The 117587-nt window shown below is 46.9% G+C and overlaps 4 protein-coding genes across 13 annotated transcripts; 2 read left to right on the top strand and 2 right to left on the bottom strand.

Annotated features, from left to right (window-relative positions):
* Positions 1-2538: 2538 nt before the first annotated feature.
* Positions 2539-21789, bottom strand: GMEB2 (glucocorticoid modulatory element binding protein 2). Of its 7 annotated transcripts, none has more exons than XM_074605198.1 (10): positions 21530-21789; positions 17436-17627; positions 12621-12718; positions 11695-11822; positions 10168-10271; positions 7795-7952; positions 6062-6133; positions 5351-5488; positions 4656-4778; positions 2539-4449 (listed from the first exon to the last, which is right to left on the bottom strand). In XM_074605198.1, the coding sequence occupies exons 2-10, from the start codon at positions 17564-17566 to the stop codon at positions 3812-3814; spliced, it is 1590 nt and encodes a 529-aa protein (XP_074461299.1). In that variant the 5' UTR covers positions 17567-17627; positions 21530-21789; the 3' UTR covers positions 2539-3811. The 7 variants fall into 7 exon arrangements, with proteins under 7 accessions (XP_074461299.1, XP_074461297.1, XP_074461298.1 ...); XM_074605196.1 differs by having other exon boundaries at positions 11695-11825; positions 21530-21672; XM_074605197.1 differs by lacking the exon at positions 21530-21789 and adding an exon at positions 20625-20795.
* A 9237-nt stretch (positions 21790-31026) lies between these two features.
* On the bottom strand, positions 31027-43840 carry STMN3 (stathmin 3). Of its 3 annotated transcripts, none has more exons than XM_074604808.1 (6): positions 43564-43840; positions 43263-43413; positions 34030-34125; positions 33394-33569; positions 32384-32575; positions 31027-31448 (listed from the first exon to the last, which is right to left on the bottom strand). In XM_074604808.1, exons 2-6 carry the CDS (start codon positions 43279-43281, stop codon positions 31389-31391), a joined length of 543 nt encoding a protein of 180 aa, XP_074460909.1. In that variant the 5' UTR covers positions 43282-43413; positions 43564-43840; the 3' UTR covers positions 31027-31388. The 3 variants fall into 3 exon arrangements, with proteins under 3 accessions (XP_074460909.1, XP_074460910.1, XP_074460911.1); XM_074604809.1 differs by having other exon boundaries at positions 43589-43840; XM_074604810.1 differs by lacking the exon at positions 43564-43840 and having other exon boundaries at positions 43263-43454.
* A 5463-nt stretch (positions 43841-49303) lies between these two features.
* On the top strand, positions 49304-99680 carry RTEL1 (regulator of telomere elongation helicase 1). 2 transcript variants are annotated; one of them, XM_074605000.1, is made up of 36 exons: positions 49304-49349; positions 49761-49878; positions 51017-51215; positions 51579-51672; positions 52590-52671; positions 53277-53337; positions 53573-53648; positions 54367-54451; positions 55636-55701; positions 57592-57745; positions 58076-58114; positions 58773-58851; positions 59537-59634; positions 60956-61011; positions 63420-63494; positions 64387-64468; positions 68567-68699; positions 68858-68971; positions 71288-71328; positions 72454-72539; positions 73323-73400; positions 74111-74188; positions 76568-76711; positions 77541-77656; positions 78472-78595; positions 79687-79834; positions 81418-81572; positions 83922-84017; positions 85993-86203; positions 87476-87613; positions 88179-88295; positions 90147-90389; positions 91991-92167; positions 92752-92937; positions 93450-93553; positions 98695-99661. In XM_074605000.1, exons 2-36 carry the CDS (start codon positions 49777-49779, stop codon positions 98767-98769), a joined length of 3912 nt encoding a protein of 1303 aa, XP_074461101.1. In that variant the 5' UTR covers positions 49304-49349; positions 49761-49776; the 3' UTR covers positions 98770-99661. The 2 variants fall into 2 exon arrangements, with proteins under 2 accessions (XP_074461101.1, XP_074461102.1); XM_074605001.1 differs by lacking the exon at positions 93450-93553 and having other exon boundaries at positions 98695-99680.
* Positions 99681-107218: 7538 nt separating this feature from the next.
* On the top strand, positions 107219-115633 carry TNFRSF6B (TNF receptor superfamily member 6b). The gene is made up of 5 exons (XM_074605443.1): positions 107219-107324; positions 107798-107977; positions 108525-108903; positions 111110-111307; positions 114686-115633. The coding sequence occupies exons 2-5, from the start codon at positions 107936-107938 to the stop codon at positions 114961-114963; spliced, it is 897 nt and encodes a 298-aa protein (XP_074461544.1). The 5' UTR covers positions 107219-107324; positions 107798-107935; the 3' UTR covers positions 114964-115633.
* Positions 115634-117587: the final 1954 nt, after the last annotated feature.

Here is a 117587-nt window from a genome sequence, read left to right as displayed (position 1 = left end):
GGCTGCTATCAGCGCTGGGTGCAGCCGGGTCCGCCCCAGCCGTGCCATGGACGATCAGACTTTGGAGCTCACCAGCCCCGTGCACACCCTGCCCATGCCGGGCACAGCCCAGCCCCGCACGGCACCCCGAGAAGCCCTTGGCTCAGCTTTGTAACCACCGAGTGCTTTTCTAAATTAAATTCTAAATTAAAACCGGCGCTTTGCAGGCAGGACATTATGGGCAGCACGGCAGCGGGTGCCTGGTGCCGAGTTTGCTGCTGGTATCGGAGATGGAGATGGCATCTGGTGCCAGAAGCAAAGCCCTGGCGTTCAGGGACAGCCCTGCCACCCCACCTGCACCGTTTCAGGCTGCGGCTTTCAGCGTAGGCACGGCTCCAGGGAGATTTTTCCCTGGGATGATGCTGCATCCACCCACCTTCAAATCCCAGGCAAAGGGTGGAAAAATAACAAAGTGACCCGAGTGCCCCTGAACAAGAAGAGATGTGCGGAGTCCATAAACCCCAACTTTTTAAATGACACCTAAACTACCTCCGGAAAGACGCCGCTGCTCACAGCATCCACTGCGACCTGGGGACGCGCAGGCTGGACCGGTGAGCATTCGAGGGCTCCCCATCCACCGGTGGGCACACGGGCAGGACAGACAGACGTCCCTCTTCTGCTTCGCCCGCCTCATCTCAGCATCTTTTCAAACTCAAAAAGCCTTTTGAGGTAACTGCCCCCCGACACCTGCTGGTTTCAAAGCAAAGTGCTCCCTTCCTGATGGCCGTGCCCATCTCACACGGGTTGGATCTGACAACAAAACTCATTCTACACAAAATTTGCTGAAACCCCCTGAAAATACCAAATTGCTGAAGCTACGGCAGCTCCTGCCCTCAAGAGAGGATGTGGGAACCTTCACCCAACCACAGAGGCATGAAGAGCTCCCTTCCAACCTCCTCCCTGTCCTCCAGGAGCACCAGGGACCCCAGTGCCCACCGCAGGGGCTGGGGGACACCAGGACCCCCAGCACCGCTGAGCCATGTCCGCACCCACCCACCCCAGTGACCGCAGCTGAATGGGCTGCAGAGCGGATGCCGTGCCAGAGCAAAACCCCCCCAGCCCCACACACCTCCTCACCTCCAGCCCCATGGAAGGGGCAGCCCGGCCACAGTCCCCCTCCCCGGGGTGGGGAATTATCGAATCACCATAGAAAGGTTTGGGTTGGAAGGGACCTTAAAGACCATCCAGTGCCACCCCCTGCCCTGGGCAGGGACACCTCCCACCGGCCCAGGTTGCTCCAAGCCCCGTCCAACCTGGCCTTGAACCCCTCCAGGGATGGGGCAGCCACAGCTTCTCTGGGCAACCTGGGCCAGGGGCTCACCACCCTCACAGCAAAGAATTTCTTCCTAATATCCAATCTAAATCTATCCTCCTTCAGCTTGAAACTGTTACCCCTAAATTAGTTAATATTTATTTACTAGGAGGAAGTAAGCGACAGTCGAAGCCGGCCGGCCTGGCAGAAGAGGCAGTTCGCCAATATGGGGTTGATTTAATGGTTTTGCTGGGGCTGTGACACACAGAACTGGAAGTTTCCGAGCAATGACCCCTTGGCTAACGAAGAGGGACTCTGAGAAATGGACTCTGCATCCATGCGGACACACAGCATCCATCCGTCTGCTGCCAGGGGAAAGAGCCAAGTGTCCCCTTAAAGCAGAAATGCAGCGCAGCAACCCCGGGGCTTCGTCTCTGGGCTCTTCCCCTGGAGCAGCACATGCACACGAGCTCTCCGCTCCATCCCCTGCTCCCAACAGTGCCTCCCTGGAGCTCCGGGACACGCCGGCACAGCCACAGCTCCTAACTCAGCCCGGGCAGCCCCGTGCCACAGCCAGGATGGAAGATCTTCTCCATGACTGCTGCTCTCTTCCAGCCTGGTCTTGCAGGGTGGCACCAACCTTTCCAGGTCCTGAAATTAAAAGCCTCATCTGCAAAGAAAAGAAAATAAATCCTTCTATAGCATGAACACGTTTGGGATAAAGCCGCTCCCGCTCACAGAGGTAGCACTGAAATTGCCCAAACTCACAGGTCTGGCAGGGTCCGCACCAGCGCCGAGAGGTTTCTTTTCCTCCTTCCAACAGGACAATCGCCCTCTCCTAATGCAAAACTTGCTTCTTGTCTGCCTTTAACAAATCTAAAGGGTTTTTCCCCTCAACTTTCACTTCTCCCAGTGTTTTACCAGACCAGCATCCCCAGAGACAGCAGATTCAGACAAACAAAGCACCCCCTTGTCTTCCCTGTGGTTAATAAACCCCCCAAATGCAGGGGCGCATCCCAACCCAGCCACTCCTGAAACACCCAGGACACAGCCAGAGCATCACAACGTGCCCACCACCCTCAAGGGTTCGGAACATCTTTACACATGTGCAGACAACATGTATAGAGTACACAGATGTGTGCATTTATGTTTAAATAAAAGTGAAAAAGTTTTCCTGCACCAACCTCACCCCGCTTTGCAACCCCGGCTGTCGCAACCAGACGCAGAAATACAATAAACCAGCAGCGCTCTTTCAAAAAAAAAAAAATATTTATTAGCTCATTAAAGTGACCTGTCGTCGCTGCTGCTGCCAGATCAAGTTTGTAGAAACCCCAACACTTCAAGCACCCGCCTCCTTCCAGCCAGAGACAGTGTGAAATCGCTGCAGCCGCACGGCGCGTGTCCGGCCTACAACGGGACCAGAGGAGACTCGCAGCGAGTCCAACGGTGGAAGGAGAACGTGGGGGGGGTCACCACCTCGTTAGAGAACAGCTGCTCGAACCCGGCGGGGAGGGAACGGCAGCGCCCGGCTCCCGTGGGATGAGGCGCCCGGCGAGATGCTGCACCAGGGTCACACCTCGTTAATGAAGCGCAAGCTCCTCGGAGCGCTGCCATTCAGCTCATCTCTCTGCACGTTCAACAGCACGTCTCTGCCTTACAGCACAATCTTCACAACAAAAGGGCTTTGCTTAAAGTTCCAAAGAATGGACTTTTTTTTTTTCTTTTTTTTTTTTTTTTTTTTTTTTTTTGGAGAAAACTATAAAGAGACCCTAAATCCTCAGAAGTTACAGCTCTTCTCGGCCCCTCTGGGGTTTCTCTCTCCCTGCTCCTTCCCCCAGCAGACCTGGGCAACCCACCATGACCACTGCCACGACAGCTCCCGCTTGTTTCCACCACCAAAAGCCAGCATCACACGCAGAAGGCAACCTCCCGGGGCTTGCACCCGCGCTGCCACGCAGACCCTCTCCCTGCTTTCAATGACCACACGCATTTCATGGACAACCCGCTCTCACCGTCCCCGCTCCCTCCCCGGAGCCCCCTGGGGACGGGGAGCAGCCTGACACCTCCCATCGGATCACACCAGACCCCTCGGCAGCCGGATCGGTGCCCACTCAGTGCTTCGCCCACTTTTCTTTTCGCTACCACCTTCTCCCTGCCCTGTGCCCTGCTCCTGCTCTAACTGATGCTCCTCCAGCTACGCCTGCAGACGAGGCAGGGCTGACGATCTAGAACGGAATAATTATTCCAAGAGAACGAGGGAGGAAAGCTTTATAAAAAAAGTAAGATTTTGGGTTTTTCTCCTCCAATCAGGGCAGAGCATTTTTGCCTTTCCCTTCTCCAGGTATCTTTCCTCCCCCACCTTCCCTCTGACCTGAACCTCCTCATTACCGACGTGAGCTGCTCTGAGTCTCGTTAACCCGTGCCCCTCATTACACCGCTCCTCGTCCCGCAGCGCAGCCAGAGAAAAGGCAGTTCCACCCAGAGCGGCACGGCCAGCGTCCCTCCAGGCAAGTCCCCCTTTCACTTCTGCTCTGCTTCGTCGGCCACTGCGGTCACCTCAATGGCGGCGGTGGCGTGCTCATCCCCGGTGGCACCAGAGGGGACAGTCACGACCGTACTCCCACCGGGAGCCATTTGTGTCACGTTCTGGATGGTCGTGCCAAGTCCCGGCAGCGTCAGCAGCTGGAAGGGGCTCACTACCTTCACGACCGTGCTGCCATCCTGGACCGCAGCCGTGCTCAGCACCGTCAGGTTGGAAGCGTCCGGGTGGATCTCCACCGTACCAGGGAAGGTGGAGCCGGCGGAGGCCAGTACCGTGTACCCTCCCAGCAGCGGGGAGGCCGGGGAGCTGGCGGCAGGAGGCTGGGACGGGCTTTTCCCCAGCACCGAGGGCGGGAGGGCTGAGACAACTTTGCCGAGAGGGAGGTTGGTAAGCTGGGAGACGGGCACGCCGGGGGTGACCGCGAGTTGCGCCGGCTGGGACAGGACTTGGGAGGTGATGGCAGCTGGTCCGGAGGTGGCCCTGGTCAGCCTGGGACGTTTTAAAGGCGCAGGGACGGAGACGGGCGTGAGGGTCATCAGGACGTTGTTGAGGTGCTGTGATTTGTGCTTCAGCTCCTTCGCTCGCTTGCGGTGCTCGTCACACTGCTGCTCCAGAGCTGGAGAGAGAAGAGGGTCAGCTCAGCCCAGACCTGGGATGAGCTTCCCAGGGAGCATGGCAATGCCTGGAGCAGCAGCAGCCAGTCCCACCGCGGCTGGTTTAACGGGTGCCAGCTTTAACCCAAATCCCACTTTCTTACACAGGAAGAAAACATGCTGGCAGCGATGAGAAGTGCCGGAACACCAGCACGTCCTGGGGGCATACCTGCCAAATCCCGCGTGTACTGCTCCCTCGAGCGATCCATCTGACACTTGTGGCTGGCCAGGACCTTCTTGACCAGATCCAGCATACCGAAGTTCTGGACTACGTTGTTGAGTAAAACAGCATCTTAAAAATAAAGACACAGATCTTTGAGGAAGCAAAAAAAAAAAAACCCTACGCGGAGTATTTATAGCTTGGTAAAAAGCATCACGACAGCAAACACACTCAGCTGAGACAGCCAAAATCTGCAGGAGGGTAACGCAAGAGGCTGGGGAAGAGGATAAGACAGAAGAAGCCATGAGAAAGTGCAAGAGGTCACTAGCGTACCAACAGTCCCCTCCTGCTTAGCAGGGGTGATAAGATATCTGCTGGCACAGTAGCTGCTTGCTAGATCATTACTTGATGGCTTAAATTCCACCTCACTTCCTGAGCCAAGTGTTTGTCTAGACTCAGAGCCAGCAAATAGGAAGCCCCAGGCAAACAGAATTAGAGAATTAAGGCCACCAGAAGCATCCCCAAGCACAGCTGAAAGCCTGCCCGGAGAGCAGCCAGAAACGAGATTTACTTAGGATGAACTATATCCCTATTGTGCCATCCAGATATCCCTAAGGAGAAAAAAAAAAAAAAAAAAAAAAAAAAAATCCACAAGCTCCTCTCAGTCCTGAGATGCCTCTGAGCGCCTGTGCCCAGGTCCTCACCACCGAGCTGCAGCGGGGGATCCTGCGCTCGCTGCTGCAAGCCCTTCATGGTCTCCACCAGCTCCTGGTGGAACTCGTGGATCACTTCTTCCAGGAGACCCGTGTCCTTCAGGCCTCGCCAGAAAGCAAAGGTGTCATCTGGAGAAAGAGAACACAAAGGAGAACCTCAAAATCCTTGGAGGGGGGTATTAGTAGTGATCTGCTCTGAGGTCCCCTTCTGGCCCCTACGAGGGTGAAGTCCTGCTGGGCTGCAGGCACAGGGTGCTGGGACAAGAGGGTGCACCCGAAGGAGGGGCAGCTGGAAAAGGACATGCTTTCCCCATCCTCTGTCACACACAAACAGGACACCAATGCTATAGAAAAGCCCATTGCTCAGAGCAACCACAGGAGCAAGAATGATTTTATGACCCCTCTGATTTATTTTATTTTCCTCCTAGAGCCTCACCAAGCATTTGGCCTACGCTTGTGGCATCTTAGTGCTTAGAACAGTTTCATCCCAAGACAACACTGTGGTCAGACCGCACACAGGCAGGACAGAACGCAGCGCATGCGCTGGTAAGCGGCAAACGAATAATCCCGGTGGAGGCTCAAGCAGGGCTGCTCCGGCAAGAAGGGAGCTCCTCATCCCTGCTGCTTCCCCCTTTCCCTACATCTCCATCCTCTGTCCTGGATGCGCTGAGCCCAGCGGGACCCCAGGATCCCAAGCCATACCTCCAATGCTGGTGCTCCAATCGCTGGCCTCCTCACATGTTTCTATGGTAATTGTAGCCGGAGATCCATTCACTGCAACCAATAGCAAAAATGAAAAGAAAAAAAAAAAAAGTCCTGATTTTTATCTGTATTTTTCACAGGCTGTTTCTGCGGGAAGCACTCCTTCACTGCATTTCTGCAACTTCTCCTTTTTATTGCATAGGACCCCTTTTATTGGAACGCAGCTCTCAAAGCTGAAGGGAGGGAGACACCCAAGCGGATGGTGAAGCCGCATGCGGTTGCTGTGCCAGCAGTACTTATTTTTCCACACTGGAGGGCAATACCCCAGGGATCGCTTCTGCAACCCTTGCACAAGAACACATGCCCAAGAGCAGCGTTTCCCTCCTGGCCCTCCCTGCACACACACTAGTACTGCTGAGGGCAAAAGTCAAACACATTTAGACTCTGATTTTTTTGGGCAGTCCTTTTTTGCCCAGCTTACACTTTGCAGGACTGGGATGCCTGGAGGGTTTCTAAAGCCTCGAAGGGGAGAGCATCCCCCCGCTGCGCAGGGATGAAGGGGGGCTCCCCTCCCTCCCTCCACCTCTGCCGAATCTCAGCGGTTTGTTACCATAGAGCCAGGGAACCGGCATCACTCTAGCCATGCGCAGGAGCGGGATGAATGGGAATCTGGCCAGAGACCCACGGTGCTGCACGGAGCGTTTGTAATGCTTAGCCGCTGCCATTAAATCCAATTACTCTGCAGCCTTCAGGGCGCTGGTTATTCCAGTGCAGCCCAGCAGCGTGGGAAGCGTCTCCCCGTTAGCGAGCTGATGTCCACGTCTAACGGGAGGGCTCAGGACAGGCTGCGTCGTGCATTGTCATCCCCACCGCAGCACTGGGATGTGGTGCCCGAGGCGCTCTGCGGAACCGGCCAAGGGCTCGCTCTGCCCTTGCTCTGCTCCCACAGACACCATCAGGAGCTCGGGACATGGGGCTCTTTGCGGGCTGTTCTTAACTCTCAGAAACAAAAGGAGTTAAAAAATATAGATGTACTTAGAAATTAGAAAGCTTTCCAATAAAATAGTTGCCAGTAATTATAGGTCAAATTAAGTGTAGGGCTACAGCTACGTAGCCACAACATCATTTAAATCCAGTTTTACAAACTACCTACACAAATGCAGATAAAAAAAAATAAATCCGTTGTATCCTCTAGTTCTCTTTAATCTTTCATCAGCAAACCCGATAATAATTCAGCCAGGGAGCCTTAAATGAAAACCCCTAAATTATTCTGGAAGCAGTCAGGTTAGAGCTGGGAGGAGGAGGGATTCCTACCCTGGCACCCTGCACAGCAGAAGCCGAGCTGATCCCTGCGGACACAGTGCCCGACCGGCAGCAAGTAGAGAGGACTTCATCGAGCAACGACTACAGTTCCCTTACAGATTAATTGCAGTCTTCTGCTTCAGCTACACAGTTTGGGCTAAGGCAGGAGGCCAGAAGGGCAGCTCTTGGGGTCACGCAGTCTTGCAGAGAACTAGGTGAGTTATTGCATCTCTGCCAAGATGCTCTAACAATGACCCTGCCTAGCTCTGCTACGGGGAATCCTGCAACAGAGCAGGGAGAGAAAGCAGAGGGTAAAACAACCCGCAAAGCCAAAAGGAGAGGCAATCACAAGGGACATTGGTTACACGGCGTTTGTTGTGCTTTAATGCTTCAAAGCCCCTGTTTAGGGTGCGAGGAATGGCTGGACGTACCATCTGCAGAAGCGGGAGTTAGAGGGATGTACTCCGTCGATGTCTGGCTCGTCAAGGACACCCTGGCTCCAGTCAGGTCGATTTTGGTGCTCCGGCAGGTGTTGGAACAGACCTTCGTGTGCTGGTAGAAATCCAGCTCTCCCGAGTCCATGATTTTCCTGCAAGTCAGGGAGCAAGCACAGGGACAGGCACGTCAGCAGGAGCAGAGAGCTCCGAGACGCGGCTCCTGGCAGCCTTCACCCTCAGACTTCTCAAAGTCCCAGATGAAAAGCAAAAGCCAGGAGAGCAGGCACAGGCCGCAGCCTGAGTTTCCCTTGACAAGTCCCCCCCGTGTCCTGACCTTAGAGGTAGCATTAACTAACAGTTAATTAAAACAGCATCCACAGCCTGCTCTGTACTGGCGACACGCACAAGTCCAACCACCACGCAACATTCCAGAGATGGTAAAGCCTTTCAGGAAGCTGGGATGGGAAGGAAAAGGCCCATCGTGCTGCAGCTGTGGCAAAGGACTGGCGCAGATCCAGTTTCTGACCACTTCCCTGCCACAACCTGCATCCTCCTGTGGGATGGAGAAGGGGAAACGGGACTTCAGCCCTCTGAAAAGGTTCCTCTTCAAGTCCAACCCAGAGAGTATGAATTTCCTTAGTCCAAGAAAAAGTCCTTTTCTTTGCCGCCGGAGCACTCAACTTGGGCTGAGAGGCTCAAGAGACACATGAGCTTTTCCTAAGGATATATCCCTGTAAAACTAAACACACTTTGAGAAGCTTCAGGACAAACCACACTGCTCTCAGCAGATCTTCTGCTGGCTAGAAGCCTTCAGGGAAAACGTACTGTTTAGAGCCCAACCACTGCCATTCCCATAACGGCAGTGAAGCGGGGAGAGCTTTTCCCTGTCACCCCAGGCTATGCTCCCATGCAGCGGTTTTATCCCTGCCCTGTGACACTGTACAGGGTCCTCCTCCCCGGGATCTCCTGATCTGCTCTGAGGACACCCCTCACCTTTGTACGAGCAACACACACCAACCCCCAGAGTGCCCATGTGTCCCTGGGGCTCCCCACAGCAATGGCAGAACCACCCTGTCCTTCTGCTCTCCCACCTCCTAACAGTAAGGCAACACTTGGCCTCCAGACAAGCTGATTTTGGAGATGGGCCCACCTCTCTGAGCAGGCTCTTCTGCATGGGGGTCTGTAATTTTAACTAGGAACCCGTGCTGGGACTGATGAACTCCTGGTTTGTTGAGGAATAAGGAGAAAAGAAGGTCCCAGTCTGGTCCCACCAGCACCTCTCCCCTGCAGCTTCCAGCAGAAGGGTCAGCTGAAGCCTCAGCCCAGGGTGAGACAGCAGTAAGTCTCTTCCTTCCCTTTTTGACTCTACACCTCAAAAAGAAATGTGGCATAACCCTATTTATAAACTAAAATAAGGCCTTTCAGCTTAAGCAAAGGGGGTTGCAACATTGGCATATGTGATCTTCCCAGTCTAAACACATTGGCTCCAAAGTGTCTCCAGGCTTTGCTGGCCAACAACAACCTGAGCTCCCATGGGCCACTGGGCTTGCCTTCACACATTCCTCATGAAGTTTTGTTTGGTTTTTTTTGTTTGTTTGTTTTGTTTTTGTTTTTTTTTCCTTGAAAGACCTGCCTTGCCAAAGCATAAGCCTATTATGCAAAATCTACAAGACCAAAAGCTGCTTAGAAGGAATATGGGAGACGCCTGCACTGAAGCAGAATAATACAGGCAAAGGCAATGTCACCCTGTGAAAAGAGCACAAAACCACTGACAGCTCCTGGGCAAAGAGGTGATGCTTTGTTATCCTGCCTACAGGCAGAGACAGATTTTAATTAAATCACAGTCTCGGGCTGGTGATAAAGAAGACCAGAGAAGAATTAAATTGTTGTAGTTAAGACTAGAGAAGAGAAATGCTTGCATAAATAAGCTTTAAGTAAGTCCTTGGGGAAAAAAAAAAAAAAAAAAAAAAAAGTGATGTAAAGCAGACGTGCTGCAATGGGAGCGTTAGTTGATGACCAGACTGACTTCCAGTTGGTAGGTCGCACTGAAAACCCATAGACAGCATGGCCCGACCACCAGCAGCCATTAAGATTTTCAATGACCTTATGCCAGCTGAGAACTCAGGGCAGTTCAAGTCCTAAAAAGACCAGGGAAACATTTCTTGCCCCGGATTATTCCCTAGGCACAAGGACAAAGCAAAGCTGCACAGAACAGATTTGGGGCCAGGCTGTTAAGACAAACGTCCAGCGGTGCATTCGCTCTCCCAGCGGAACAACTGTGCCAAAGGCTCTGTTCTACCCCACTGTTATCCCCCAGAAAGAAGAAGTCTCCATTGTTGTTCTGCAGATACAAACGAAGAGACTAACCGGAGCATGATCCCGTTCATCCGGATCGCCCGCTTCCAATCCTTCAGGGTCGACTTGCCTGCCAAGTGGACAAACTCCTTGGGACTAATTAGGTGATCGTCAAACTGCAAGAGGCAGAAGTGTGACATCAGCGTGACAAGCCATAAAACAACGCAAGCGTGTCCCGCGAGCATGATTCAGCAGCGGAGCCAGGCTGCCTGGATGGCATTTCCCAGTGCCCAGCAGTGGAGCTGCACCACAGCCTCAACGTGCTGTTTAAATAATAGCACCAAAACAGATGGCTGACACACACTTCACCTTAGAGAACATTGACCGGGTTAAGACAATTTAAAGCCAAATATTGCTTTCACGGTCGGTTAACAGCTGCTCAAAGCCAAGGGTGTGGGGTGTGTACAGCACAGAGGAGTTTGCTAAATGCCCAGCCCAGGCTGTGAAAAACACCCGTAGCTTGTTCAAAGTATCATTAACCGCAGTGAGCTGGTGACACTCCCACTAACAAGATCTGGGCTGCCCACGGTGACGTTTGGATCCAGGGGCACACTATGCCCTGCCCAACTGAGGGAAGGAGAAGCCCATTCAGTCTTTGACCTCCTGCTACCGAGACCAACCACTGATACCAGTGAAACCTCTGGCCTCTCTCATGGCACACACCCATTTCTACCGAAAACCAGCTTTAGGGAGTTGGCATACACTGTGTCAGCTGCCAGCTCTTCTCCCTTCTTTCATTGTCCTCCGTACCCAGCTGTGTCTGAACCCATGTGCTGAGCTAAAAGCAACCTGCAGAACAAGGCAGCCCTCTAAAAAGCTAGCGCTTTACAGCCCCCCTCAGAAAGGATTTCCCAAGACCAAGCCTCCTATGTTGACTAACACAGAGCTCACTCACCATTACTCATGAGAAACTGGTTCTTCTGTACAAGTACACGGGCTTTGGTGCAAAGAGAGGACTAATTTTAGGCAGCAGCAGCATTATCTGTGGCAGTACCTGTCCTCTGCCTCTGGGATGGAAAAGACCCTCTCTCCTACGAAGGGCAAGGACCATCCTTTAGAAATCCCTCTTGCAACAGAGCCCAGAGGCGGCACTCCCTCCGTGGGATATTGTTTAGTCTGTGTACAATGCCAGTGATGGCTTACGACAACATCACTCATCATATGTTCCTGAATTCATGCAAATTTTAAGCATGAGTTATCCAGGACACAGCAGAAGCTCTTCAGTAGGTCCCCTACCAATAAGCTTCTCAACAAATTCTCAACTTCCCAACTGAGCAGACACTGGAAGTGCCCAGATTTCTCCAACTCTCCAATAAAGCAGCTAAATTGAGGCAGCATCTCTCCAGCCAGGACTGCTCAACTTGGCAGAGAAGACCAGTATCGGGTACCACGGTACCAAGAAATTTCCTCCTCTCCCACCACAATGTGGTTTTGATGCAAAGCAGCTTATCAAAGTCCATCAAAACCAGGATAAGTCAGGTGTGCCTGCATGTGGGCATGGGAAGGCACAAATCCAGCGTCGCAGCCCTTTATTCTCACCTGCACACACTTCACGTTGATCCCGGGGCACACAAACTTTCTCCAGATGAGATTGGCTTTGCTGTCCCCACAGGTGATGGGGTAGACAATCTCTGCCTCCAAACTGTCCTCATCTTCAGCCATCTTCACTTCTCACAAGGAACAGAGGAAGGGAAAGATCCAGAAGAAACGTGAGTTGCGGCCCCCAGTTCACCACCCCAAGTCACACATCCAGTGATAAAGCACTTTTGAAGCTCAGGATTAAAAACATAAATGTATACAACGCACAGTGTGGTGCGTTGAGGTTTCTGGCTACCACTCAGTTGCACTTCGCTACTAAAGCGTCCAACCACCCAAATTTCTCAGGCAAAACAGCACAGGCAGATTTATACTGATCTGGCTGCAGCTGAGTGCACGAAATCTGAGAAGTCAATGGCCAGGGCTGAAAAAATTCCATTCATGATAAAAATTAAAGGAATGATGTTGTTCAGGTAATTACACATTCACCTTTGGTTTTAGAGCACAAATGTTTTTAAGGCAACTCCAGCCCAGCTGGTTACAGTCTTTGCTTGCAAAATTCACTTTTACTTGTAACCAAAGCTGGTGAATTTGCTGCAAAACTGACGTCCCCCATTGCAAGCTGGAAGGGCAGGAGCTGGCGACGGCCAGACACAGGGTCTCATCCTGCACCAGGAGAGGGCAGCAGCAGCCCAGCCAGCAGCCAAGAGCTCCCTTCCAGTCACCCCGCAGCTGCTGGGCTCCCCTGGATGCTGAGGAGAGCATCCCTGGGGCCCCCAGGAGAGCATCCCCGGATGTTGGGGACAGTCAGCAGCTCTGCACAGCAATGGCTGGACCTTCTCGGCCAGCACCAGTGCAGGGTTGTGCCACATTGGGGTGGTGGAGCTGGCGCAGCTCAACTGAGGGGCTACTGCACGGGCTGAACCTACCTAGGACCGCTTCCTTCAGATGCGTGGAGGCTGTAAAGGCAGCAGCAGCTGCAGCAGCTGCATTTTCGGTCTCCAGCGTATCTTCGTTTATGTCACCACTGGTAAGAGAGTCAGAGAGGCAGAGTTAAGCCACGTGGATGTGCCACCCCCACACCCAATGCCCCACGGAGATATTGCTTCCAAAGTCACTCGGACTACATTTTCCCACAAGAGCAAAAAGTCAGCTCTGTTTTTGAGAGGCTCAGCTCTGTTTTTCCGTATGGAGATGAAGAGCCCCCTCCAGCAGGCAGGCATGCCAGCCCGCTGCCAGCAGCCCAGCCAGCTCTGCCTCGCCTCCCTTTTAATCCCATCCCCATGGAGCTGCCTCCGGCACAGCCCATGCTGGGGAGCTGGCGAGGAGGGATGCTGTCAGCACAGCCCCTCGCTCAGAAGTCACTGCCAGCTTCTGGCAGCTTTGCCTGAGAAGATTTCCCCAGGAAAAACATGTGTGAAACATGCTGCTGCTGTCTGGGCAATGGACTAGCTGAATCCCCCGGTACGCGGGATGCTCCCAGGAACAGGACCTCAAAGAGCCACAAACATGCTATAAAGGAGTTTGACAAACCCTAACAGCAGATCCATCACCAGAGATAATGTAACGTGAGCTATAGACTCTCACAATGAAATCTCTAAGCCTTTTACAACTCAATATACCCATAATATTAACTAATAGCTGGATATCCGACTGCTTTCATCCTCCAAACCCAGAGATTTCGGGCTTCTCTTGGTGCTTTGCCGATGGAGACACACAACTGGTCCTGCACAGCATCCGCACCCCCACTGTTCACCCACTCCAGCTCTCACTGCAGCGTACAGAGCCCCAGGCCCCTCTAACGAGCTTCAGTGCACACTCAGATGGGAAAGGCATTTAGGGGACACACTCCTCGCCGCCTCGGCTCCCAGCAAGGGAGGAAGCCCGTGCTGGTACCCTTATGGATCCAGCCTGTGCATCCCAGCCAGGTCTCAGCACGGACCATTCCTAATGGGCTTTAAGATGTGCATTTGGTTTTGATATTGAAGATGTCAAATTACAAGCAAGCGTGTCCAGCGGGGGGGAAAACCAGTTGACTTTTCACATACTTCAACATATAAATTTCCTAAGGAAGACTGCAAGGAGAAAATAAACTTGAAATCTACCCCAGTTTGGTACCACGGGTGAATTATAAGAATGGTCCTAGTGACTCACTGGCAACCGCATTTCCCACCCGCAGTGCCACAAGGACAAGCAAATTCAAGAGCAACTGGTTTTTCCATGCTGGCCTCTTAACAGATTGCTCCAGGGTGGAACTGCAGCTTCAAAGCATCCCTCCCCTTGCCAGCCGCAGGGCAGGTACCTGGTGGGGAGCAACCCCGAGATAAGGGAACCTGCGTGGGCGGCATCTCAGCCTCACCGGGTGAGTAACTCGGGAGATGCGGCTTCCGAGAAGCGAGAGCTGAAGGCAGCCCCAGTTGTGGAAGAAAGGCACCACAGGATGCCACACTGCCGCTGCAGCTCACAGCGACCAACAGCCCAGACCCCTGGGAGGGAAAGGTGATGGACAACGCAAAAGGACTCGAAAAGGTAAACTCGGAGCTAACGCATTTGCATACAGGTAACTATTACAGAAATGGCAGTTCAACATGAGAAAAATGGAAGAATTGTAACCTGTTTTTTCTTCATCAGCGTGCTCCTTGGTTCCTGCATTTCTCCAGATGCATTTGGAGAAAAGCCAGCAATACTACTTCAGCAGGACAACAGGGATGCAAGACAGCAGCCACGTCCCGACGTGCAAAGCCCAGCACTCCACAGCCCTGACTCTGATCTGCCTCCGCCCGCCACCAGCCCAAAACTCTCCACTGACTTGTCAAAAAGAAACACCCCAGCAGAAAGTGAGCACCTGAAACAGAGCTTCCCCCAGGACTCCATCACATTCGCACTGCTCCAAAAAATGACTGAAAGGCACTACTGGATTGGGAGAAATAAGCCAGCCCACACCTTAAACTCCATCCTCCAGAGAAAAACAAACAAACCAACTTGAACAGCTTGTATGAAAAACTCAAGCAACAAGTCTGTGTCTGCCATGGACATGTAACTGGGAGTGGGGGGAAGAAAACCACAAGAAAAGGTGAGTTTCTCCACGCTGCTTCCCCCATCCCATTCCAGAGGAACAGACTGAGGCAGATGCAGGAGAAAACTCAAACACCTTCCAAGCCCCAGCGGTGCATCCCACCAAGCCGGTCCTGCCTTCGCCGGTTGCCATGACGAAGCCAGGGGAAGGATGACTCTCATCTTCTCCCTGGGAGGATCCATAAACCATACGGGAGGGAGAGAAGAAAGTGCCTGCTGATAAAGCAGCGGGCTTGCGGCTCCTTACTCCTCCGCTCCTGCCTTGCCTGGAAACTTCAGAGAGAAAAAAAGTCTTCACCAGAAACCTGCGGTGGGGATGCTGATCAGAAATACAAGCACCTCAGAGCATCAAGTACAGATCCCTTCCAAATGCAGAAGAAAAAGGAAAGTTTCTTGCTGGTTATTACTATTTTCGCATTGCCCTCTGCCTTTTCCAGTCAATCTTAAAAACACGGGAACTAATGAACTCTTAACCACTGGTCATTTTTTTTTTTTTTTTTTTGAAATAGCAAAACCATAACCAAAGGAGCACTAGAAAAAGGCGCCAACCCCCAAGCCGAGTCTGGCCGTGACCCCAGCCTCACGATTTTTAAGTGTCACATAAGACAAGTTCAAAGCCGGCTTCCTGCGCAGCAGTGACTGAGCCAAAGCCGAGGAATCCCAGCCCGTGCTTGCAGCCGCTTTCCTTACGCCAGCTGGGGCTGCAAAGGGAAAACAGAGGGAGAGGGAGCCAGCACCGCTCCGGCGTCTCCCCGGGAGGAGCGGAGCCCAGCAGAGGCAACCATCCAAGGCGACGGAGAGACCGTGGGTGGCTCGTGCTGCCACCCACCACCAGCCCCACTGCCCTGCTTGGCAAGGGGAGTCCCAGTCCACAAGCCCAAGATTCACGTCCTTCCCATTGACCCACTGCTGTCCCTGAGCACGTGGGAGCGAGGAGCTTGCATGGAAAACCCTCAGGGAATCTCTTAATGCCTGCTAAGATATGCTCTGCTCATAGCTGCGACTAAATAAAAATCATCCTCTTTCTGCTGGGCAGAGCTGCCCTCCTCCTGACCATCCAGGGGACACCGGGAGGATGAGAAAAGGTTTCCAAAGAAAAATAGGAGGGGAAAATAAGAACGAAAGAAGACCAAACCGATTGAGCCAGCCTCTGCCACGATCCGTGTTCCTGCATGGCGCTGCGTTGCTGCACGTGGGTCTACAAATGCTCAGAGCCACATTAAAACCAGAAACTGTTCTGCATCCAAGAGAAGCCACATCCCAAGTTTCACATCTGGCTGCTTCCCTACCAAGGGATCTAAGGAAGTCAGTGCGGGCCAGAAGGCAAGAATTAAGAGGAGCGGAGCCTTTCGTCCCCACCATCACCCTCTCTTTTGGGAATGGAAAAGGCTCTCGGGAGCACTTGCAGACCCGGGGTGCAGAGGAGGAGTGGGGCAGCTCCTGCCCGTGGTGTCTCCACTGCCTGCCCCAGCGCTGACAGCTCTCGCCCCTGCCTGCCCCTGCCTGCTCCCTACCGGAATTTCATCTGTTAATGAGCTTTATACGAGTTACAGCACAACAGGGGGAATGGTGCCCACGCTGTGCCCTGCTGCCCTGCCCCGAGCCAAAGGGAACCGACATAGGAACAGCAGGGAATATTGAGAAAAGGAGACGAATGTCTCTTTTTTGTGGACAGCAATAAACAGCCGCTCGCTTTTCAAGTGCAGGGACTTCTGGATCAGACAAACCTGCCTGGATCCAGCTTCAGGCGTAAACTTGGATTTTCTGTCCACCGAAAGAGCAAAGCACTAGAGTGTCTCTGGGCACCATCCCAGGAAAGACTGTAGAGAAATAAAGCAGAGAGTCCATCGCCACATGGGCCTCCAAGGTACCAGCCAAGCCCCTTGGCCATGGAAACAAAGACTTGACCAACGTGCACCTGAACAGGCCAGACCTGAACGAGCAACAGCCCCGAATCTGAAATGCCAACAAGAAAGGCAGAAATTGGGCAAAGCAGCAGGACTTTAAAAAAATCAGACGCATTCACTCTGTTTTTTTGCCTCTCCATCCAAGGCCACCTCTCTCACCGCTATTGCTGGCAGCGGAGGTTCCTGAAAAGAAACATGGCCCCAAACCCGCCTTGAGAAGGGGAGCCCTGCCCCTCATCTCAGGCAGGCCCGCAGCTTAGCAAAGCCATCATTAAATAAATAGCAGAAAAACATTGATTTAGCTACTGGTGTCCTGTTCCAACCGGATTTGCGTCCACTCCAACATCCACATCCACTCAGAAAAGATGTTTTGGTTTGGTTTTAGGGTTTTTGTTGGTTTTGGTTTTTTTAAAAGACACTTCCCCCCATCCATCCAAAACAAACTGTTGCATTGCTTTTTATTCTGGGTAACACCAGCTTAAAACCACCAGCGGTAACTCAGCTTCAACAGGAAAAGTGGAGCCTGCTCTGCCCTGTAAGCTCGGAGCTGCCGAGCCCACGGCCCTGGGTATGGTCCCAGGGGTGTCAGCGAGGACCTAACGAGGAACTGGAGACTGCCCGGGCATCGCTGAGGTCCCCACTGTGAGAAGTGGTGCAGAAGTAAGTAGTAGGTGACAAAATAATGCCCATCCCAGATGACTATGACCATGAGTGGGAGGTTTCCAGCACGTCACCTCGGTGTGCATCAACTCCATCTCTTACCCGTGCTGGGACAGGTTGGTGGTGACCAGCACCGTTTTCACCTCCTCCACGCCGCCTCCATCCACCGTGCCGTCGGGCGTCGTCACCACCACCACCTCCTCCATGTGCACGCTGACGTCCGGAGTGGCCATCACCAGGCGGGGGCGGGCAACGATGGGCAGCCAGGCAGGAGGGCCCTCGGTCACCGGCTGCCTGCGGAGAAACGAGGGGAAGCCCCATGTCAAAAGGTCTCCTTGCTAAAATTGGTCACGGAAAGACCATCGGTGCGGTGGGAACAAGGGGAGAGGGGACTGCAGGGAACCTGCGCTCCTAAGAAGGGGATTAGCAAATCCCCAATGGCTCCATCCCAGGAGGAGGGATGAGGGGAGGCTGGTAACGCAACACACACACTCCACAGGCTGGGTGAGGATGATGGGCACGGAGAGAGGCAAGAGGTGAGGAGGGACTGGGGCACGGGCGGCGAGGGGCAGAGTGGAATGGTCCTAGGGGATGGGAAGCAAAAAAACGGCCCTGGCATTCATCCAAACCTCTAGGAAGATATTTAGTTTGAAGGTGCGTTTCCAAATGTGTTTCAAACTACCTCGGAAGAATTTCACACTGCTGGAGGAGGTCGTCACCGTCTCCTCCACAGCAGAAACGGGGACTCTCCCCGTTCCTCCAAAGTCACACGCAAAAAAATCAAATTAAAAAAGCACTTCAAGCCTGCAGAAACAAAGTGATATCTGAAAACTGTTTCAAAGCGTGCATTTCTAATAAATCAGCAATAGTTTTAAGACAGCACTTAAAACCGACTTCAGCACCCACCCCTGCAAAGCCAGTATTTCACAGGCAAGAAGAAACCTGGAAGAAAAAAAACCCGCAACCCCAGTTCACGGAAGGCACAAGGAGTCTGGCATCTTTACACGCTGCCGGTTGCGCCACATCCGCGGCTGCTCCAGCCTCCGTGCTCAGAGCACAGCGTCACCCACGGGGAAAAGCCCCGGTCCCCCAGGGACACACCGCCCACCTCTCCCGCCAGCTTTCCCGGGGATTTTAGGTAACTGTAGAATTAAAAGTAGTTTTAAGCCATTCAAGCAATAGGAGAAGAGAGGTCAGAAAGGGAAATAAATATCCTTTACCAACCCATGCGTATACACACGTGGATAAACATCTTCCAAACACCCCTGTTATCATTAATGTTACAAGGACAGCGCGATAAAGCTAACATATACTATTTAGAGCCAAAAAGCTGTTTGCAAATCGGCTTCTGCTAAGATCTTCAGCCCTGTGCCACGAGGGAGCCAGGTCTGCGTTCCCCCCTAACGCCCGAGCGGCACTCGCCCGCACACGAACGCCCGGGAGTTGAGAAGCAGGTGACTACAAAGCATCTCCTACAGCACCTATAGCATGGTGCAGTCTGCACAGAGGCGCAAGGGTGTAGTTGTGCGAGCGCTGCCCTTGTCAACCTCCGGCTCCTCTGGAGTCCTCGGAGCACGGCGGAGGAGCCGCTCGGCCACCATTAGCCACCCCTGGAGCCGTGCACTGACCCGGTGTGTCTGACCTGGCTCTGCAACACCATTCACGCCCTGCAGAAACACCTGCCTGACCCATGCGAGACAATCCACGGGGTTCATCCGTGCCATGTGGCTGAAGGTGGCCGGGTCCCTCCGACACAGCCCAGCGTGAAGTCACCAACGCAACAGTTTTTGCAGCAGGACGGACCGAGGGCAAGGTGAGAATAACAGGAGGGTTTGCTAGAAACCAGCGTTTTAGCGCTTGCAGAACCAGGCAGGGCTGCAGCACACCAGCCACAGCCCCGTCCCCATCGCTCCTCCACCGGGACGGCAGCTCCCTGCGGCACCCGCTGCCTTTATCGAGATAAAAGCTGGGTGCCGCACGCTGGTGACCAAAGATGCAAAACACAGTGCAGATGCTTGGCTGCATTTTTTTTTTTTTTTTTTTTTGCTGCTCTATCCCTACTCCTGCCTGCCGTTTTGGGGTAAAACCCCTCTCGCAGCCTTAGCGTTGCCCATGACGGGCTCTGCCCTAGTGCCCGGTTTCGGGATGCTCCCGACATCCCGCCCAGCTTGGATGGAGGGGCAGCTGCAGGGGCAGCACGGGGAGGCTGGAGCTCCCCAGGCGCGTGTTGTTGGGCTTCCCGCGGGCAGGAACCAGCGTGGGACAGGGAAAAACTGGGCTGAAAACACAAGAAATCAGCAGCAGTGGGGTGCAGCTGGGGGGCCGGGGGCTGGCAGGGAGCTCCCCCGGCTCTACCCAGGGCCCAGTGCACCCCTGCAGGTCTCTTGGGTGGCACTGAGCAAACTTTGGCGGCTGCAGGAAAGATCTGGGGTGAGGAAGGGGAAAAAAAGGGAAAAAGAAAAAAAAAAAATAGCATTGCGCCACTGGGAGAGGAAGGAGGGATTTTTGGGGTGGAGGGCACAGAGCTGGGGTGCTGCAGCGTGGGGAGGGGGGGACGACAGGGCTGCTTGGGGGGGGTTGCACTGGGTGTGGGGGCGCACCGGGTTGCATGTGGGGGGTGCACTGGGTGCAGCGAGCGAGGGGGTTGCACACAGAGGGGTGCTGAGGGGGATGCATGCGGGGGGGGGGCTGCAGGAGAGTGTGCTCGTGGGGGTGGGGGGGGGCTTCATCAGGGGTGCGGGGGGGTGGGCAGAGCAGGGGGGCGTTGCACAGGGTGGGGGGGTACGGAAGGCGCAGGGGTGGGCGAGAGGGTGCACAGGGTGGAATGGGGGGCGAAACGGAGTGCAGCGGGGGGATGCGCGGGAGGAGGGTGGCACGGAGGGGGGTGCACGGGGCGGGGGGGGCGGGGGGGCAGCTCTCGGTGCTCCGCGTGGCGCCGCGCGGGGGGTTCCCTCCTCCTCCCTCTCCCCCCCCCCCCCCCCCCCGGCGGCGGCGCGCGCGCTCCCGCCGGCGGCGCCGGGCGCGAGGCCGGCGTGGGGGGGGAAGGGAAGGGGGGGGCGCGTGGGCGCGCTCACGCTGGCAGCGCGTGAGGGAGGGAGGGGGAGGAGGAGGAGGAGGAGGAGGAGGAGGAGGAGGAGGAGGCGGCGGGGGGGGGGGGGGCGGCCGGGCGCTGCCGCCGTCTCCTGCCGCTGCCGTAACGTCCTGACGCTCCGCAGGGACCCGCCGGCCGGACGGCGCGTGCGGAGGCCCCGCAGGCGGGCTAGGCCGGGGCGGGCCAGGCCCAGCTCTTACCTCAGGGCCGGGGGTCCCGCGGCCCCGCTCCGGCTCCGGCGGCGGGCGCTGCGGCTGGGCGGGCGGTGGGTGCGGGGAGGGAAGGGAAGGGAGACCGGGGTTGGGGGGGGGGGGGGGGAAGGGGGGGGGGGGGTAGCGGGGCTCCGCCGCGCGCGGCTCTCGGCCCCCCGCGCAGGCGCAGGGCCGGGCCCGGCTCCCGGGACTTATTTGGCGGCGGCGCCGCGGCCCGAGCCGCCTGTGAAATAGGTGCCGGGGAGCGCGCGCTGCGCCTGCGCGCGGGCGGGGGCGCGGCGCGCTCTGGACGCGGGGGGACCGCGGCTGGGGTCCCGGGTGTGTGACCTCCCCCCGGGTCCTGTGTGACACCCCCCCCCCCCCCCCCCCAGTTCTGCGTGTGTCACCCCCCGCGCCCTACAGGCCCCGCATGTCTCCTGCGTGTGTGTCCTCCCCGGGGTCCGGCATCCCCCCGTTGTCTGGGGTCCTGGATGACCCCTATGTCCCCCCCTCCCCGGGGTCCTGCATGTCCACCCCCAGATCGCTGGATGCCCCTCGTGTTTCCCCTGTGTGTCCCCCTCCCCGGCTCCTGCATGCCCCCCTTGTCCACCCTACGGGCCTCTGTATGCCCCCCGTGTCTCCTGCGTGTGTTTCCCCACCCCGGGCCCTGCATGCCTCCTTTGTATTCTGTGTGTCCATCCCCGTCCCTCCCCGGGGCCTGCATGCCCCCCAGGTCTCCTGCGTGTCCCCCCCAGGTGTCCTGCATACCCACCCTGTCACCTGCATGTGTGTTCCCCCACCCGGCGTCCTGCATGTCCCCTTTGTCCCCCCTCTGGGGTGCTGGATGCCCGCCATGTCTCCTGTGTGCCCCCCCGACACCCCCCGTGGCCTGCGTGCCTCCCCCAGCTCCCTACCTGCGTTCCAGGGTTCGTGCATGCCCTCAGTGGTGCGTGCCCCCCCTGGGGCTGTGCGTGCTGCCCTCCCCTCGCATGCACCCGGCGTGTGCCTGCTCCTCCAAACGTGCCCAGCGCTCCCGTGTGCCCCCCCACGTCCCCCAAGGCCGAGTGCCGTGGGGGTGCTGGGTGTGCGTGTCTTCCCCCCCCTCCCTGTGGGTGCATGTGCATGGGCCAGAGGGTGTGCGTGCTGTTTGGGGGCGCAGAGCCATGCTTGTGCTGCTGGGCAGGGCTGGAGGCTGCCAGGTTTCAGAGGAGGCGTCAAGGTGCCATCGGTGACCTTCCAGCCTCTCCCTCCCCCGCGCCAGGCTGGCCCCGGGGGAGAGCTTCACATGTCTCCTTTCCAAGACGTGTTTCCCTGTTACGGTTTTAAGAACCCAGGACAATTTATTGTCATTTAGACAGTGATTTTATCACCCAATGACCCCTCCCCACCCGAGAAGGGGGATCAGGAGAAAAACAAGGAAACACAGGGACTGCAATATAAACAGACTTAATAAGACTGAATAATTAACATTAATAATACTAAAGACCAATATTGATCCCAATACCAATATAAAACACGGTGTATTATCCTCAGCCCATTCCATCGGCAGGAAGCTGTGCACTCCCAGCAGGGGACAGCAAATGTCGGACACCGCGAGCCCTGTGGCTTCGTGCCTAGGGGTCTGGCACTGGGGCAAGGAGTTCTCAGGTCCGCCGCCATCAAGGGAGAGGAGAGCGCTACGCAGCAAACTTTCTAATTTATGTTGGGTGTGACCTTCATGGTATGAAATAATCCTGTTGGCAGCTTGGGTCAAGTGCCCGCGTTTCGCTCCTCCTTGTCCCTGCACCTGGTGAGCTCGAAAACACTGAGACTTGAAACCCACATAGCATAGCTGGCTGTAGAGTAAATATTTTCACAAATTCAGACACTAGAGTCTTCTAAAAATGCCATTTTCCCTAGCAGTAGAGGAGACCTTAACCGAAAAGTAAAATTACTGCCGGAGAAATTAATCCTGTGTTGCTCAGGTGAGGACATTCACTGGTGCCCACAGCACGCTGCGCGGCGCTGCTTCGCCTCCCATTCAAAAGGCCTAATAAAAACTAAAGAGATAAAGAAGTCCTGCGGCGACTCTTTTACTGTCCTTATCAGCAATGAATTATAAAAGGGGAGATAGAAAAGTGTGTTTTGCACCTGGAGGAGAAAGTAGCCATGTCCGTGTTTCGATGGAGTGGCAGTTTTTGACGCAGCCCAGGGACATGGTGCAGGTTTGCTCCGTCACCTCCTTCCTACCCCAGGTGTCTGCGAGCTGTCCCTGAGCTTTGCAGACTCTTCTGTGGGTGTCCTGTGCAAGTTGTCCCTGGAAGGTGGGGGGACACCACGTGGTGCCGGGGGGTGCGATGTGCTCAGGCACCACAGACTCGGGGGTTTTCTGCCCAGAAGCCGACCTCGAGCTGCTGCGCCCGAGACACGCGGCTGCGTATCAGCGCTAAACATCGTGCTGCGATTCCCCTCTGCAGGGTTTTCCCCCGGCCACCTCGAGCTCTCACAGGTTTTGGTGTCATTTCTGCCGTTTCTGGGATTGCCCTGCCGGCTGTGCCTATAAGATCTGGGGTTTGACTGACGTGCAGTGATTTTGCAGGGAGGCCTTTTCGCGCGATCTTACCACGTGGTGCTTTTTCTGCAAGCGGGTGGTTAACACGTTCTGAAAAAGGAAGAGCCAGACCAGAGGCCCGAAAAGTCGTGAGTCCCTTTTTGGAAACACTCTCGATGTGTTTTAGTTCTGTCGGCTTTTCACACCTGCTTGGCCAGTGGCTTTTTCTGCCTCGCGTTCAGCTGGTGTGGCTGGCCCCTCGCACGCGCGTTTGGTCTGGTTAGCAGCATTTTTCACGTGAATTTCTGTCTGATAGATTTGTAGTGGTTTATTTAATGCTTATTTTTCCCAAGGTTCTTCCTTTCCTTTTTCCATCCCCCCCATCCAAACCAACCCTGCCCGATAACCAGCTGCCAGCTCTGTTTTACTTTCCGATTTACCCAAGCTAATACTCTCTAAAGTGATATTTCACAAGGAATTGTCTTTCTTTTCCTTCTCCAAGATAGCCAGCAATGCTAATTCACCCGCTGGAAGTGGTGACGCCCTTTTCCATGGAAGCCTGTCTGTATTTCTGCCGTCTCTGTCAGTGGCTCCTGGGGGCCCTGCGCTGGCAGCTGTGTCCTCGAGACCTAAGAGGGGCTGGATGGGGCAGATAAAAGGTCCCTCTGCCACCGTAACCGGCGCCCAATGGCAGAGCCATTATAAAAGCAGTGAGAAGGCGGCAAACCCACAGCAAGGCTGCTCTGCTCCAGTTTTCCCAGCAGCTGGTGGCCCCTTGGAAGGCAAAACCGTGCTTTTGCTGTCAGATGCTGGGCAAGGGGGTCCTCCCTGGGCTCCTCCGTGGGCTCCTCCCCAGCACCCAGGGCCGGGAGGAATTCGCCTCCTGGCACCTTATCTGCCTGCTGCTCCCCGGTCTTATCGGCGGGCAGGCTCCTCGCAGCCATAGCGCCTGGGAGGTTGCTGAGAAAGGACGGCTTGTTATTGTTCGAACCTTCAGAAAATTACTCTGCAAAATTTTTTTCTATTTTTTTTTTCCTGCCCAGCTGTGCTTTTGCATTTACCTTGCCAGAGCCGCCATTCTCTTCCCCTCCCCACGCTCCGACGCGTGGCTTGAGCACTTTGTAGGGGTCCTTCCAAGAGACAATTAGAATATTTTGCTGTGTTGGATTGGTTTTGATCTTGGAAGAAACGTTTCAGTGGGTGATACAATCTGGTCCAAGACTTTATCATGCCCCGCCAGGCTGCACACGTGGGAAGAAGCTCGAGGGTGGTGGGAGCCTAGGCAACGCCTGCCTGCTCCTCCTGCCCACCCTCTCCCCGGCACATCCCATTCCTCTGCGGTTTTCTCCTTCAGATCACAGGAGGATGAAGGATCTGACTTGAATTAACTAGTTAGAAGGTGACCACGCTTGATCTCTCTAATGTATCTTGAATTTTGTGTCACTGATGCACTGTGACTATTTTCCTGAGACCAATGCAGGGGCTTACTTTACTACATCCACTTTTCTTTGAGAGCCTGGGTTAGTGGCCTGTCGCAAATCTCAGAAGAAAAGTGAGCAACGCTGCATTTGCCATTAGGTCGTTATCTCTAAAACCGGGAAGGTCACGCTGCAAAAATAGAATTCCTGTTTGTGCGGGCGGCGGTGTCCTGCGCACACATGGGGAGAGCATCGGTCGCCGCCGCAGCGACGACCCCCAGCACCGTCCTCCCTGCTCTTACAGAAGAGCTGCCCCGGGAGTTAAAATTGCCCACCTTCTGCCCTCCCCTCAGTTTAGCTTCTCCTACCCCAAGGTGGGGGATCCCTTCCACAGCAGCTGGGGAAGCAGCCAGGCCCCTTCCCCTTGCCTGTCTCCGTGGATTACAAACCTCCCTTCAGTTGCAGCTTTTGGGGGCATTTTTGTGTATCGGGGCCCCAGGGATGTGATTTTGAGCGTTGGCCTCATGCAAGGTCTCCTGGGTTAGGGGTCCCTCTCCTTGGGAACCGCAGCCCCGCTCCCCCCCGCTGTATCCAGCCCAGGGGGAAGCCTGGATCATTTCTCAGGAAAAGCTCATTAAGCAAGCACTGGTTTTCTTTTAAAAAAAGGAAGCTCACATGTTTTCCAGAAATGGATTTATTGTATTTGTAATTGTCTTATGTTTTTTCAATCTTCCTCTGTAAAGACTTTGCATACCCTTCCCTTGCCTGCCGCAGGGGATGTCAGCAGTACCCTCATTCAAGTGTTTTATTATTTTTTCCCTCCAAGAATGGCGATAAGCTATGAATCTCTGCATCTTTTATGCTGGGTGCAAAGTACTTGTTTAGCATACAGATGCTTAAAGTCGATTTTGTTAAATCTTTAGGTGAACTTTCCGTTTAATGCATTTTATTGATATTCTCACAATACAAAGAGAAGCCTCAGAACTGAAACAATCCATTTACGGAGAGAGACGGACACATTTGGTTTCATACCAAGTTTATTTCTTTTTTTTTCTTTTTTTTTTTTTTTTTTTCATTTTCATAATCACTTCTTTTGCACAACAACAACCTCAAGTTGACAATGAAACGCACGCGGTAGACCGAAGGGAACCGGACAAGGCTCTGTTAGTGATGGAAAGTCCTTCCGCGACACCCCGCCGCCTCCCCCCGCCGGCCGCCCACCCGGCAGGAGCAAAGGTGGCCCAGGCTGGGGCAGGAGGAGTGAATCCTGCCCGGGAGGGCAGCCAGGGCGCTCAGCCCTGGGGTTAGGGCTCAGCCCCGCGGCCACGCAGTCATCTTCCAAACCTCTGCCTGCAGCCCTGGGCCAGTTTATTCCTTCCCGGGGTGGACGGTTGCGTCCCACGACTTGGTACTTTGGCACTTTCCATTTTCAGAGCACTTTAGAAACATGGATGTGTTGGCTCTCCCGTGGTCCCCGTGGGGTGGAGAGCGTCGGTGTCCCCTTGTCACGGGAATGGGGAAACTGAGGCACGGGGGATGCCGGGGCCGGGATGCCCAGCTGCCCCCCCCCGCTCAGATCCCACCATCCCGGCAGCGGGTGGGGGCTGCTGCCTCCCTGCACCCCCGGGGACCAAGGAGCTCCCAAACGTAGGCGTTGGCCAGTGCCCCTCTTCTGCTTTACTTACAGACAACTGACTACAAAGGTGGAGTTTATTGGTCTTACGATGTCATCTCATCCCTAGCATGGATAGTATGAAATCTCTAGCACCGTAAACAGCCATTCCCTGACTCATTTCAAGTGGTATAAGAGTGTATGTGCATATATCGTTTCCACGTACGCGTTTCTGTGCGCGTGTGCACAGCCGAGTGCACAGCCACCGCGAGGGAGGGGAGTAATGCAGCGGGACGGGACTGAACGAACCCCATGAGACAGGCTTTGCAGAGCCAGGGCCAGAGAGTCACGCTGGGCTAAGCAAAAGCAAGCAAGCTGAAGTTTACATTTTAAAAGGAGCAGCGATACCAACCTACCCCCAAGGTAGGATGCATGCAATCGTGAACTGCCACCGTCCCTGGAAGGTCGACTCAAAGGTAACCCCACAGCTGCGTTAGAGCAAGATTTTTTTAATGACTCAAAAAATAATAAGACAAAGAACGGGCTCAGTCCAGAAGCAGTCTGAGGGGCCAGCATCCTTGAAAGCACCCATTTACGAACAGAGCTGAGCTCTGCTCCAAGGGGTAACATGAGCGCGGAGCTTTAATTTGGGATACGAGGCCAGTTGTCCCAGCTCTCATGCAGCTTCGCTCATCGCCCGGCTGTCGGTGCCAGATGGGAACCCATTTAGCTTCAGCTTCTCTGTTTTGCTCAGATCAGAGGCCCTTCTCCAGGAGAACTCTTTGAAACATCTCTACATGCACGTAATAAATTGTCACCATCTCGTCTTTCCTCCCTCACACAACTGCAAACGTTCGTGGTCTGGGCAGGGATGCTGCCAGCTGCCCGGAGGATGCTCTCCCTACCAGGCACAAAGTCTCGTGTCCACATGCTGCTGCAAAAATGGGGCTGCTAACTGTCCTTACAAAGCTTGATTAATAAACATCTACGGGAATCAATGAAGAACCTCAAGCCCTGCCATAAGGAAGGTGGCCCCAGGAACCGGGGGGGGTTGCATGCCATGTCCATGACTGCGGTATGTGGGAAAGGTCCGGGAATGAGGGAGGCTGGGACGGTAAGGATGTTAATGAGGATACTTAATTAGTCTCAATTGAGGCATGAAGTATGCTGCTGCACACAGCCATTAGCAGCCCTGGGAGATGGAAAGGGTGAAATATACCGTGATCCCGGGCTGTGCCGCGTGTTGCCAGCCGGGCATGGCACCGTGCGAGCTGCTGGCACCGGCAGCACTGTCCCCGGGGGTTTGGAGCGGGCGGTGGGTGGGTGGACACCCCGCGTCCGGCCGAAACCCCGGGAGTTGGGGCACGCAGCCAAAGCAATCACACATTTCCCTGATAGCGTCCAGTGGCACCGGACAAACGTCAAGCTCCCCAACATCCCTACTACATTCATCCGCACCGGGCAAACATCGCTCTGCTACACTGAATGCATCTGGCCCCACCGATGAGGTTGTTTCCTTGGCACGACGTGTCTCAGCAGCGGTAACAGAGCCGGTCCCCTGACGTTACCGATGCGAAACTCTCCCTGCACATCCCTGCTCCTCCGACACAGGAGCTTACCCTGCACTGACACGTTTTCCAGCCACATCCACTGTCCCTCACAGCACCGACCCGACGGAGGTGAGAAAAACCAGTCTCCTGGCGCTCACACCTGCATGAGCACTGTGTGCCGGGCCACTCTCCTGTGCATTTCCCATGGGATTTTTTTGCCAGACAAAGCTATTGCAAGAATAAGCCCCCACCTGAGATCTGGGCTGGCCTCCAGGGAGGGGGAGGAGAGCGGGCACGGGGCAGCACAAAGGACCGAGATGGAAGATCCAGGCAGGAACCGAGTCCAGAGACTCAGTAGCTGTTTGGGGAGGACAGCTTCCGACCAGCACAACCTGCCACTGACCCCTCCTCCTCCAGCACACGCCAAACCTCACGGCTCCTCTGGCTTCCCCGGGGGCTGCAGGGAGCAGCCTGGACCCCCTCACACAAGGAGCTTTGGGTTAACACTAAATTATATGTACCAGAATTGAAGCATCACCCCTATTCCACCTCTCAGCCCTTCCTCCTCCTCCCAGCACGAGGAGCAGCCCGGCCCCGCTCTCGCCGCCCTGCCCGCAGGACTCAGCTGCCTCCAGCTCCCGACTCCCTGGTTTTCCAGCTCTTCTCTGGTCCGGCATCCCACCCCACCGGCACCCTGCCTTCCCCCGGCCCAGCCTCCCACTCCTCCTGAGCCCCAAGGAGGGAGTGAAAATGGTCTTTTCTCCTTGTTTTAAACTCCTGCTCATGAGTACAACGTTTCTGATAATAATCATCATAATAATCATCATAATAATCATAGTACTAAAAACAGTATTTACAACAAGCTCCAGGTCAGAATTACACACCAAGCAAACACTCAGCACCACAGAGAGTAGGACGGGGTTAATATCTCGCAGGTACCTTCTCAGATCCCACCAACGCGGGAACACAGACATTTGACAGTTTCAACCATTTCTTACACACAAACATTTCGTTTAAATTACTTTTAGGTTTGTTTTTTTTTTTTTAAACTTTTTAAAATTTCTCGTCACTATATGAATGAGGTGATGCTGGCGGTGATGCCGCGCTCTACACAGATGCTTATCTAAGACAGCTGCTACTATAAACTGATCATTAGCTACTGTTAAGAAATTCAACCTTCAGTTTCCTTCCTCTTAGCCCCGAATCTTTTTTTTTCATCACTCGGCAGCGCTGGGGCTTTCTAACAGTCCTGTCCTGCCCCCCGCCCGGGTGGAGGGGATGGGAGTAAGGTAGCCCTTCCTTTTAGGAGCAGAGTGTCCCCTAAAATCAAACCGTGGCCATTGAGGGATCTCTCCCGAATCCTGCTGGGACTTCTGGGGAGATTGGCAAAGAGCCCCGGGATTTGACCTCCAGCAGCTGCTGCTCTTTGGCTTTCCGTGGGGTTTCTGCAACCGCCTGATGCTCACCCCAGGCCGTAATCAGTTCTTTACCTAATTAAAGCACAGGGTAGGCAGAAAACTTCAGCTTCTGACAAGACTCAGTGACGATTTCTTTTTCAGAGGGGAGGAGAGGCAAGGGGATTGTTATTCCCCATGCAAACCCCTCACCTGCTCTAGCTCCTCCTCACCGCCTGGCACCACCGAGCAGAGCACGGTCCCCGGGAGCCCCGGACTGGCGGAATAACAGGTGCCCACGTCTGCATCCCCTGCGCACTTAATTATTCCCCAAGGATCCTCCCACCCCAGGAATCCCTCATCCCACCCACAGAATGGCTCTTTGGAAGCAGAGCGTGCAGAGAATGCCAATTACTGATAATGAAATGTCTCGGTGCCTTGGATGCCCCTTCGGTTTATTCCGGGGTCAGAGCAGGCAGCCAGGACGGAGGGGAGCCCTGGAGTAAATAGGGCACCCTGTGCCCTTTCCCCAAAACGCTGTCAAAAAAATAACAACCCAGTAAAATCTCTAATCACTGGAGAGAGGAGAATCCTTGTTACCTTCTGCTTCAAATGAAAGCAGCTTCCACCATCTCCTCTGCAAAACCTGGCCGTGGGACGGTGCGCCAGCAGGGCTGAGTCCCCAGCACCGCGGCCCACGAGGCCCCGCTTGCCGGAAGGTGGCCATTCCCTGCTCTTCGGATGCAACATTTCCACTGAGTTTTCCAAGGCAGGGGCGGAGCTGGGGCAAGGTGAGCAGGTCTGTGGATCTCAGCGGGAAGGTGGCAGCCCCTCGCAGTGCACGGCGGCTGCTTGGACCTTGGCTACCTCCATAAGCCATGACTCCAGAAGATTAGAAAGTCCATGGGCTTTGACAGCCACCTAGTTAGATACGACATTACTGCCACGCTTGCATGTTCTCTGCTCATCCCTAGCTTCATCAAAAGACAATTTTTTTCTTAAGAATGGGCCTTGAAAAGCTAAAGATAGACAAGGAGTGAGCATGGGGCCACCTCTTCACCCTTACTGTAGAATCGCTCCCCTCTTAGCTCCCTCTCATCCGAAGCCGTAGGTCTGTAGGTACCAGGCAGGCATCTGGCATGTCCTGCCTGCCTCCCAGGGTGCTGCCTACAAGCCAGAGCTCCAGGGCTCATCTGGCCACCTCTGGTCTCAGTGTCTGCCTTGTAATGGCACCAAAGAGTCACATCTGTCTTTGGAAAGAGGGAAGGATGATTATTCCGTTCACTAAAAGGCTATTTCGCAACCATGCACTGTCTCTATTGCATTTGCTTTCTTACTGGAGTGAAACCACAAGCTTTGGGAGCACTGCAGAGCCCGCAGACCGAGTGCCCTCTCCCAGGGCTCCCGCGGAGCCGGGGATGCAATTGCTGTCTGTGGTTCTCCTGATCTGCTCAGCCGAGACCTGTCGGTCCCTGCTCTGCCAGGGAGGGGGCAGCTCAGTCTGTGGGCTCCTCCAGCAAGGGACAACCGGGCACCAGGCGGCGCCTGCTGTGATGGGGACCTTCCGTTTCCGTGACGTGGCACCTGGCACCGAGCTCTGGGTGGAGACCCTCACCTACTTTCACACAGCCTACCACAGAATCATCCGAGGATGAGGCCTTTGGGTCGCTGCCTGCCTGGGCTGGCTCCAGATACAGCCACGAGACAGGGGGGGCCGCAGGCCACGACTCCTGAGCCATCCCGTCCCTCTCATTCCTCTCTCCTACCACTGGCAAACACGGGGCTGTTCCCTATTCCACTTCACACACAGATATTATCACTTACTTCCCATTATTCTGAAGCTGATATTTGGCTCAGAGCAAACACCAAGAGGAGTAAAAGCCCCGGATAAGAAATCCGCACCCCCGTGACACTGCTGGTTGAATTTATTAATATCTTAATTTTTTTTTTTTACATCAGTTTAAGAAATATTTTTTTTTAAAAAAGGACAAAACCCTCCAAAGAAGCTGTTTGATTGACTGATCAATTCTCTATTTCATGTGAACTAGTCGCTATTCTGCTTAGAGGTCCCTATGATCCGTGAATCCCCACAAGTACTGACGATTAAGGATGCAGAGATAGAGAAGCGTGTAGCTGGGGGACGAACACCAGGGGAGGGGGGGGATGGAGAACTGAATGTTGCATCTAGACAAACAAAATAAAATGTGTTGGTTGGTCGATCGGTTGGTTTGTTAACAGGAATCAGGTGCTAGATGTGTAGAAAAGCCCTTTATCCAGAGATCTCCTCCCGCTGTTCCTTGTTCCTGCGAACTTCAGCTGCGTGCAGTTCCTGCAAAGACGGGAGAGATGACACCAGGCTAACTCTTTCTGCTCTCGCAATCTCTATTTTCCTTCTTTCCCGCACACAGGATTTGCACCAGCCAAAAAAAAAAAGGGACCAGTTTCCCATCCGAGGCACCCTGAGGACAGTGGGTTACGCCTGCAAGCAGTGAAGCATCTCAAGTCTTATGAGGAGCATCTGAGGGAGCTGGGGGTGTTCAGCCTGGAGAAAAGGGGGCTGAGGGGAGACCTTATCTCGTTATAGATAGGAGGGTGTAACGAGGTGGGAGTCGGTCTCTTCTCCCAAGTAACAAGTGACAGGACAAGAGGAAATGGCCTCAAGTTGCATCAGGGGAGGTTTAGATTTGGATATCAGGAAAAATTTCTTCACCAAAAGGGTTATCAAACATTGCAACAGGCTGCCAAGGGAAGTGGTGGAGTCATCATCCCTGGAGGTGTCTAAAAGACGGGTGGACAAGGACCTTAGCAACATGGTTTAGTGATGGGTTTTGTCAGAGTTAGGTTGATGGTTGGGCTCGATGATCTGAAGGGTCCCTTCCAACCTGGGCAATTCTATGATTCTGTGATTGTATGATGTGCGGGAGCCCGGAGGTGATGCAAGCCCACAGTGAATGCATTCATGGCTCCCCTCTTCTGCAAAGCCCTTTGGCCACGCAGCCCCTGGACGCAGAGTGGGCCCGATCCTGTGCCTGTGAGCTTGCACTTATCAAGATCAGCCAAATGGTATTTCCTCTACTGACTGGAAGGACACATCCCCCCTTCTCACGCTGCTCCAGAGCAGAGCTGCTCCACAGCCTGCTTCCCACCAGCAACGAAACGCCTGCTCCCCTGTGCCCATCGCCCTGGGACGACCCCACAGGGACCAGACCCTAAACCCCGCCATAGGCATCGGCACCCAGCCCTCTCCCGGGACATCGCACTCGCCTTCTCGCGGAGCCGCTCCCTCAAGGCGGCGAGATGTGCTTCGCGGATCTCCCTGCTCAGCTCCATCTTGTAGTTGAGCTTCTCCTCGGCCAGGCGGCTGAAGTTGTTGTTCTCCTCCAGCGCCTTGTGCAGCACCTCCCGCTCGTGTTCCCGCTTCTCCGCCAGCTGCTTCAGCACCTGCGCCTCCTGGGTCTGCCGAGGCAAGGTGTCAGGAGAGGTGTAAGGCAACCAAAGAGGCTCTTCTAGACCTTAAGCTCCCCAGAGAGGCTTTCTGACCATCTCCTCTGCTCAAAACCACTTTGCTACCCTCCTCCATCCCATTCCTTGCTTGGAAGATGCTTTGGCACCTTTTTCCTGCTACGGGGCAACGTCTGCTGGGTCCGGTGCTCCGGGTGGGCAGGTGATGCCACGCTGTGCCCACCGGCTCAGCAAAACCGAGGTGACATCCATCAGGGTACGGAGTCCCCTCTCCGAGTGTCACCTCATTCTTTGAATTATTTCAGCTTGCTTTCCTCTTACCCGCCAACATTCACAACATTTATACTTTGTTTTACTCTGCCAATTTTCTCCTTTTCAGTAGTTTTCACAGGAAGACGTTTTATACAGCACCTACAATAAAATATGTGGCACAGCCAGCTGTTAGAAACCCCACTCTGTGTTTAAGTTTGAAGTTTATGTGGGGTGTGTGACCAACTGCTACATCTCCTGCAGCATTACCTGGCAAGAACTGTCCCCCCCGCCCCCCCCAGCCAGGTCCCACGCAGAGGACCACGAGGACCCCATACTGTGTGGTTTCAAGAACAGGAGGACGATGATGATCATTGAGTCCAATTCCCTGCCTAAATCAGGCTGCAGAACCTCATTCCATGACTCCCACCTCTCACCTGACAATTTATAGTGAAAAATAATAATAAGCCATTTTAGATTGTTCCTGCTAAGCCAGTTTCAGGGTTTGGTGCAATTAGTAACCATCTCAGAAAAGTCTTTGCTTCCACAGAACATCTCATTACCTTCCTCCTCTCTTCTGCGGCCTCCAGCCTCCTCTGCAGCTCCTCCAGAGACAGGTCCTTCTTCTTGGGGGGGGAAGAAAGGATCGGGCTCTCGGGAGATAAATCTGAAGGGGACTTCAGGATCACTTCGAAGCTCTGGCCTGATGCCCTCTTATCCAGCTGCTTCACCTCCATATCTTTGGGGGGAAAAAAACAGAGACTCTGTGGACCTGTGACACTCGGGAGAGCACCTGAGGGCACCGAGCTCTTCACATAGGAATTAGGGTGTCCTGACCTGAGTGATTTTGTTCTGTCATCTCCAAAAAATTCCCAATCAGTGATCAGCTTCACCCCCCTCCAAGTCAATACAATTGATTTAAATTCACAGCGTAATTACAGAAAGGCCATATTGCTGTTAACGTCTTGTACGTCACCCCAGTACGAAGCAGGCAGCCTCTGCAAGCAGTTTCTTTCTGGGAAAATGTGAGTTACATTAATAAAATAAACTGTGAACAGAGACTAAACAGAAAGAGCCCAGGCTGCGACATGGATTGCTGCTCCGGGATGGGACAGCCCAGCGCGCTGACGAGCTCTCATGTTGCCTGCAGGAGCATCACGCAAACGATGCTGTAGCTCCTGCGGGAGCAGGTTACGTACCTCCATACTGGTAGATGGTATTAGGATGGGGCTGGGTGTGGAAACAGGAGCAGATGAGGGAGAGCAGAGACAGCTCCTTCATTTTCTCCTTGTAGGCTGAAAAATACGAAATAGCAATGAGAAGAGAGTCCAATGGCAATGGCGGCTCTTTTTCATGGAGAAAGGAAGCAAGTAGACACAAGGAAACCCATTTGCAGCTACCAGACTCTATGGAGGCTTTTCCAGGCTGTCACAGCTTGCCAAACGGTCCCCAAGGAGTGTCTGTCCTAGAGCACACTAAATTAGCTGCCAGTGTGGCAAATGTCGTGGGAAGACACACAGCAGGAAATTACCACATCTAGAGGTTTAAGTTTCTGTACTGGATTTTCCCTCCAAAGCAGCTGAAATGCTGCAGCCCCTGTAGTTAACCATGACAGGACAGCTGCCCACCCCACTTCCAGGCTCAGAGAGAAAATGACACCCATCAATACCTGGAAACATTGCTCAGCCCCAGGCACATTCCTGGTATTTCACAATTCAGCATTTCTGCCATCAGGCTGAAGAGGCAAGATGCAGTTAGCTATGTGGAGAATAAATGGGCATCTGAGTGAAAAAACAGTTCAGGGATGCTGCTAACGGGGGGAGTTCCCGACTTCCCAAGGTACCTCCTTCCCTGCAGAAGCAGATGGGGGAGGGTGTACGTGGATTGTGTCACCACCTTGGCCCACACAGGCAGAGGTTGATACTGGTCTGCAATCACAGTAAATGCTGTCCCCTGCAAAGGACAGGGAAATACACGATCCCTTTGACCTCCTGCAAGCCCTCCAGTTTGCTCAACATTCCCGTGACTGGAGCACACCCTGCAGCATCCTCAGTGATCACAAGTGCACAAGGTGCTGCCCTAATGGCAGCAGCACCCACAGTTTGCAGTGGGTCTGTTTCTGGGGCAATCTTCACCTGTATGTTTGGCGTTCAGTACATTTAAGACAGCGAACTGTTAGCACATACTTGACAAAAAAACCTCATAATAGGAGAAGGACTTGAAAACAGAGAGGTGCTCTGTCAGGCTGTCAATTTCTTGATCACATCAGCGTAACCCGCACAGCATCACTGCTATGTCACAGGTCAGCAGCTGAGGGCTCAGCAGTGGGTGCTGCTGTCTCACAGATGCTGGATTGGCTGCTCAGGGGACACCCAGGCACATGGGGACAGAGTCTTCATGGCCGTGTGTCTCGCTAAACCTGCCCTGAGCCTCCTTGTGCCATCCTTCCTCCTGCCTCCACCACAGTGCACAGGCATTCCGGTGTCCTGCCTTGGCTCTGCCTCTGGATTTCCCACACGTCCTTGTGCTTCTGGTCTTGATTTGTCCCTTCCTTACTGAGCTCCTGGTTCGACCTCCAGTCAGAGGCGAATCTGCAGGCTGGCTGCCGATGCCACCTTCAGAGCAAGAGCCTCCACCAAGACAGGAAAGGGAAATCCCCAAAACTTTGTGATATGAAAAGGCATTAGAGGCAGAACACCTTTGAAAAAAAAATCATCCTGTGTACCATATGCCCCCAGGAACACCTTTCAGATCTTCTCCTCTGCCTTCCCGCAGCTACTCGGGTGAGAAAACAGTGGTTTTGTACGCCTAGTTCATACTTGCACTTATTTTTCCTCCTAGGTACAGAACTTCATCCTAACTAACACCCTCCTTTTGCTAACGACAGTCCCTGAAGCTCAGATCTTTACTGAGCATTTTCCAGTTTGCTCCATGTTCTGATTTTAATACCCTGCCCAGTCCTGCTCTTAAATGTAAACCAAATAGGAACAGTTTACATCAGCAGTTCCAGCCACAGAGCGGGACATCTTTGATTTTGCTCTTAATGAAAATAGTCTTTGGAAAGCCTCTGAGAGTGCTGTACTGTGCTAGAAGTCATGGCATGCAGCAGCAGTAAGCTAATGTATCTCATAATATGCTGCCGGGAGCACAGAGGAGGGCTCCCTGGACTAAATGAGAGACATTATAATTTAATAGAAACAAACCATGCACCGAGGTCATTGCTCTACCATTATGTCCAGTCCTGGGTGAAACCAAGACATTAAGCAGATGTGCCACATCCTTGACCCCCTAGTTTAATTGTCTCGTAGCTCTTGTTACAGAGCACAGTGCTTTCTATTTCATTACTTGAACTTCAGTAGGTCTCCCCAGTACTGGTTTCACGGTCCTCTGTGAAGATGAGTGCACGCTGCAGTCCCTGCCTTTCAGGAGGTCTCCTGTAGTGATTTCACAGCTGCCTCCACTCCATCGGGATCTTCCCTGTCCCGCTTTCCCTTCTGTAGAGCAAACTGACCGTCCCTCTCCGTCAATTAAAATGAAAAGGAGCGAGAGGACAAAAGGACACCGCTTCACTGAGCGGCTTTTAATGAGCTATGGAAGTGCTGTGAGTCCTTCTCCCGGCGCCGCAGCCTGCAGCTGCACCCCGGCGCCAGCCATCAGATGCAATTAGCAGTATGCGGGCACACGGGGCGGGGGAGCGGGGTTGGGGGCTGACGGGGCCCCGGAGACTGGGGGTGCGGTGGGGGGGAAAAGATCCAGAAGACCCCCGATCAGCCCTCACTGCCGGGAGAAACCGCTCCAGCCTCCCCGCTGCCGGGGTTGGGGGACACACGGGGAAAGCAGCGGGAACGGCAGCAGCGGACCGAGACCCCCCCGGCCGGTCCCGGGGAGGGTCCGCTCGGTCCCGGGACTCCCCCCTCAGCCCGGGAGCTGTCCTTTCAGCACCACCGCCCCAGGACCCCCCGCCCGGGAGCTGTCCGTTCAGCACCACGGCCGGGGTGCTTCGCGAAGGCCGGGGGCTTCGGCGTGAAGAGGGGGAAGGACCGACCCCTGAAGAACGCACCCCTGATCCACGTCCCGAGAAATAAATGGACGTCTGAACCGCCACCACCCCCTCTCCCCCCCTGCCTCTGCTCCAGAGCCAGTGGTTACACCCGTGGGACACAGAAACATCCAAACCCTGTCCTCACGCACTTTTGATCTTACACATTTAGTGATGAACAATAGGCGGTATGTGTGTCCAACACACTGTTAATAGGCTAAAATCACAAAATCATAGAATCATAGAATGATTTTAGTTGGAAGGGACCTTAAAGATCATTTAGTTCCAACCTCCCTGTCCTGGGCAGGGACACCTCCCACCAGACCAGGTTGCTCAAAGCCCCACCCAACTTGGCCTTGAACACCTCCAGGGACAGGGCAGCCACAGCTTCCCCGGGCAACCTGTACCAGTGTCTCACCACCCTCACAGTAGGGAATTTCTTCCAAATATCTAATCTAAATCTACCAGAAAAGGCATTCTGTGAGGAGAGGTAGATCCTCTGGTTCAGTAAATAAAAGGAAGAAACATAACCTCTGGGCCACTATTTAGGAGACTGCGTCAATGAAGATCAAACCCACGATCTCCTGAAGCAAGACTATGTCTCAATCACAGCTGCATCAGAAAGGGCATGCTTAAAACTCTCAGAGGTAAAAGATCAGCATTGCAAACCTCATCACTAAAATTTACTTCAGAAATATCTGTGCTCACCTTTGCCAGCAGATATAAAATTTTGAGGACGTATTTATTCCAGCGGACAAAATCCTTGAACCAAGATAAGTTAAGAAAGCTGGCTGGCCAGAATATGACATGGCCAACAAGTCCCTTCCAGGAAAGACTGTATGTCTTCCAGTGCACAAATGTACATATTTTAAGAACAATTAGACAGGAAATGCTGAGCTTTTAATTTAAGCATCTAATTGCATTTTTTACTTCTGGTAAGCCAGTAAAAATAAATTCAGCTCACACTGAGCAAATCTGATCCTGCTCTGATTATATTCCATTACACACCCTATGCAACAATTAATCTTTATTAAAGTGTTTCACCTAACTATTCTCTGCACTGTATATATTGCATAGACAAAATTACTTTCTCCCTGTTGCAAGGAGAAGAAGGGAGATTATCTGGGCCTTCACCAAGCCACCCAGAGGGTCAGGGTGCACTCCACTTGCTTTCTCTCTAGCGACTCATTGCCTGTGCTCCCTCTAGTGCTGTACAGCACAAACTGCATTTCCATATCCCTGCTGCTTTGCATGAACACTGTCTACGGCATTTATCCGTGTACAGTGTTTATCTCCAATTTATCCCCCGGAGACACTACCCAGCTGCTTCCCAGCGGCTGTGGTGCAGGAGATGGAGAAACGGTTGGGGACGGGTGTGGTGCACGAGCAATGGGAACCATCTTTGCACCAGCGACGTGCCTGGACAGTGGGGCTCGCCACCTATTATTCATCAAAAAGTTCTGTTCTCTGCTTCCTAACCAGGTAAAATTAAACTGTAGACTGTTTGAGCAGCCTGTCTCTTTGCTCGGTGTTTAATGACATCCAGTGAAACAGAGTGAGGCCATTTAGGCACAACACCGATACAGAGTCATTCATAATGAACCAGAGGCACAGCAAGACTAATTTATCTGAATTCAGCCAAATTAAATGGATGAGACTGGATTAGCTATGTCTGATAGCAAGGTCAAAGGAAGGTTATTGCAAGAAAATCATTTGGTTTGCAAAGATAACTTTGGAGAAGTAAAAATTGCTTCCGTAAAGAATATTATATCATGAAAAAATTGTAACAGTACAATTATAGATGTAGCCAAAGCACAAACAGAAGGTAGAGAAGCTAGAGAGACAGGGAACCAAGTCCTTCAGCACAAGGACTGCAATGCCACACACACAACAAAAGCAACCATAGTCCTCGATAAGCCTTGAGAGTACAACAGACTCTAGACAGTCTCACCTCCTATGAATCCTATCAGGAAAATAACAGCCAGATCTTCACTTCAGTCTAATTCACTTCCATCTGACTGCTTCCCAACTTCCAAAGACAGGTCATCAGGAGAACTCACACAACCAGAAAACACTAGTGGGTGGTTTGTGGTTTTTTTTCAGATCGGCCGTTGTACCCCACATTGATGCCGTACACCATCTCAGCTGCTCTCCATGAGATTTGAGACCCAGAAGTTACTGTGGGCTCATGTGGAATCATCCATGAGAACAGGCAGATGCGAGGGTTACTCTGCCTTCTGTTGGACATCTGCTAAACTATCACCCAGGAACCATTTCCAATCACACGGCTCCTTCCCCCCTAGGTTTCATTTGCATCTCATGAACACCACATCAACCTGTGTTATGCACAGCCAATGGATTAGCAAATCACTCAAGCTGTAGCACTGGAACATGTGGGCTGCCCTCAGGAAAATAACCAGGGAAATCTCCTCCTCTATGGGCTCAGCAAGAGAGAAGAGCCCAGGCTGTGCAGCAGAGACCCAGCAGCCTGGGTTGGATGGATGATTGATTGCCAAGAAGGAGAGAAGCACGGCCTGGGTTGCCTGATAAAGCAGAGAAAGGAGCCAAATGGAGGCAGCTGTCCCAGAGTGTTTGTGGATTTGGGGCAAACATAGGTTCAGACGGTCAGGTTTGGATAAGACAAAGTGCTACAAGGAGCAGGGAACTGGATAAAGCAGCAGTTCATGAAACAAGCCAACGCCATGATGTGCCAGGTACAGACATTCTGCTTGAACACAGACAGTAGTTTAGTCTCTTTGGGTCTTGGTTTCTTTTGCATTAACTGAGGATTATTGTACTTGCCCATTATACAGCAGCATTGTTCAAATAAACACATTCAGAGAATGTAAGATTCTCTAATACAGCACCAAACATGCAGCGGTATCTTGAAAGGACAAAAGGATTGTTTGGAAATATGCTGAGCAGCTCTTCAGCAGGTGGGATGTGCAAAGTGCTACAGCACATACACGTGGTCTTTGATTGATCTGGCTCTTCTGTGTTTCTAAATCACGGGCAAAGATGGGACCATCGGAAGAACAAAGCCCATGTCAGTAGGGCAACTGGGAGGGATTAGCCAGGCATGTTGTTTCCAGTTAATTTAGGGGTATAGAAATTTTAGTGAACTTCAGGTCTCTTCAAGAATTATCATCAACAATCATCAGCTCTGTTTGCCCTAAGAAAGCTTGAAGTTGCAATCCATCCTGCTGCCCACGCTGCTGTCACAAAGGTCTTATCTGCAGCCTTCCAGTTACCACATCAGACCACTGAATCTCAGCTTTTCCTTTGCAGAAGGAGAATGTGTTCATCTGATAAAACAATGCATTCACCAGATCTGAGCCAACACTGATAGGCTCCAAGAAAGGGCTCTTTTGAGATACCTAAGGGATCTTCACCGAGTCTATATGGTGCCATTAAAGAAGATACGATTTATATTTTAGAAAGGACAAATATTTTCCAAGGATTTAGATCCCTTGTTTGGATACAGTGGTAAAAAAATAATAATAACAAAAAAATAGATTCTTTTGGCTTATAAAACTGATTTCCCAATAAAAGTATCATACATTTCTAAGGCCATATAGACTCCATCAGCACCTGAAGAAAAAGACAACAGTGATTTCTTGAGAACAGAGAGATGGAGAGCTTGATAGAAAGGACTCTGACTCTCCAGCATGGGCAGTAGAAGTGTCAGGACAGGGCAACACCATACAGTGTCCGCCAATACCATCCAGAAAAGGGATTAAGGGGATAACCCAGACCTACATAAAGCCACACAACTCTCACATTTCAGTGTAGGAAGGGAAAATTTTGGGATCTGTCAAGGCACATTTCCCAGGCCCAGTCATGAGGCCAGGAGTGACAAACCGGTGTTCCCTCTTGGCTGCACCTTCTCAGAGACACTAACGTCGGAGAAAAGCCCATGAGGCTGTCATCTTACTGCATCGTTTCATAATGTTGAGTCTCTTATTCAACCCATTTGCCTACAAATGCTGAGGAAAGTCATACAGTCCTGCAGAATCCAGCCGGACACCCCTTCCGTGGAGTATAAAAGCCCCAAGCTGGGTGCAGATGCTGTGGGGAGGAGGTGTGAGGGCTCTGCCCCTGCAAGGTCTGCCCGGCAGCAGGGCCAGCACCGCAGCTGAGCCTGCACTGAGCATGTGCCACCGCGTCCCCTGCTCCAGCACCGAAAACAACCACCACAGCCAGGAGAAAACGCCTGAGGCGGCAGGGAGAAGAGAGAGGGGACTGCTGGGCTGGGGGAAGCAAACCCCGTTTCTTTTCATCCCGGGGATTTGTTTGTTTGTTTAAACAAACCCAAGAAAATTTTCCCAAGGGGAATAAGCCCCCGGGCATCAGCTGCAGACAATCACAGCTGCTCTCCCTTCAGCACGGCTTTGCTTGTGCTGCGGATAAAGGAGAAAATAATGAAGAAAGCAAACAAGACTCTTTCCTTAATTTAAGCAATTGCTTGCCATTTCCTCCTGCCATTCCAGGCTATTCTCCATTCCTGCTATAAGTGCGATAGGCGATGGGGAGCTGCTCCCCACACAGGCAGCTGGGCGAGGCTCAGCCCCACTCCCTTCTTTGGCAAACGTTTCCCTATTCCCTTTCCTTCTGCCACAGCACTGGTTTCCCACGGCTTTCTGCTCCTTGAAATTGTTTCTCTACTTGATCTGAGCCACAAGGAAGCGCAGCTTCTCTGAAGCACACGCTTCTTCATGATCCTAAGTCTCCTTTGACAGCAAAACTGCACCTTCAGGAAGATGAAATGTGCCATTGGCATGTGGCGGGTTGGGCGGGTGAGAATGCACCGGGCGGAAAATGCATGTTATGCCTCCGCCTGTTTCATCCACCACCTCGTCCGTCTCAAGTTCGATGCAACCTTGGTTTAGATGGCTGGTAAGCCTGAGCCGTCCCTCCCACCCCCACCCTGCCAAGGAGGCCCAATCCTGGTCTGTAGGAGAGGACAGCAGATGGGTGGGACCTCCCGAGCGCACACTGCCGCACACGTTCATCGAGACAGGGATACTCGCAGAAATATATACAATAGCCGGAGATTTTCTGTCTTAAACACACATTTTTACAACGCTGCTTTACCATCTTTAATTGCATGCAAAGCCCACTCGTGATCAGCTGCACCCTTACAACCCCACACCTCCCCATCTCTCTGTCCTTCTCCCCCCTGCATCTACTGGTCTTTTAAAAGGAGAAAGGAATAGAAAACACCCAGCAGGAGACAGGGAAAGGCCAGTGAAAGGAGCAAGAAGTGTTGCCTGGTCCCCTTCTGGCTGGTTCCGCCTGGGGCGGAGGCAGGGGGGGGGCACAAAGCACTGCCCGATTTTCCTTTTTGTCTGCTGCTCCTGCTCAGCCCCACATCCTCCAGGATTTACCTTCCCCCACCCAAGCCCCTCTTTATGCACTGCAGAATTCAGAGCTGTTGCAAGAGAAAACTTATCTTTGGGTTTGGGTTTTTTTTTAAAGAAAAAGACCCTCTAAACCCACCCACTGTTCATTGTACCATTTCAGGCTTTTCTTCTCCTTCACCCACATTCCCAGTTTCAGCCATTTGAATCCCTTCTCCCCAGTTAAAAGGGGCAAGACAAATCTTTAGGATGCTGGACCGAAGCAGCAGAGCATCCTCAGGGCAGGCTGCCATCCTGCAGCCACAGCCGAGCCGGCGGGAGGCTCCTGGGCAGCCGTGCTGCCATTCCCGTTACTGCTGCAGGAGGGAGGAAGGGCTCCCTTTGCAGCATTTGCTTCCACCCAACGCCATCAGAGGACCGCTCCCCTGTAGCATCTTCTAACGAAGAAACGTGAGCTGTGGAAGAAATCTAGGGATGGGAAGCCCTGAGAATACAGAGAAACCCATCCAGGTTATTCTGGTTGGGTTTGGGGGATTTTCTAGGGCATTACTGGCAGTCTCTTGCCTGTGTCTTTCTTTCCATTACCCATTTAGGCAATACACGATCTTCACAAATAAAAAATGTTATTGCTGATTTCTCTGCATGCAGCTACACAGCGTGCAATTTTTTCTTAGGGGAAAAAAAAAAAAGCTGTATCATGTTACAAAAATCATAATTAATTGGCATGCAGCAGCATCTTCTTACGGCACAGCATAACACCATCAATATTTTAAATTGGCAAGTTTATCACATGTGCATTCATATTAAAATAAAAAGCCCACCTGCTATCTTGCCTCAGAGGGGTGTGTGTGTACAGGGGAGGAAGGGGAACAATGCTGCCATACCAGCAGAGAACTCCCTCAAAACGCAGAGAGAAAAACAAAAAACAAACCACCAAACCCTCAGAATAACGATTAAAAAAAAAAAATAATAAAATTTGCCGCTTCTCTAGGCGGGTTGACGCCAGACTCCCCCCCAAAGATGTCTGTCCTACCTGAGACGGTGCTGGCCATGCTGCTGGTGCGGCGGGAGCAGGAGCGGGTGCTGCAGGAGCAGGAGCGGGTGCTGCGGAGGTGCTGCAATGCTGCGGGGAGGGAGGACTGACTCAGCTGGAGGGGGCTGCAGCCATCCGCGGCGGGGAGAGGCTGGAGAGCCCAGAGAAAGGGAAGGGGTGGAAAGAAAAAGAAAGGGTCACTAGTTCAGAATATTAATTAGCGTATCAGGCCTCCTTTCCTGGGTGGCTTTGACGGCAGATCCCTCCCAGGCAAGGCTGCCTGCCAGAAACACAGACCCACCGCGGGGGGGGGCGAGGAGACACACCCAGCCGGGCTCCAGCAAAAGATGGTTTTTCCTCCTCTTCCTCCCTTTCTTGTCTGCTCTAGACGGACTAGACTGCTTTTGCCCTTGCTGAAAGCAGAAATAAGCAAATTAATTGATTTTTATGTAGTTTTGTTTTGTTTTGTTTTTTTTTTAAACCAAGGCGGTGCCCACCCGCAGGGCCAGGGCTGGGGTCTGGCTTAGCTTAGGCTGGGGTGTAAAACCCGAACCCCAAACCTTACAGCAGCTTTAGGCAAACAGCGAAGGGAGGAGGGATCCCAGGCAGGCTCAGCATTTTTAGGTTTTTGGGGTTTTTTTTTGCACCAGCGCTGGGGCACAAAAGGGGCTGCAGTTCGGGGGTGGAGAAGGGAAACTGCTGTAAAAGTAGGGGAGGAAAAACAGAACGGAGCCTTCTGAATCCAGTGGGACTTCTCTGGGTTTCTACCTCCCTCCCCAGGCAGAACCTCTTTGCTTTTCCTTTTCTCTTCTGTTTTCTATCACTTCCATCATTTCCATTTGTGGCTGTTGCTAGGGGCTAATGCATCCGTGTTCTCAGACTATCACACACACATTAGGGACCAAGGAACCGTCCCCAGTCCCCATTGCCAGCGGCACCCATCCGACTGCAGCTGCACAAACCCCACCTCGGTGCCTGCAGTTTGATCCCATAGGATCCCACGAGTTCCCACACGATCCTCCCAGCCTCTGGCCCTCTCGTGCCAGGTGTTATCCTGCCGGCTGCACATCCCCCACGGCTGAAAACACCCCAAATCTCCCAGCACGCTGCAATGCAGACACTCCCAAACAATTCCAGCAGCTGCAGGGGACTACAGGTTGCTCGAGGAGCTGCTGGCGCTCCGGCTTGGCCAGGGGCAGAGGCCACAGGCAGTTAAAAAGACAGAGATTTCCCTTTTTTCCTAATTTTTTTCCCCCGGTCTCCAAGTGTCCTATTCCTTCTACACTGTATGCAAAAGGAAAAAAAAATATCTAGAAAATAAGTCTAATTCAGAATAACATTAACACGACCCACAAATTTTCAACGTGCGTTTGGAACAGGAGCTTTTTTATCACCATTAATCCTGGTTCTGTCCAAGGCTTGTTTTGTAGTTGCAACTCCCTCTACTTTCTCCTTGGGTTGAATCTCTAAGACTTTATAGGTTACCTTGAAGGCAGCAGGCTGAATTGCGTATGTTTCAAAACCAAACTCCCCATTAACAGACGAAGGCAGCTATCCCGGGCACCTGAATGCTGGAATCATTCCCCCCGCCCCTTTATTCAGGATAAGGCCTGGCTTTGACTTACCTACCAAACCTGAGAGGGTCTGTCAACCTCTTGCGAAATTCTGGAGTTTCTGGGTATAAATCCGGTATGCATCCTCTTCCTTTTATTTAGCAAAAGGTGCAGAACACTTTCGAGGTGCCATGGCACGTGTCCCAGTGGAATACACTGTATGAGAAAAGGTGAGCAAACTGGAGGATACACTGCGGCTCCAATATTGTTCACACTTTCTAGGTAACCTCTCATATAGATAATGTTAATACAATTAATTCTGCATCCATCTGTAACACTGGGAGATATTTCTTCCTTATTTTACATGTAAATACCTTTTCAAGTTCTTCCTTAGGGAAGCATTCCACTAGGGAGCATCTGAAGCCACTGGGTATTTTATCCCAGATAAGGATTAGGGAAAATTGGTGAGTATTTGGCTCCTGTGTCCTGTGCCTTCACCACACATGACGTCTGACCGGGCAGACTACCAGGAAACAATAGATTTTTCACGGAGAATCAGCAAAGAAGTTGATTTTGTGGCATGCGCTTCTTTCACTATCTCATTACAAACATTATCAACATTTTTAACAATTAAATATATTTCTAGATGTCTTTCCACACAGGAAGGGCTTGTTCCAAGAACTCTTGCTTTCAACAATGCTGAAAACAAAAGAAAAATTCCAAAACTGACGGAAAAGATTCTCTCTTCAACTCCTCCCAAAAAAGGGACCCGTGATGATCCTCATGATTCATTCCAGGGAACATTTGCCTGGGGCACTTCACGGGGGAAGATTTGCAACTTGTGGTTGTTACCAGAAGGGTCACAATCCCGGCACGCTTTACGTTGCTATTTGTGGCCACGAGGCTGGCAGAAGCACACCTCGCAACATGAAATATTTGGGGAACAATTTTATCTATTGACTGATGAAATAACACTGAAAGATGAAAATCATCTGGTCTAAAAGGGAGACTGCGATACGGGAGGCTGAAACTCCTGGTACCCAGGCAACAGCAGCGGCGTGAGACCTCCCGCCACCATTTGCGGGCTCAAGCTGGGAGAAGCTGCCTTAGCTGGCAAGAAATAATAATAACAACAAAAATTACGCATAGGGCAGCAGTCAACCCCCTGAAATTGTAAAATAATACAAAAGAAAGGAGAAGAAGAACGGAGGGAGAGAAACCATGACAGCCACCTCAGCGGGGAACTCAGGAAAATGTTTCCCTGAAGGCAAGAGAAACAAGAGGGTTGTTCTGATGGTTCCTCTTCAGGATCCGTCGTGCGCCTGAGAAATGAGGCCACGTTGTACAAAGGATGTGGAAGAAGAGGAAGATTTGTACTAATTCAGTCACATAAAGGTGCGAATTCGGGTCAGCCTGGGGTCTGCCCAGCTACGATGGGCATCGCGCGCACGTACAGCCAGCAGCGCCAAGCTTCGTGACTGAGCAGCTACAGATGGTGGAGAGGAGGGAATTTTGAAGTGATCTCTGTGAGCTCTGCTCCAGTGATTCCCTTCTCCTCCACTGAAGCACTAATCCCACCTGCCTCGGTTTCTTCATCTCTAAAATGGGTGTTTACTCACCTTCCTAATAACAGGATGATTGTGATTAAAATTGGAGCGTCAAAGAGGAAAGCAGTTTCATTTCCCAACAGTAAAGAGGCAGAAAGGCTCTGGATTATCTGGATTCAAAGGAATCAAATAATTTTGTGGTCAAACAAAAGTTTTAGGCTGTTGCTATGGGAACCATCACATCGCCTCAGAAAGACAATGAACAGCAACTTAATCCACTCCCATCTGAAAGGGGGAAAAATGACCTTCACGCGATCTGCGGGAGTTTCACAGCTGGTGGTTGTGGTTCTTCAAACTCTTTTGTCCCATTCCTCAAGATTCTTGCTTATCTGGGAAGAGAATTCTGCCTAGGCAGCCTCTGAAGAAAAATGACGATTATCCACTTTGTATTTCTGTACCAGACAAACGTTCGGTTTGCCGGGTTCTCTGCAGCTCGGTTCAGCCACTCACACGCCCATTTCCTCACAGAGTTTAAGGATCATCTTTTCCAAGGTTTTTCTTCTGTACGTTTGTTTTTTTTTCCCTTGAAGGCACCACTTTCCCTCAATAATAGCTCACCCAAGATCGTCGCCATGCACTAATGCGTAAGCAGTGCAGACACCGTGGTTCCTGCTCTCTGGGTGGCACGTCAAGGCCGTTATGGGTGTAGGGACTGGCCTTTCATATAACCCTCTGTGCTGCTCCGACAAATTCTTTTACCTCTCCCCTCCTCCCTCATCCTCCCTCTCCAAACTCAGGGTTTATCCTGGGGAGCCAAACACCAGAACGAGAATCCAGGTGCAAGACCAACACCTTTATTTATGATGTCTGTATCCCAACATAAACAGATGTTCTAGCTTCAGTAAACCTGCACAATTCTTTTGCAACCTTAATAAGAAATTTTTCTCTTCAAAATTTTGTTTTCTCCCTTCTCAGTCTTTAGAAGAAACTGGCGTAGTGCTGCTGGAGACAGACTCGCCAGTGCTGGCACTGCAGCTTTGGTCATGTAAGGTAAACGGTGCAGAGAACCAGCCCTCCAGAAGGATAAGGAGCGCTCAGCCGGTGCTGACTCACGTTGGCCGCTGGACACCAGCGCATCTGCTGACTCACACTCTTTTTTGGGTTTGGTAACCTTCCAGCTCCCCTCTCTCAGGAGGTAACGCTGCTTCAATCAATCAACATCGCTTAAAGAAGTTAAAATAATCTGATACAATACACTATTTATTCTTCAATGTAGAAAAGATATATTTAGAGGAAATAATAATGACCCAGTATTCCATGTATTTATGATGAGTTTTAAACCTTTATTCTCCATTATAAATATCTTATCCCACACTCTCATTTTACAATCTTTACAAAGGCATTGCTTTTGCAGCTTAATCTTGCACAGCCGGTATCAAGTTAAAGAGTTCAGAGTCAGGAACACGAACAAAACCAGTTGTTACATTTTGTGTGGAGTGCCATGAAGATCCCAAGGAGTAACTCAATGCTCTCTAGCCCATTGGCTACAATTAAAGACCGTTTACAAGCCAGGCAAGTTCAGCTCAAGGAGTTTAAAGGCTGCCAACTAAAATAGCAACACTCATAAACTCCCCTAACTGAAGAATGTAGCAGAAGTTTAAGAGATTACCTAATATACTCAAGATTTGTTCCTTTTAAGTTATTTTTCTTTAAATATCAGAACACTTCTACATACAAACGAGCTGTGCAGTTTACTAGGAAAAAAGGCATTTTAAAGTTACAATAAAATAAACGACATCCTGTTCCACACCTACACAGCAACCACCTAACAGCATGGGATGCAGCAATAAAGTACAGAGAGATGCATGTAAAGTATTTTCTTCCTACCTTCTTCCTCATATAACTGCACCAAATACAGTTTTGCAAAATTTGGGGATATAGGTAAATGATGCCTATCCATTTATTAAAACACTTTAGTCTTACAGACTAAATCAATCAATCTAATCCATCAATCCAGAGCAGTTCAGAATTCGCTATCATCACACATACGTGGAACCAACCCCCAGTCTGAGCAACTGAAATGCCGACGCAGCCATTTCTGGCCTTGTGCACGGATACAGAGAGGGAACTGAAGGCTCAAAGAATCGTGATGAAGCAAAGCAAGGAACAAAGGAGCTGCACATTCACCTCTAACAAAAGATACCCGTCAGACTTCATCAGTGTTGTCAGTGCAGAAGCTACAAGGCTCTATGTAATAACATAGAAACCCTTATATCTTAAATACTGACAATTTCAACAAAGAATCCTGTAATATTCTGCCTTCTCCTACATGCACTACCACTGAAGGGTGGCAGATGCATAGCACAAAGCAGAACAGTGTCCTGGAGAGAAATTCTGGTCAAGGGCATCACTTATCACATGGCTCCCCTGGGCCGTTAATGGAAGGGGAGAAATGCCAGTCCCGGGGGGCCCTCACCCCAGGGTGCTCACACACTCCGGGGGAACTGAGCGGCACTGAGAGGCTTTAGAATGCAGCTGCTTTGCTACTTTTAGCAACCAAACAGCCAATCTTTTGCCTCTTCGAGCACAAACTTCGGCCTCAGCCCCGGGCACAGCGGGGGAAAGCGGCTGTGGGACCCTCCAGCTGAACCACCCAGTACCTGAGGCCTCTCCCCAGGCCCGAGTCCCGCTTCCCTGCGGGCCCAAACCCCACCGGCTTTGATCCCCTCCTGCCCGCGGCCCCTCAGGCCTCCACCACGGCTCACAGAAGACGGCAGCAGACACCCCAGCCCCCCGCCACCCAGGCGGGCAGGAACCCCCGCCGCCCCGGCCAGGCCAGGCCCACCGTCAGCCCACCGCCACCTCCCCACCCCCGTTCCCCAGGCAACGCCGCAGCTCTCGCGGGAGCGCCGGGCGGAAGTTACGCACGGCTCGTGAGGGAGGTGGGTGGTGGCACGTGACACAGGCGCGGGGATTCTGAACGGGAGGTGAGGGGCTGCCGCCGCCTCGCTGCCCGCGTTCCCATGGCAACTGCCGCCATGGGCCGGGGAGCCCGGGAAGGCGGGCCCGAGCGGCGGAGGGGCCTGGGAAGGCGGGATGGGGTGTCAGGAAGGCGGGCCGGAGCGGGCCGGGGGTCCCGGGAAGGCGGGCCCGGGCGTACTGGAGCAGGCGGGAGGTCCTGGGCCACGCACGGGCCGGGCCCCGAGTGCCCGTGAGCCTCCTGCCCGGGCTGCCGTGAGCTCCCGTCCCGAAATATGAGGCGAAATGCGGGCTTTTCGGTATTCCGTTGTGCAAACGAACCTGCCCCGATTCCGGTCGGTCGCTCTTCGTGACACCGGCGGTGCAGCCCCTTCGTGGCGTGGCGGCAGGGTAAACCGCGGGCCTGCGCTTCCTTGCAGGTACGTGAGGGAAAACATGCCCAAGATAACGCTGAACGGCATCACGGTGGATTTCCCCTTCCAGCCCTACGAGTGCCAGGAGGCCTACATGGCCAAGGTGCTCGAGTGCCTGCAGAAGGTGAGTGCCTCCCCCCGCCCGGAGGCGTTTGGGTTCATTCATCTCTAACCATAATAATGAAAAGAGGTTGTCACAATTCAAGTTTACTTTTTGTGGTCTGTATGCTGCCTTTTCCAAATCTTCTCTGACCTTGTTTCACTTGTACTTTTATTTACTATATAGTTATTAAAAACCCAGCAATGTGCTGGTGGCAGTCAGTAGAAAAGTAAGTAGGATGTTTCTCGAGAAAAGGAAGAGAAGCTGAACAACCAGTCCTTGTGTTGTGCAGTTTTGTCTTTAATTATCTGGGATTTGGTTTTGTGTGATTATTCCCTGGACTATTAGTGTAATTAATCATTTTATCTACGATAGGATAATCTTACGGATCAAACGTCAAACAAGAGAATGTTTTTTACAATAGTTAATCTTTGTTCTGGAGATAGTTAACAGATCTCTGTGGTCCCTGTGCTTCTGAGAGATCAAACAAGCTTATTGTGGAAACTTTGGCTATCCACATGGCTCAGCATTCCTCCTTGGCGTGGGCAACAGCTTGATTCCTGCTTGGTACCTTCTCATTTTAAAGTAAAAGTGTTGTAAGCCTGTTAAAACTTTTTTATATACTTGAACATGAATTGTCACAGCAGTGCAAGCCAAGCTGCTAGTTTTTCTGCAACTTTTAGTGTTATGAGCTTTAAAACTGTAACGTCCGGTAGGACAAGATGTTTAAAAGTGCTTGCAAAATTTTATGCCTAAACTATGATGTGGGATATAGTCTTAATTGTAAAGGAAACTGTCAGTCTGTAATCTACGGGTGACTTTCTGCTTTTTTTTTTTTGCAATGACTTCTAATATTTTCAGGTATTTTATGCTGAAATTGATGCATTCTAGTTATGCTAAGAGTGGAGAATTCTTAAATAAAGGATAATAGCTGGCTCTGGGTTTTTAGATTGAGCTTTGCTAAATTGATTAGAGGGTCCTAGAGGTTGTGCATTTGTAACAACTTTGTGAGGTGTCTGTGTGTTTCTGTCGTATGGTAGAGTTTACCAGGTAGTGATTGTTTTATTTAATGAGGAAATGCAGTACTGCACAAAGACCTGTTCCAGTTGAATCCCCAAATTGCTTATTTTTTCCCTTTTAATTTTATTTCTCTTCACTAAAGAAAGTGAATGGAATTTTGGAGAGCCCTACAGGGACAGGAAAGACCCTCTGCCTGCTGTGTTCCACTCTGGCTTGGCGGGAACACTTTAAAGATACTATCTCAGCCCGCAAAATTGCCCAGCGTATGAATGGCGTGGAACTCTTTCCTGACAGACCCATGTCATCCTGGGGCAATGCTGCCACAGATGCTGATATCCCGAGTAAGTACTGTGATTTTTATGCTCAGTAGGGGTGATACAGGAAGGTTAATGAACACTTGCTTTTATCTGTCTTTTGTAATAAGTACGTAATTATAAAAGTCATGGAGCCATTTAGCAGCTGAAGCACGGTTTCACCATTGTATAGATTTTAAAAGCGTTTTACATATTTTTAATTTTTCTTAGAACATTAGAAACTCATCTAGCTCGTTTTGTGTGTGAATACTTAAATGACAAAATTTCTTGCTCTCTCTACAAGGCAAACTGTTACCATAGTACCAGCCGGGAAAGGAGGCTAATAATATCTCTAGTTCTTCTTTCCATGCTAATAATATTTTTCTGCTTTTTTTCTCTTCTATTTGGCAGCTTATTACACTGACATTCCTAAAATAATTTATGCCTCCAGAACTCACTCACAACTTACACAGGTCATTAACGAATTAAAGAACACAGTCTACAGGTAAATATGATTTTGGATAATGTTCCTATTCAAAGAAAAGGCAGAGAAACCATTAATTATTGTTTGAATTTATGTGGATAAATGTATAAAAAAAACGTTATCCAGAGAAATGTAGTTCTCTTAGTATGTATGTATGTAATCTGGATTTCTTTGTTGCTGGGTTTGGGCTTTTTTCATACTCACGGTTTCTCTTATCTCCTTTGATCATAGAATTGGTCTGGTTTTGATTCTTTACTTCACACATTTATTTCTAAAATTACATATATTTTTTCCTTTTTTTTTTTTTTCTTCCTGGGGCAGTTAAGGCAGTGGGAAGCCATTACAAAGTTGAATTCTTTAGGCTGATGTAAATCTATGGGGAACTTTGGATTTTGCTATACCAGTTTCTGTCAGAGTTTTCAGGTGGTGACTGAGCTCCTTGGACAAGCAGTAATCATTTGTTTGTGTGTTTCTCATAAAGATACAGCTTTGTAATAACCAAAAAAAAAAAAAAAAAAGTATTGTGAATGTTTGTAATGCATTAGTTCTTGTCACAACCTTACTCTAAATATCACAGCCAGCTTGGAAGAGCTTGTCATAGATGAGAGGCCGCGGCTTATGCATCTGAACTGTCATAACAGAACCCAGATTTATAGTGGATGATTTAAGTTGCTACTCATTACTTCCTGCTGTAAACTGCTGCTTATTACCACCCACTGCTACCAGGAGAAATACAGTACCATAAAGTCAAGTAACATATACAGCTGTTACAAACAGATTAACTTACTTAGTGTTTCTGATTCTGACCCTTATTTTGGGCTCATGTTTCTGCCAGACCTTTCGTTTTTGATATATTATAGCCAACGTGGGCGTGTACAACTGTGTTCTCCTTTCTTGCCTTAATTTTAACATCAGCTTTGTGTATTCTGTTTGAACAGGCCAAAGATATGCGTTTTGGGTTCCAGAGAGCAGCTTTGCATCAATCCTGAAGTGAAGCGACAGGAGAGCAACCACATGCAGGTGAGAGCAGAGCCTTGAAAGCACAGTGAGAACATGGAGGCTTTTTGCTTTGCTTTGGTGCATGGTGTGTAATTCTTAACTCTGACATTGTTTAACTGCTGGAGGCTGTAGGGAAATATAGTAGTTCTAAATGTGTTTCGAGGAACTTTTACTTTCTAGTTTTATGAGTGCAAAATTTAATTCTGAGTTTCTGGTAGCATTTTCTGTCCAGAGAAGGATTGTGTAGAACGTGAGAGTTAATTGTTTGCAGTTTCTGATCTGCCACTTAAGTGTTTTTCAAGAGCAGCAATAATCTCAAAATAGTGCTTCAGTTATCGATTTACCCATTATTTTAACAAATAATATCAAATATTACTGTTTTGAGAAGTATTAGTGGCAAAAAGTAACAAAATTTCCTCTGAGCATCTGAGGGTTCTGTGCTGCATAAAAGAGAGCATAACTTTTAAGGTGGACAGAAGGACACGTGATTTTAAAACTGAAGAACTGTGATTAGCATGTATTCATTAGCTGATGTTACAGAAAACTAATAGCTCTTCAACCCTTAACCGGCTTTTCAGTGCTGACAAGCTGTGCTACTCTTGGCTAAAATATACTGTATTTTACAGATCTACATGTGCCGAATGAAAGTGATGGCTCATGCGTGTCATTTCTATAACAATGTGGAAGGTGAGTTTGGCCATGGAAGTAAAGCCCTGTCTTTTGGAGAGGGAGAGATTTGCTAGGCAGGAAGAGAAGTTTGGAAGAGTCGGAAGAATTTGCCTGTGCGCGAGTGTTTTGCTCTGTGTTAGTGTCTTTCAAGAACGGAATGTTAGGAAGTGGATGAGCGCGATGATCAGGGTAACAACAGGTCTTTGTGTGATACCTTTACCTAAGCTTGTGGTTGTGATGTAATTTTTCACAGAAAAGAGTACAGAGAAAGAACTGACTGAATCAATCATGGATATCGAAGATTTGGTTAAAAATGGAAACAAGCACAGGTAAGTGATCCCCGCTGACCTTACTCCCCCTTACTTGTGAAAATAGTGAAAACTATTCCTCTGCTTGTTTTTTATTAATACCTTGGTATGAACTTGACATACGCTAAAGTGGCAGAACAGTGATGAGCGCAAAGTAGAGTGGCTAAATATGTTGCAGAGACAGCTTCCAACAAAATCATGTGTGCACTACAGCCTTAGCTTCTGTTACTGCAGTTTTCATCATACAACGATTTATTCCAATCCTTATTTGTGTAAAGACTGAATCGGATCAGAGTCAGGCTCACCAATATTTTATTTCTTGCTTGAGCAGAGGCTGCCAATATCATCTGTCATGACAAATGATATTGCAGTTTTGTTTCAGATCGAAGAGGATGAGGTGACGGATTTGTTGCGATAAAATAGTCTAGTGCAGCATTTACTTCTAGCCTAAAGAAGCGAAATGATAATGCTGTAATGAATGCCACTATTTCTCCTTTAATTTCTTTTTTCTTTGTTTTGTTGAACTGCACCGCTAGGTATTATTTCCTGTACTTCTTTTCACTTGTGTTGTGTGAATAGAGCTAATCATCTGCCCTAAAATTAAACATGCCAGTTTCAACTCGTTAAGAAGTTGATTAGAAACCCTTGAGAGTATGAAATATAGTACATGAACGCACTCTTAATATTTCTGCAAGTGTTACTTCATGGTTTGTACTACTTTTTTTTTTTTTTTAAACAGAGCTTGCCCTTATTATCTCTCTCGAAGCCTGAAGCAGCAAGCAGATATTATTTTTATGCCTTACAACTATTTACTAGACTCAAAGGTAACATATATCTTTGCTGTTAAATGCAATTGTTCTTCTATTTGTCTTACACTGGCTATTAGCGGGCGAGCTGTGAAGAACTGATGCAGAGCAAGTGAATGCGTTATGCGATATACTTCAAAACTAATCAAAACCTAGTTAATTCAGAACCCCTTTTGTGTTTTTCTCTGTAAAGTTCTTTAACCCAGTTAAGAAATATTTCTTTTTTTGTTTGAGGTCTTGCTGTTGTTATAGAACTAGCTTTGCAGAAAGTGATGCCTTTCTTGTTTGTTGATATTCACCTCCTGAATGCAAATCTTCAGTTGCATACTCTGCAGTATTTTTGCACGCATTCTGAGACATTTTTGTTTCTGCAGCCAACTATGGGATTTCTAGAATAAGGAATCTTTTTCAGTAGAGTTTGGACATCTCTCTTGGAAAAAATTGCTGGCTTTGTAAAAAAAAAAAAAAAAAAAAAAAAAAAAAAAAGGTGGTTGCAGTAAGTTATCCATATTTCATGGATAGAAAATGAAACCTTTGAAAACTCTATTGAGGAAACAAATCTGCTGACATCTTCATGCAACTTGCAGTAATCCATGAATTATAGTAAAAGCCAGATTAGCCAGATTACATTCCATTGCTACAAATGGCAAAAAGACCAAATGTTTATAAATGAAAAAATAACATTAAATTTAAAAAATCTCTGACCACCTTAAGCAAAGAAGCATTGTGAAATGAAGTTATATGCTCTGGTAGTGTTGGAGGTGTTTTCGGAGCACCCACTTCTCCCAAAGATGACAGAAGCATAAATTTGTAAAAACAGGGCAAATCCCCCTGCTTTGCACCCCACTCCTCCCACAGCCCTGCCTGTAAAATAGGGACTGAAATTAATTCTGATTAAGCTTCTGTATCCTAGTACAGTACAACAGGTTTTGTTTTTTTCTTAAATTACAATGTAAATAGTAACCTCCCTAAACTTCTATGTCATGCATTTTATCACCTTCATTTCCAGAGAAAACATTTCTATGGTTTATATATTAGGTAGCCACAGCAATTACTTGCTGTTTTCTTAACAATAAATAAATAAATAATTTGAAATACATGAAAACACAAATCTGTCGCCTGAGCCCATTTCTCAGTTAAATCAGTTCTATATTTCTCTCTAACTTTTTTGTCCATCTCTCTCTCTCTTCTTCATCTTTCAGAGCCGGAAAGCGCACAACTTAGACCTGAAGGGGACTGTGGTGATACTTGATGAAGCTCACAATGTGGTAAGTTTTTTCTGGTCTGTTTCCATTTTTCAAACTTCACCAAAAGTTTCACCAAACTTTCACCAAACTTCACACAAACTTCACCTGTGCCCTATTACAAACAGCCTGTAAAATCTGTACTTAGCTATTTCAGTTCTTAATGTTCATTATCATTAATATTTCTTGTTTCCGTGACACTTAAAGCTTTGTAGTTTAATTAACAGCCCTTTGATGCTACTGTGATTTTCTACAAGATGATAGTTTCTTCCCGAAGGGCGGATCTCCAAATTTATGAGGGCACTCATTTTCTTATTTGGACACTTCTGTTCCAGGGTGTCAGAAGTCATGAAAGATCCATTCTTGAAGCTCAGCCGCATCGGCTGTCCAAGTGCAGTAGACACCAAATGTCACTCTTACAATATTTTCAAGTCTTCATTCATTAATAAAAAAAAAAAAAGGAAAAAAAAAACAACAGAAAAGTGTTGCATTATGAAATCTTCTCTTAGTTGGCTCAAAACTGCAGCCCTTTGCCGAAATAATGAAATGCAAAGGAACATTTGAAATATGTCCCTTTTTTTCTGCCACATGAACAACCTCCCAGTGGGACTTCTGATAAACAGCTGCCAGGTTTATTTTCTGACTGTGTGTTGTTCTTTCAGTAAACAGGCCACTGGAGCACATGCCATGTTTCACTAGAGATAGTTGCAGAGTTGCGTCCAGTATATTCTCCTTTCATCGGAACATCTTTTTTTTCTGTTGAAAAATAGGTGGAAATCCAGTCATAGTTGTTTGGATTTTTGTTTTTTTTTTTTCCCATTTATAGTGTTTTAAAAATATTTATTGATGTCTGCATGCAGAAATTAATTAGAACGTCTATTGTAGAACTACTCGTTGTGCAATAGTTCTCCCGTGGTACTGTCTGTTTCATGTTAGTATGTGGAAACTTAGTAATTACTCTGAAGTAAAACTGACTTGCAGCTAGTTCAGTGCTTTTTTCTTTATAACTTATTTCTTCATAGCTATTGCAGTCCAATTTTTGTGTAGGTTAGTTCTTACTATTTCTCTTTATTCTTCAGGGAAGATGAGTCTTCTCGTGAGTGAAAAATTTGTGACAAAACAGTATATGACTTATTTTTCAGGGTCATAGAGAGTTTTGTCAAACTTACCAGTTTGGTGAGTGTTGAAACCATTACTACTTTTTTTTTTTTTAATTGAAAGTTTGTATGTTTCTTTTCTTCTCTATAATAATATTTGTTCTGGCATACATTTTGGCCCAGGTTTTACATATGAATAATACGCATTTTACTGATTTTTTTTTTTTTTTTTTTTTTTCCATGGTTTCCCTTCCCTTTTTTTCTCTATGCCCCCTTCTCTGAATGCAAGATCATGAGGGGCAAGGACCATGTCTTCATATGAGTGAATATAGGGACACAAGTATTTCCTGCAAGTGCGAGAGGGGCTGGGAAGTAGCTCTTTCAAAGGACAAAATGATTCTGCAACTAAAAAATTTGCTACTTGAACAATTTGTCATCAGACAGCAAGCTATTAGGCGACTGTGTAGGAGAAATAAAAGGATGTCAGGGAAAATCTATCAGCCGCAACACTAAAAACACAGAGAGGGTGACGCCTATTAAAAACAAAAGGGGTCTTAATGATGACAGTGATTTGCTACTAGGTGGAAATGGTAGAATGTTGATAATGTGGAAGAGGCAAAATCTGTTCTATGTTTCAGAAAAAAGGATGTCTAGTAATAGTCAAAGTCTTAAGGTGTTTGTAAAATGTCCTCTGGCCTGAGCTGGAGATCAGAAATGAAATCAAGGCTGGTCATCTGGATTTTATCACCTATGAAATTGCCTGAGCATAGAACACACGGAGCAGTCCAAGTAATGCTTCCATTCCGTATATTTTTAGGAGAAGTTGTGTGAGGAGTCATCTTCTTTTGACTTGACACCCTACGATTTGGCTTCTGCAATGGATGCTGTAAATGTCGTACTAGAAGAACAAGCCAAAGTAGTTCAACAGAATGAAATAAATGCTGAATTCAATATGGAGTTGGCCAGTTCAGGTGTGTTGACAACTACAAACCACTGTTTCACTGGGATTATAGGGTGCCACTGCCAAGAACTAGAAAATAACTTTTCCTAACATTTTCTGGAAAATTTACTCTCATTAGTAGATACATTATTGTTAATTAGTAATCACTGTCAGACAAACATGAGAAGACCTGGCCAAACCAATGTGACATGAGGGGTGATGAAACAGAATAGTGAGTGGAATACTTATGTTTTTTCATATACACAGTTCTAGCCTTCATATGCATAATTTCAGAAAAGCCATAAACTAGGAATGAAACAGAAATGAAACGTCCCCTTGAAATCTTTCCTTTCTTCAACAGGACTGAACATGGAACTTGAAGATATAGCAAAGATAAAGAGTAAGGTTATTTTTTGTTTTGTTGAAAATTGTTATTGAAACAGTTTCAAAAGGTCAACAACTATAAATCAGGTTCATGTAGCATTTCTGTAGACATTGCTCGTAATTGAGAAATTCATGGAGGTTTAAGTTGTCTCTTTTTTTTTTCAGAGAATTTTGTGGAATATTTAGTTAGTTTTTTCCCCAAAAGATGAGAGATTTGGCAGATGAATGCATCACTTCCTTCTTCGCTAGGAAGTTCTCTTGTTTTCTAATCTCGTGAGTGTGCTGGAATTGTATTAGTTGCATCATTCTTCTGTAAAAACATGATGCTACATAAAGTTAATAGCAAGAGCTTGAGATAGCTCATGTTTACAAAGGATTTCCAAGAAGAACTTTCCCCGTCTATATAGAAGAGTTTAACATTTCGCTGACAACTTAAGGTTCATCTAAGAATCAAGGTTATAGAAGTTCTTAAAGTTGAATACGAATATTTAGAGATGATAGCTAGGAAGGTGGTTTTGATCATTTTGAGTTGTTTACAGAATCAAGAAAACAGCTATGTTGCTGCCTTTGGTAACAGCCTTTGTAATAAAGTACTTTTGAAATTGAGGCTCAGATGTGTCCCAGAAGTGAGTTTCTGTGAACTCTAACTTTTTTCCCTCTTGTTTCTCTTAAAGAAATTCTTCTTCAGCTAGAAAGTGCTATTGATGCAGTGGAGCTGCCACCGAATGATAGCGGAGTCACCAAAGAGGGAAGGTAAATTTCTTCTTGTTAATATGTTTGCACATTAAAAGTACAGCAGGTTCTAGACCCAGGGGAAACTGAGTCAGGTGTCAGGATTGAGAGTACCATTCTAATTCCTGGGAATACTGTTTGTTCAAGGTTTTGGGTTTCATTAAATTCCCTTTCTGTAGTAATCTTTATTTCTGGTGGAACTCCCCTTTAAAGTGTTTCAAGAGTGGAAAATCCTACGCTGTGTGTTTGCCTATCAGGTATCCTGAACTGGAGGAAGCTCCACACTGTGCTTCTTTCAGTTTTGCATCATGGTTTAAACAGAGGTACTAGTGCTGCAGTGATTTGATTTGAGGTACCTCAGAGCTCTGTGAGTCTATTTCTGAGCTAAAGCGTATTGTACAGTGTAAAAAAATTAAGGGAAATTGCATGCAAATCTGTTTCTAAATTAATATGTATTGTATGTTGTAGAGAGGTCATGGAAAATGTGAAGGGTGTGGTCAGTATGCTTTCTTTCATGTCAATATTGCCTGCTGTCTTTATAATCAAATGCTTAGTTTTATTCCTGTAAATTTTTCTTTCTCATGGAGACAAGAACATGTTTTGCTACTAGGTGGTGAAATTGTTGTGATAAAAGAGTAACAGTAATTGTGTCCATGTGATTATTTACAGTGTTTACCCATTTGTGCTTTTTCTCTGTAAATTGCAGCTACATCTTTGATCTGTTTGCAGAGGCGCAAATAACATTCCAGACCAAATCCTCACTCTTGGAGTCGCTGGAGCAGATTTTACAGTTTCTTTCAGGCCGTAAGTTTAAATTTGTTAGTTATTTCACTCAGACTTTTCTCTGTAATGTAAGTAATCGGAAGTTTGCATTGATCGGGGAGAGGACAAGAAAGGCTTCTTTGGTTAGATTTAAATTATAGTGCTTTTAAAAGCTAAAATCTGACCCTGAGGACCTGTGTCTTCTTATTAAGGCTTTCTGTGAGGCCCTCTGCTGGGAAACATGGTTTATGTCTGTTCATGCAACAGAACTAGTTTTAGGAACTGCTTTGTGTCGAAACCTGAGCGTGCGCTAACACATGGGTGCACATACACGTGCATACATAGAGGATTTTTGCACACAACGCTCTTTCTCCAGACCCAGAAGAATTGTGGGGTGGAGCTTGTTGACATTTTTCTGATGGCACTTTTGATGTCTTGAGTCCTTCCTTGGTCATGGAGTCATGAAACGGGAATACTGGGAATCATGTAATCTGTTTGGGTTTTTTTTAAATTATTTTTAATTGATTTAACAAGCTTCTATTCTACTGTCTGTCAGCATTTGGTTCTTAATTTGCCCTTCTGCAAAGAAAAATCTCCAACTTCTACATGTGCTAAGAAAATGATTTAGTTAGTTCTTACTAGCAGACTTTTCAGTAAAAGCATTGAAGAGAACAAGCCCATCCATGGAGACTGTCAGTTCTGCAAGTGCATCCTTTGAGAACACATCTGTCCTTCCTTTGTTTTTTTTCCCCAGCATCTTTCTCCTTTTTAGGTTGTTTTTGCTCTAGCTTAACAGGTGCATCTGTTTATGACTTCCATGCTCAAATTCTCATCATGGTGTATTTCATATGTTCTTTTAACTGCTCCTCTGTAGTCACTGTTTTAAGCATACTAGAGTCTTGGATGTGATTGTAAAGGGCTAGTTATAGCTATAGCAAAGGTTAGTTTTGTCTCTTTTTGCATAATGGGGTATTCGGTTTTCTATTCTTTTTTTTCATGAGACTAATATTAGTTGTGTGAGCTTTTGAAAAAGCAACGAAACAGTTTAAGCATGCTTATCTTTGTCTTAGTTCTCTCCTTTCCATTTTTTTAATGTGGAGGAGCCTTAAGAAGTTTATGTAATTGTCTCAGGTGACAGCTTCCCAATGCATTAGAGACATGAAACTTCCTTTGGGATGCCAGTTTCACATTTCTCCTTGCGTTCTGAATAATGGGGAAAAACTTGAAATAATTTATTTGGCTTAGATAATATTTTCAAGCCATTATATTCAGTGTTGTGCTGTTCAAATAGCATATGGAGATATATATACACAAGTGGATGTATGTTGGTGTTGTAAAAGTAACCGTGCATTACTCTCTCTAGGTACTGGGATATTCGTCAATACATCTGGATTGCATAAACTCTCAGATATTATCCAGGTGAGTAATTAAGGCTGCTTATGTATATGTCTGAAAGATAAAAGAATCAGTTTAAAATATGTGGAAAGATACTGAATTGATTTTATTCTTGATTGTACGCACATTTGTGCGTTGATAGAAGTCTACAGGTTTTTGAGGAGAAAGCTGCTGCCTAATGGGATGTTCTCCTTTGATTTTTACCCAGATTGTTCTCTCATAGTTTTGATGTCCCTTTTTGGACAAGCTCAATTTAAATTTGTCTGGTTTTAGCCTCCACCAGGTGGAGCTTGGTTATTGAGCTGTTTCTAGCAGTAATGTTTGGAAATATGGGACCTTCTCATGAAGTAACAGGACAGGCTAAGGAAAAAAGCAAGCAAAATGTTAATTTAACTGTTGGGGTTTTTTTTTCCCATTTAATTATTAAATTCGGGGATCTCTAAAATAAAAATCTTTAGTGCCGCAGGAACTGAATGTGATACTTGTGGGTACCCATATGGTGCTGTCAGTCCTCTCCCTGTTGTGCACTCGCAAAATATTCATTATGAAGAAACTGTGCCCCGTAAAAATAGAAGGTACAGTGGACCAGTGGCCTGAAATTCAATTTCTAGCTTCCCTTGGAAGTTTTCTTGAGTGATACTCTGAAAGAGGGTAATGTTTGGAGAGCTTAAAAGTTCAAAAGAAGTAGCACCTTAGCCATAGTGTTACATATTGGAAAATCTGATGATGCTTGGGATTAAGTTCACTATATTCCCAGAATTTGCTGATTTAAGAACATCATCTTGGCCTGAGTTACTGGGTGTCAGGTTGAATAAAGACCTTTTCCTGACAGTGAAATAAGACCTTTACTTCCCAAATACTTGTGGTGTTTTTGGATCAAGAAGATCCCTTTACTCCCATCTTTAGTAGGTGGGTGAAGACAATGACAACATTTTAATGTGTGTTAATCATTGCTTTTCTGTCTTGGTTCAATGATTTTAATTATATTTTTTTCTGTTAGAAATTATAATTCAGCCACTGATGCAAGAAATTCCATTATATTAAAGTCTGGTGTGCCTGGGAATGTTCAGTCTCTTCATAGTTTTCTGGTTTTGTTTTACTCTCTGGTAACATGCCTAATAGATTAGCTGCCAGATTTTTTTCAGAAATCCTTGTTGTCAGATCTTTCTTCTGGAAAGAAAGCACACAGATTAGTATGTGCTGTGGGATAACTGTCGGTGTGTGCTTTTTTTAGCCTGTGGATAGGCGAAAGGTGATTTGAACTGGAAGAGCAGTCTTCTGCTGAAAGCTAAGATCCCTTTGCTGCTGAGGGTGTGCACATGGACAATTATTACAAATCATCTGCCACATGGTAGTTTGTTAGCTTGACATATTTTTAAGTAGGACTAGGTCACAGAGTAATTGTTGTTTGAACGCAGTGCTTTCTTGTTAGAGCCTTGTCTTCAAGACTTAATTTATAAACAGCTTGTTTATATTAATAATAATTTTTTTTTCTTCCTTTTGGAAGAACACTTACTAGAATCTTTTTCATACATCATATCTTTGGCTATTTTTCAGAAGTCGGTATTTCCAGTAATTGTACTTTCTTTTCACTGGTAGAGAACATCTTTCTTGTTGCAATTAGCTGATATTCTTATGAGCTTGGATAATTCCTTTTAAATGTCTGAAGAAATTTTGTTTAGAAAAATTAACAGAAGTTATAAATATTTGAGAACCACAGCTGTTTTCACTGAAGTTGCACTGGAATGCCATGTGTTTGAAAGAGCATCGCCCTTAGTCATAAGACATCACAGGAAAGGGGAAGAAGCATAACTCTGTGCAGAAGAGTTGATAGAAGCTTTTAATTTAATGTATGAACAACTAGATATGATTACAACTTGCTTTTTTTTCTAAGCAGAATATTACTAATGTAGAGTACCATGGCGGAAATTTTAAACTAAAGGAACTCAAAAAGTTCTTTTACACTCAGTTGTGACTGTTCTTTTACACTCAGTTGTGACTCTGATCTCATGAATGTGTAGTGTGTTTATGTTTATCCACAGCCAGAAGTCTGAATAATCTAATTATTCAGGCAACAGTCTGAATAATAGTACTGTCATATGTATGGGTTGAATATATTTAGACACTGGCTAACATTTTTTGGATCAATGAGAAAGCCATGTGGCTAGCAGGAATTGCCTGTAAAAAATTAATTTATTCAAGATTCCTTGTCTTTATTTAATAACAGGAGCAAGGAGATACATTTAAGGTTATCACAGCAGTAACTTTTGTGGAGATACCTTGGCCTGAGTTACTGGGCATCAAGTTGAATTAGACTTTTTCCTGAGAGTGAAATAAGACCTTGTGGAGATACTTCTCAGTGCAAAGATTCATTAGACAGTTTGCTGGAAACAGTTGTTAAATCTTTCCATTTGTTTACATCCATTTTCCAGACAGTATTCAACATCGATCCTCCAGAAGGCACAACAGGTTTCATGCCACATCGGTCAATATCTAAATATTATAAGGTACGGGATGCTTTGTGTTCTACCTTTTTCCTCGCTGGCATTTAATGTCTGTGCTTAGTGTATCCAAGACTCAGAAGGATGTGGATAGTATAGCAAACAATGATGTTGATTACAGGGAGGATATATAACTTCTTCAAAAAAAAAGCAAACCAAAAAACCACTAAAGGAACTGTGGTTTGTTGTTCAGGTTCCAAGGAAAAAGAGGACCTACACAGTATTTTTTAAAGAAACTCTAAAATGAAATTAGGGAAGTGCAGCAAATGTGCGTTATTGAAAACTTTGATACTGCATATTATGCAAGAATTAATGTGTTCTTCCAATAATCTGTTCTCTTGACTTTAGTTTAGCCTATTACCAAGCAAGTGCAGTTGAGCCACTGAACCTCCCCCCTGAAGTCCTGATAATTTATTTTGTCTTTGGGACTGATGGGCTGGGATGCTATAATGAATTTTAGGAGCAGATCTTTTTTTAGATAAAAGGTAACTTTTATGTTAAGTTTAAGACTTGGTACTATTTTTGTTGCTAAATGCAGCAAGTTAGAAACACAATAATTTTTTTTTTTCTAGTCTGTGTGTTTTATTCTAATGGACAATACCCAAATGATGGGGTTCTTTGTCTCTGCTTAGGGCAGCCCAAGAAAAGCTGCTCCCATAAACGGAGTCAAAATGGCTGGTTAAATGGGGATATTCTTCTTCGCTCCTTGTTAGATGCGTTATGGAAGACTAGAAACAAAATAGGAAAGACAGACAGGAAATAATACAACCTTACTAACACTATAAAAGTGACACTAATTATGTTAACTACCCTTAATAGGGGCTAGCTTTTTTGAGGGATGAAGTCCAAGTTAATTTCTGTAGCTATGTCTAATGATGTTTCTGGTTTTTTCCTTCAGGTACATATTCATCTGGATAACGGTAATCAGAAAAAGAAACAAAGGACAGATTTCTGGAATTCATCGTCCGCAAAAAAACAAGGTACGGGACTCGGTTTTGGGGAGGCTCATGCAAAAGCTCAACCGCTCCTTTCTGTTTCAGATAAGAGAAAACAGTTGAAGACGTCCCAGTTTGCATTACATCACATTTGTGAACAGGGAGTCCTCTTGCAAATTTTGGAGTGTCATTGTAGGATTTTGAGTTAAACACCACCTGTTATCTTAATGTTAAAAATGACTCTGAGGAATAAAGGGCTGAACAGAATAACTCAATGAGGGCACCCTCTGGATCTATATATATGCAAAATATTTTTTAAACCCAAACAGCAAGGTACTATGCCTCATAGAGCTGAAAAGTCTTCGGCGTGTGATTAGTAAGCCTGGTTGCTGTCGTCCAAGTTAAAACCATCAGTAGATGTGGGATTGGGAAAGGTTTTGTTTTTTTTTCCTCCGCTAAGTGTCCTGGTTTGAGTTAACTTCAAACCAGAACACTAAGTTAGCAGAGGACCAGTGGGTGTGGTTTGGTTGTAGGGGATTTTTTTGATCGTCTTCTGTAAGATGAAGAGACTTGGAGCATTCGTGTTGCCCTAGAGCTCTCTTTCTCTAGAACAGGGTAGGTTTTTAAGGCTTTGGGACTTTAAGTTTGAAGAATTTTAGGATTGTTTGAGGGTGTTCCTTTGCAGCTTTATGTTTCCAAGTACAGCTCCATTGTAGATACAATGAGTCGAGGAGATGTGTTTTGCTTTTAGAGTTACTTTGAAAGGCAATCTCAATATAAAACATTCTTGTACCAGTGCTGCTTTGTGCGCTTCTGGAATAGTTCTAATGCAATCATTCCAATGAAAGAAAATCATCTCCATTATGGAATGCTTGCTTGTATTGGTGTAGAGAAAATCTTCAAACCAGCCCAAGAATGGGAAGCTCTCCTTCCAGATTGACGTTGAGATTTATGAAATGCTCTGTTATCTTCATATCAGCTATATTTCTCTGTATAACTGTGTTTTGTTAAACACAAAATTAGTGTAGCTAATGCTGTAACTACCTTTTACAAGAAGGAGAGTCATGTATAGATATGATACTGCAAATGTGTGCTGAAGGTATTGTAATAGTAAATTCCATGAAAGTTCTTAACATCCGTTGAAATTACTCACATATAGCGGAGGAGTTAGAATTGGTTGGCTCATTCTGAAGCTCTGTAGTGAAGATTCATGTGATGTGCCAGAGAAATAACGCGTGAGAATGTGAATTCTTAGCCAGGAAATGCCTGCCAGGTAACAGCCTGAGAGCACTGTTACCTTCTCTGAGATGATCTTTTTTTGAGCAACTTCCTAAGTTCTTCAGGGCATGTTGTCACTTCTTGATAGTTTCAACCTCAACTATACTTTTCGGTCCTCCTTGTTCAACTGAGATTTCTCCCTCTCCTTGTCTCTCTCCTCCCACCTGTTTTATTCCTTATGCTCTGCAGAACTTCGCATCTGGAACTACCTCAATATAACCATGCTTCAAAACAACATATTTAGAAGAAAAAAAACCACCTGGCTTCTGAATCAGAGGCTTTTCCTAAGGCTCCTATAAAGCAACACTGTTGTTGGACTTCAACATTCTGTCTTTCTAGAATTTTTATTTGTCTATTTATTAAAAAATACAGTTAGGTGGAAAACAAAATGTTTTCTGATTAGAGAAGACAGATGCATATCCCTTTACCTAAGCCTTCTCGATAGAATACTCTCCAAGGATCTTTGTAAATACTTTGCCTCATGACTATCTGCTTAATTACTCAGCTAAACACTCTTGAGAATGTAAGTAGTTGTTTCACAGAAGTCCTTTTCTTAAGGACAAAAGTAACATTTTTTTCAAAGAATGAGTTTCCACAAATTTAGTGGTTTTGCACATAATGCCCCCTTAAGTGTTTCCACAAAGTAAGTTTTCCTTACTAGAAGTAAGTTTTTCTGAATAGAAGGCATGCTGTTTAGTAATCTGCAATTACTGTTTTCCTGAGATATTGCTCAATTGGAGTTTGAAGTTACAGGAATAATTCTAAGTAGATTTTGTTACATATGTGTGCAGGAAAAGGCTAACAGAAACACTTTCTGTTTATTGCATAATTTGGAGGATTTATACACAAAATCAGTACAAAGCAATCACAGAATTCTTCTGTGACTTAGTAGACATATACTGATATATTTGCTTTTCAGATAAAACCAGTGTTTGCAAGTATCTATGCAACAGACTAGCAATTTGTTGAGACTTGCACTATGTGGAAGCCTAGCAGAGGCCAGACAAGACTGATCAAGTCTCCAGTTTCCTGTAGTGGTAGAGCAGATTGTATAGAAATAATGCAAACCTTTTAAGAATAGCTGTTTTCAAAGGATTTTGTGGAAGTTATTCACTCAGCATAATTCTCTACAAACTATAATTGGTGAGAAGTGGCATAGCTTGGGTCAGCTGATGAGATTACTGCCCTGGGTATCTATTCTGTGTACAGATGCCACAATAGTGAACTGTTGCAGTTTTACATTAGGATAAAATACTCTTACTCTCCGTTTGCTCTAAATCACCATGTTGCAAACTGTTAGCAAACCATTTCTCCATGGATTAGCTGCCCTTGTATCAGGAATGAAAAAAGCTGCTGCAGAGATCTGCTTCGTGTAACATCCAACAGCTCCTGCTGGTGAATGGGACCTTTAAAATAGATTTTAATATTGTTAAGCTTAAAGACATAATTACAGGACATGAGGCTAAAAATGTACTGCAATTCCAGCTTCTCTAAGAACTGGACAACTGGTGGCTGGCAGTCCTCGTGCAGGGTTACAGAGAAGTGTATTTCAAACTGAGCATTGGCGAGGCAAATGTGAGTGGTTGGTGGGATTCGCTTCTAAGCCATCCCGTACCAGCACAGTTTGCTTTTGTGCCGGAATTTCTTAGGCTGCTGACATAAACGACTTTACTCTTGTCTGTAGATACTTACTGGCCTGTCCATATACAGATCCTGACTGCAATTTGCACCAATTCATACTGTGAATTAAAGAGATACAGAATTTGCTAATTTTTGATTCTTCTAGAATCTGGACATTGTCTGGATGGATTTGCCCTAATGAGATGGAAGGATAAAACTTTAGCTTAAAGTAAATGTTCTCTTGTAATTCTAAGCAGTAAGTGACTCACTGGGCACATATGACTGGGGATTTCCTGAAACTGTCGGCTCCGTTTTGGAAATAAAGTCTTTGAATAAAGCGTGAACCTTTAAAAGACATGCACATGATATGTGTATGCTAGGTGGTTTTTTAACTGAAACTAATCATGCAAAACAGAATCAGAAACCGAAATAAAACTAATGTTTTATTTGACTGCTCTTGTTATTGATGTACATGATTGTTTCGTTGCCTTGTTCCTTTCACTGTCTCTGAAAAGCTGTTGCTAAGTGTTCATCAAGACCAACAATGGTACAACTATAGCTGAGCAATGAAAGAAATGACTAGTGTGATTTATCCATTTTTCTTTATATCCTTTCTATTGATAATTTATAGTATGCTGGATTTTCAGCGTCACACGCATTGTATATTCACCTCCCACAAAGGATCTGAGCAGAAGTTGAAAGGTTTGGCCGTTGACTGTGGGGAAAAATGGAAAGTTTAGGTGAAAGGTTTATAGCCATTGGAAATTCCTGATGGAGAAGGGGTTCTTCTCTTCTCAAGCAAGAGCAGAGGTGGAGATATATTTTTATTTTTTTTTAGTAACTTCAATTGTTTGTCCTTCATCCCAGTATTCTGCCGTTCTACCATGCTTCCCCTTCCAGTTGTCCTTGACAGCAAGAAGTGAATCAGCAGATGAAGGACTGAGTAGTCTTATCTGCCGACAGAAAGACTTGATACTTTGGCTTTTCTATAACCATCTTTTGATTAAAAGTATAATCTACCTAAGGTGCGAGGGAGCAATGACTTTTTAAACTATATTTTGAACTGGCATAGTAGTTAAATCTGGGAAGGACCAAAGCAGAACATACCACACATCTGAAATTTTAGCTTCAGACGCTGGCTGTTTTACTTTCAGAAGTTCAGATGCAATGTGCTATATGCTACTCATATTCTAATTTTTCCACTTACGGACTTGCTTCTTAATGTCTTCTCTTTATTTGATACAGGAAAGACCTTAAGCTACTGGTGTTTCAGCCCTGGATACAGTATGCATGAGCTTGTTCGACAGGGAGTCAGGACAATAATCCTTACTAGTGGGACTCTCTCCCCCCTCTCATCGTTTACAATGGAAATGCAGATGTAAGTACCTAGATTTGTGAACAGTACTACTACTGAAAATGCGCCATCTGCTTTTGGGACTTCAGGTTTTATCTCAACATTTTTGAGTGTTCTGGACTGGTAGCTGGTAGGGAATCATGTAATTAGTGTGACTGGGATCTTACTTTTTGTTTGTTTAGCCCTTTTCCTGTTTGCTTGGAGAATCCTCATGTTATCGAGAAACACCAGCTCTGGGTTGGGATTATTCCTAAGGGACCTGATGGAGCTGTGCTTACTTCTACCTATGAAAGAAGGTAATGAACTTCCATGTGGAATTCTGCTGTGAAGTCTTGGGTTCTGACACTTCGGGTTCTGCTTACAGGAGGATGCTAGTGAAATGAGTGGTCTCTGTAGCTCTTTTCTTGGATAAACACCGTGCTGAATAACAACACCCTTTAACTGCTTGAAAATTTAGAACTGGAGGGCTAGAAGGGAGCAAGTATCAGGGCACTAATAGTCTGTAATGGCCCTGACCAGCCTCAACTGGGACCCCAACCCACAACTATCAAACCATCACCCAGGAGCTCTACTTAAGGTCTGGCATAGGCCTTCAGTCACTGCCCAAGCTGTAGAACTGTCTGTCTCCCGCTCCATCATAACCACACCTGGCCGTGGACCCAGTTGATCTGACCCTGACCTACTGATTGACTTCCCGGTTTGACCTCGGACCTGCCTCGCCATCCCTGGACTGTGACACTTCTTACTGTCCCTGGACCTGCTTCTGGTTTACTGACTTGCATTCCTGGCTTGACCTTGGACCTTCCCCATCACCATGACTTTGCCTGATGATCTGGACTTGTGTTTGAGCCTGGCTACTGCATCCCAGTCTTTCCTACTTGCCTTGCTCTGCCAGTGTGGGTCTGGGCCAAGACCCCTGCCCTGCATGCCTTCAGAGCATGCTCAGGTACCACCTCCCTGACATGGAGCCCCATCCTAAATTTCTGCTGAAGGCTTAATTGATTTGAAACATGACTGGCCTTTGCAACGACTATTTTCATATCTAAAGCTTGTCACCATGACGAGCCTCTCTTTTACCTCTGCGGTGCCTTTTTAAGCAAAATACATCCAAATATTTGTCAAGCTTTTCATTATAATTTTTCTTGCTTTTCTCTGGTCTTACATCATTTTGCCTGCATCTGTCTGTTTTTCAGAGCAGGCAGTGCTTCTGCTGCAGCTTCTGTCGACAGCGGAATATACTGCCAGCAAGGAAGGCCAAAACTTGATTTCATTGTATCTTGACTTCCGTTGTGAAACACAATAGTCTCATTGGCATCTCTGCATATAATTTGAAAAGGCAGTTTCATGCTTTGGTGCACAAGGCAGAGGGTTCTGTGCTTGCCAGTTCTCTGAAGTTACTAAAGGGTGTCATCACACTGGTGCTAGTACTGTGTTCAGGGATGTAATCCTTCTGTAGCATCTTGAAATGAGGATCAGTTCCTTGGGTATAGATACATGTGTTCTTCCATTTAACTTTCTTCCTGTAGTATACACATTTTTATGTGTGGGCACATTCTTAAATCGATTTCAATTTTAACACTATAGACAAACCTCTGGCTGAGAATTCTGTAATTTAGGTTACTGCAGGCCTGACTTACTCTTTTTCATCAATACAGAAAAAAAAATAGATTTCCAAGAGCTTTCACTGAAAAAGAGGGGAAAAATGCCAGATGTTCCACAGAACTGGAAAGGGACTCAGCAATTGTAATTGATTTTTACAGAGAAGAAGTCTGGAAAACCCTTATACTGTAATTTTCATTTTCAGAAGCTTAGCATGCTGTCTCAGTGTGTTTTGTTGAAGATACTGTCTTTCGAAGGAGGAAGGTTGGGGATTCACTGCACCTAGAACACCTTTTTTTTTTTTTTTTTTTTTTTTGAAGGAAGGGAATTCACAGTGTTTGCTGTGTTTTGACAACATCTGTGCCGTGACACAGGCATTTGTAGGTCTTATAAAAATAAATATGTTCTTTTTTTCCACTGCATGTGTAAGTTTCCTGGGAAAACAGTATGCAAAACAAGAGGGCACTAAAAAGAAAGACGCATAAAGGCATGAGAGAACAGGTGACTTTTCAGTCAGGGCTGGAAGAAACAGATAAATACTGCTCATTGTAGAGCAGTACTTTTTCAGTCAAAGCAAAAGCAATTTATTTGGCTTATACCACAAGTAAATAACAACCATAGTAACCAAATTCACCCTTTTTTGCCCCGCAGCCTCACCACACCTAATTCAATCATTATTTTAAATAGTTGTAACGTTAGTCAGGCTTGGCAGCACCTGCAGGCTTTTCTGGCAGAACTTGCACCCTTACATTGTTAGTATTAATCATAAAACTCATATGGCTGCCCATTTCCACTTGTTACATTTTGATAATATTGAAGCTTAGATCATCTTCAGTGGTATTAGTAAGAATATTGAATAGTAATACTAATGCATAGTCAAGGTATTACTAATTTTGTGTCCATGGCATGGGTGCTTGCCACAGGAAGGAGAGCAGTTGGGAGTATGAGTCCATATGTATGAAAAACAAAGAAAAGGAAATACAATGATGTTACTTGATTTTTCTTCTTCCTAGGTTTTCAGAGGATTATTTATCTTCTCTGGGGAAAACAATTGGTAAGTGGAGTGTGTGGATTTCAGAAATGGGTCGTTGCACAGGGTTTTTAGAAATCTGCAAGAAGGAGAAATACTACAGAAGACATAATAAGGTAGAGAAAGGTAAAGGATTGCATTGCATATCTAAATGCTGTCTGGTTTTGTATGTTTCTGTTTCTTAAGCAGCTGGCTACTGTAATTACACACAAAAATGAGTTTGAGTCCTTGGCTTAGTATTTCCAAGTCAGGAGTTCATTTTTATTGTCAGTTGTTTGTGTTTGGGTCAAAAATGTGGTTCCTACACACAATCAGAAAGTGGGGCAAACTAGAAAATCAGTGCACAGAGATGATGGAGCCAAGTGTCATTTGCAGAGCAATTAAGGATCACAAGAAGTCAATGCAATTTCTTGTGATACTTTTAAAGGCACTGTGTCAAGCGTGCTTTAAGTCAGCATTTATTGTTTTGGTAATGTTTTACAAATATGATAGAACTAGGAAGTTTTAACAGATGAGGACAAAATAGAAGAGCACTTATGTAGCTTAGCTGAGATATGATTGAAAGGGATCTGTTAAATCTAGAAATGTTTGAAGGAAATAAAGCTTTGAGGTATTCAGCTTGGCCTAAAAGGTGAAACTAAGAACATGCTTTCACAAAATATCAGATTCATGTTTTTTTCAGTAAAGTGTATACTATTTGACCAGAAAAGTGTATACTCTTTGACTAGAAAACTCTCAAAAGCCATCTTGTAGTACCTCATCCATTGCTTTGTCCATTGTAGTCTAAACATTCAAAGAGTGGAGAAAACGATCTAAAAATAGCTCCTGCTGTTCTAAGGGAAAATATAGCAGGTGATGCTGTATCTCTTCCATCTATGGTGTTTGGTGTCACTGATAATATCTTTTATCCTGTTAACACTATGCTTTAGAAAGGTATTTAGGCATCTGTATTAAAGCTTATACCTTGATGACAAGATTATTGAAATTATTTTTAAAATGAAACAACTTCTAATACGCGAATGTTCATGTCAAGAAAGCAGCAAAGCTTTCGGAAGGAATCCACGATGTTAGTTTGTTTCCTCTGCAGTCTGTGTCCTCCATCCCAGGATGAAAACGCCCTCAGCTGTACGCTGGTCAATCTCGTTGCAGGTAACCTTGTGCGAGTTGTACCGCACGGACTCTTGGTGTTCTTCCCATCATATCCTGTCATGGATAAGAGCCTGGAATATTGGAGGGTACGTTAATTGCTCTGCCTTTATTAGGTGGTTTGGTTACATGCTCAGACAGTTTGTACTTAGGCTATCTAACCAAGCTCATTAAAAAATTCTTTGTTAATAAGTAAATGATAAAATCTGGAAAGTAAAAATCCAGGTCAGCCTTCTTTTACTTTGGTCACAATACACTGAAATGCAGTGTTGTAGAAACCAAACCCAAAAGAATCTTAATACATTATCTCATCTGATCTGATTTCAGAATTCATTTAATTTCACCAGACTTCTCTTTATTAAACTTCCAAATTATAGTTGGTCTAAGTGTTTCAACTCCTAGGAAAAAAATCCCAATATGAGCATTTCTCTTTTATTTTTAGTTTGTAGCTGCTGCAGCTGTAACTTTTGTAACTTCTGTGCTCGTGACTTGAGTGCGCCTAGTGAGACTTGGTAAAACAATTCTGTTCTAAGTGCTCCTCCTCCTTGAAAGTGAATGCTGGGACACAGGCGTCGTACTGCGGAGTGGGGCTCTGGGAGGTGGGTGTTGGCAACTTGCAAACTGGAAGGAAAAGAAATGGTTCTCCCATCTGCACAATGTCTGAGTTGCACCAACTGCAAGGGGTCACCGTTAGTGTTGTTAGGATTGCACGTTTCTTCTTCCATCTCTTCCTATGTTTGGCAAGAGAGGAACAGACTGTGTTGGGGACGTCCGTGGAGACCACTCCTGAGCATTTCCTTTCTTGTGGGCACTTCTGGTATGTCCTTACTTTCACATGACCATTTCTGATATGTTCATTGTCTGTTTAACAGGAGCATGATTTTGCTAAAAGAATAGAAGACGTGAAACCAATGTTTGTGGAACCCAGGAACAAAGGAAGCTTTGCAGAGGTTGATTATTCGTGTTGTATACCCATAACGTTTTCAGAAACTGGTTTTGTGTTTAAATACCTTCCCTAAGATGTGTTTGAACACAAAGACTTTATCCTAGGATAAAATTAAAACTCTCTGAGAGCTTCTTTGAATTATAGTTCTCTATGCATCCCTCTTTTACTCTTTAGGACAGTTGCACAGGGTATAGTCTTCATTTGAAATCCAGTGATGTGACTGCGGCTAACAGACATATGTACTGAGTAATTGAAATGTTAGAAATCTGTGACTTCAGTAGTCAGCACCTTTTAATGTTCTGCGGGACATTTCCTCCCAGCATGTTGTGCTTTGGGTGTTAAGGAATTGTGTAGCGTCATCCTATTTATTTATAGCCACACTTCTTAGACTAAATAATATCTCGGTTTTCCTATTTTCCTCAAGGATTTGCAGAAACACAGGACAGACCATATTTTACCTTCTCATCAGAAGTATCTGTTAGTAATCTTTTATGCTTACACAGATGTACTCTAGATTTCACACTAGTGTAAGGGTTTTGCTAAGCAAATGGCTTCTGACATTTGCAATTAGTAAAAGTAAAGAAAATTGTACTAAGCCAAATTAATCACGTTTTAAATCTTAGTATACAAGTCAAATTTAGCTAGTACCGCTTTCTATTTATGCATATGCAAAGGATGATACCATTCTTGCTCTTAAACTAGTTTATCTTTTAGGTAATGGATGCATACTATGATAAAGTTGCCTGTCCTAAGTCCAACGGAGCTGCTTTTTTGGCTGTATGTCGGGGGAAGGTAATGTAACAGAGAATTTGTGTCATTTGAGATGGGATTATATAGTGGCATCTTCGCTCAGAGGCTTTCCAAGCTGGTGAAGAGGGCTTTAAACTAGAGTTGCCAGGGGAGGGCAACCTCAATTCATCCCACTCCTATCAGTATGATGCCAGCAATAGGTGCCCAGATCCTGGAGAAGGGTTGCAGGTCAACAGGAGAGCACCTGGAGTGTAGCACGAAGGTATTCCAGCCACTCTAGCCGGTAAGTTGGCTTCATCGGAGGCCCAATTTAAATGCCTCTATGCAAATGCACATAGGATGGGGAATAAACAGGAGGAGCTAGAGATGTGCACGTGCCTGCAGGGCTATGATTTTATTGGCATCACCGAGACATGGTGGGATGGCTCCTATGACTGGAGAGTTGGAATGGAAGGATACAGGCTCTTCAGGAAAGACAAGCAGGGGAGATGAGGAGCGGGTGTCATCTCTATGTCAATGACCATCTGGAATGTGTGGAGCTCCACCTGGGGATGGATGAGGAGCCAACCAAGAGCTTATGGGTCAGGATTAAAGGGCAGGCTGGGACAGGTGACATTATAGTGGGGGTCTGCTACAGGCCACCTGACCAGGAAGATCGAGCAGATGAGGCCCGCTAGAGACAGATAGGAGCAGCCTTGCATTCACAAGCCCTGGTCCTCATGGGGGACTTCAACCACCTTGCTGTCTGTTGGAGGAACAGCACAGCATGGCATAAGCAATCAAACATGTTAAACAACACTGCTGAAAATCAAAAATATTGCTCAGCTTTAAAGAATTTACATTAATTTCAGGTTCTCTGGGCACATTTGATGGCCTTTAATTTACATTTTCCAGTGCTGATAAATTGATTTACGGTATCGGTGGAAATATTTGCAAAATCATAAATTACTCATAGGGCCTTTTTGCTGCTGCTGCTTACTGCCTACCAAGAGAAGGTTCAACTTATTTTGAACCTTCGGTCCCAGTCTCTAAAGTGGCTGTTGGATCACTGAAGAAAAGACGTAGCTCTTTTTGGGTGGAAGTTCCAGTTGAATATGCCTGTCCTTCCAACAATACTGTATTACCCTGAGAGGAGTAGAGTCTGTGGAGAGATCAAGCTTTGCAGTAACACACAGTGGAAGGATGGATTATTGTAGTCACAGGGTTAGTAGTGTGACTGCAAAATTGGAAATATTTGAGAAGATAAACCAAAAGAGGCATGTTGTCAAAAGCTGTAAAACTAGCTCCATTCTCAGCCATCACTTCAAGATTCCCTCCCAGGTTATTGCTCAGCTTTTACATTGGTAGTAGATTCTAGCAAGCTTTTTGTGTTCTCTGTTCCCTGAAAGAAAAATGAAAAAACAGTCCTTTTTGTAAAGGGGAGATTCTGTCCCAGTTGCTCTAGTTCTTTTGCTAACTGTATCTAGGCCCGGAGTGTCTTTAAAAGTTCATAGGAATTGTCTTTCCTGTTTTGGGGGAGTGAAGGGCAAGGTTTGTTTTTTTTTGGTTTTTTTTTTTTTTCTTTTTGTCTAAGGTTGGTCTTCTTATGCTCTTATTGGCCTGGGGGACTTCCTTTGTGCCCCAGAGAAAATGCCCATAAATACAATTTAGGCAATTGCTATCTCCAGGTGGATTATAGCGCTTGCTGTGATTGCTCTTAGTGGCAGTGCTGGCTTAAGCTGAGCAGAGTTGGTCATTCCATCTGCCCATCCATCCCTAATGTTATATTTCATCACAACTGCTTATATGTCATGGTAAATGAGATTGGATAATGGATTCAGATGAAAAACAAACCAACTTTTTTTCCCCCCCCCCGAATTATTTTTCAGTCTGTTCAACTCTGATTTTGTTCATTTCACAAAGTGATTTGGCAGCACAGGATGGGACGTGAGCATGTACGGGGGGAAGAGCAACAAATACTTGAGCAGCACAGCTGGTGGATATCACACTATGATTCTGAGCAGATTTCTGGTAGCTTTCCATTACTGCTTTGAAATGATTCTGTTAATTTTTAATGTCAGAGAAGGTTTGCTATGTTCTCACCACATCTCGTTAACAATTCAGGGTGTAGAAGGTTTAAACAAAGGTATTGACTCACATTTAAGACATCTTCTGAATACAACTGCTCTGCTTATCCAGGAATAGGACATATGTATCAGTGGTGTAGGCTGAGGTTATGCTTTGTGCAGGGCCTCATAGAGAAAAAAGCGAAGTTTAAAGCCCCGGTAATAAAAGCAAAAAATCTAAACTATTCATAATGTATTCATAAACTACACTTGGCTAGGGATTTAATTTAATGGAGGGAAAAAGGCCAATAACTGCTGAATTGCTCTGAAATATCACTTCAAATCCTGTTGATAATGGACAACACTGTCTCTTCAGGCCAGCGAAGGCTTGGACTTTGCAGACATAAATGGACGAGGAGTCATCATTACTGGGCTTCCATTTCCTCCTCGTATGGAGCCCAGAGTCGTTTTAAAGATGCAGTTCCTGGATGAAATGAGAAGAAGTGGTGCAGGTGCACAGGTAATACTGGGCACCTTCTCACTATTGGCTCTTTGCAGGTTCGGGTCATTGTTTCTCCCTCTTGTCTCTGTGGATTTTGGCCTTTGTTATCCTCCTGGCCTCATGGGACCTTGAATATCAAAAAGTCAAACATCCTTGGGAGTTTGTCACAAATAGTCACTCTTTTTTTTTTTTTTTTTTTTTTTTAATAATTTTAAGGGTTCCAAATTCTGTCTTCATTGACATGGTCTCAATCAAATATAGGCTCAAAAACCGGTATAATGAAAGTTTCAGTCAAAATCTTTGTATGGATGTTATCCGTATATCTTTCTGAGGGAATTATTTCATCCAGAGAGAGGGTGGGCAGCAGGAATTGCCTGTGCTGGCTGGTTTGGGGATTTTTGTCTTGGTTGGTTGGGGGGGGCGTGTGTGCGCGTGTCTGTTTTGGTTTTTTGTGTTTTGTTTTGCTTTGGGTTTGATTTTTTTTTTTTTTTTTTTTTATTCCTTCAGGCATGAGAATGGATGGCATTATAAATATAGTTTATAACATTTTAGTTTGCAGGATAGCTATTAGGTCTTAAATAATATGGTGAATCTGTTGTACTACCAAGGCTATGTATAGTAAATAGCCCCTCAAGTTGGATATTACTACTAGAGTTTTCTGTGCACCGTCAGTCAGGTGTGATATTCAAGTCAACCTGTACTTGGTTTTCCAAGGCTTGTAGAGATTTGTCAGTAGATCTTGTTGGATACGTTTTTTTATTTCTTTAGAAAGAAATAGTGAATGTACAGCATGGAGAATAAATTTTACCTGGTAAATAATGTTAATTCTTTCTCCCACCTCTTGCAGTATTTATCAGGGCGCGAGTGGTACAGTCAGCAAGCTTCCCGGGCTGTTAATCAGGCTATCGGCAGGGTTATCAGACATCGCCAAGACTATGGTGCTATCTTCCTATGCGATCACAGGTGAAACCTTGGCTTTAGAACATAAACATACGTCAACATCTTTATATCTCAACATGGGTATTGGTATTGAGTATGCAAATGTGGTGACGTTACTGTTTGGAGAAGGCTACAGTTCATAAGTAATTAAATTATTATATATAACAGGTTATGTAAATATTGTAGTATTCAAAAAAAAAAAAGTAACTAGCTTGTTATCATGTGCTCCCAAAATATATTGTCTTGCAGCTGCAGGAAGAGATTAATGGTATTAATGCAAAATAAACCAATTTGTTGAATTCATGTTTGTAATGCTACTGGGAATTATGTGCTGATAACTTAAGGTTTTGCATTTTCTCCATCCCTCATTTGAGAAGGCAGTCACCAGCACTGCAGTTTTTTGAGAGAAGGAGGACAAAAATGAGGAAAGATTATATTGCTGCAACAATATAATCTATACTAATATATTTAATATTGATCAATATGATATTAATTAATATAATGTGTATATAATAGGCAACGAGAGTTTAACTGATAGCCTTCAATGCTGAGGCTCGACTGGGGACAGTGAGTACATCACAGTTCAGTACTACTGTTACTGTTGCACACATAAAGATTTTACGGATGCAAGATAAGAACTGGCTGATTGCATGGTACATGGTATCAACAAAGCCCTTTTCTCCTGAGTGAGGACATCGCCCTATTATATTTACTGCGCTATTTCAATCTTTTGTTGTCTTGCTGATCCTGCTTTGCCCTTTTGCACCCTGATCTAGCATTTATTTAATTCATGTAGGCCAACCTGGCAAATAATTCTCTCCTTGTCCCATGCCACACAGGTTCACCACTGGTGATGTGAGAGGCAAGCTGCCTTCGTGGGTCCGCCCTTATGTGAACGTTTATGACAATTTTGGGCACGCAGTCAGAAGTGTCTCCCTCTTCTTCCGTGTTGCTCAAGATATCGTAAGTGTCTTTAAATAAAAATAAAAAACCTGGCAAATTTTCTTGATAGAGTTGGAAACTGGAAGTACTAATCCAGGTGAGAGATGTGATGGAATCACTTGTCTTGTTACTTGTAAACATTGGGAGCTTTACGGGAAAGGAGATCTGCCTCATCTTTCTCCAAGAGTGAGCTGGGACAGGATGTCTTGTTATGATCTAAGTCATTAGGTTAGTTCACAAAAATAACTTCTTTTTCCTGTCCCTCCTAAATAAACAAAGCTTTCATTTGATGGTATGCAAATACTGGAATTGGTGTTAGCATCAAAAAGCACCCTCTGAGGGAGAGGGTGCATGTGTGGAAGAATCAGTCAAACCCTTAAATTTAAATCTAGGCTGACTGGTATAAGGATTGAGACAAACCCATCTGTTATTATTACAGTTCATCACTGGGTCATCTTTACTAATATGGCTTCTCTCTTAGCATTAAGAAACTCTTTATCTCAGTAATAGCTCCTTGATTTAAAAAGTAATATTGTAAAAAGACTTTCTAATTGACGGGAGACAGTCACAGCAAGAAACGGACTGGAAGCCAGAATGGGGAATTCTTGATCCCCAAAATGGAGATTAAGATTAAAATAAAAGCTTAAAATGTCACATACAGACTTGGATGACTTCATGGAAGATGCATTAGCCAAATACAAGTTGTTCAAAACAATAAGTTACAGATGGATGATACTGGATGACTTGATGATCTTCTCTTGTGATAAATGGGAGTTTCACAGTAAATAAGAACCACAACCCACTGTGCTCTGCCAGCTTTGTTGCAGGGGTAGTGTTAGGAAGCAATTGTTCTTTAGCAGAGTCATGACCCTTTTTCTGTTACGTAGGTCACTTGGTGCGAAGCCTGCTTACTACACTTTGTCTATTACTTCCTAGTTATTTGATCTGTCATCAAAAGCACATAAATCCAGAATGATTAACAATCTTGCTGACAAGGGTTATTTGGGAAAAAGGAGATGTCTTTGGGTTGTTTCTGGGATTTTTGGTTGCAAATGGAGAGGACTGGAACAGTAGCTTTTGCCTACAGTAACATTTTTGTAAACTGCTCGCAGATGCCCCTGCCACAACGCCCTTCTGGTTCTGCTAGTTCCCTAAGTGAAAGCGATACAGGACCATCTACTTCATCTGAACAGATCCTCTACCTGAAAAAAGCCAAAAACTTGGACGACCATGTTCCCAGTTTGAAAAGGAAAAGAAAAGGTACGACTGGGTCCTTACTTTTTTGTTTTGGGAACTACTTTTTTGTTTTAAACTGAACAAAGGAGGAGCAAGAGACTAGAAATTGGAATGGGAGAGAAAGCAAGGAGAGTTCAAAGACCGGTATAGAAGTCTGATCAGCATTAGAAAATGGGGGAACCAGTTGCAACTACAGAGCAAAGAGGCAGATGGGGCCTGACAAGGTGTCCTGCAGAACAAGAGTTTGGCAGAATATCATAGATAGTTTTAAAAATAAGAACTAGAAGTCTGTTTCTGACCAGCAGTGACTTTCATATGCCCATCTTCCATTCTGTTGTAGAAATGACTCTCACACAGTAATCTGACTAAGAAAACAGAAAGAGGGCATTGACCTTGGAAGAAAATAGTATTTTAAAATTTGTGGTTAGTTAATACCAAAGAATAAAGTATTTCTTATGTCAGATGTTCTTTCAGAATGTTCCACTCTAGATTGCTTGCTGTTTTGTAACAGAACAATAAAGTTGTTTTTACAACTGTGGTTCCAAAACAGTTATGACTGAGTGTGAGGGTGATTTCCCATTACATCTAAGCCAGTGTTACTGCAGGTTGTCGTTGAAAGAGAGCGCTTTGGCCACCGCTTTTTTCCTCCCTCAATTTTCAACTGTGCACTTATGGTCCTTCCCTCGATTTGAATCCATCTATTGTGCAACTGCGGAGCAAGTCAGATGAGCTTGCTGAACCAATTTCCCTTTCACCTCTGTGACTGGTAGATCTATCTCAGAGGATGGGCTGGAATGTGTGACTGGAGGTAAAGGGAAGAAGCTCTTGCCTCTTTTGATACAGATATTTAGTTGCATTGCATTAGCTGTAACATCAAACCGCACCTGTAATCATAGTTTTGGCTAAAGAATTTATTGGACTAACTTTTTAATTTATAGCTTAATATACTTCTGTTCTTCTCAAAATAGTGACTAGTCTTAGAAATTGACTCTCTTGAAGTCATTTCACAAAATAGTGGAAATATATTTTGAAGCGAATGCCTTTTAGAAGTAGCAAATTGATACTAACTTAATGCTACCTACAGCTCTAAATTCTTATATTTAAAACCAAATATACCTGGATCCTGATGAGTGAGAATATGTATTCTTGGGGCCTGAGGGTGACTGTGGAAATTGTAGGCTTAAAAAAACTTGTTCTGTTTAAAAATAATGAATCCTATTTCATGCCAGGATTTCTTAAAAACAGGAGCTCAGTTTTGGGGAAATCCATAAAGCTAAAGTAGTTAAACACAGACAACTCTTGGAATAAGGCGCTTTTTTTTCCCATTGATCCTAAGCCTTTTTGAAGTTAAAATGACTACCACTTAAGAAGAAGTTTTAGAGAAGTCCACCGGGTTGTGGTAACGAACACTTGAGCAATTTTGGGAGTGATTAACCAAAGCAATTTTCTTACTAAGTCATATAATGCAATTTTGCAAGATGTGGAGGATTAAACCAACACATCTGTGTGGATTGCTACTTAAGATTTTGAGGTATTGCTAAATCAAAGAAAATGCAAGAGAGAATTTGGAATGCTAATTTGTCATCTGTATTATGCTATGATGCCAGTAAATGCAGATGGAGCATCCAGCCTATGCATGGAATATGAACAAGAGCTGGTCTCGCCTAGAAGACAATGTATTGGGCTCTTGGATGCATTGGAACGCAATGAGAAGAGCAGTGAAGATGCAGAGGAGGAAAGTGACTTGTCAGGAGAGGAAAAGGTAATGGCGATGGTGTAGCAAAACACTTGCCTATAAGTAAAACACATAGGCTCTCAAGCAAAATGAGTTTGGCGTTGGTTTAAGAGTACCAGTTCAACCCTCTTTCAAGAAAAACTTACTGTGATCAGCGCATCAGTGATTAGTCTGTGGTGTTCTTGCTTTCCTAAAATCCCTGTTTGCACTCATTGGTGGGGTAGCTCCCTTACCTGGCTACCATCAGCAGGAATTAAAGTGCTGGCTTGCAGACTCAGTTTGGCTGGTGACTAGTATGTGGACTCCAGGAATGCCTGTTGCAATAGATTGCAGTTTGCTTAGGGGAAGAGTGCCTGAGGGAAAGCGTGGAGCTGTAAGGAGTATCTGGGGAACTTGTATGCGTCTGCTTGAGAAATCGGCTCCATCACCCATGGGCCACCATGGCATAGACACCAGGACTTATTCTTTGGAAAGCTTGGCACATCTCCAGGGTCTTGGTAAGTCAACTACAGTATCTTGTTAACACAGCTGCACTGCTTTTGGCATACTTCAGCGTTTCCTTAACTCAGATAAGTTGATGGTCCTAATAGCTTGGCAGTGAGTCACCTCGTATCCGCTTTCTATATTTGGCGTTATGACTCATCTGTGGCTTGCAGAGAACTGTGGTGTCATCCTGTGCTGCCCCTAATTGGTGACCTCTGGCACCAGAGAAGATCTGGGGAGTGTAGTCCTGAGACATGCCGTGCCTCTTTCATTATGAGTCTAGTATTGAGCTGATTTTAATAAGCACTGGATTTGGACTGATAATAGGGTTGGTGTGCTTTCATATCATTCTTCACCATCCATCATAGTATCTGTGTTACCATTTTTTCTTTTATCAAGGTTATCCTGTCCCCTTGTTCCCTAAATAAAGGAAATTTAGCTGCTGTCATTCTGAAACAATTTCCTTGCGGTGAAAAAGAAGAAAAGAAGCCTTTGTCACCTCAAAATAAAAAATCAAAATACAAGAAATAGTTTCTCAATCCATTTAAAAATAATGATTTGGCAGTTCCCCTTAATCGGTTTGCCTTGTGAGAGATGCCTTTATAGAAACTTGTCTTTCAGAAGCCTTATTTCTTCTGAGTCATGCTATCCAAGGTGGTGCCTTTACATCATTCAGGATTAAGATGATGTTTTTGATCGCTTTTCTGACTCATTGCGTGTATCATAAATGCTTGGCTTGCCGCTTGTATTCCAATTCTTCATTCTGTTACCTGATGCTTAAATAAAATATATTTAAATGTGCACTTAAGTCATGGTCAGGCAGTGTTATGAGTGCACTGAAGGCTGTATTTCTCAGTATCAGCAACTAACTCTACAAACTGGCAAAACTGAGGTGATTGGCGTAGGGCCTTGTTTATTTTTAGTGGTGGTGTTTTTGTTGTAGTTAGTTTAATTTGACTCTGAAGCCCTGTGATCTGAATAGGCGTATTTAGAAGTCACAGTGGAATATGAGGGTACTGTTAGGTTTCACTGGTTCCTCTCACAAACAGTATTTTGTAAATGCACTGATAGTCACATACTTGCTATGAAATTCTTTTATTGTGTAAGAGCAAAGAAATGAATCACTTCACATACCTGCTTTCTCAACAGGTGTGTAGGCATCAACTGGCAGTATGGGGCTGGCCCACAGTTTCTTCTGTTACTTAGGTGATTGTTTTTAATATGGTTGATACTTGCTTGACCTAATAGTGGAGACTCTGCTATTAAGAAATTCCAATCCTTTTATGCCCGCTCAGTTTCTCTTTTGAAGCTTTGCGTATACCAAAGTTCCCAGTCACTGCGGTACAAGTGCGATTCTTTGTTACTGGGAATGGGAGATGCTAAAGAGCTTGTCAAGCCACAGGTGTTTCTGATACTGTCTCATCCTATCTGCCCTGGTGTTTTCTACGAGACTGCGCAGGCTTCCCTTTTCAGTACCCCAAGAAAAAAGCCTGTTAGAGGTTTTCTTCAGAAGTACTTCCAGGCAGGAAAGTGGAGGGGCATGTGAGGCATCAGTTACGCACAGGTATGTGTACACTCCCAGGACTGCCCTGAAACAGTTAGCTCTAAGTCCAGGTTTGCTTAATCGGAAAGCTGCACCCTCAAGACCAACTGTGTCTTTAATTTCCTCTGTTTTGATCTGTCTTTCTGATTTGTCCAGTAAGTGATTACGCTCTAGAAACACTTATGTGTCCCAGGCTCTGTTGCAATAATTAGGTTGACTTGTTTCACTTTCTTGAATGGTGTCACAAACTGGGTTAACAAGCTTTACTACTGGAAATGGATAAATTAAATGGACAGTAACTTTGACAAGCATTTTTATGGACCTTTCTTCTTTTCTTTTAATCTTCACAGGCACAACTTTTGTCAACACTTTCCCTTCAGTATGAGAAGCGGTTAACAGATGAACAGAAAGGAGGAAGGAAGAAAATAAAGCTAGTCAGCAATACAGTATGTGTTTTCATGTGTCTGTGCCACCCCTTTGATCTACAGACTGCTTTAATTTGAATTGGAAATTCACAGGCAGAGAGATGACTGATGCCAGAACAATTATGTTTTTTCTCCAAATTGTAAATATTCATCGATGCACATCTGAAATCTGTTTCTGTCATGCTCTTTCTCAAATCTAGACAGCACAGACCCAATCAAGCACTGGTCTAGGTAGGGCTAGTAGGTGAAAACAATTGTCAGAGGGCTGGAGCACCTCTGCTATGAGGACAGGCTGAGAGAGTTGGGGTTGTTCAGGCTGGAGAAGAGAAGGCTCCAGGGAGACCTTATAGTGGCCTTCCAGTACCTGAAGGGGGCCTGTGAAAAAGCTGGGGAGGGGCTGTTTGCAAGGGCATGTACCGATAGGACGAGGGGCAATGGTTCTAAACTAGAGCAGGGCAGGTTTAGGTTAGACATTAGGAAGAAGCTCTTTACAATGAGGGTGGTGAGACACTGGAACCGGTTGCCCAGAGAGGTGGGGGAGGCCCCATCCCTGGAGACATTCAAGGCCAGGCTGGATGAGGCTGAGCAGCCTGATCTAGTGAAAGATGTCCCTGCTCACTGCAGGGGCGTTGGACTAGATGGCCTTTAAAGGTCCCTTCCAACCCAACACATTCTATGATTCTGTGGTTTTCTGACATTGACCAGGTGCAGTGGGTGATTTATTCTTTTTGATTAGAATAGAATAGTTCAGTTGGAAGGGACCTACAATGACCATCTAGTCCAGCTGCTGGTAGAGCCTCAAATGGTATAACTGACCAGTTTTGTTTGGGTAAGCAATCACATCCTAACCCCACCTGTGGTGCATCATTGTTGTGTGTTACACAACAAATTCAGTTAACTCCTTATGTGGCTAGTTGCTTAAGAGTCACGATAAAGTCATGAGAATCCCCTGGGTGATTGTGTGTGCCAGTAGTTGTCCTAGGTACTGTCCTAACTGGGTGCTGTCTGTCTGTCAGACTCTGTCACCTAGCAAATGAAAACAATAAAAGCAGTTGCAGATCCTGAAGCTGATAATATCCAAGGTTTGAGGAAGGGAGCAGGTTCATTGCAGAAGGTTATGTTTGCAGTTTTGTTGCTCTCTGATGTCATGATGAGTCAGCCTTGCCCTCAAGGTTTGGAGTTAATATCATTTCTCTTAATTAAGCCTTCTCCTAAGAGTAGAATTGTGCAACGAGACTTGGCTGCCTTCTCTAGGAATATTCCTCTGAAGCAGTCAGTTTTGTCAGCAGAGGCGGTGAATAGCATCACTCCTCTTCTGTGAGGGAATGAACGCTCACAGATGTTGGATTAATGTTTTAGCAATAGATATAATAATCATCTGGGGAAATTAACGATATACTTGTGCCTCGTGGTTGTCCCAGTGACAGTTTTTTGTCATGAAGATATGTGACAAGGATCCAACAGCTCACATGTTCAAAGGGTGTGAGCACATTGTAACGCACAGTCACTTTGATAAGGGAGAGGTTGTTCTGAATCCATATCAAGTCCCTGCTGCTTGTGACTGTAGAAGAACATTTCCCAGTAGAGAGTAATCTAACTTGCTTATTTGTATAGTGTCTTCAAGAAATGTCTTAAAGGAACCAGAATGCTTTAACACCTTCTGTTCTCTGTATCTCCTGCTTCAGAGATTTTTTTCTTTTTCAGTTAATTGGAGGTAGGCCAGTTAGATAGTTAGATTTGTGTTTATTCTGTGGCGCTGAAGCTGGGGTTTTTGGTGGGGGTTTTTTTGTTTGTTTTTTTTGGGTTGTGTTTTGTTTTTTTTTTTTGAAATAACACATGGATATGGGGGTGACTGCCATAATTGCAACCTGTTTGTTGAAAGTATTCATTGTTCCATTTGCTGGCAGAATTGTAAATATATTGCTTCCATCTGAATTCATGTGAGAGTGACTCCTCAAGTCATACTCTTCACTGAAAAGTCGTCCTGTCTTTGCAGCAAGCTGATAAGAAAGCAGATCTGACGGAGCCAAAGAAGGCCCGAGCTACCTTGTACATCGCAACAGTGAAGGAGACCCTAAGCCAACAAAACTATGATCTCTTCTCTAAGGCTCTTCAGCACTACAAGAAGACAGATGACTTCCCTGCTATGTTATCTCAAATGAGCTCCCTCTTTATAGAGGATGAAAAAAAGCATATCTTGTTACGAGGTATGACAGCCTCCCTAGTATATTTGTATGTCGTGACCTTTGTCTTTTAAATGAACTTGGGTATTTCAGAGGTGTGTTAGATTTGAAATACAGGTCAATCAGGATGATAATCATTAACCTTTATCACTTTATATCCCCAGATCACACAGAAAAATCTTCTCAATTTTATTATCATATGTTAGTTTGCATCTCGACAGGCCTGGAAAAAAATCACTTTCCGTGGAAGCTTGTGTTATTTTAAACTTTGGCTAAAAGTAGTATAGCGTATTTCCTGTGATTTAGGAGGTAAGATCAAGAGTGCGGTTGTGTGAGTTGGATAGATGCACTCCTAAGTGTTAAAGCAGTAAGTAAGTAAACAGAGTATCTAGAGAAATTTTCTATTTAAATAATGGTGAGTTAAAGCAAGCGATCTGGGCAAGCATGGATAGTTCACTGGTTTAGCTGGTATTTTCTTGGCTTCTAGCAATTGCATTGACAGGAACGGGACTACCACCAACGTTTCTTCATGTTAACATAGTCTTTTCTCTGGGAATTTTCATTTCCCTCTCAACTTGTGAGCAAATGGGCAGATTTTTCTTTGACTTTTTTCATCTACTAAAATAAAGAAGCGTAGTTATACATCTTGTAAATTGTTTAAGGTTAATTTTAAGGTTAAGGAATGAGAAGCTGAGTATGAGTACTTAGTACTAATAGTAGCCACAGTCTATTTCTCAATTTGCTGATCTTAGTATATAAATAAGAACATATTTGATTGCCAAATTAAGGCCTAAGTCTAGTTTTCAAAAGTGACAGGCACCTGAAATCTAAAGTTCATTTGGTGTTTAGGCTTTTGGTTGGCAAGTATTTCATGGTAGGTAACAAAGACGAGGTGTAAAATTAACAGTATATCAGTTATGCAAAGTATCAGCTTAGCAGATACTTTGACCCCACAGTTTATGAGGTAGTTCGTGACCTTTTGCTCCAAATACCTGTTTCACCAAGAGGTAAGCTGTCATATTCACGGTGAAAAAAAATTGCCGTTATTACCTACTGGTAATAATATTGTTGGAAGTTTGCATCATAGGTGATCTTTGTGTATCTTATAAGCATGCTTATTGTATAAATATTGGATAACGACATTTAGATTTTAAGTTATTTAACAGCACTCTTTTATCTTCACGTTACCTAAGCTAGAATTCCTGTCAATGTAGGTTTCTGTGGCATTTATTGCATTTATTACCTGTTGTGGACTGATTTTTGTCCCCCCACCCCCTTCCCTCTCTCTAATGAAAGAATTTTACCAGTTCGTTCGACCTCAGCATAAAAAACAGTTTGATGAAGCCTGTTGCAATCTGACTGGAGTGGGCTGTGGCTACAAACCTGAGCACAGCCTCCTGCGGGAAGAGAGAGAGATACTGGCCAAGAAAATAGGTAAGGAGCTTGTTACAGCACTGTGCGGGCAGTTGTATCGTTTGATGGACGTTGTCCAATTGTAGAGCAAGACACATCTAATATGTAGAAGTATAAGTGTGGAAAGCAGCTTAGTTCAATCAATATTGAGCTAAGTGTCTGCTCTGCATGATCCTCTTTTCTGCCTTCCCAGAAGCGCACACGGATGCCTGGGCATTAGTTACTGCATAGTTAGTAATGATGCCATTTTATTTCAAAAGGGGATTTTACAGATCTATTTGAACCTTGAATCTGATCTGTGGATTTAAAAACGTTGCGTTTATTCCTCTGTCTTCTTTGCTACCCACATAGTGGCACCAGAACAGCGCATAGAGGGTAACCATGTCCTCACATTGCTTGTGAAATCTTGGAAACTCTGCAACAATAAAGTCCTAAAGAAAGCAGGGTGTTAGCTCATCCCCTGTTATCAGAGAAATACATCTACATCTTCAGGTGTTTTCAGCATAGAATGGTGTACTTTAAAATGCACCATTCTGTGTTCATTCTTCCCTAAGTTCACTGTTAATGGACTGGTTTGATTTAACAGAAGAAAAGCAGAGTCAGCAGAAAACAGCATTCTCAAAGGACTCGTGCGCTCAGCTAAACCCTGGGCTCCACTTGAACCGGGGAGGATTCCACTTGACGACAGGACTGAATAGTGCAGGTACCCTTCATGTTAAATAAAAACACAGTCCCAAGGTAATACATGTTATGTTTTATTTCGTCACTGTAAACTCTTCTGGTGGGAACCAATGTTTTTTGTGTTCACCTCGCACAGTGGCTCACTATCAGTAGGTAGGAGTGATGGTAATTTTCAGCAAGGATTGTACAAAAGGAAACACAAAAGACAATAAATTAGATCAAGGTGAATATGAAAGAAACCGGCTAAAGCGAAAAGTTTGTGCTAGAGACTGACCTGGCATAAGTCAATGAGAGAAAGGGTGACACAAGACTGCTGGGCTTCTGTTTGTCCAGGGTTCATAAAAGAGAGCCGTTTAGGGAATGCAATTTTAGATCAGGTCAGTATGAATCCAGGTATGAAGAAGAAAACCGTTCCGCTTTTATTATTGGTAATGTGTACCCTCCTAATGCGAACGGTCTGTTTTTTCTGCAGAAACAGACTAGTAAATGTATTCTCACAATTGCATGTAGTCTGTGAATGCATCCCTCTAATCTCATGCTGTCCAGTATTTGTCTTTGAAGTCAAAGGCTCAGTTATGATTTGATAGCGGATCTTCCTGAGAACAGCTGGGAATTTTCTGTGTTTCTCACAAGGAAATGAGTAGGATAGTTGGACAGCTTAGAAGTCTTTCTTTAGAGAGTAAAGAATAGTCAGAGGCTAATCCTTTTTCTTAAAAAAGTATAAATAAAAAGCCAGTGTTTCCTGGAGGCTTTAAAAGCTTTTCATGTATGAAGCCATATTGTTTCTTTTGATTTCTTTTCCTGTTTTGTTTTGTATTTTAAGAACATTTGCACAAAACAGAATCTTTAGTAATTATTTTGTCCTGAGGTCATGAGATTGATTTTCACAGACCTTGTTTCCACTAAAGTAATTGAGAGAATAATAGCAATAAATGCATGCATTATTTCTGTGGCTCGCTCCCTAAGTAGGGTACGCTCCCATGAAAGTGTCAGAAAGCTGTATGATATGCAGTAGAAGATACCGATTATAAAATTCACACCCATGTTTTTCCCCTTTCAGGAAGTTGAACTAAGCCCATCTTTTAAAAGTTCATTGTTCTCTTGAATTTTTTTTAAAAGTTCTTTAGTGCAGAATAAAAATCTAAATACCCAAAGATATGGCTGGTTAATTTCAATCAATTTTTTGTATTATACTTCATCCTTATTTGCATTCCTTTAATAAGCAAAAGAGAACTTTTTCCTCTAAAACGTATCAGAAACCAAAGACTTGCATTTTGAACAGAAGTCCACTTGGAGTTTAGCAGGATGTTCACAGCTGCTCCCACCTTCCCTTATATTTCTGCATTGCTCTTGTGCTCTCTTGTGTATTATTTCAGGTCAGTTATTCTTGTTTAACCTTATGCTTTCCTGTTGGCAGCGGGGAACAGTGCTCTCAACAGTTTACTTGCCCCTGTGTCAGGCCAGCATTGTTGGTTAAGCCATCTGTTTCAAATGCGTCTACCCCTTCAAAAAGTAGCACAAAACCTGATTTATTGCTGATCTCCATGCTCGGCGTCTTCTGTGTCACCTTTTTGTCATTCCTCAGTGACCCTCTGACACATTGCTCCCTTTAAAAGATAAAAAAAACTCCAGAAGATGCTACAAGCAATCCCCAGAATTCATTTGCTCAGTTGCCATTTCGAGGAGCAGGTCTTGGCTCTGCCCGAGGCCATGCCAGAGGGAGGTGTGTGGCTGTGTGGGCAGTGTTGGCTTTACCACTTTGAAGGAGTCCAGGAACCCCCTTCTGAATGAAAAAAGAAGTTGATACAGAAGAGTGACCTGTTTGTCTCTGTTCCTCCCCAAGCCCTGCTCATGTGTGTTCTTTGTCTCTCAGGGCAGAATGCCAGTCGAGCTCCAACACAAGACACTGAAAAAGCTTCAAGCTCCAGGAGAGATCACCACCAGGTCCTCAGGGCCACCTACCTCAACGACGTGAAAAGGGCTTTAAACAAAAGCACTTACAGCCGTTTCTATGAAGCGTTGTTAGCTTACAAGAAGACAGATAACTATGATGCTATGATATCAGTGATAGCAGCCCTCACCACTGAGAGGCCAGAAGATTTTCATCTCCTACAAAGTAAGGGATTTTTTTTAAAATAATTTTTATTTAGTTCAGAAGAAGATGCAGGTGCTGTGATCTCATGTGAGCAATAATAACCTCTCACTGGTCATTAGCTTGCAAATCTCCACCTGTAGGCAGGATAAACTAAGGATTGGTAAAGTTCAACTCTCCCATCTTTTGGTTTAACAAACCAGATACACGGGGCTGCAGGAAAGATGTGTTAAATGAGTGTCAGTCAGAGATCAAAAAATGTCAAGGTTATAAAGTGCTGTCTCTGTTTTTCAGTTAGAAATTGTCTATTAAAAACATCCAATAAGACCTCAGTAATTCCAGTTCTGACCTTGAGTCAAGCTAACTTCATTCAAATGATTTCATTACCTTTTTTTCCCCCCCCCCCTTAATTACTTACTACAAGTGATTGCTTTTTAGAAAAGACAGCACTGACTGTTGCACTGACTCAGTTGTGTTCTTGTGGCCATTGATTGCTCTCCTGGTGCAAAGCTCTTACAACACTTCCAGGTTTTGGGAAAAGCAATCACACTTTTGATTCACTGTTCTTCTACAGAACTTTACCTGGGAATAGTTATGGAACTGTGTCATCATTGAGTATCCTTATCATTCATAATAATCTGGAAATTTCAAACTGATATTTATTTTCTCAGAAGTGGTTTGGTTTGGATATTTTTCCTTTCATGGGTTTAATGATGAAAGGATTTAGGAAGCAACAAGTTTTCAACATTTGAAATTGGGTTTTATTGTTAAAAAAAAAAAAAGAAAAAAAAAAGAAAAGGAATTATATGCTGGTCTTGATTGCCTTGCTGGAGCCCTCTTGTCTTGTGCTATGTGACACCTCGGTTCTACCTTCTCCCATGTCTCTGGCATGAAGTCCCCTGCAGGAAATGATGCATAGAGTGTATGCTGGGAAGTGCTGATGTAGTTTCGTTTGTTGTCTTTAGGAAATAAAAACAAGTATTCCATTGACCTTCAATAGATGTCATAATCTCCAAATTTTTGAAAATACTTATTTTCTTATGCATTTACTAATCAGATTAGTCTTGACACAGTGAAGAGTGGGAGGGAAATGAACTGTGTGGCATCGTGACTCATGATCTCCCCCTGAGCATTCTTTCTTACAGAAAGTCAGTATCTTTACCGAGCAAATGTTTTGACCTCAGAGGTAGAATTGCCAGTGCTTGGCAGTAAGTCATAATTGGGACTTTTTAGAATTTCTGTATATGTGTTGTGAATCCTTGTCAATCAAATAGTAACAAGAAATTTCCTTTTGAGCAGGTCCTTTCAGATATTTTGCATATCCCTGATTTCCCTAGATCAGTTGTCAGGTGAAGGGCTGGAACAGGTATTTATGCTTAGCTGTAGAGAACAGAAGAATACTGAGGTAAACTGAGGTTATTGTTAATACTAAATACTCATCTGTCTTCTGGCAAGGAAAACCCCATAATTATAAAATCAACAAAAGCATCAAGTGTTCCACCAGCCTGAAGGAATATGGCTAATATTGTTCAGCTTCCAAAGAATTTCTCCCCTCCAAAGCAAGGAGTCTTCCATGGTCAGGCAGTTGTTTTCCTATGCATTTGACTGTATTTTCTTTTGGACAGGGTTTTACATGTTTGTGCGCCCTCATCACAAAGAGCAGTTCAAACAGATGTGTAAAGATTTGACTGGAACGGTCTGTGGCGAGGGAGAGAAGCAATTGCAACAGCAGGTGCAAGGTGAAGGGAACCCTCTGAGTTTGGAGACCTGGTGCACTAAAGGAGAAAACAGCCACATTCAAGGTTGGGAATGCACATTTGTCTGAAGTTTCCAATCTTATTTATTATTGTGATAGCATCCAGCAGCCTTAGCTGTGGGCTAGGGTCTCCCTGCACTAGATGTCTAAAGGGAGATCAAAGCAATTGGCCACGTCCAAGTTGTGTTAAAAAAAACCCAACCAAACACAGGTATAAGACAGAAGGCAATGTGAGATGGGGAAGTGCAAGGAAACAAGAAAAAAATCAGTTACAGTGCCATTTTCTTTAACCTGTGGAGTGCATTATGGGTGAAGACAGATTTTTTGCATCTAAATGGGAACAGGAGTGGATCGAGATCTACTCTGTCTAGGGAGAATTTCCACAGAACTCTTTCAATGTAAAGAGTCCCTTTCAGTAACAAGATGTGGTTTAGTATCAGAAACCTCTGTTACCAACCAGTATGGCAAAAAACAAAAATAGTTATTCAAATTGTGGTTTTCTTCTTATACAACGAGAACTTACTGAACTTACTGCTAATTTTGTTTCATGGAGTCTGTGGATTGTGTTCTGCATTATACTTTTTGTGTGCTAGGTTGGGTTTTGTTGTGTTTGGTTTTTTTTATAACCAGATGCGGCCACTTCTAAGGGTGAGGTGCCGGAAAAAATTCAGAGAAAGATTTCCTCCTTCTGCTTTAACCAGAAAAGCAAACCTGAATTGCCAGAGACCAAAGTATCAAAAGAAACCAGTAACGTGAGAGCACCCACGGGCTCTGGAGCTGTGCCTGTCTTTCCCCTAGAAATGGAGCCAGAGTGTGGTAGGTATAGGTGAGATTTTGGATGCAATTCTCTAATACTTAGGAATAAAGATACGTTATAGAAGTGATAATTTTGCTCATGATCCATTAAATGATGACTGGCTCATGCCAGTATTTGCTCAGGTGCAATGATTACCATGGTTTGCTAAGTAGAAATTGTACTTTCTGCCCCTTGCATACGTTTTCTCAAAGTACTTCATTGTCTTTATCACAATGATGTAATAGTTTCCTAAGAACTTACAGATTTTTCTCAACAACTTCCTTGTAAAGTGAGGATGTAACCTCAGTTTCTAAATGCGGATCTGAAGCACCGAGAGACTGAGTGAGATCATGCAAAAGAAATAGCGTAACAGGGCAGGTATTGCACTGTTGAGGTAGTTCGTAAAGCTCATGGTCATTGTTTTCTGGACTGCGCTGAAAACGTACGCATGAGAATTTCACAGTTACTGGAATTTAGTCATTTCCTCCCTCTCTTTCTCTCTCCCCCTCTCCCCGCCCTCCCTGTGTTCTAGGAAGATTCCAGTGCTCTAACTGCAAATCTGAGGATGATGTGCCTTTTAAATGTCCATTATGTGACTTCACTTGCTGCAAAACATGCTGGGAGCAGTTCTTAAAGGTTATCTTGATTTACCGGTTTCGGTTTTTCCTGAAACTGCTGGTGAATTTTGTGCTTTTCAGGAGAACCATGTGGACAGCCCGGGAAACAGACTTGCTCTGTTTACAGAGAAAACACCTAAATCCTGATGGAAGATTTACCACTTGTTTCATTACTTCCCATGTTCTGCGATGTGATTGGAGGCAGACCGCTGCCTTATGCTGTCTCTTTTACATCTTTGCAGCTCCTTCTGAGCTTCCTTCAAATGTTTTCCTGTCTAGAGCGATGCAGGCAACAATCTGTGGAGTCAACTTGAAAAAAATATTTATTTTTTTTCTACATCTGAACCTTTATTTTAGTGGGTTTTTTTCCTTGCTTAGTTTCATAATTTTCCCCATCTGAAACCCTACTCTAAAGCACTATCACGATGAGATGAGGCAAACTCATGCTCAGATATCTCCTCTGTTATCCTGTCCTTTGTTTTTTCTGGTTGAAATTCTTTAGGTAAGAGGATGTAACCGATCCCCCAGTGCATGTGTTTGGTGGCATCTTACCCAATATTTGATTTGGCAGCCAGGTATTAATAACCTATGGCCCTGGGAATGGAAGTCTAATACAAGAGTTGAGTGCTTTCTAAACATTCATAGGTGATAAAGGCGGCTACTAATCAATGGAGGCACCTACAAAAAGAGGACGGAAGGAAAAGAAATTTCTTCAACCTGTGAATCTATAAGCGTGTAGAAAATAATCAGTCATTCCAAGTTACAGAGAAAGGTCTTTTTCGCAGGAAGAAGACACTGAATTATGTCAGCTAAGTGTAGAAAATAAGCAGTATACTAACATCAAAATAAAATATAGCAACCAAGACAGACTTGGTCCGAGAGGAATACAGAATAATGTCCAGACTGATGTTCTCAGACATGTATCTCCTAGAGGGAATTCAGAACAGCTGTTCAACAAAATTTTGTCCTCAGTCTTCTGTGCCATATTTCTTTAAAAATGTTAAAATCCAAAAGTATTTGATGATAAGGAATATACGTAAGAGTGTACAAGAAACCGAAAGGAAGACACCTTGTGTTTGCTGCAGATTGGGCAGTCAAACCAATTGCCTTGAATAGACATTACCGCTGAATACTCACTTGTTCCTTTCATGCTGAAGTATAATGGGGATCAACATCTGACAGTCAACATACTGCACTTCAGAGAAGACTCTGAGAAAGTTGTGACAAGAATTTTATTGGCATGTGTTTGTAATCTCTGCTGCTTGAGACTTGAGTTGATTAAGGAACAGAATGAGCTCCCCGGGGAGTTTTTTTTCGTTAGGCAAGTGTTTATCATCCCACAGGGAGATCATGTTATCTCAGCCCACAAATTTTTACCTTATAAATGTCTGGGGAAAAACTCTCCCCTTTTGCCAGTAAGATTTATCTTGTAATTGTTGTTTCGTCAGCTTAAGAATCCATAAAATTAGGACTGTTGTATATTGAGCAACTGTACTGCCCTGTTCTGTGTTTTTTGTCTCGAAATTGGTGATTCTGAGGTCTGGTTTTCTCCTTAATGCCAAGTTAATGTGCATTTTCATAGTTCATAGATAAATCGCAGAACTGCAGAACCTGCTCAGCCTAAAATTTTTTTAATTGCTCATTTATCTGATTGCGCAACTCTTAGTCTGGGGATTAAAATGGTCTGGTCTACTAGATCAGACTGTATTTCAGATTCAGGTACTTGAATGCATCCAGAGGAGAGCCACAAAGCTGGTGGAAGGCCTGGAAGGCACGTCCTAGGAGGAGTGGCTGAGGACTTTGGGTTTGTCTAGTTTGGAGAAAGGAGGCTGAGGGGTGACCTTATTTCTCTCCCCAGCTTCCCAAGGAGGGGATGTGGAGAGGGAGGTGCTGACCTCTTCTCCCTGGGATCCAGTGGCAGGACGAGTGGGAGCCATTCAGAGCTGCCAGGGGAGGTTCCAACTAGAGATTAGGAAACATTTCTTTACCAAGAGGGTCAAACGCTGGAATAGGCTTCCTGGAGAGGTGGTTGATACCTCAATGCCCTTAATAATACGCTTTAACTTTTGTTCAGCCCTGAAGTGGTCAGGCAGTTGGACTAGGTGATCATTGTAAGTCCCTTACAACTTGAAGTATTCCTCCTGTTCTATTCAGATTTCTAGTACAAAGCCATGATTGAGGAAACGAGCCATTTCCCATGGGTCATTTGTTATTAATGGCTTCTATATTTGCCACTTACCTGAATCATCTTGCCTAGTTATAGTGAAACTTCATCCCACGTTGTATCAGGTGATGGCAGGGAAAGAAAATATCTGTGTTTTTCTTAGCAAGGTGAATCAGAGCTTTGCTTTGTGGTAGCACACCACAGCCCTGTGAGGTAAATACAGTCTTAGAATTTGTAAAGATCAGGGAAGACGGATATAGTTTGAAGCAAATAATCAGAACATAATAGCAGACATACTGAGTCAGAGTAAAGCTCCATCCAGCCCAACGTTCTGTCTCTGACAGTGGCCAAAAAAGGATGGCTAGGAAAGGATAAAAGAACGTGGCAGGCATGAGTGATGATTCTTCCAGGTGGTCTCTCGGCCCCAAAGCTATTTGCAGCACAAAAAAAATCCCTCAGCCAAACATTGTTTCTGTATATAAGAAACCTCTGATGCATTTCCATTGCATTGTCTAGTTCCGTTTGAACACAAATGAACTTGTCATCCGTGTCCTACGGCAGGCAATTCACAGCTTAGCCGAACGTTATGTGAGGAACCACCTCACTTTTTCGTTGTCATTTTGAACCTGCCTCTTGCTAGTTCAGTTTAACGCCCCACTTGTTCAAAAAGGACAAACAAAATATGCTAGCAGTTCTCAAGAAAACACACCATGGATATCCTGTCCTTCGTAAGTGCACCTTTGGAGCCTTTCTGCTCAACATTTCACCAACAGCATGAGCCATTTGCCTCCTCCGTAGACAACATACATCAAAGTCCTTATTTCTAAGAATGTTTTTTTTTCCCCTTGCTCTGAACAACAAACTATTGGGTGTGGAGGATGTAAGAAGCGTCTTCTCAGCAGCTGAGACCTTTTGCTCTACTGTTCAGGCACCTCTCAAGGCTCAGCATGACTGACATTCTAGTCTTTGTTGTGGAGAACATGAAACTATGTGGTCTCGTCACCTTTTCTTACCTCACTTATAGCATACTTTTCTAATGATGAATGGTTCTCAGTATACAGTAACGTTAGCTTGCTTATGACACGATTCAAGTGCAGTTTGGTTAATGAAAAGTCAAATATGTCGTCGTTTGGGGTATTACTTGAGGACTGATGGAGAGAAATGCTTCTCCCAGGGATGAGGCAAAACTGTTTTCTGCTAGTCATGCAGATGAGAAGGAAGAACAGCTTGGTTGAGAGCAGAGGATGGCAAACAGGAAGAAGGCTATTCCGCGTTTCTGTGAAACCGTTCCCAGAGGGACCATCTCGTACCACTTTCATCTGCATTCCTACCCACGTGTTGGTTGTACAGACAATTGACTCCATTTTTGACAAGGGCCGTGGTTGTGATAGAGGCACCTTTACCAGCAGGAAATGAGCAACCATGTTTGTTGTGTCTGAGCTCTGAAGTCTCATCCGATGGCACTGGGCTTTGTCACCACTGACTGGGCTGGGATTGAAAACTCATCTTTTTATCTTTGCTAAGAAGTTACTCACTATGTTTCTTCAGCCCAAAAGCTCTTTAGCCTATATTGTCCTCTGAGGAAGTGACTAACAGCCTGTCATTTAAAATGCAATGACTTGGGTTTTGCAAATTGTGATGTCTCTTCCAAATTGTTGTTTTACTGAAATAGTTTAGTGGAGGCGAGAGGCAGTGAATAATTTTGGAACGTTTTGGAAGCTTTTGGAGGAGCAGACAGAATTTGCTACAGCTGGAGGGGTATTAAGAGGGATTAGTGCTGGTGCACGTCGGGTGTTTTTCAATGCGTTAGGGGAAGCCTTGCCAAGACTTTGCCGATATACGCTGCATTTGGGTTTAGTTTTCTGTGCAGAGGTCTCTTGCTGCTTTTCAATGTTTAAGTGCATCTTTTATTCATGCTCTTTTTGCAAGTATTCCAAGAGAAACTGATTTATTCTCATTTGGACTATCTGTAATGTGGGCAAATAATATAAGATTTCACAATTATACGTTACGCTTAAAATTTTCAGAGCTCTTTGACAAATCACTGTTTACGGGGAGGTAAGATGACTTTTCCTCTCCCCCTCCATTTATGGCATTTCAATTAATGTTTCTAAAATCAAAATACCGGTGCTCAAACCTACTTTGCAGTCTACATCTTTTGTTACAGTGATTAACTTTAATACTGCAGGGAAGCCTGCACAGTGCCACTGATGCAGGTAACCATCACTTTAGCCTACTGAGCTGGTGATTTGCTCACAAAGAGTAATTTTTCCGAAAATTTTTTTACTTTCTCACTTTTGAAATAAGCAGAGCGTTTTAGTTTTACTAGTAATTTTCAAGATAGAAAAAGAACGGTTGGGGTTCATCTGCAGGTCAAATGGCTAAAGACCAGACCTTAAAATTTAAGATTAGTGAAGAAGCAAACTGAAACCTGGGTGGAGAAATAGTTGCCTCATATGCCCAGTCTTCTGCTGTTAACCGAGAAAGGTGTGTAACGGCATGAAGAAATAAACGTACATGGTTCCCCTGCAAAACTCTTGGTCATGACCACGTGTATCACCTATGTCCTGGTATGCCCAGGAAATCACTTCCTTCTCATCTGTGCAAGAGGAAGCAGGATTTCAGGGAACTCTTAAGCTATCTTACAGGATTTTGCTAATAACAAGTACAGCTGTGCTTCACAACAGCTCTTGCAAGCTCTGTATTTCCTTGTTCCTGTATTTCAGTGTTCCAGGTATGTCATTGCTGTAGTTGATCTGAGACAACTGCTGTAAAAAGCTTGTTGTTACTGTACTGTGAGACTTTCTTTTTCTTCCTTTGTATTACTAGCAGTTAAATAACTGACTGAACAGTAACGCTGCATTTAAAAATAGTAGGTACGATATCTTGGGGACTGTCAAATGACTAGCGTGGCTTATAGTTCATACTGGACAATAACAAACTTGACAGAGAAATTTAATATATTATCTATGTATTTTGTTCATTTATTTATATAGATGGTGAAGAAGTGCCCGGGGTGCCAGAGTGATGTGAAAAAGCAGCGATTAATCCAAGTTTTCTTCTGGTCATAATCTCACTGACAGGAAGGGCAAGTATTTTGTATCAGCAAAGGAAATTGCTGCACTCTCGCTCTCAACCTGAACAGAAGCAGGACAAAGGTTCTTTTAAATGTCTTTGATCCTTGGCTCTGGGTTTCACGCTGTGCACCAACACGTATCGTTTCTTCCTACAAAGGTGATCAAGTCCGAAAGGTCTCTCTCCTGCAGCGCTGGCAGGAGACAAAGCAGAGTATTGTCCTCTGTTGGAACTAAGAAGGTTAATTTCTTATTTTTATTAGCCTATAAATTCTACTGTGGCCACTCTTAGGCTGAAATTTTATATCCTGGGCTGTTATTCATGGGCCCTTCAGGTAATACCAGATCCTGGAAAAACCCTAGCAAGAGTACTACAGTGGAACTGAGCTGGCTAAATAAGGAGACCAGACTACCCATCCTTACCACACTGGTGTTCCTGGAAGAAGTGATTCACATTCGTTGCTTGGTGTTTGGCAGCAGCTGCTGTCTCCAATACCAGAAGATACTGAAAGAATGACTTTTTAAAAGCAAATTCCAGTGGTTGGGTGGTGAGCAGAAACTCTCCCTTGTGTCTGCTGCGCACCTCAAAGCCTGATTCTTTCCATCATGCTGGGATTTTTTGGAAACTTGCTACTAAGGAGGCTTTATTTTCTGCTCAGTACAGATATTTCCATTGTGCCTGTGTTATCTGATGTTTACTTTCCACGAAGAAAAAGGAACGAATTGATTTAAAACTTTAAATCATGTTAGATGGGTTAAAAAAAAAATTCCTTAATGCTTCCACTCTCTGTGAGTAGTGGATATAAGTGGTTAACCTGAAAAACTTACCAATTTTAAATCTTTAGTAGCTGCTATAAATTAAGCTATAAATAAAACCATTTTTGACTTGATTAGATTTTGTTTGATTTAAAAAAAAAAATAAAATTACCAGATACAAAACCATTGGGTTTTATAGAATTCAAAACCGATGTCACTTCAAATCTCGGAGTTGCTGGGATATTGGTCCTCATTGAGAAATTTCTTTTTTCCGATTGGAATCCACTTTACCTAGAAACAGCCCGGTAGTGCCTGTGATACTCTGACTCTCGTGCCTTAAGATGTCAAATAACATGCATGTTTTCAAGTCGGGGTTCACTGCGGTCAGACTATCAGAAGAACAGGAAAAGTGGCGTTCTTAAATGGCAGTGAAACAGGAACTTTCTGTACTTCATTAACTAATAATTGGAAATAATGAAGATTTAAACAGGAATGAAGGTGATTTGGGGCTGGCATATATTCTGACTTCTAAATCAGTGAATGAATTTTACCTTCTATCCATATATCTATTCAGTGCACTACCGATATGGGTTAAGATTCTGAAAACAAGAATAAATAATGCAGAGAAAACCCTAGGTATTTGAAATGTAAGTAGGAAAAAATACTTGAATGTATGTATGTGTTGTAAAAATGAACAGAAAAAGATTTGGAGTGGTGGTGTCAAGAAGGCCGTAGTGTTAAACTCCTGTCTTTCAAAAGGACTCTGAATTCTGTAGCGTGGTGACTGCGTTGTGTTTAATGATGGAAAAGCTGCATTTTGCTGGACTGAAATCTTCCCAGAAACATGGAAGACAACTTTGTTTCCCAAAACCAAAGCAACTCCATACCTGAAATGTGCTTAATTTTATTTGTTGAGGTTGCAGCTACACAAGTCATGCCCTGAGTGTTCTTATCAATTCTGAATTATTAATCTTTATCACTAATCTTTATCATTAGTTCTCTTTTGCTTTTTTAACAAGTATGGCAATAATGATTGCATTATAGATGTTTTAAAAAAAAAAAAAAAAAAGAGGATGCTCTCAGGGGAAGCAGATCAGGTCAGTGCTGATGTTTTGCAGTCGGCAGCTTTGGGGTAATCTGAATTCTCTACGTGGGGTAAAACCTCGCAGCTGCTTCCGAGCTGGTCCCTGCCGCTTCTTTCAAACGCTCGTTTTGAATTCTTGGTGCATTCTTTCGGCCTGGGCAGGCAGTGGAAGGGAAGGTCTAAGAGCTGAGTGAAGGCTGGGAGCAGTGAACAGTAAAATGTTATTTAGTGGTAAGATAGGGACGAGCTCTCCCTGGGGAGAGCTGCAGCTTGCTGCTTATGCCACTGGAGGGAAACCACAGCACGGGACATGAGCTTTGAACACCTTCAGCGAAGCTTTGAACATCTTCAGCGAGGCGATGAAATGATGGCTTTGTTTAGGTTTGCCTGATGGAAATTATCTCCTATAGACTACAAAAATGCTGTAAGATCTAGCAAGGCTAAAGGAAATACTTAAAAGGTATGCGTGATTTGCTGGGACAAACATTATTACACACTAATTTTTTTTTTCCTCTCAACTAGAATAGTTTCCTAGCTGTGCTTTTTCCTTGCCACTGGAGTTGTTTTAATTCTGGAGACTCCTCCTACCTGGGAATGCTCTGTCGTTACTGAGACAGGGCAGAGGAACTGCCTTAAAATATCTCAGTGCCTTCAAGAGATGTACATATTCCTTCTTTTATTCCTCAACAGTTAGATCATCTTGCTGAAGAGATTCACTGTTAGGTGCCTTCGCTAGCTGAACCCACCCCGGCAAGCTCTGAAACACGTCAATATCCCCATCAGCAAATCTGCTCTTTGCAGGTGGAATCGGTTTGGAACCGGTCTGGTTTTGTTGCTGCTTTCTGGTGTTGTGGGAATTGCACTGCAGCAGGTCTGGAAGTCTCCCTCCTGTCAGCATCTCTCGGGCAGGGCAGATGGACACTAACGTGTACTGGTGGTGATGAGAGAGCATCCAGCCAGCAGGAGGGTTGTCCTTGTCTCCTCATCACCTAGTTTTAGTTTTAATAATGAACAGAATTTAATGATCCTGTCATTCCTCACCTATCTTGGAGAGGTTTGCTGAGAAGTTATTCCCATCAATTGAAAGAAAAAAAAAAAAAAAAGGCAAACTGCTGCAATCCTGACCGGTGATGGGCAAATAGTCTTTTATGTGGTATTGTCCTTCACCAGGTTTTAGTGTAAGCCCAAAGGAACTCCTCTTGAGGGAGACCACAACTCTGAACTAAGGGTAAGTCTCAAGGTCTCTACCCTCGTAGATCACTTGGCATTACTAAATAGCAACCCCGTTACCTGTTAGGAGAGTGTTTATGGTGGGGCTTCCAGGGCATCCTTGCCTGGTTCATGGCAGACGCCCAGCAGCGATGTTATCTGACCAGTAATCAGACCTCTGGCCCTTCCCATTCCCAGCTCCCCAGCCTCTGCCCGGTAGCAGAGCGCTGTGTTGACGGTAGCAGGTTGCTCAAGAATTGCTTTTCACAAAGGACTACGTGCATGTGTTTCCAGCCCCCATCTTCCAAAGAAACGTTCAGAGGCCTGTGTGTCGCTGAGTCTTTCATGACCTTGGTGTGGTCCTCCTAAATGTGTTTAGAGTCTTGCTTCCTCTCACCCCTGTCCCAGCAATAAAGCTGCTTCCAATGAAGCCTTGAAGAAGAGGGTCTCCAGGAACCAGCTGTCAGGGCGTGCTGCAGATAGAGATTTTCTGTCATCCTTGAAGTAGCTGGATTTACAAGAAGGAGAGACAGAGCGAATACATTATTTATGAAGACCAGAAAGTGAAAACGAATTGTTTCAGAAAAATCTATGTTGCTATAAGTGGTTAGAGGAACTGATCCAAACTTCTGCGTGCTCGGGGAGAGGGAAATCTATCATGGACACTCCTTGCTGATTTTGGGAAGCAAATGACACATGAGTTACAGATCATGAAGGAAGTAGATGTTAATCTTTCTATTGCCCCTGCCTTGCAGTCCTATGACTATACCTGGAATATTGTCTCCAATTTTAGCGGTGTGTCATTGAAAATTTTTTTGCCATTGTTTTCCCAAATAAAGCTGAAAGGACTTGGGAAAGAGACCAAAAATAACAAAGCAACTGTTTTATCCGGAAAGAGATGAACTGTGTTATTGCTTGGAGAAGTGGCTACTAACAGAGAGAGAGGAATTTCTTTGCTTTTCAGATTTTTCTCTGAATATTAGTGAGAAAACTGATTTTGCAAAAGTAGTTTCAAAAAGCAGTGCTGCCGTTGCCCTGAAGCTCTCGGAAGTGTGAAATGATGCCCTGTGTGGGGAAATGAAATCACAGCCATGAGAATACGATGCTGAATTCCTTTTCTAAGCTACCTCTGCAGGTCAGAACGTCAGCAGTGAGTTGAGTTGTTCTTTCCAGTGATCGGGCAGTGACCCCATAAACCCACTCTGGGAGGTTCATTTGGCGAGTAAAAGAACAGAGAGAAACAGATTAATTGAAGGTTGTTGTTCTGCCAGACTCGTATCTCCCTAAAAGATGGAGGTTGCCTGGGGAAGCCCTTGCTGTGCCATTGATGTGGTATTTCACTCTCTAAGTATTAATCTGACAAATTTTTATCATCGTTGAATTCAGAATGAAATTCATTGATGGTACGACGTTGCGGCGTGGTGAGGAGCTGCGTACTCCCTGGCGCATTGCATCCGTCCCAGCACTGGTCACAACTAGGGTACAGGGACTGCCATGAGGTGCCACCCAGGATGTGCCACCTACCTTTGTCTTGTGGGTTCCTCCATCTGTTAACAGGTGTAACCAGATGTTCTTTGGTGGGTTTTCTTTCACTTTAAGCAGAATACAGAGGGAGACGAGGAAGAAACCAAGCCGTTCAGATTACTTTTGTGTAATCCTTTCACAAACATCGCGGTATGACTGTTCATCATTTCAACCGACTCACAAGTTTGCAAAAGTCTGGATGACTTGATTTCTGTTGCAGCTTCTTGGAAGAGTTTGGATGTGTCAGAAAGAGGGCTGGTAACAGCCTGAAGAACCATGTGAAGTCCATGTTAGGAAGACTGAGATCAGCTTTCTGCCCATCAGAGAAAGAAACGTGCTGGTGTTGCGCTGAGGCTGCTCTGAAATGCCGGCCTGTCCTCGGATGGGACGCGCCTCCGACAATAAAGGTCTCGCTTAAACTCTCCAGCAGAGCTTAAACTCTCCTGCCCCGTGCTGCAGGGTGAGCTGCAGTGTGGGCCGTCGTGCTTAATTCAAACCGGTGGTGAGTTTCACCCAAAAGAAATACCCTCCAGAGGCCATGCCTCAGTCCCAGAGGGAGTCCCAGGGGAGTGCTGCGAGATTAATTGATACCTTTAATTACTGAGGTGATTCATACTGAGGAAGCAAAGCCCCAGTAATCCTTGCTTCGGGCATTATGTCAAAAGGTGTTACATATCATCAGCATTACTTTGAGGAGCTGCAAGTGACTGAGATAAACCAGCAGTAGAATTAACATCCATTTTAGAGTGGCCTGTGAAAATCAGCCAGTGCCCAGGCCCTGCCCCCCGCTTACCCAGCAGCGCTCTCGGACCGAAACGGTGAGCCCCTTTGACTCCACCTAGAGCCAGAGCTGCTTCTTTAACCATGGCGGGTAGAAACTGAGCTTACTGGAAGGAGCTTTGGATTCCTTCTGACCATCGGGGTTTAGTTCTCCTTCTGGGTAGCAGAAAACCAGGTTTGATTTTCTTTGTAAATTGTATGTTTAGCTCTTGTAGGTTTGATCTTTAACAGAATTAAGAATAAAGTCCAAGAGATTCACCGTCTGCAGATCCAGTGACTGGCACCTGGAGGTGAGAGGTTCATTCTGGTGCTGCGGAAGGCAAATGCTCAAATATTAATTCTCTCTAGTGATATGCTAACTGATTTGGCTGCTGGCTCCTGAGCAAAACAACCTCCGTGTCCTCCTACCTCCTCACTATGGCTCCTTCACGGTTCCAGAGACTTTGCGTTTGCTTTTTGAGTGCGTGATCTGGTTTCGACTCTCCATGAATGCCTGTTCAGGGGGTGTCTGTGAGAATGAGACACTGCCTCCTCCTCAGGGGCTGCGGGAGGACGGGGGGAGGCTGTTGGGGACGAGCTCTCCGTTCCCTCTTCCCCAACAAGTGCCTGCGCACCTCCTCTAGGTACAGCCTGCGTTACTCTTCAGGACTCCTAGTTAGTGCCTGGGTGTAAACAAGGTGTTTGTGCCTGGGCTGTATATGTGGGATAATATTAATGTAACGGATGTAGCTATACGTGGAGGGAACAAGTGTGAGAAGAGTATTTGGGAACACTGAGAGATGAGGACATAAGGAGCCCAGTTCTTGCAAAGGAGAAAGATGCGGCTGTACGGGGTTGCAGCTCAGACCTACGGCTCGGTCATGTGTGTTACAACTCTAACAAAATGTGAAGAATGCCACTCACTGTGGTGTTGGGCCTCCTGACACAAAACGGAGTACAAAATTCTCCAAACTAAATTTTTGAGTGATTCTGTATCTGGTGTTTGATGCTCATAACTGCTCAGCGGCCTGAGCTAGCCCGTAGAGCGGAGGGTGCACAGAGGGATGGGAGATGCTTGAGAAAAATACGGATTGTGACAGCTGCTGGAGAAGCCTTTGTAGAGAACGTTGGGCTGCCTTATAAAACCAGTCTGTGTTCCTTGTGGGCAGCTGTATTCCTGAGTGGAATTCCTTTCTTGCAGCTCAAACAATGGGGGGGGGAAGTTTTTTCAGACCCCCAGCATTGGGGCAGGCAGGGATACCGAGGGTTGCTGTTTTCCAAGACAGCGGCTGGGGTTCTCTCCATCAGAGGTCTTCAGAGCAGACGGCAAAGCTTGACGTGAGAGCAGCCAGACTATAAATGGCAGTTCCAAAGAAAATGACTTGTTGGGAGGATATTTTAGAGGCCCTTCACATGGCGACGTTTGAGAAGTTGTACATATTAGGCAAGTGTGTTTATGGACTGGCTACTCTTTTCAAACTGGTCTCCTACATGCTTTCGTTGTGAGCAAGCAGGGCTTTGCTGGCTGATGGTTGTTATCCCTATTTTCTCTCAAGAGATGGGACGGGTGGTGGTGCTCTGTTGGTCTAAAACCTCCCAACTGTTTTTTTCCCAGTCACACGCCTGCTGTTCCACATGCCAAGCCGGGGATGAGCAGAGCCCTGCCTGAGGCACGGGGCTGGCTGGGGGTCCTGGGAGCCGCGGGCTGTGTCGGTAGGAGAGGCCATGAGGAGCTGGTGGGGGTTTTGTGACGGGCAGCGACAGCAGCCCAGGGTGCGGATCACAGCATGCTCTCTTGCCCTTTTCACAGGTGAAGACGGCAAATTGGGACATTAACAGGGCTGTAGTACAAAACCCATCAGATTTCCCAGCTGAGTGCTCTGTGTGTTAGGATGTGATTTATATGTAGGTGTCTTTTCTTCTCTTCCATTGATTGGAAAGTTTAAAAACAAGAAAAAAAAGCTAAACTTTTTTCTGATTTAGCTGGTTGGAATCGGTTGCAGCTACTCCCTTCCACTCTCCCTTGCGGCACCGTTCCTGATAGGAGAGATGGTGTTTGGGAGGAGATGAAAAAGCAGGTTTTTGCATACAGAGTGCGCTGTGCTCTGCATGGGCTCGGTAAGGAGCACTCCTCCTTTTAACCCAAAGAATAGGTAAATTCTGTGCCCTTTCTCCTTCCCCTTCTGCTTGTGGTACCTGAGCAGGTACAGCTGGAGTGGAGGGATGGCCAGCCTCTGCCTTCCCAGCGTATAAAAGCGCTTTGCAGCGGTGCCCTGGGATTTTCCTGCCTTCAGGGGGAAGAACAAAGTACATGAGTCTGATCTATTTAGGCCATGCAGAGCGAGCAGGCATCGGTAAACATGCTCCCTGCTGGCTCTGCTAAGCAGTGTACTTATCAAGCTAAGTTCAGTTTCCATTGAAATCCTCGGGGTCCAAGACTTATGGCAAAGTGTCACCTATAAGATATTTAAAAGCCAAGCTCCTCCGCTGCTGGATGTTGTTCTCCCACAAAAGGTAACTCGTACGTGTTTTAGTGTTGCGGTGGGAGTTAGTGTCATCCTCAGTGCTCCTGAGAGGAGACAGCTGAAGCTCTGAGCCGGCTTCAAGAATGCGTTGCCTAACCAGTAACAATCTGGGCTGTTTTAGCAGGGTTAGCGCCCTGACAGCATGCGGGGGGCAGGATGGGGTCTCTCAGCGGAGCCCCCGGGCAGAGCAGGGGCTTGCTCGTGTTCTCAGCAGCCCCCCCAGTGCCGGAATCGGTGTTTACGGCCAGGGCAAGCAATGACCCCTCTGGGCTGTATTTGGGGGCAAACTTTGTCCCCAACAGCAAGAGACAAATGCCGTTCCTGGGAAGCTATTTATCATTTACAACCAGAGAACAGCGCGTTCGCAGGGGACTTTCCCTGCCTTTCCCCAGCCAAAAAAAAAAAAAAAAAAAGTCCTCAACGTACCACTATAAAACTTGCAGATTCCCAAATCCCACCTGCCTCCTCCCTCCGCCCAGGTAAATACGCTCTGTTGCCCTCGGAGCTCCGCATCTTGTACGCAGAAGCGGGCGCGAAAGCAGCGCTCGGGGAGCAGCGGGCGGCGGGGGCCGGGCGGGGGTGAGGGGGCCGGGCGGGCCCGGGATGCCGCCGGCCGCTTGCGCAAGAGGGGTCTTTCCCGGGGCCCGGGGCTATAAAGGTGCTGCCCGGCGAGGAGAGCGGTGCGGAGAGGCGCGGTGAGGACCGGGGATGCGGGGCGGGGAGCGGAGCCGCTCCCGGGAATGGGATGGGATGGGGGGGGGGGAGGGAGGGCGGAAAGGCAGCCGCTCCCGGGGGACGGGACGGGACGGGACGGGACGGGACGGGACGGGATGGGATGGGATGGGGAGGGAGGGAGGCCTCGGCTGCTCCCCCACCACTTCACCCCCTTCTGCCCGGTCCTTGGCCGCTGCTGCAGGTCCCGCCTGCTCCCGGGCTGGGGGTGATTTTCCTCTTCCGAGCGCTTACGCATGTCGGGGCGATGAGTGCGTCAGGAGAAGTCGCAGCCTTCCACCGGCGAGCCCGTTCTCCGCCGTGTTATAAGACTCTGTTCTGTCCCTGAGCTGGGGAGAGACGGCATCTCCCTCAGAGAGAGGACTGTCTGAAAAGCAGACGAGAAAACAGCCTTTCCAAACAGCCCTTACCCGTCTCTTCTCTCTCTGCTTTAAAGCTGGACAGCTGGATCGGCGCTGCTGCTACAGAGAGGAGCTCCAACCCAGCTGTTCTCCTCAGAGCCTGTGCCAGCCTCTGAGGAACCCTCCCTGACTCCCCAGGTTTCAGATCACGGTGCTCGGAAGCCCTCGGTGCTATGCTGCCCTGCCACGTGCCAAATTTAAGGCATCCGTCCAAGGTAACGTACCATCTGCTCTTAAGGTTGGGCGCACGTGCTTTGAAAAGGAAAGGGAGGATGAAGAAGTCCCTGGGATGCTCTGGTCCTATACTGAGTAGCTGGGTTTCAAAAAAAGTTTTGAGTTCCTATGGAGCACCCCTGCATTTGCTAGTTTGGGAAACTTCCCGTCTGCGAAGGTCTCACCCCAAATGGTGGGGAAGCGAGTGGGCTGCAAAGAGGAGGAGAATGTGCTGGAGCTGCTTTTGGTGCCAAATGAGGCAAATGGGGTTGCGAAGGCACCACAAAATGGGTTTGGGAAGCGTTGTTTGGGAAGGATGCTTTGTCACCTGGGATGGCAAGTGGAGGGCGATGGGGAGGCACACGGGGCACAGCGGCTGGTCCCCGGTACCACTGTTGCTTTACCCCCGGGACTGGGGGGAGCACCAGGTGGGAGAATACTTTATTGCATCTACAAGAGTAATGAATTCTGTAACACAACAGCCGTGTTTGCTGCTTCTGCCTCTGTGAGAGGAGGAGCTAAGGGCCCTTTGCGCTCTCTTCGCTGTAGTGGATGTTTGCCCCTCTCCTCCTTGTCCTGGCTGAGCTCGGCTGCAGCGCCCAACCCACTTACCAATGGAAAGACGCTGTGACAAAGAAGAAGCTCACCTGCCAGCAGTGCCCGCCGGGGACCTTCGTGGCACAGCACTGCACCAGGGACAGACAGACGGTGTGCGCACCCTGCCCGGATTTGCACTACACGCAGTACTGGAACTACCTGGAGAAGTGCCGGTACTGTAACGTCATCTGCGAGGAGAAGCAGGTGGAGGTGCAGCAGTGCAATGCCACCCACAACCGTGTCTGTCAGTGCCAGGAGGGCTACTACTCGGACATGGAGTTCTGCATCAAGCACTCCGAGTGCCCGCTGGGCTTCGGCGTAGTGAAACTGGGTAAGTACCCTCGCCAGGCGGCTGTGGCAGTGGGGTGTGGGCTTGTGAGGCTCTGTCACACCCCGAAATCTCTGCTGGAGCTAAAAATCAAGGAGAAATACAGCAGCTGGTGATTGCCCATAGCCTGACCTAGTCCCTTTTTGCTCACCAGCACAGTGCCGTCCTCGCTGGCGTGCGAAACTGCTCCTGGCTCCTTTTCCAAGGAGTGATTTGTTGGGGGGAGGGGTTTTCTCCTGCTTTCATTCTGAAAGCCTTTGAAATCCCCCAGCGCCGCGCTTAGATGGGGCACGGCGATCCTGGTTACCTGCTTCGCCTGCCGCGACAGGCAGAGCTGGGCTGTGATTCACCCGTCCCCGGAGCAGCAGCTCGTCCTGCCGGGGCTCTCGGCAGGTGGAAAAGTCCGGGCGGCTCCTACTCCTCCGTCAGCTCCCTTCTCCTTGCAGGCAGGTAGCCAGGGAGCGGGGAATGCTACCTATCTGGACTGAAAAGTGCTGCTAATGATGCAAGGGTAGGGCCAGTGAATGTGTGTAGCTCTGGGGCTGGGTTTTGTGGTTTTTATTGAGCAATTTTGAGAGGCTGTTTTTAAAACATGAAATGGATATGTGGAGAGGTTCCAAAACCATAAAATCAGCCTAGTTTCGATTCACATCTGGGGGAGATTCACGAGTCCGTGACTCGGTCCCCTGGTGAGCTGTAAGTCATGGGGGATGTTAGGGGGTTTATTTTGCGCTGTTTCCCCACACAAATTTGCCTGCTCCCTTACCCCCATTTGTGTGTGTGCATGCTTTCTGAAAATACACGTTGCCTACGTGTGTGTTTCCCTCTCGCTCTCCCCTGAATCACCGAGGACCAGGCTCTATGTGGGAACCACGGCTGGGTCTAATACAACAGTGTGGGCAGCAGCAGTAAAAACAGCATTATCTTGCTCCGTGCTTTGAAACGTGGAGGCTTTTGAAGTCCTTCCGTGCATGGCACAGGAGAGCGCCAGGCTCCCAGGCCAGAGGAGGAATACCTGTTGCCTTCAGCTGATGCTTATGGTTGAGTTTCGGGGTTTAATTTTTCTATAGGATGTGACTGTTACAAAATGAGGTAATGCAGCCAAAGGTGAGCTGGTTCTCCAGGCAATGCGGGGAAGCCCTTTGAAATTAAACATCAAATTTGGCTGGAGGGTTGGCTGTAGGACTGAGGAGCCCTGCCAGCAAGTTGGGCCATTTGAGGAGAAGCTAATTTTTTGTCATTGCTGTTTATTTTTTACCAATGGCTTCTTGCGTGGGGAATGATGGCATCCCAGCCCAGACATCTGAACCAGCAAGGACTGAGCATCCAGCGCGGGTGGGCAGAGCCCTGGATGGGGACAGTGCGGACCCCGTGATTGCGGAGCGGTGGCTGCGGGCAGACCTCGCTGGTTCTCGGGTTGGACGGGTGCTTTGACCCATGTGCAGTTCCTCTGGGGGCAATGAGCTTCTTGTGGGTTTCCCCTTTGCAAATACTGACTCGGGTGTCGGGGTCATCAGCTGGGCTGGCTAGGACATGTCCTGGTAAAGCCAAAGCAATGGCCTCGAGTGGGTTGTGACAAGGTAGAAACCTTGTCCTTAACTAAATATATGAGGAGGAGATGAAAAGGGGTGTGAGATCTGCTGCCGTCAGGGCCCTTCCGTCTTCTCGCAGAGAATGTGTAAGACGCCCTGATGCAATCTCGCTCGCGTGGCACTGTCCCTGAGAAACAGCGGCGGGTCTGGCCCGGAGCCTGGGTGGGAAATGGCAGCGCTGCAGAAGTGAGCAGAGCTTTCACCTTCTCAGCGACTTTTACTTTCACTTGGCCAGGAGCCTCCTGACTCTGCTGTGAATCAAAGGGCTGCTTTGGCACTCGGCTCACCCATCGCCCCAGCTGGTGTCTCCTGCCCGGGACGTGGCCCTTTTCAGTAGCAGATGGGATCTCCTCTTGTGTCTGGAGGCTGGTGACTATTTATCAGCACGTGCCAAACGCTTTGGCTTGGGAAATGACTGGGGAAAGTGTTTGTGTTCACCCAAAAGATGGATGCTTCCTAGGGGAGTTGCAGGCGGTGATCATTTCCAAAGCATCACTCTCGTGCTCGAGTGGTATCTGGCACTCTTTGCTCTGCCGGCATCGGCCCCAGCTCTTGCCCCTGCTCCCTTGCCAGCTTGTCACCCTGGGCTGACTGTCCCCTTGCCTCCCTGTGCACAGGTACACCCTTTGAGGACACCCAGTGCCAAGCATGCCCCCGTGGCTTCTTCTCTTCCTCCAACTCCAGCACCAAGCCGTGCCAGCAGCACCAGGACTGCGAGCAGCAAGGGAAGGTGACCAACGTGCAGGGCAACCAGTACCACGACACCCTCTGCACCACCTGCAGACTGGGGAGAAGCAACAGCACGCAGGGACCAGGTGAGCCGCGGGCAGAGGAGGGGGGATGCTGGGACCACGGTGCTGCCAGGGCGAGAGCGAACTTTCTGGCGACTTTTTCCTATTTAGATCCAAAATGAGGTGAAATAGCTGGGAACGGTATGGAGGGATCCATAATTAATAGTAATTATGGATAAAATATAGACGGTCTGCCTTCCTCTTCCTCTAGGGTTGGTCGTGTAGGGCAGGGACAGGGTGCAGGGCTTAAGCAACGGCCACTGCTCAAACCAAAGCCCGTGCAGGCTCCTTGCCCGGTGAGAACAAAGAGCTGGCAGTGAAATGCTGCCACTTCTTACCAGGGACTGGAATAACCGGGGATACTGGGACACGAGGACAGATTTGGCTGTCACGGATAGCTCGCAGTGGTAACCGATGGCCGGCAGTCATGTAACCAGGCGCGGTGTGAAGGGCTGAGCCACCCAGCTGAGCTCCTGGTGCGCCTCCTGCGCTCCCTTCTCCCGGGCTTCCACCCCATTTACCAGGAAGGTTTTATTGGGGCCGCAAACCTTGTCTCATGCAGATTAAATAGAGCACAGTCCAAGATACGTTGGAGGCTCAATGTAGGGTGGATTTTGACCCCTTAGGTGAAGAAGTAGGGCCACGGTGCCAACTGTGTCACCATGATAGCGCAAACGTAGCGCTGAGCCTTGGTGGAGGCTGAAGGTTGAGCAGGAGCTGCCAGCAGGCACAGATAGGGCAAAGAAGGGGGGGGAGAGTGAAGGGCTGGCTTTGGGGTGCTTTGTAACATGCACCCCGACAAGTTAGGGGATGAGAAAGGGACTGAAAACCATCTCAAGGGCCTGATGGCAGCTGAGGTGAAGCAGGCAGCCGTTTCGAACTACCCGCTCTACTCAGAGCATCCAGCCAAGATACACAGGGGACAAATCCAATGTGACTGGTCTGGGTGCCAGTGAACCTGCACCCTTGGACTACTAAAAAAAAAATAATCAATTATAGAGCCATAGAACAGCCCATGCCAGAACAGGCTTTGAAAGTTCATCAATCCGACCTTTTACGGAAAAGGGAGCCTGGATGAGATCGTCTGGCACCCTGCCCAGCCGTGTCTTGAAAACCTCCAGTGATGGGGACTCCGCTGCGTCCCTGGGAGGCAGTCCCAGGGATTGACTCTTCTCACCGTAAAAAAATTTCTTTCTTCCATCAAGACGAAGCTTGAGCTTCAACAAGAGCGTCTCCTCCGTGGTGACGCAGCAAGGAGGCTGGTCCCTGCAGCAGCGTGCGAGAGGAGATCTTGCCTTTCCATCCTCTCCTGGCACGGCCGACGCGGGCCATTTCTGCTTACGAAGCCTGACTCACGCCACAAGCTCCTTGCCAGGAGCGTGATCGCGCCGGAGAGCGGAGGTGGAAAGCTCTGTCATCAGCGGGACGCGGTCCCGGGGAGGGGGCGGCTGTCAGGTGAAGGCTGCATCAGCAGCACGTGCGCTGACACTCGTTAGGCAGCAGCATCCGCGGCCAGACCGGCCTTTCAGCTATTTATAGAGCGAGAGGAGACCCGTGAGCAATGGGAACTGAGGGGTATTTTTAACTCTGGTTAATCATGATTTCACTCGGGAAGCGTGCGGGCACCTGCCTCCCTCCCGGCTGCAACGGCAATTGCAGAAGCAATTCAATGTAAACCCCGAGTTTGCAGGAGAGGCAGAGTGTGGGCAAGGGAGCCCAACCCACCCCGCTCTAACCGGCGACACCGTTCCCAGTTTACAACGGCACAAAACTGGGCCGGTCTCTCCCTGATTGAGTAATCGTTTGGCCTTGATCTCTTGAAAATTCTTTGTGATTTCATTCCTTACGCTGGACGCGCTCCAGCGGCACTTTAACCAGCTGGGACAGAGTCTGTCCAAAAGCTCCCGTCTGGGCTGCGCCTGCAGCTTGTCCTGTCCCGAGATGTAAAAATCTGCGTGGGAAAATAGAAACTTTCAGGAAAAATAACATGTGTAAATACTTACTGTGATTACTTCACTTTTTGTGGACTTTCCCTCTTTCCCTGCTCCCCAGCAGGGAGGAGCATGGAAAAGGTATGTTTACCTTTTTCAAAATTACAGGAACTTTTACACATTGTTTTCCTAACTGCCCTGTACAGGATGGGTCACTGCTGGGAAATCCAGCCTGTGGCGGGGGCTGGACCCAGCCTTGTGGGGCAGTTGGCTGGCAGAGGTGGGCCTCAGCCAGTTCATGATACTGTATTCGGTGCTTTCCTCCTCCTCCTCCTCCTTCCTTCCTTCCTTCCAACCTCATTTTTTCCACTTGCAAAATGTTTATTCTGACCCGCTTGTTCCACCGCACACCTGCCAGCAGCACAGCCGGCAGCTCTCCCTCTTCCCCCTCGACTTGGGCAAAGGATGAGCCCCTGCAAGCCCGATGCTGCCGCGTCCTCGGGCAGGGGCTCGCGCTCTGCTTGGGCACCCGCGTGCGTGGGCAGAGCAGGGTAGGGGGCGCCCAGCTCCTGTTCATGGATGTACGTGGCCACGTGAGCTAAAATACCCTCCCGAATCTGGAAGAAGGGTTGTGAGTGGCAGGTTTCCTGGCCAGGGCTCACTGGGCTGGGACCCCTGGTCCCAGCTGCAACTGGAGAGCAGCACCCAGGTGAGGACAATGTCATAGAATCATAGAACAGTTTGGGTTGGAAGGGACCTTTAAAGGTCACGTAGTCCAGCCTCCCCTGCAATGAGTAGGGACGTTGTCCCAACACGCTGGAGGGAAGGGATGCCATCGAGAGGGACCTTGTCAGCCTTGAGAGGTGGGCCTGTGTGAACTTCATGAAGTTCAACAAGGCCAAGTGCAAGGTCCTGCACATGGGTTGGAACAATCCCTAGCACAAATCCAGGCTGGGCAGAGAATGGATGGAGAGCAGCCCTGAGGAGAAGGGCTTGGTGGTGTTGGTTGATGAGAAGCTCAACATGAGCTGGCAATGTGCACTGGCAGCCCAGAAAGCCAACCACAGCCTGGGCTGCATCCCCAGCAGCGTGGGCAGCAGGGCGAGAGGGAGGGATTCTGCCCCTCTGCTCCACTCTGGGGAGACCCCCCTGCAGTGCTGCCTCCAGCTCTGTGGCCTCCAACATAAGAAGGTCATGGATGTAGTCTAGTGGGAGATGTCCCTGCCCATGGCAGGGGGTTTTGGAACTAGATGATCTTTAAGGTCCCTTTGAATCTAAACCATTCTATGATTTTATGAAGATCAGGTTACTCAGAGCCCCATCCAACTTGGCCTTGAATGTTTCCAGGGATGGGACTTCTGCCATCTCTCTGGGCAGAAGTGCCACGGAGAAGCTCAGTGTGGCTGTGACCTGCTCTCCTGGTGTCCCATGTCACCTTCCCTCTAACCTCCAGGTGGTTTTCTCCCATCAGCTCTAGGAGACGACGACTGTGAGCAAGCCATGATAGACTTCGTGGCGTACCAGAACATCCCCATCAGAAAGCTGAAGCGCCTGCAGCAAATTCTGGAGCGCTCGCCTAGGAAGCAGGCGCTGGAGAACAGGGCGGTCATCCAGGAGAAGTTCAGGGCCTTCCTCATCCACCTCAAAGAGGGGCACTACGAGGTCACCAAGGAGCTGCTGGACGCGCTGCGAGCTGCCAAGCTGCACTCCATCGAGGAGAAGGTCCGCGAGCGCTTCCTCCTGGACTGAGAACATGACATGAACTTTTTGGGTGGTCTTTGTTTTTTTGTTTGGTTGGGTTTTTGTTTGGTTTTGTTGTTTTTTTTTTCCTTTCTTCTGTGGCTTCATTAATTTATTAATCTTTCCAAACCTAACTTGAAGTGCAGCGTCGAGATGAGCGATGGGTCAGAGTGAAACCGCCCTGTGGCAGCTGCAGGGGGTCCCGCGCTGCTCGTGGGTACCGCTGCCTCCGGGCCGGGATGCAGCAGCATCCCTGCGCCAGCAGCTCCTGGGCGCTCCCCGGGTGCTGGCCGCTGATTTTCCAGCACTCGGCAAGGGCCAGTATTTTATCAGAAGAGAAACGTGTGACCAGGGTTATATTTTTTTCTGCGGAAGAACCCAGCTCTCCCTTTTTAGACAACTGTCTGGCTTTGTTTTAAAATGTGTAGGTTTGGTTTGGTTGTGGTTTTTTGTAGTTATTTAACAGTATTTCCTGCAGAGGATTCATGTATGTTTGTCTGTTGTGCTTTGTTTTGAGAACATTTGAGACACACATTGGGTGTAGGATGCCCATGAAATCACTGGTACAGCCGGCTTTAAAGTTATTTCTAAACTACTTGTTTTTATACCGTGTGTGAGAGCTGTTTTCTAAAGAAAGAAACCAAAGAAATTATTTTATTATACGAATCTCTGTCACCAGAGTCCTTTCCTAGTCTCATTTGGAGGAGAGAGGTGATGTTGCGAGTCCCAGACCGTCGCCTTCTGACTCGGTTTACCCTTGCCCCTTTTTCGCACGTGCTTCGCCCCACGATCGCACACCAGCCACCCGCATGATACACCAGCCTCCGTGCGCCGCGGCGAGGCTGAATGCCAGCGGGACGTGGCCTGTCTGCCTTGGGATTTGCCGCCGGTGCGGCCGGGGTGAAGCTCACGCCTCTTGGGTCAACCCAAGCGTGTCACCCTGAGCCCCCAGTCTGTCCCCGCACCCCACCGGACGCTGTGGCCAGCGAAGAGGTGCTTAGTCAGCCAAGAGCCGTGACTTGGGGCAGTCGTGCTGACTGCAGGCGGGTTTTTTTTAGAGCCTTGCAGATGTCACTTAGGGAAGTCAACAAGGGTGACCCTTTTCCAGCTTGTAGCGATGATGACGCAGAGCCTACATCTTCTGCCTTGAATGAGTTTGGCTTTTTTTATAGCTCTTTTTTAGCTGAGTAATTGCCAGGAGTAGTTTGTGGTTCAAAAGCAGAATATTTTTCCCCAGCTAGGAGCTGTTATGAGCACTCTGAAACATGTGCTATGTGGAAGTGTCCCCACGCTTCCCCCGGGCGAGGAAGGCTGACATAACCCAGTACAAGAGGGGATTTTATCCTCCCCTTGCTGCCCACAGACTCATCCTGGGCTTTTCCTGCTGCAATGACAAGTAGTTCATCCATGACGGGCTGGATGAACAGGGCTGGACCTGGGGGCAGCTCCGGAGCTCCAGAGTCCCCGGATGACTGCTCGCGTCTCCCCCTTCCAATGCCCAGTTGTCACCAGGTCTAATCTCTGCCCTTCTGAGCTGTGTTATTCCAGTGGGCTGCAGCTGAGTCCCCTGGCGTGACTTAATCCCAGTCCCTTGGCAGCAGCGAAAGGCCGATGGCGCGGTCCAAGAGCAGCTGGGCAGGAGACAAGGCGGGCTTCCATCGGAATACTGTGAGCAACGAATTACTGCTGCAGCGTGGTGGTTTTCCCCGCCGCAGGGGGGAAGGCAGGACACCCAGGGCTGATGGGCCGAAGGCTGGAGCAGCCGGAGCCTCCAGCGTTGGCTGCGGCTTCTTGCGGGATTCCCATCCTGCTGCATTGCAGTTAGTCTTGACTCGGCACCAAGGATTCGGCGTCCTTGGTCTAAAGGAGAAGAGGAATGGAGGGTTGTTAGTGTAGGAACTGCCTCCTGGTCTCTGTCCACACCACCCTGGCTTCTTCAAATACTTTTACCCTGAGAGCTGGGAGGGGAGGGAGGGAGGGAAAATGAAAATATTGTCGGCAAGAAACTGGTAATTGTTATCTTGGATGCTGGTTTAGTTGGGTGATTTTTTTCCAGAGAAAGAGGTGCCTTTTCTGCATATTTTTTGTGATAAAAGACCTCAGTCCTGAGATGGTAGTGCCCATGGGGCACCATGGCTGAGCTCGGGGTCTTGGGACACCTCGTGTTGTCCTTGGAGCTTGTTGCCCTCTCACCAGCAAGGCCAAATCCGGGGTGCAGGCTGGAGGCTTCCATCAGTGAGCCAGAAGGCAGCCAGCTCCAGTCCCCGGGCTCCCGGTGGAGCTGTGGCTGCTCACGGCTTCTCACGGCTGCGACGTGGCCGGGGGCTCCACGCGGGCCCAGGCACTGGCAGAGGTTAAGGCGGAGCGGCTGCGGTTCAGCCGTGCGCCGTCCTGCGCTCGTCTCCCCGCGTCGACGCGCCGAGCGATGCCGGAGCCCAGCGGCTGCTGAACCCAGACCGGGCAGGGATCCCCCCGCGCTCCCAGCACCCCTCCTCCTGCCGGGCTCGCCCGGGAAGCATCTTTCCTGCTGAATGCCAGCACAGAGTAGGGGTGTTTGGGTTTTGTTTGGTTTTTTTCTTGTGGTTTTGAGGGTTTTGTTTGACACCGTGAGTGCTCTGTCCCATCTGGACATC

This window comes from Larus michahellis, chromosome 12 (assembly GCF_964199755.1).
Source record: "Larus michahellis chromosome 12, bLarMic1.1, whole genome shotgun sequence".
NCBI classification, from domain to species: Eukaryota; Metazoa; Chordata; class Aves; order Charadriiformes; family Laridae; genus Larus; species Larus michahellis.
The sequence above is the reverse complement of the archived record's forward strand: the minus strand, read 5'-3'. Positions and strand labels throughout refer to the sequence as shown.

Bases quoted from the DNA above. Each gene is read 5' to 3' on its own strand.
- GMEB2 (XM_074605193.1), bottom strand. From the start codon at position 19,057: ATGGCACGGATGAACCCCGTGGATTGTCTCGCATGGGTCAGGCAG. The intron at 12,719-17,435 runs GTAAGAGATGGA...CTCTCTTACCAG, and splicing joins ACCAACCTGTCCCAGCACGG to TGGTGACATAAACGAAGATA. The intron at 5,489-6,061 runs GTATGGCTTGGG...CTCTTTCTCCAG, and splicing joins TTGGAGCACCAGCATTGGAG to ATGACACCTTTGCTTTCTGG.
- STMN3 (XM_074604808.1), bottom strand. The intron at 32,576-33,393 runs GTAATGAGATGT...TTGCCTCGGCAG, and splicing joins CCGCAGAAGAGAGGAGGAAG to ACCCAGGAGGCGCAGGTGCT. The intron at 31,449-32,383 runs GCGAGTGCGATG...CCGTCTTTGCAG, and splicing joins GGGAGCGGCTCCGCGAGAAG to GAACTGCACGCAGCTGAAGT.
- RTEL1 (XM_074605000.1), top strand. From the start codon at position 49,777: ATGCCCAAGATAACGCTGAACGGCATCACGGTGGATTTCCCCTTCCAG. The intron at 61,012-63,419 runs GTGAGTAATTAA...TCCATTTTCCAG, and splicing joins AACTCTCAGATATTATCCAG to ACAGTATTCAACATCGATCC. The intron at 88,296-90,146 runs GTACCCTTCATG...TTTGTCTCTCAG, and splicing joins GACAGGACTGAATAGTGCAG to GGCAGAATGCCAGTCGAGCT.
- TNFRSF6B (XM_074605443.1), top strand. From the start codon at position 107,936: ATGCTGCCCTGCCACGTGCCAAATTTAAGGCATCCGTCCAAG. The intron at 107,978-108,524 runs GTAACGTACCAT...TCTTCGCTGTAG, and splicing joins ATTTAAGGCATCCGTCCAAG to TGGATGTTTGCCCCTCTCCT. The intron at 108,904-111,109 runs GTAAGTACCCTC...CCCTGTGCACAG, and splicing joins CTTCGGCGTAGTGAAACTGG to GTACACCCTTTGAGGACACC.